The sequence below is a fragment of the Diadema antillarum genome, unplaced genomic scaffold, assembly GCF_040938485.1.
Source record: "Diadema antillarum isolate AM-2024a unplaced genomic scaffold, OU_Dant_1.0 seq00000368_RagTag, whole genome shotgun sequence".
NCBI classification, from domain to species: Eukaryota; Metazoa; Echinodermata; class Echinoidea; order Diadematoida; family Diadematidae; genus Diadema; species Diadema antillarum.
Window position 1 is genome coordinate 4,124,059 of NW_027271369.1, and position 144,179 is coordinate 4,268,237.

Below are 144,179 nucleotides of genomic sequence, written 5' to 3' on the forward strand. Positions count from 1 at the left end.
GCATGAAAAAAGCAAGAGAAATTGAATTAAAACGGAAAGTCGCAGGAAATGGAGGAGACATACTAAAAAGATATATGCCTGTATTTTGCAGTCTCCTCGTGGACAAAAAGACTAAATAACATCAAAAGGCAATTAGCTAGACATAAACGGTGCACAACACATACAGTCCTATGCAAATAAACAAACAAACAAACAAACAGACGGACAAACAAACACAAGCAACCTCTCTTGTAAAGAGAAAGATAGAGAGAGAGAGAAACAAAACACAGTGAAGGAAAAAGAGGAAAAGAGGAAATTATTTTGAAAGAAGAAACAGAAAGAGACAAGAGGACAGGAAAAAGGCGAGAAAGGAGAAGAGATGAAGGGTCTGTACCAGCACACGCGAGGCACATGGTGCGGTGGATCACCGAGTTATAGGAAAGTAATAGATAAAAGAAAAGAATGAGTATAACGAATAAAAAAAGGAAGCTCAAAATTAAGGGTAACTAAAATAAAACACATTCAATAGGAATTTATGAACAACTTCTTCAGCTTGAATGTGAATGTATTTAAACTTAGAACTTGTTTCATACTATTATCGAGAGAGTTCCAGAATTTGGGGCCAGTAAAAGAAAATATAGATTTAGCAAACATAGTCCTAGTTAATGGCAAATGAAATGAGTTGGATTGCCGGATAGGATAAAGATGAACAGTTCTATTTTTAGTGAACATAGATCGATAGTAACGAAAAATATGGGTGGTTTAATAACCTGAATATAAGAAATATATTCATTTATCTATGCCGTCATCCTTAAAAGCATGGTCAGTTCCAATTAGAATCACATAGACCTATTTTAAAACGGAGTCCTGTGTAAATTATGAGTAGCTATAACTATAAAAAAATTACGAACATGAATATCATTTAGCTAACAAACAATCGAGTTTAATATGAGAAGGAGCATTATTTTATTATAGTCAGTTGTAAGTTTATATTGTAATTGGCAAAACGGGAGCATACCGAGTGGTATAGGTAACAACGCCCAGTCACAAGATTAGCAACGCATTTAACCATGTTAATACATGTAGTGAGGGTATTGAGTAACGATTTGTCGGCCATATCCACCATATCACAATAATTGTATTGTATAAATGGAATACCATTTTAGGAGCATGAAGAGCGAGCTTGTGCTGACGTAATCCAACACCATTCAACACCAAGAGAGCATTATTATGTTTGTATACTTGGCTTCGTTGCAATCTGATCATGTCTTTTTGACAGTGTGTAACATAATAGATGATGTATATAAGAGACAAAAACTGCAGGTTCATTAGTTTTACGCGTCAAATAGAATTTGATTCTTATTGCAACTGATTTGACATATTGTCTTACATCGACGTAAATAGTCAATCAATTGCAATAAAAACAACTCAACGCAAAATTTCATTACTTTGAAGATTTGATTCTAATTCGTAATACATCACGAGAAATTTTGATGATTTAACTCCACTTGCATAGGGAGACCAGTCATTATGTTCATTGAGCATGCTTGAATCCTGTGACAGTCATGAGGGCTTGTCATTCATGCAAATTTGAATAAGAAGTTTACCATCACAACAAGATCTAATACAACACTTTTTTTTTCCATCAGATAATTGACGATCGTATACCGTTTAATATCTAACACAGGAGCAGAGCGTATGCTTACTACCTAGTTGTTCTTGTAATTGTGACGGCATTATACCATGCATTGGTGAAATATTGCCATGTCGTCTGCATAAAGCGATAATTTACTCGAAGGACTGAAGGATAGAAGCATCACTAATAGATCAACGACCCTGTACGACCCCTGATTGAACGGGGAGAAATTCAGATCTGCCTTTGTAGAAACGCATCGCTCCCCCTGTTACGTAATAAGTCTCAAACCTTTATAGTTCAGTTTCGTTGATGCCGAAGTATGGTAATTCCTAAAAGTAAGTAATGATGGGGTAAAACATCAAAGACCTTTGTTACATCTAAAAAGACTGCCCAAACCACATTGCCTTTGTCAAGGTTCTCAGACAAAAAGTCTCAAATCTTGTGGTGGCATGACTGATCTAAAAGCTGATTGGTGTCCCTTTTCGACAGATCTTCTTAACCATCCAAGTAGCTATTTAAGAAACTGAGAGTGAACTGCTTTTTCAAAAACGGTTTTTAATTGCTACATTCTGACTAAAAGTGAAATAAGACGATAATTATGCTGATGCCATTCTGAATTTCCTGTAGGTACAGGTACGATTTTAGCAAGATTAGATAAACGAGGGTGGAACCTATTTCCAACGATTGATTAAAGATATGCATATAAAGGTCAAATGGAACGCTTATTTTCAAAACTTTGGAATGAAGTTCATCCAGTCCGACATTTTGACTGTTGAGTTTCTGTAATTTCCTGTGAACAGAATCTACACCTATATTTTCATCAAAAGAAAAGAAGATCGTGCATGGTTAACATAATTCAACACTTTATTTTTCGTTTCTGGGTCTCATTATTATTTCCATTATTACTACAACATAATTTGTCAACATCATTGCACATTCAAGTATATTTCGAAACAATCCTCCTTATGCGCGGAAATCATCGACCGATTCCCCATCAATACATAATATTTGGTTCATCATTTACTTTCTTATTTAGCAATAAATCTTTGAGAACCTTACATATTTTTCTTATATCATTAATAACATGCACTGATCAGACACTTAATTACAATTCAATGCTCTTTGGTTGTTTTTAACACGTTTATCCCACCTAACACATGGACATGAAATAACAATTAACACTCTATTGCCACACAATCAGATAATAATATACAATGGTTTAAACACTGATGTATAACAAACATGTAAGAAGTGTGACAACAATGCAATTGTCAGTTCATGAATAATGTTCAAATTGGTTAGATCTGAATTGCGAGTCACGTCAATGCGGACGCTGCTCGATGTTTCCATGGGTGCTGTTCGTTACTCCGAAGGTTCGCTATTCCGAAGGTTCGTTAATCCGAAACACACAAATTCCCTATACCTAGAGGTTCGTTAATCCGAAAATGAAAAGGGGTTCGTTAATCCGAACATTTGTAGCGTTATTCCGAAGGTTCGTTATTCTGGAGATTCGTTAATCCGAAAATGAAATTCATAATAACGAACCTTCGGAATAACGAATCTTCGGACTAAAGAGCCTTCGGAATAACGAACCTTCGGAATAACGAGCTGTAACCGTTTCCACGACGACTGCTCCATCATGCATCCAGAGTTTGTGATATTTTTTTCTTGTAATGTTTACTTTTCAGTGATTCTTCAGAACGGATGAGCTCCTTCCTTTGTCAGGCAGGGTCTCTGGTGAAGATTTTAATCTGTAGAGACTCTCCGAGATTCATTCAAACACCGTATTACATACACCTTTTCGTGAATCCAATGACTTGAGAATTTCACGATGAGGCACTGGCGTAGCCAGGGGGGGGGGGGCGATGGGGGCGGTTCCCCCCCCCCCCCCCCCCCCCCCTAAGATTTGGACCGGGGATTTGGGAGGCGGAAAAAAATGCGTGTATACTGTATATGCATGCACATGAACCTTTCATCAAGATATTTTTTTTTGAATATTTCACTCAAAGTGTGCACCAGATCGTTGAATTTCAATTCAAAATATGCAGAATCTCTCGTGCTTGGGAGGGGGTATCCCCCTCCCAAACCCTCCCCCTCTGTACCTCTTTCCCTAGCATAATACACTTTTTAGATTTACAAAAAAAAAAAAAAGAATAATTCTGAGTGCACAAGACTTACCACTTATATTCCGAAAACTCAAGTTTCCCACATGTATAAGGGAAATTTCCCCTTTTAATCGACCCTTTCCTCCCTCAGTCCCCTCTCCCCCCCCCCATCAGTTTTTTTTTGTGTGTGTGTGTGTGTGTGTGTGTGATTTCCCAAATGTTGATTCCATCAAATATGCGTATACGAGATATCTCAATTTCAACCTTAAAAAGGCAAAAGCTCCATCGGAAGGGAAGGGTGGAGATAACACTCGTCCACGCCTTCTCCCTGCTCGCCCGCCCTCCACCCCCCCCCCCTCTTTCGCCATGCATAGAAGTAGACTGTGGCTATACCCAGATCGCTTTATTTCAATTCTAAAAACGCAAAAGCTCCGCGAGCGGGAGGGGGAATCCCCCTTCCCCTAAGCTCTACCTCACTAGACTTTATACATAAACACAGATGGTGCACATTCGGAATAAGAGCTAAATTCCGTGATTTTAACACTTCGATGAAAAAGTATTGCACCAAAAATTTGCACCAGATCGCTAAATTTCAGGTCTGAAAACGCAAAATCACCTCCGTGTCGGAGGGGATATGCCCCTATCTACACCCTCGTGTGCATGCTTATTCTGTTTGATTGCCGAACAGACAGCGTTCATGATATTCAGTGTAAGAATTGATACAAGAAGATTATCTAAATGATACCATTTTATAGGCAAATTGTTCAATAATAATCTACACTAAAATATACTGCAACCTTAAACAAGTGGGACTGTTTCACGTCGATGAAACGCGCAAAAACATGCATCAAATTGCATCATTTGCAACATTAAAATGCAAAAAGTTCTCACGTGGGAGGGGGGACACCCCCCTCCCACACCCTCCCCCCTCCCTCGCTCCGCTCGCTCGGGTTCAGTCGCGTTCATGATATTCAGTGAAAAGGATTAATTCAAAGATTGTATTTAAATCATACTATCATAGGCAAATTGTTCAATAATAATCTACATCAAAATAAACTGCTACCTTAAACAAGTGGGACTGTTTCACGTCGATAAAACGCGCAAAAAAAAATGCATCAAATTGCACTATTTACAACATCAAAATGCAAAAAGTTCTTACCGTGGGAGGGGGAAACCCCCCTCCCACACCCTCCCCCCCCCCTTCGCTTGCTCCGCTCGCTCGGGTTCAATCGCGTTCATGATATTCAGTGAAAAGAATTAATACAAGAAGATTATTTAAATGATACCATCTTATAGGCAAATTGTTCAATAATAATCTACATCAAAATATACTGCTACCTTAAACAAGTGTTACTGTTTCACGTCGATAAAACGCGTAAAAACATGCATCAAATTGCACCATTTGCAACATCAAAATGCAAAAAGTTCTCACCGTGGGAGGGGGGACACCCCCCTCCCACACCCTCCCCCCCCCCCCCTCGCTCGCTCCGCTCGCTCGGGCTCGGTCGCTTCGCTCCCTCGCAGACTAACCGCCCCCCCTAAGATGAAATCCTGGCTACGCCGTTGCGATGAGGTTGCATGCAGGGCATTTTCCTGTCTCCTGCGCTGCAATTAAATGGTCACTGAGATCCCGTCCATGCAGTTGGAGCTGGACCCAGTCGATGGCTGCGGTCGACGTCGTCGATGTCCAGTTGAATGTGCAGATTCTCCTTGTACACGGATCTGATGATATCGTCGGCATTTTTTTTAAGAAGAGCTGAAAATGAAAGCTGCCGAAGAGGACTCAATCATCTATCACAGTGGCGGATCCAGACGGGGGCGTACCGGGCGTGCGCCCCTCTTTATTTTTTGTTGAAACAAAAGAAATAAAAAGAACGAGAAAGGGGGCGCGTGCGCCCCCTTTAATTTTGTAAAGGCGTCTCCCTTTTACGGAATTCCTGATCCGCCCCTGTATCAGGACATAATGAATTCATCAAACAGCCGTGGATGTAAGAATAATGTGTTTATCTATGTGAATTCCTAATGAGCTTCACTCACCTCCCTTCTTAAGCACGTTGCCTTTTGACACAGTTTCTTCAGAAGTTGATAAGTTGAGCTGCTGTGTGCATCGGTGACCGGTAAAACACAGCAACCAAAATTACACATCTTATGGCACATTATTGAATAATGGAGCCTTACGAATGTTTTCTGATTCAAATTTTTTTTTCACGTGATCCGAGCATAATTATTGTGGGTAAAAATTCGAAATATGCAGATCTAGAGATCTCATTGAGTGGTGGTGGTGGTGGGGGGGGGGGGGTGCTTGCGGTGGAAAGGTTAGAAGAGACTGACTCGATTTTTGTCTAAATGGTAATTACTGTACTAGATTTGAGCGTACACATATCCGATTATCCCTGCTCCTTGAAGAAGTTGAACGTCAAGTTAGGTGAAATTTTATATGAACCTCTCCTACGCTAAATAAACCAAACAGCAACCTTTCCTACATGTCCTACGCTAAATAAACCAAACTGGTTAGTGTTAAGGTTAGAGTAACGATTAGGGTTAGGGTTAGGTTTATAGGAGTTTGGGTTAGGGTTGTAGTTCAGGATTAGGATTAGGATTAGGGTGCGGGGTAATTGCCCAGGGGGTAATTGCCCTAGACCCGTCTTTACTGTTAGGGTTATTTATTAATGTATTCATTCATTCATCGTTATACACGTATTTTCCCCCATTTATCTGTAAGTTCGCAGACAGAGCAAGCATTCATACGAAATTATTACGCTTTATTTCTATCTTATTTTAGAGTTATCGGGTAGTTGAGCGTATTTGGCCGAAATAAGGCTATGAACATACCAAAGGATTTTATATTTTTTGATAATTTTTCTGATAATGCACCACTACACCACAATTTTTTTTTCTCTCAAGCACTAATATTGATGAGAAACGAGCGTTCGCCTAAGCTATGGTACAAATCGGAAATGCGAACACAGATGCACCTGCACAATGGAGGAGCTCGACCGTTTACAGTTGTCTGCATACGCGCAATGCGAGCTTAGTCTTAGATTACGCACCCTTACTCCATATGACTTCTTAAATTTCGACTACAAACGTAAACTTCTTTTGATAAACAATTTAATTATGATTTCGGAAAAATTTAGTGATAATCGCCGAAGTTTCTTACATCTCAGTCAAGTAATATGTCTGAGAATCATACAACTTTCGTGTTTTAGGACAATAATGCTTGTGATGTGACAGAATTGTAAAGACTATCACTACGCGTCTCGAAGTGCTAACAGACTCATGGGCGTTGCCTGTGGGATCACTCCCCCTCCCCACCCCCCCCCCCCCCCATTATACAGGCCTGAAGTCTTGCCTTTCTGACTGCAGTATATAGGGACCCTATTGGGTATATAGGGGTCAGTCTGATCAAACATAAAAGATAAAACACAAGCCCAGGAAGATGAACTGTCGATCAATCTTGTTAGCGCTAACAATTAAAACCTCTCACTAACAGCGTTTCTGTTCTGCCGGTACAGACTTGTAATAGAAAAGGTCCTTGGGGTAAACATTAGCGAACTCACGTTCGTTGTGCATGATGTTACGTAACTGACCGAGTTGTCGACTCACATCACCGGACTCAGTATTATATATCTTTTTAGTTGCACAATTGACCCAGATACATTTGGCCTACAATTTGGCATCTCTGCTATGAGTGTAGGCCCTATAATATCATTATTCATTAATTTATCCATTGTGAAGTTTTAATGGATCGTAAAGTGCTGTAGTCTTCTGTCGTAGCATGGCGCTAAAGGCTTGAAAGGAAAATCGTTCCATCCTTTTTAATTCGCAACTTATGATCATTTCAAGATAATGATCATAGGTCCTGTAACCATGAATACATGCGACAACCTCCATGCGCCTACACTATAAAAAAAATATGTTAAACATACAGTATGGAGAAACACATAGTGCAGCCTTTATTATTCTTTATTCACTCAGAAAGAAACCATGACACTGTCCAGAGAGATCACAACTTACAGTTTCTGGGCCTATAACTCATTTCAGAAAGGGTATGACCATGACCACCGTTCTTAACAAATTTCGACGGACTCTCATATTTTAATGTTTGTTTGTTTGTTTGTTTGTTTGTTTGTTTGTTTTGTTTTGTTTTTGTTTTGTTTTTTTTTTACAAAATCAGTCACAGGACTTGAATAGGAGTCTTCATCCAGAACCACAAACATCATCCCATGGATGCAGTTCGACTGACACCAGAAAACGACGTTCAAGTGCTTTCTACCATTCACTGCAAGATGCTAACTAGGCCTAAATCGTAAAAAATTACAGTACATAGACGTGGATTCACCATGGACATAGTTTTATGCTCTAAGACATGGCCACCAAATTTCTGAGCATTAAAGGGACATTCCAGACGATTTTCATAATTTCACATCATGTAGTACATAAATCGACAACTCCATGTATAGATTTGTGGAATTCATTGTGGTTCTTGAGCAGAGAAACAATACTTCGAAAAAAATTAAACAAATTACACTGAACAAGGATGATGACATAGGAGGTTCACATATTTCAGAAATGTAGCAGTGTAATTCCATTACAATACCGCTTGCTTGCGAGTCACCTGTGTATAAATCTATGTCTGTCTTCTTCTTTTGTTCTGCTTCTTGAGCCCCGTCTCATGCATTCTTATGGTGACTCTGCCATGTCATGCATCCTTGTTCATTGAAATTTGTTCTAAATTTTGAAAATATTCTTATTCTTCATCCCAATCATCACAAATTCTGAAACTCTGTCCTCAGTATAACTAATTTATATAGTTGTTCAAATGTAAAAATCTGAAAATCATCCGGAGGTCTCCTTCAATTTGCATAGGAGATGCCAACAATCGTAACTGGCATATTATGCATAAGAACTTCATTGTACATGTATACAGTCATGTATCACAAAATCGAATGTGACCTATGTGATAATGACACATGATGCACAAACGCACCTAAACAGCGTTCTCGTTGTAGCTATTCAAACGCAGAGTCATTGATAATGCCTCAATTTCGATTGTTAAATGGCTTATATACTTTGTAGGTCTAAATTCTTCTCACTTTAAGTCTGTTGTTCTTTTTTTATTTACATATATGTATAATATCGATGACATGATGTATTTCATGTAACTTTATCGCGAAGATCATTTCGAACGTAACATGGGAAACACGTTTAGGGCATTGGGTAACATTGCAGGGTCTAAATACACACTATCGGTTTGAGGCTTTTGCATATTTAGTTGGAAGAAATACACGTTCAAGACAAGCCATGCATTTACTTTGTAATTCGAGCTCTATCGTCTTTATCAGTTAATTTTTGCATCAAAATTTGATATGATCCGCAGAACCAATGTCAACACCCTGATCCTGAATTTATGGTTTCATGATTTAGGGAAGTGGTCGTTCTTCAGTAGTTCACTGTCTTGTATCAAATTTCTCAACTCAGTAAAAGCAATCAGACATGAAACAGAATCAAGGGGAGGAGAAAAATCTCTTTGAACAGAATAAAGTGCTTTACATACTGTAGTATTATGGACATTCAAGAAACCTATTATATCTCATAGCATATATCGCAAGTGAGATTACTAGATTTATTGTTTTAAATAGTCGATGGTCTTTTGTTTCAATAAACGGTCACTCAAAAAATATGCTTAGTGTGATTAAAACATTCTAAGTTATGATAAAGAATATATAGATCAGTTTTGTCACTGTCTTTACGATGTTTGTTTGGGGGAAAAAATACTTCTTGAACTTCGAGCGCCTTCCATATATCTAAAAGCCGCCATCAGTACCCGGCCCCTTTGTCTGCGAGTAAACAATGAAGAGCAATGGCTTCGTAAACAGCCAGTGAGTACGAATATCCAGGGGCCGACAAAAAGCCAAGAGACCGTTTGAATTTGGCGCTCTCGTCAGCTGCCACCTATTGTCCGCCCGCCCACTCTCGGCTCGCTAGCTGCGAAATCGTCGTTATTAGCGGCGTAGAGAGTAGGGTACGTGCGTTTATATGGGCAATGGAACTCCTGACGATGAATTTCATTTGTTTTAAAATATCTTACAATAATTGTTAAGATAGAAAAAAGAAAGATCTATAGAAGTAGAGACATTTCTTTCTAAAGAGGAAATGTCTGCAAAGAAATTACTAATTTGTTGCGGTGTATTTTGCAGTTTTTCGTACCGATTTCCGGGAGCGTAAGAACGGAACTAGATGTGGGTTGGGATGAGGAAAAACGATCGTGAACAGCTCAAGTGACGTACAATACGTGACGAAGGGGATTTTTGCATGTATGATTGAAAGGTCGTAGCACAACAGACCAGCTGATCGATATGACTACGCTACTGGCGTAATCTTAATGTAGTCACTGGTATATAAATGCCTCAAACGGGTAATAAATCTGCATATGATTGTTATGTTACTGTTTTACTGTAATATGTATCATGCCTATAAAGGGATCATCAAGACATGGAAAACTTCAAACAATTACTTACTTTTGACATTGACACGCGGACTAATTTGTCATCTAGGACATGTGAATAGGCCCAGTAAACAATGATTGGGGCGACTTGGCTCTGTGTGGTAAACAAGCGTACCCCGTACGAAGCCGGCGACGGAAGAAAATTTCTGTACGGGTCCGGAATTGTTTTCATTTTTATTTTTATTATTTATACCTAAATTAGAGTAAGTTAATCAAAATGGAGACAACAATGAACTAGATCGGCTTTCCAGGTCTTCACGGACGCTTATGGATCAGGGTGGTTCGTTCAGGCGTCGCTTGTGCCGCTGTTTTTGGGAGAAGGTAAGACGATTCAGTTTTGGCAAATTATTTCTGCCGAGCCGGTAGCGTAGGCTGTCGACGCAACCCAGCGTTGCTGGCCGTTGTGTATTGGGCGGTTTCTGCAGTAACGCCTAACGAACTTCTCCGGCTCGTAACAAAACAAAGTAGGCTAACCTAGGCCTATTTGAATCCTATCTAGTAGACCCTCGAGTGTGTTGTCATTTTTGATAGTGATTGTGATGGGTCAATAATGTTTACGGAATCTCATAGTAGGAATGAATGAGAAGGTAAGTTTAAGAATATTGTTATCTATTCAGTGATTTGTCTTATTTTTGCCTTTTTTTAACACTAAACAGTGTCGGTATCCACCCAGTGATAAAGCCGGTGATTGTTTTTGACAATTTTGTTGTGGGACCACTGTACTCGTACAGTAGTAACGGTTAGACAGAAGACGTTTATATCAGATGTGAGATGGTCTTTTCTCTTCTCATCTTAACTAGACCAGTAAGTAGAGAAAGTCTACTTCACATTCTAGAACTTTCTTGACATTGTATTTCACTACCATACGTATACTGACTAGCTCTAAAAACGTTAGATCTAGAATCTAGTTCTTCTAGCAATGCAGCGCAATGTACAAATAGATTATTTTAAAAAAGAAAGAAAGCAATATTGTACAGTGTAAGTAGCAGCTTTGAAGGTCAACGCAGGACAGGTCAGGCTTGGTTGGCATCCCTTGACCCTAGTGCCATGATAATCAACCTACATGTATTGATTGTGGGCATCTTCGCTTCGCCAAGACAAGACAAGATAAGATGACGGAGCATATGAAGCGATGTCAATAGCTTTTGCACTTATAAGGCCCGTGCACACACAACGAAAATCGAAATTACAATCGTGATCCAAATTTCGATTTTTTTTTTCGACCATTCATACGCAAGGAAAAATCGCACTTCGCAGCAAGGAAAGAACGATCAGAGGCCAAATTGCAACTGCGCAAAACTTGCATGACCGAAGACTGACCCCGCGGTCCCAATAATGCTGACGTTCACGCGCTACGAACGATGGGATTAAAAATACAGATTTCCGAATGTCGATCGCGCTCACACACACAACGCTAGGCAAAATAATTGCGATTATTCTGAAAAATCGCACTAATAGTGCGAGTTGGATCGCAACTAGGGTCGCGAAAATTAGTGAAATTTTTCTGTCCACACAGGAAAAAATTTCGAAATTTTGATCGCGATAAGAAAATCGATTTTTAAATCTCACTTTTTCCCCTGTGTGTGAACGGGCCTATTGTTGCTTGTTTAGGTAGACTATTCAGTTACAAAGTTTGGCCTTCCCTTAAGCTAAAACTCGTACCAGCAGTGCAGTAAATTTTTGCTCTCTGTCTGATGTGGATAAATTGTTGGCAATTTTTAAGCAGGCGAATCTGAATAGTGCCTTCTGGAAAAGACAATAATATAGAAACTTTGACCTAGAATCTAACCAAAATATGCTTGAATATTGATCAATTAATTTTTTTCCCATGTCAGGTACTAGTATTTAGTAAGTGAATCTCATGTGAATTAAGCAATTGATAATGTTATCGACATTCAGGCCAAAATGCCAACTGGAGATATTTAAGGTGGTAAATCTATAGCAACTAATACGAAATTCTGGACATGGTGTAACCATAAAGAAACCAGTAGAAAGGCAAGGAGAATGTAAACATTTTGGTAAAAGCAAAATAAGATGAATATCAAAGCAGTTGTGATTAAACTTAATTGAGTACTTAGTATAGCATCATCCTTAGCATTCTTTTGGAATCTCAGAAAATTGCCTTGTATGTTCAGTCATGTTTGTGCATCTATCACAGGTCACACGACACTTGTTCATATTACACATGAGATGCAAAAAAAGTTATACTCTCAAATCATGGAACACTAAATCATATTCTCTGATTCAGTAAATCAGTTATGAGATTATACTGGTATTGAATTGTGTGATTTATTTTATAAAAATGTATCGATTCATTGGCAGGTCCCCTTGGTAGCTAAGAGTGAGACGGTAGACTGGTGTCACAATGTTGGACAGCTCTGTTAAAAGAGTCCAGTTGAAGGAGCTTCGCACTCGTTTGTGCAGCGCCATCAACAAGGAACACCAGTCATGGAAACCTCTGCTCATAAAGCCCCCAAACAACAGTGTAAGTGTTTTACCTCCAACTTTTTTCTTTTAGTTATGAAGTCAATCTGTAAATATTATATGTCCTTTGTTTAATCTGTACTCAGTTTTCATTCTTTAGATATTAAAAAACAAACAAACAAGAAAACTTGATATTGTCAATAAGACCAGGAGTTGAATATAGTACTTACACGTAATGAATTTCCAGGAAAGCACTAGTTGTTTGGACCCCTCTTTGTAAATTACTTATCCATTCTCATGCATGAATTGTGAGTTCATTTAAGACATATTTTCAAAGTAGATTTTGGCATGTTTTTCATTGATTGATGAGTTTGTTGAACCAACAACTATTAGGCCTATACCCAAAAGACAACCCAAGTGCTAAATCATATGGGGTATGATGAATAGTATATGTTATCGCATTAGAAATTATGCTCCAAAAATAAGATATGAACATTCACACCCAGCATTAAATACGATATTCAGAGTTGATAAAAAAGAACCCAAATGTGTAAAGGAAAAGTCGAAATCTCAAGGTTGGGAAGATTTTTGCTGTAGGCTTTGTAATAGCAGTTTTGTAAATCGCTGAAGGTATGATTGATTAAGGGTGTAAGTCTGAAAATTGGAAGTAGAAACGAAAACAGCAATCATTCAACTTCATTAAATACACAATGATTTAGGATCATCCTACTCTGCAAATGTAAGCATGATGAGAAAATAACTGATTTAATGTTCAGTATCATGGATTCATGGGATAATCATAAAATACAAACAAGCACCAAAAAAAAAAAAATGGCCACTTTGGAAATGCTCTTTAACACACACACACCATCTAAGATGCCCATAAAAGTCCACTGTACATGCACACTGACTAGCATGGGGCCACAGGTAAGGGTGTTTGCAGCTGATTCGTCTGTGCATACGTACATTCTGCTCGTTGTTACCTTTCAATGGGCAGAATGAGTTGTAAACATAACATGTCCAGTGCATAAAGGTTTTTGGGTAATGTTGGACTGGACTCTTGTAGCACAGGGGTAATTCAAACAATTTCAATGTTATAAGTTTGGTATTCACAGTATAAAAAAAGGAAATTAAAAGTTCTGTTTTCTCATTCTTTCCTTTCTTTTCCAACACTTTAAGAGAGATTTGGTTACCATTCAAATCTTATTTTTAAGTAAATATGATATGCATATGAGGAGAGAGGAAATGATCTCAGTTACTTTATACTCGTATTAAAAATGGAGCTTGGTAGAAGATTATGTCTGTACCAGGTAATCAGTGTAGAACTCTAATTAATATTAATGTCTTATTTATCTTTGTTGAATTTTGTCAAGAGTAATGTATCAATTTGTTCTCTAGTGATCTTCTATCTTAGGGAATAATTTTCCTGGTATCGCATCGCAATTTGCTATGCATTTTTACACCACTGCTACACAAACTAACTTTTGTGTAGCAGTTTTCTTACATTGAAGTGTACAGGATATCATTGAAGATATTTTTCATCAGCTGAAATTGCTAATCAAATTTGAGTTTGAAAATTATTCCCTGTATCTGCTGATTCTGTATTACATTTGACTTCAATGCCCTCCCCCTCCAAGAAAATAATACAAACATGAAAGCAAAACAAAGAAAAAAACTTGAACAAATTATTTCTTTTCTAACGAGGTCAAGTTCTTTAGCAAAGGGTCAATATGTACTGGTGCATTTGTCTGTCATGAATAGTATGTAGTAGCAGCTTCAACTTCAAAGTGCTTGTATACAAAAGGTGAAAATTAGGATATCTATGTGACGAGTATCTTTATGTTCCTATGTGTGCAGGAGGCAGAGATCGGGCCCAGTCAGCGAGATGAGATGGTGCAGTGGTTGTTGGAACTGAATGTCAAGTTCCGTTTCTGTCCAGAAACATTCATGCTAAGTGTCACGTTGCTGGATCACTTCCTCACGGCAGTGAAGGTAGGCTTGGTACAATTTTTCCAACTTATAAAACCTCGTGCCACACCTTCAACAATTGTTTTGTGTTTGTCTAACAGTCTACCTAGCTGTTCACTTTAACAGTAGCTTCTTCTACAAAAGAGTACAACTTGTTTCGCTTTGCACTCTGCTTTCTGTGTTTCATTTATCACTTGGGATCCCTAAACTCAAATGCCATGATAAAAGAGAAAATGTCATTGTGGGAAATAAAGAAGGTATTCACAGATGCTGGTAGGACATCCTTTCAAAATGTAGTTCCATCATGGATTAAAGGCAGTCATCAGATTGTTAAAGGTACGACCTTCTACACTATGACTGAGAGAAGCAGGCTGTTAGTGCACACAAATCATACGCAGTAGTTGGCAGTAATCAAAATTTAGTGCAGTTCATCTTAACACCATGTATGTTTCTCTGTTTTAAATACATGTATATGAAAGCTCCATAGGATCAAGGGGGGGGGGGGGGGACTTGAAAGGGAGGACTTTTGAAGGAGATTTTACTGTATTCTATTTTCAATCTCTCTTCCTCTAACCTGTCCTTGTATGTCATGATAGCAGTGTCAGTTTGTGAAAGGTGATTTAATCAGAGCTGTTGCTAGTGACCTGGGGAGAAAGGAAAATAGGAAGGAGGGAAATTGATTCGTAGCCAGACCTGGTTCTGGATATTGGGAATGAGTGTTGGTGACTGTATCGAGGCCAGCGATGTTCGGAGGGGTGCTTCCCAAATTAGACCCAGATGGATGACTCAGAGCTTTGCTTTTATGTTTATACCTACACCGTGACAGTCTGACAGACAAGACAGCTTGTATAGTTTGGCTTGATGAAATATGTGACAAAATTTGTTTCTATTCTTGAATGTTATTAATAGTTGTGTGTTTGTAATTGTCTTTCTCCAAAATTGTGCAGCAAGTTCAGTATTGTGCAGTCCTAGTTTTTAATTAAAGAGAAGGGGTTTTCAAAAGAACCACTGTACAAGACTACTCACACTAAAAGGTGGTACATGTAACATGCATGTAACATTGCAAATTCTATGACTTTGCCCATTTAACAAGGGCTCAGACTGAAGGTTTATCATACACTTTTCATGAGACATGTTGAGGGGGGGGGGACTTTTAATCACATGAGACACTTATCAAATAATCTATAATCTGCATAGAAATCTTCCTGTAATCAAACTATTAAAGTAGAGTATGCAAAGCATGCATATTTAGTTGAAACAGATTAATGGATTAAAGCTTACTATGAGTGGTACTTCAAATTTGGTGAAGCATTGTTTTCCTATCCTGCCTTTTCTTGAAACCTGATTTGCTTTTATTGCTTTATGGTCACATGCAGATTTGTAAGATAATCAGGCTGGCAAAGCTTTTATGACATTATTTTCTAATGAATCATACGCCCATAAATGCCTGAGCAAACATGTCAGGTCATTGATAAATACAGTAAAGGGCAAGTCCAAGATAATGCGCGCGTTACGTATGGGACATTCAGAGACTTTTATGACCTGAAAAATAGTGTTAATGGCCTTTGATCATATTGAACTTCATCATGGTGATTGATATCTAGGAGAAGTATAAACATGTAAAAAATTGAGAAAAATGACCTTGACAATTTTATGCTAGAAGAGAAAATATGTGCCGTTACGTATGGGACCAGAAAACTTTTGTTTTTTTGAACATTTTTTTCAACCTCAAAACTCTCTGAAAGTATTTCATTCTACAACTTGTAACTCACTGTGATGAAAGTCACAACACTCAAGATTATCACAGGTAAGCTTCATGTCATTAGGCAAAAAGATCTAATTACAGGTTCTAATTAAAGACAGACATGACGTGTTACGTATGGGACAGTTACGTATGGGACAGTTTGTCCCCCATTCATTTAGTGTGTGAAGAACCATGTTTATGGGTATTTTGCATAATTATTGTAGTAAAATCAGTTGAAACTACTCAAATACTGATCCAGATTGTCAAGGAAACATTATTCCCCGAATATTCACCATCATAATCATAGTCAATCGTATTTTTATATTTTTATGACCAACCCGAGTATGCATGCCCTTTGTCCCCCATTCGTTTAGTGTGTGGAGAACCAAGTTTATATGGGTATTTTGCAAATTAATTTGGCAAAATACCCATAAACAAATTTTTGCATAATCATTGAGGTAGAATCAGTTGAAATTACTCAAATACTGTTCCAGATTGACAAGGGAACAATATTCCCCATATATTTACCATCATAATCATATTTAATCATATTCTATATTTTTTATGACCAACCTGAGTATGTATGCCCTATTTTTATCAGGATAGTTACTACTGAAAAATTGAATAGTTTAAAGTGTTTACTTCCATTGATGAAGGGCAGTTTGCCATTTAGTTTCAATAAAAAATGACTTGACACAAGAAATATGAATTTCAATAAATAAGCAATACTTGCTGCGTGGAACCCCAGTGATCGAGTAGATGATGTCTGTCTAGCAGTCAGGTCATTGATTCGAGTCACACCTCAGTATGTATACCCATGAATTTTGTCGTGGCTACTATTGAAACTGAATAAGGAAAATTTGTGTATCACTTGCAATAAAAAGGAATCATTTTACTTTATACATTTTTTGTATATATCACAACCATTTCAAATTGGATCTCCGTCATATAAACTTTGAATTCCTCTAGTCTTAGGATTGTGTATGCTCTTTAGTAATTCATACATAATTGGTTTCCAATCATCTCATTAAATGTTGAAAACTGAATCCCCATTTCTACAAAAACTATACCATCCCTTTAATGCTGATTTTTCATTGTGTATTTTGCCATTTTCCCCTACCCCTTTCTGAAAATTGTTCAGTCAAGTACATGCATTGTTTCAAGTGTCTAAAACTCCAAAAGTAGCTACAATGTTGGGATGCTTTCTTCAGGATGATTGACCATTTGTGTACTGAGAGACCTTCCCAGCTAGCTACATGCATTCACATGCAATATGTATGAGGATGTCCCATACGTAACGCATTTGTCCCATACGTAACATTATTTCAATGCCTAATAAAAAATATCTCTTTTACTTTTTTTTTCTTTTTCTATGGTATTTAATTTCTCTAAACCATAAATTAGAACTTTCCAAAAGGGCATTAAAATATCCTCAGCAATTTCAGAAAAAACCTAAAAAAATGACCTCAATTTGTTACGTATGGGACATCTCATGATAGGACACGAGCTAATTTGCATAATCATTTGCATAATCCCTAAATTTTTATACCAAGTTAAACTATTTGATGAACTTCTTATGTCCACATATTAATAAAATATCATTTGCTTTCCTTTGAATTAATATGAATTTTTATAAATGTCCCATACGTAACGCTGTGTTTCACATTTATGCAAATGAAGCCCTTGAAATTTGCATAAAATTACATAATATCATTTTTTCCTCCATGGAAATCAAAACTTCAACTCATAAGCTTCAAAATGATACCAAACATGTCAATATTGAGCAAAGATGAAATTTTGCATTCTGAGGGGACCTTATCTTGGACTTGCCCTAAACAGTTCATATGACATGACATATAGGACTTAAAGTGTCACCCAGTCTGTTCTCTCCCCGTTAAGTGCTGTGTATCTAATTTCTGAAAAAATCAATACTCTGACGTTCTCATTAAGGTCATCATAATAATTGTCCTTTGTTTTAATCTGATGACACAAGTAGCAGAGTTAAACGTCATATGTTAACCTGTGTAGACTTTGTACAGAGATTCCAACCCCAAGCACCTTCTGATCTGGAGATTCTCCCGCCTGAAACCCCTAGCAAACGGGAGACTCCAAGTTGATGTGTGCGAAGCGCACATCACGAGCGCAAAGTTCTTTGCTGCCGGGGTCCAAGCTCTAGGGTTCTAGATGCTCTCTCGTGCTATCTAAAGCTTATTTTTAAGCATACAGTGGCAATAAGTAAAGAAATGCTTTCCAACAGGAGACACAGAGCCAGGGTGGGAGAAATTAAATCTCAAGCGGGAAAACGGGAGATTTTGCAAAAACGGGCTTTCGGAGTGGTCTCCCGTCGAAAGCAGGAGAGTTGGAGTCTCTGTTTGTATGTTTGTCCTTGGCAGCAATTGTGTGCAATGCAAAGGAAATTGAGACTGATATAGAATTGTCTGTGATGGCTGTCGTTGATGTTGATAAAGAGATAGGTAGATCGGTTGAATATTGCTATTCTGCTTTTACAATAATTTCACACTTGAGTAGAGTTGTATGAAATGGCAATGCACTCCCCTTGGCTTACACCCAAGCATTCAAGAAAATTGTGAAGAAGTCATTCAGATAGACTCCAGTAGAATGCGTGCAGGTATTCATGTCAGAACATGACAACTAGGAAAGCTCTGTGTGGGGTTGGGAATGGGGTTGTATTGATTTGGATCTATGACCTTTGCTCTCTCCAGCCTCACAGAATGTGGGCTTCAGCTTTGGGAAATGTGCACAAACTTGCATACACCTTGTGCAGTCCAGGCTCTTCACCGACTCGTACGTGTTAACATGCACGTAGGTCACAGAGTACTGCTGTCTGTGTATTGAATTGTTCGCTTGCAGCTTAGTTTCATCTGGGGTGTTTTCTTGCCAGACCCTGTTTGTTTTTGGTTGGTTTTTCCTGACCACACCGATATATTTCTTGGATTGTTTCCCTTGTAGTCTTAAAGGTTTGTGCATCACAACAGTACTAATTTAGCAAAATAAAACGGAACTGTTACTATGACAATTACATCATATTCTTCAAAATTTCCATCAGATGTGCACATAAGTAAGAAGAAAAAGGCAATGCCCAAACAAACATACAAACAAACAACTCTTCCAAATAAGTTTAGTAACTGTTTTGGTAAAAGTAGACTAGTCAGTGACAGAGTAAAATGTAGAAAGCTGTCGCTGCTCGTATTAAATCCAGTCAATAATTTTTTTCTGTGGGTAAGTCATTTCTCTTCTTTTTATTTGTAATTATTTACTTATAATGGTGAGTTTGTGGTGTATCATGCAGTAACATGCAGTTGGAGACTGCTATCAAAGATTTATGCTGTTGAGTCACAGCAGTGGTCTTGTATTTTCAATACATGTATATGGCCAAAGACAGAGGACAGAAGGTACCTCAATCATAGTAACAAGCACAATGCACTCATTTAGTCTTATGGGAAGTAGCTGTCATTTAATCCATCTGGATAATATAATTTATGGTAATTTGCACGTACATGACCCGTACTTATCAGTTTTCAAGTTGGCAATTAGTAAAGCAGGTGTGGCTGATCGAACTTGCATCTATTGACATTCACATAAGCTGAAGTAATTTCCCCTTTTATCCATTTGCAGCCTCATTGCACATACATTTCATTCTGTGCAAAGTCTATTGTTTGTGTTTCTGACCTCACTCCTCCCCTCTTGCACCATTCTTACAGTACATGTACTGCAATCCAGGCTTGTACTGATGCAACGACAGAGCAATGCTCTGTTCCCCTCTACCTGTGTGTTTATAGCACATACATTGTATTTGTACAAGTAGTATTTGAATTTGATATCTTGAAATTAGAAATACTCAGCATACAAGATATTTTCAGTGTCTTAGAGAAACAGAGAATATTCAAATCACCAGCGTAACTAGTGGTGCCAGTGTATGATTTGCATACGTTGTACTGGACATGCAGGGAGGTGAGAAAACACCTCCCTGGTACATGTACTGTACCTGTAGGCCTACACATGTAATACATGGCGTTTGAATAAAAGTGAAATGTGTTTTTCAACACTCGTGAACAGTATGTGAAATGCTTGTTGATGATTACAGTAGTTAAGTCACTTGGAATGTAGCAAGTAGTCATAAATACAGATTTCATGGAATGTGGAAAATTGCCAGAGTTCATGTCTGTTTTTTCATTTGTCGTTCACATGACACAAACCCTTCTATCACATGCATGATAGCTTGTACAATTGTGCGTTGCTCAATTGCAGAGATCTGCATTCTAGTTCTACTGCTAAAGTATTGACTTTAAAGGCTTTTATAGCACAAACTGAATACGCTGTCTGGGGACCTGAACAAAAGAAGAAAAGAGAAGTCTGTGAGCAGGGGTTTATCCTTTGTTGCGCAGTCCCTTTATAGCTTGGCTGTAGCAACCTATGAAAGGCAAGTATTAAAATGTCATCAATTCTGCTGTAGGTACCTGGTACATGCAAACAATACATTGTATTATTGGATGTGAGTTCACTATACAGATCCTGAACTGTTTGAATACAACAGTATTTTAACACTCTCCTCCTGTCTTTGCAGAAAATTATATCCACGATGACCAGTTATGTACCACAATCCAAGAAACACACTGTCCACAACTTGCAGTTATCCTCATCTATAGGCTAATTTCCAAAGCATTGTACAATTTATATGTGTCTTGCTGAGGGGAAGGAGGAGGCCTGGTGGGCTCTTGAACAGACAGCATGTGCAGTGCAGTATTAAACATGTGGAACAACAAGTCCTATGCTAGACATTTTGAAACATTAAAAATCATCAAAATGTTGCATGAAGTACATGTACATCTTCCATGTTCCTTGATGCAAGTCTATTTCAGGATGATTTAAGACGAAAAAACCACAAAAGAAGAAGAAGAAAAGCCCCAAAAGGAATTGCAAGAAAATCAAGGAATAAATGTGTTTTCATAACATTAAAAGCATGCACAATTACCAGTTTGAGCTGAACATGTTGATACCAGCTGTCATCAACAAAATCTTGGAGAAAGGGAAAGAATTGCTCAAAGCAAACACAATGATTCATGTTGTAAGACAAGACTCATTTTATTGAAAATCTTAATGACGGATATTTTGCTTGCTGTCATATTCATTGGTCATCACGCTGCAAAATGATAAGGTAATACTAAGGCTACATTTTGGCATTTCATAAGATAAAATATACTACATTTCACTTCAATGCCAACAACAACTTAGTTATTTATGCATTCAGAAAATAAATCAGCATGATATTATCTAGACTTGGGGATCTGAGAGATTTAAGAGATCATATACAATTACTCCCTCTGTGCAAAGCTGCAAGTACTCAGACAGCTTATCCAGACACCCCAGAGTCAGCTGAAAAGATAATCCGGTAATGCTCTCGAGGGAAGAGACTGATTTGCGCGTATCCTAATTTAGAGGCCAGTAAACATGAACTATATTTGTGTAGGTTGATGCCAAAATACAATTCATTCAATGAAATATAATTGACAGCAGCAGCTGTATTAAAGTTCCTTGTGATTGTCATTATATGCAGTAGGCCTCTGAATACTGTACCAGATCTTTCATAGTTGGACTGAGGCCGCTTCATGATCGTGATTTTGCATCTCTCCTAGCTCACATCATGTGTGTGTTGTTGTTATCTTTTATTATTATTTTCCTGTGAGGCCAAGTAGCAGGAAAAATTAGATTTTGGTATGAAGTCATGCTACATGCAATTTCCTGTGTAATGATAACATTAAGCTGTCTGTACTGGAGAGAGAGATGGAAAGCCCTTTGCACACTTACAGACAATTATATGAGGCACTGTTTTTTTATTATTATCATCTTTTTATTAAGTTATTAAATTATTATTATTATATCACTATTTTATGACAACACAAGTAAAATGGGGAGCTTTGTTTGGCCTTCGTATGTGTTGTATCATGCATCTGAACTAGCATGATTTGCAGCAAGAATGTTATTGGAAAACATTCTAACAGATGTCTCAGATACACTGCATGTTAATACACTCTATGTATTTGAAGGTGTGATTATACTGCCCAGGGGTACAGTTTGTAGGGTTCATGCTATCAATCTCGATCCTCGGCCAGTGCACTGTACATAGCACTCTGTGTGTGCGCCTGTGTTCAGACTGCTCTCCTTCCTACATGTATCAGAATATGCAGGAGGGGGGTGGGGGGAGGGGCTCAGAAAGGCATAACCTTCAGATGCTATCAGACTTGATGTTGACATGGCAAGGTCAGGAGTAGAAGAGATCAACAACATGGTCTGCCCTCTGAGGTCAGATAAGAGGACCAACCTGACAGCACTTAGTACATGAGCCCTGTAAACTAGAACCAGGTAGTCTGGCTCCTCAGACTTCATTGTCTCACAAGGAGAGGAACTCCACTGAGAGCTGATCAGAAAATTTTAGAGTGCAATGGCAGCATCTAGTAATGCATTGTATACCTTTGCTCAGACATGTTTGGTATGCTGCATGTACAGCTCAAGAGAATAAGCATATAGATCAGTAGATCAGTAATTGCTGGACAAAGTTTATGTTATCTGGCAAGTCCTTATCTGCCTGATATTATCAGTGCTAAGGCTCTTTGTGAAGACAGCACCTTCTCTCCCATCTTGACGTCAGCTATTTGTCAAGTGTCAGATACCAGGTCAATGTATAAATAGTATGCAACAGAAAATGAATCACCTCACGTGACTGAAGTGTTGGCTCACAGATCACAGGGGAGCTCGACCAGAGTACAATGTACACTTAATTTCTTGACTTGTCTTCCTTGTAGATGTCTAGAAAAGACAACTGCTACTTGTATGTCTCCTTCAATAGTATCTTTGAGGGGATTTGGAATGGAGAGCAGAAAGTGGTTAATTCAAATGGACCTGAAATGTAACGATTAAAATCTGTTTAGTCAGATGACACAACTGTAAAGCTAGTCTTGCGGTATGTCTCACAATATTTATTCAGTGTAAAAGGTAGTTATAGCATGTTAAAGGAGAATGATAAGGAGATGTTGAACAGGGTGCAATTGGAGATTTGCAAGTACATACATGTACAATACATGTACGGGCGGATATGGCAGTTTGCGTGCATGGTATCATGCTTACGCAGGCTGTGTGTCACTTCCTTCTGTTATTACTTTTTGTTTGTCCTGCCTGGCCAAACATTTGATGTCAAAAAAAAGAAAGGAAAGGACTAGACTCTTGATGTGATATGTCATGTGAGTGCTGAACTTTTAGAGAGAAATGTAGAGGATCAATACATACATGTGCCTTGTGATTAGAAAGTTTTCAACATCAGTTTCCATATTTTGGCAACTGTTACAGAGGATGTTTTCTTAATATCACAAAATAGGTTGCAGCAGAAATAAAGAAAACAAAAGCCAGAGTTAATGTATGTTGGAACATGTTGACAAATGTTTTTTTTATGTATTTCTGCATTCTCTTTGTAGGCAAGACCCAAGTACCTGCGATGCATTGCCATCACATGTTTCTTCTTGGCAGCAAAGATGAAAGAGGAAGATGAGGTAAATTGACATTGATTTATTCATGTGAATCAATTAGAAATATTTGCTGTGGTGTCCTGTAGCAACCTTAGCCTGTCACAACCATCAAATAGTTACCTGTAATAGTGTGACTGACATAACATAGCGTGTTTCTGCTGTTATTTTTTGAGCAAACGTTATAATTTTTTATTCAGTCTTTGTAATGGATGGAATGATTTTCCTCTGTTATATTGAAGAAGAAAGTATGTAACATCCTTATTAAATATTTGATGAGAATCATAGAAAAAATATAGAAATATAAACTGATTTTTCCTTTTTTTTTTTTTAAATGGCCACAGAATGGCCAAACCTAATATGTTTGTTGTTGTGTGAATTTTGGCTAGAATATTTTTCATATGACAATAAAACTACTGCACTGTTGATTTACAATGTACCTTTAAGGTTACTGTTTGCATTATGTCAGAGGCCGAGACATAACATTTCTAAGGTTTTTTTTTTCCAAGCTTTTGATAATTCAGATGCACACACAGCAAATGTGTGTATCAACACTACATTGTATTAACAAGAGACCCTCAGTGCTGTTTATACAAAAGCATTGCATTAAAAGCTGTGACTGAAAACAGTGTACAAACTGTGCAGACTGACTTGACTCTTTTCAGGCTGATGTGTAAGTTGTGGATCTGATAAACACTGTCACAAGGAGGTCACACCTGGCTCAAAGCCAGTGTTATGACGTACCATGGTATTAATGGTCATCTGCTCTGTATATGTACAGTTACATATTTGCATACTGTACATGTACACACAATTTTGCTGGGAATAGGTTTCAGGGGAAGTACTGGTAGACTGTAGGGCAGAAAAATCCTGTTAAACAAGGAAATGTCGACATTCCAGGAAAACTGAGAGTGACGTGCAATTTCTAGAATTCTTCCCATATTTGTGTATGCTTTACCATCCGCATTTCATCAAATTGCATTCAAATTTGCTTTTTAGCAATAAAGGATCAAAAACCCAGCCAAATATTGTGATTGTTGACTGTACCTTCATTATTCTGACTTATAGACCCAAGATAATGCATCTTGGTAAAAAAATGTTGTACAACATTCATACATATTTTGATTAGTCTGAAGGGTACCAGTGCATTGTGCATGATGAAAATCCCCCTCATTGCAAATACCAGTTCCTGTACTTTCTCCATTCTCTTATTTATAAATTGATACATGTACGCGTACATTCTTCCAGTTTTATGAAACGGTTACAAAGCAAACGAACATGTTAAAAGTCATTGTGAATTAATGCCAGTAATGTCATTGTTAATGCTATGTTCACTTTGAACTGTTTATGTGTATATTTGTGTAAATGTGTGCGAGTTTGCGAGTGTTGCCTTTCATACACATATAGATATGTAATTTTTTCTTTTCTGTTTTACTACCAGTGTACCCCAGTGTCAGATTTATTGTAATGATTATCTCTCCATCTCCACAGATGGTGCCAGCTACTCAGGACTTTGTACGTGACAGTCAGTGTGGATGTACTGTGAGTGAAGTGCTACGCATGGAACGCGTAGTGCTTGACAAACTCAAGTGGGAGCTTAACTTTGTCAACTGCTTGGATTTTCTACAGATAGTAAGTATTTGATTTTTATATCATTTTGTTCAAGAAGCCACAGGTGTTGGCCATTGTAGAGCCTCAAATGTTTTATTTATTGGGCAGCATAAGCAGATGACTTACTGCATACTGTCATATGACGGTTGATACATGTCAATAATTTTGCACTTGCCTGCCAAGGGTTAAAGAATTTGTGCTAGCCAAAAGTACCATGAAATGTGTGAATGGAATCACTGCGTGTAATGTGCAGAAGTTCAAAGTAAAGAACAAAAAGCAGCCGCATGAGGATATAGCAGAGTAACACTGTCCCTTTAATGATAACTATCAGTAGGAGGAAATATTTACAGAAAACAGTAAGAAACACCAATAGAAACTGATCAAATTTTTCATGAAGATTTTAGGCGGCTAACACACTTTCATGTCCATCTTTGTCCCCGCCCACAGTTCCATGCCATGTTGCTCAGCCAGCGCCCCACCCTACTGGAAGACCTGCACCACATGACCCCATCCCGCCACCTCTCCATGCTGACTGGCCGGTTGAGCCAGTGCATGACCAACCACCAGCTGGCAGCCCACCGGGGCTCCACTCTGGCGCTGGCCATGCTCAGCCTGGAGCTGGAAGTGCTTGCTGCTGACTGGCTTCCCCTTACTATTGTGCTGCAACGCATGGTTCAGGTGAGTTTAATAGTTTACTCAGGTTACATTTGAGTTTGGGGGGGGGGGGGTGCCAAGTCTACTGAGGATATGTTGGCTAGACAAATCATACCTTTTTGTGCAGCCAATCACTGAGGACAAAGCCTAGTGAAATGTATCACTCTGCTTTGCTGTGTCTGTAAATGGCAACCGGGTAGGGACACTGCTCAAGTCATGGTCCTACTGTATCTATTTCAGCAAAATCAGTCAAATTGGACATTTCCTCAAGCGCTTGATAAGTGTGATGTCTCATGGATTTGCCTTATTGCTGTTGACACACACATTTTACAGATTTGGTGAAATCAATTTCTGTAGTGGCTGCTCTGTTATTGATTGCTTTGACTGAAATATCAAATATTGTGAATTGAAAAACATCTGTATCAGAATTGCGGATTGCCAACTAAAGTACTTTTCAAGACGATTTTATGTTAGGTTTTGGTTACATAAGTTGTTTAATCATGCAAATTTAATTCACTACAAACGTGGACAATAAATGTGGAGTAATGCTATGTTGTAGAGTGTGATTTGCTTTCAAGTAGGCTTATTAAGCTTTCTCCAGTTGTAAGTTCATTTGATAGATTGATTGTATTTAGATATTCAGTCACCAATGCCTTCATGCTATGCTATGAAAGTGTGATGCAATTATGTCAGCTTTTCATGAGTGTGACACTTAAATAGAATGAATGATATACATGTGTGTTTGCTCTTTATAGTTGAAGATGAATCACATGAAGCCATTATTGATTGTACACATGATAAAGGAGGCCTTGAATATTCTTCTATCTTATTTTCAATTCTATGTTACTTTCTTCTGTTCAGGTTGACAGTCAATGGCTCATCCATTGTCGTGAGCTGATTACGTTCACCTTGTTTGGCCATTCTGCCTCCCATCGCATGCCGAGCACTCGCCCAGTTTCTCCCCCCGACTCTGCCTCACATCAAGGGGACACCTCCCAGAAAGCCACCGCAAACACGGCCAAGCGCAAGAAGTGCGAGCTCGGCGAGAACGTGTACGGCGCGGTGAAGCGGCTCGTCGACAAGGAGACCTGTGATGTGGCCCTGCCATCGTGCCCCGTTCCCAACCCTCCTCCTGCTCCGGGGAAGAATGCGGTCTCTCCCCCAGGTTCGTGCGGGAAGGAGGTTCGTACCGATGGGGATGACAGTGTGCCGGTCCACCCTCCTCTGACTTCCATTCCAGTCACTTAGACCTGCAGCCACAAGAAAAAGCCTCGCTTGAAGTTTTTCTGTGAGCCTCTCAGCCCTGTAGTGTTGTTAACAGTGTTTGTCACGACAACAATTATGTACATGTTTTGTAAAGAGTAATTGTGATGGAGTTTTCCTGATTCATTGGCAAATTGTAGATAATGCTGTTACTCGAAGTAAAAAAAGAAAAAAAAAGATCATCCTAATATATTGAGAAATTCATATTCTGTTCTTTTGATGTGATTTAGCCTACTTTTTGTGTAGACAAAATGCCATGTTTCATCAGTGCCTAGAAACTTGTGTAGAATCCACCTCTTTGACTGCACCAAATTGATTTGTATAGTACAGCAATATTGTAGTGTTTGTATATATATATCAAAATAAGATATATTCCAATGTGCTAGACAGTACAGTCGAATGGGGTTATTCCCATAACCTTGATCATAGCGTGTTGATGCCAAAACGTGCTGCATAGAAACAGAATTGTAGCTGCTCATAAAATGTGCTGTGAACTTGTTCCCGACATCTTTGTGTGAATCACCATGTGAAGCAAGTGATCACTATGGAAGGAGAGAAAAATAAGACTGTAGGTCATAGCCAGACTGCTCATTTTGGGGTTTTGTCTAGTATTAAAAGAGATGATTACCAGACAGATATTTGAAATTTGTGTGTGGCAATTACACCAAATATAAAAAATACAACAAACAAACACAGGTAATCTTCACCACTTGGATATTTGAGCAATTTTTTCTGCTGCCAAACAGGCAGCCTTTGTCCACAGCAACACATGGATATGTTGTACAGTTTACTGTTAATGACACCAACAGTATTTCTTGTCATGAAAGTGGCTTATTTGATACTGGGGAGCTACCCTCAGAAATTTTGTACTGAAATCAATTACCTCTTGAAAAGTTGGACATCTCACTGTGATTATGTTTCATCGAAGCCATTTTGTGGATACAGGAGTAGCAGTCACCAGTGGAAGCGAGAAGGAGATTTCATTTTCTTTGTTGTTTTTCCTTGCAAGAGTGAGATTAGTTTTAGTGGTCAAAGTATTTGTTAGTTGGGTAGTCTCCCAGTGAAAAACAAAGATGGACGATTAAAAAGATGGTTTGTTTGTGTGCACCTTGTCTTTATATCTTTAAATTTTGTTACTGTTTCATCTTCACTTTCTCAGCACCAGAGAGTAAGCTTTGCTGAGGTGAAGTTTACAAAGATAAGTTGGCCACAGCACAGGGTTTGAAGAGTCTTCACGGCAGATATCGCTTTATTGCATTCCTTTCTCATCAGAACGTGACTGCGTGAGCCTATGCCGAGATAGTACAATGCTGCGCATATTGTTTCTGGGAAGCAAAGAGGATATAGGAATAGCTATCAGTTCTTGGTCAGTATATGTGCTGTTTTGATCTACACACTCATTTGTGATTGCTTCATGTGTCGTGGTGCTGCTCAGATTTGTATATGATTTAGATTTCAATTCCCTAACATGTAGTGGAGCATTTTTATAACCTAAATGTACAAAATTTCTTGTTTTATAGGCCTCTATATGATGTAAAAATGTAAAAAAGACCAAAAAAATCTAATTATTGTTATTTATTCTGTTTATGGCTGTTGAATGTACTATGTATCATTTTTTTTTTTCTTTGTTGTAAAAATCTGAAGTGGAAACATGGAATTTGTATTACCCTACCTAGTTTTTCTAGGTAAAATTCCAAAGGAGAATGCACCGTAGAAAGCTGTTTTGAAATCACAGCGAGAAGATCAGTGAGTTTAAAAACAGGCTCTGACAGTTTGAATATCATTGTATGGAATATAACAGGGACTTTGAAATGGTAATCTTGTTTGCGAGACGGTGACATCATCCAGTAGAAACTCGTTCACTTTGCATGCTGAAAGGCAAAAACTGTGATTCTGTATAGTATGAACTTCCCTCGGCTTCATGGTATCCTTGATGTCATCTGAGCCGAGTCATAAAGATGGAGGATATGCTTAAAACAGATGCAGAATCAATGACATTTCATGAGTGAAACAACTGAGGGAGAACCATGCCAAAGATGTCACAGGACAGTGGAAACAAGACAACTGTGTTAAAAGCCCCATGTGTGGCGATTTAAAAAGCATATAAAATGTTCATCACTTCATTGCCATTTATTCCATTTCACAAGAGTTTTTAACTGATCTCCTCTTGTCACGAAACTGCTTGAAAGCAATTCTTTTTGTCATGTGGGTTCAATCTCCTTGGAAGATGTTGGTGTGTAATATAGTCAGAGAAAAGAGTATATTGATATTCCCTTGCCATTTTGTGACATTTAGCGTATGTATATATAGTTTTGTATTATTGATAGCATAGAGGAGTGGAAGCATTGTATTGATGCAGGGAATGGGTGATATTTGGGTGAATGCTACCATGCCCTGGCTGGTGAATGTCCAGCGAAGGGGAAAGGGAAGGGGACAGAAGTAGAAGAGACTAAGACTTTATAAGTGAAGGGGTTTGTGAATCATATTGAGACTGCAAGTTGCATGGAAATAAAGTAATGTGTGTGTTTTGCAAAAAAAGGCTTTGCTGCACACATGTTCCAAAGTGTCTCTTGTACAATACAGACCACCATCATAAGATACTGAGACCAGAGACCTATTTTGTGGACAATTTAATATCTCAAGTTTGCATACTGTACTGGGGAGTCTAGTCATTGATGCTCTCATTTCTGTGATAGCCAGCTCACTACCAACATCAAAATCACGCTGTGAGATTTCACGAGCTCGTGTCTAGGCAGATCATCCCGGAACGGATGCATAGAAGTACACATGTAGTTTGGTGAAGATTTTTGACTCCACATAACCAGTTTGAATTTATTTGAAGAAGAGCATGTCTAGACTCCTCATACCAGTATCTTACCTCTTTCTTGAATCACAGTATTCTACTCTTTAGTCTATCTCATTTGTGTTCCCATTTGTGTTACAATATGTGTATTTTAATGTCTTAGTATGTTTGTAAACTGCAATAGGAAATCTATATTTTTATATTGTGAGTGGTGAGGGATGGTGTATTGACAAAACCCATCAGCATATTATACATCGCCGGAACCTAGCATCTTTTCTGATGTGTAAGTGGGAAGGTGGATGTGGTTTATTTCATTGATTGGAATTGGAACCCATGCTACCAATGTAGCACCAATTACAAGTGGGATGGTAAACCACCTTGCAAAGGTTTATCCACTCTCCTTAGCCATCAAGATGCCTTTAGATAGGCCAAGTGAACCAAATCTTGAGAATATGTGTCGTGCAGTGAGGAGACTTACAAGCATCGACAATATGTGTACATCAGCTTTATTTTTCCGTTCTCTGAAAATGATCTGTGCTTGTCAATCTAGCATGGACTTTTTCCTTATAATATGAGGGAAAATATAAGTGAATGCACAGATTGTTACGTAAAATTATAAAATGGCTTGGTTTTTTTTTTCAGATGGAAGGAGCAGAGACAAATTCGCAATTGTTCTTTCAGCTGGCATCCTTCATAATTTGTTCACTCCACATTTTTACATAGAGCCCATTTTTACTGAGCTGTCCCCATCGTGTGTTGAGTGAATTTTATGAAACATGATTTTCCTGTGGGTCTAAAATTGCAACTCATATTTATTTTTTCGTTCTGCTTTAATAATTGTCAAATGTAGTCATTCAAGTGGTATTATTGAGGCTTGTTGTATTCAAATGATACTGCTAGTAAGCAGTGAAAAATGAGTATTAATTTGATTGGCTTATTAATTTTGTTATATAAGGAACTGATATGGAGGGAGAAAAAAAGGAAACTTGGTCTTTGGGAGGGAGTTTGTTCAATTTGTGCAGGCTTTGCATATGCAAACTTGAATGTCACTACCTGTTATTGATGTCTTGTCCATGTAGTGTGAAAAATTAAAAGCAGTGACAAACATGGAACTCAACCAAGATATATGGAGAATCATAAAGTCATTGTCCAGAGATAACAGGTTTTCCTGTATTTTGGTTATACTGTCCAGCCAGTCTGCATAATGTGCACAGATTTTCCACACATTCTTGTTTCTTCTGACTTCCATGTGTTCAAGCTAGTTCCTCAAAATCTGTTTCACTGTGAATTTTTGTTTGTTAAGAGGGGAATGGATTTACATTTGATTTGCCTAAACTTTTTGAGTATCTGTGTATTCTCGGTGAGCATCGTTGAAAATACACCGTTTGGTGTCTCGAATGTGCCATGCTTCATTCCATCCTTCTGGGACTAGAACTTATTTATTAATTCTTCCTAGATATCCCAGAGGTTGAAGCAGAAAGGAGGGAGAAGTCTGTCAATATATTATTTGTCCTATCAAAAGGATTCTTATAAATCTGGCGCAATTTGCCGTATGACTGAGGAAAAATGATGTTGAGGATGGAGATTCTGTCCTGCTACATTTTTTGTTGGCTTGTTTTCATTTTGTATCGTCTAATCAGGAAAACTGCTTAGATGTGAAGGGGATGAATAAAGGCTTAAGCATTTTGTGTTGTCTGAAAACTAGTCATTGTTTAGCATTCTTTGCTTTTCTTTTGCCATTTTGCATTCGGTGTGCTGTAAGTGAAGAATAATAGTTAACAAGTGTGGCTGCAAGAATCTACTGGTGAATGAGAGGTCTATTCACTGATCTAGAAGAATATGTAACAGGGCTGCCAACACTGGAAACTAGTTGAGAGTGAGACTCCCATAGGCCAATGCTATAATTTAGGAGTCAAAATGAGTGAGATCAATAGAAATGCATGCAAATGAAATAAAGTTTTAGAGTGAGAAAGGACCAAAATGCGTGAGTCTCTCGCTCAATGCGTGAGAGTTGGCAGCCCTGATGTAATTATAATAGATCAATAAAGAGAAGACAGCCATTAAAAGGAATTAAATAAAATTTCCTCTTCATCCCTTTTCAACTATTGAGGAGGGATGTATATACGTCTAGTAATTGTATGCATATATATTTATACACATATATCCCTATTATGCAAACATACACATACACACATACAACATGATTCATCTCGTATGTTCTCTTGGTAATGATTCAGATATGCTAAATGACATTAATTGTTTTGTAAGGACAATATCTATAGTTCCATATTCATGCTCTATGACAGGCGGCCAATTTTCCTAACAATTATACAATAAATTGTTACACGCTCAACATTTGTCTTGCCCAAACTAATGAAAGAACTAGGAAAGCACACTCATTCCAGCAACAACAACAAAAAATGGCTATAGTAATTTTCAGAAGTGACGGACGTAGGCAAAACCAGAAGAGGAAAGTGCCCAATGGCCAATACAATAGATGAGTTATATAGATAATTTTACATTCCATAATTTGAAATCAGAGTGGGATTGAATGATTCTTGGTTTGTGTTTTTCATCAAAATAAGACATGCCTTTCCTGCAGTTCTTTCTACAACCATGAACCTACTACGACTTACTGAGAGTAGGGAATTATGTACAGTAGAACTGCAGTGTATGTGCAGTAAGTTGTCTGTCTCCGCTCGTTTTCGATGTGAAATTATCTGATTTTTAATTCTGATGCAATAACCAGATGCCCTATCTCCACTGTACGTGCAATGTTTACATGTATGACTCCGTGTCAGAAAAGGAAAGCACTCCCTCTTGAGTCCTGTAACGTCTCGCCCTGGCATTTGCGGTGCGCGCGATAGGAGCTGCTGATGACAGTGTCAAATTACAACTGGAGGTACAATAATCTGCATATAGCAAAAATCATACTGCAATATTGTATACCTCTGATTTGTGTGTGTGATGCCAACATGTGGTTGGTGAGGTTTTGTTTAATAACAAAACGCCAGACACAAAACAGTATAGTAATAATAAAAAAAAACAGCAACAGCATCGGCAAAATAATGCCCTCTTGGCTCTGGGATCCTTCGCGCCGGCGGCATAAGGAGTGAGTTCTTCGTCCGAGGGCCTCTCCGGGCAGCCTCAATTCCATCAACACTACTCGAAATGTTAAAGAAATAGTATGAAAGGACGATTGGTTTTTCTCATATATATATTCAACTCTCAAGTCACGGAAAATACATAAACATTTGAGATTACAAGCTTCGATCGAGGAACAAGCACCGTCCTATATTACCGTATGCATGCATGGGATGCAAGTAGCCTCAAGTCACAGTCACATGCATTGTGATTGCTTTGTTTTGTTTTTGTTCGTTTTGTTTTTGTTCGTTTTGTTTGTTTGTATTCTTTATCTAGATGTATGGAGCTACAAGAGTAGCTCCATGGTCACACAATGAAAGTTAATTCGTGTTTCCACGAGTATAGATTGTTTTCATTTTTCAATTTTGACTCTGATGATTTATTAGCCCGTCGTATATATAAGCATACCTTGAGGAGACAGGGAGAAGGCTTTATAATTAGCGTCAGGTGAGTTTAGCAGGCGGCCGGGGATCTCGCATCTGTGATCATTCATAATTCTTTCTCTACCCCGACTTTCTGATGGTTTGTTTGTTGGAGGGTAGTGACAATGAGATTGTATGGAGAAGCACTGAAGCAACAACAGCTTCACCAGTCGCATTTCCATCTCTATAACTGTCTGGAGTGCGAGCGGAGCATGTAGACAGCCTTGAAACTCGGCAAAGATGACACGGATGACGCGTGAAAGACAAGGAGAAGAGAAGACGAACTGACGGCGGAACACATGCATCAAGTCGACTGTTCTGATGGAACGAGCGAAGACCGGCTTTAATAAAACTCGGCAAGTCGGGATCTGCCTTTTTTTTTCCATCTCACCTTCGCATTTAACAAGCCATCGTGACAATTTATCATTGCAATTGTCTTCTTGTCGACCTGCCGAACTTCAACAACTCGTCAGCCGCCGTCTACCCGCGAAGTTTTGTCAACTGTGCATGCCTTCCTAACTCTTAGCAAAGTCAGGCGAAAAAGGCTTGGGTATCAAAAGTCAGATTTGCTTCTCTTTTTTTTTCCTCATAGAAAATTCCTATCAAAATCTTGCATTGCGTCGGTTGATTTCTTTTTGGAAATACAAGTTGTAGCTGCTATATCAGTCATCTTGTTCGTACTGTTTCCATTATAGGCCTACAGGCCTATTATCAACTTATGTATTTGTGTGTGTGTGTGTGTGTGTGTGTGTGTGTGTATTTACTAGAAGGCGATTAATTTTATGCTGTCGATCCAGTGCGAACCATGACCACCCCCCAAAAAAGTTAAAACTAAAGTAAAACTTAAAATCAACAAAAATGTGTTTTCTTTACTACCCCAGTAGTATGTTGACTATTATAAAGTACAGTGTGCGGTAATGAGATGAAAATGGAGAATCTCACAATCTACATCAACTACAATGGTGTATATTTTATTAAGATTTCAGATAAACACAGCGTGTGAGTGCGTGTGTGTGTGCCACGTGTTTTATGTTGTTGTTGTTGTTATTGTTGTTGTTGTTGCTGTTGTTGTTGTTTTGGTAGGCCATACATCAGAGAGGTGGAACGGTTTCCTCCTCTTAACAATTAAGTAAATCAACGGGCTAAACATTGTTGGGCAAACATCATTGCCTCATCAATCATTTTGCATGTATGTAATAGGGGTTAATCCCATTGTGACCACTGGAAAACAATTGAAACGTGGGGTATTCTGCAATTAAGCCACGTTTAGATTCCAAACACTTCTCATTGTTGTCTGTCCGATTTCACTGTTTCACGGCTGAGTTAGCTCCATCTCTTTCCGAATCAAGTTCTGAAGAGTATTCACTATGTATCAACATTGATGCTCTGTCCTTCCGGGGAGGTGAACCTCCCTGGTCCTTCCAGTGTTCGTACGTGAACCACGCCACGATATAAACATCGATGCACGTGCTCGCAGAGCGAACTGGGACGTAAACTCACGCGGAGTATGGCATACGAGTACTCAGTACTGTGCGTCCCTGAGGCCTCCCGTCCTGCCTGTGATCCTCGGATGTATGCACACACACAGGCCGCGTTTCTACGTCTTGGAACATTCAGTTTGTGACGGCAATGGCGACGTGCGGAATTGGGACGTAGTCAATATCATGGTGTTTATTAATTTATTTTAGCTTGTTGTGTTCGAAAGTCGGCCGTGTAAACATTGTCAAATGACTTGTGTATATTCATTTTCTCAGCGAGTGTTTGTTCTCTAAAATTAGTTTTCGCAAGTCGGGCTTCACGGGCTTCCAGAATGCCGAGGTATATGAAGCCATGCGATCCTATCGACGACTTTCTTGCGTCGCAAGGACTGATGCGAAAACTTACCGCTAAGGATGGGTCTTGTCTCTTTCGAGCTGTTGCAGAACAGGTAGACCTATATTAATTTTATCAATTTCATTGTGACACCCGTAGGTTTCGGATTTGCTTTTGCACGTGATCTAAGAGAGGCGGTAGTGTTGGTCTTATCGCTTCTTGCTTAACTAACAATAAACATGCTTGGTTGAGCATTCTGTTGCGACATTGTTGATCGATATCAGCTATGATTTCGACAACATGCCGTCTGCGCTGTCAACTCACAGTTTGTGCTGGCTGTCCGCTGGCACTATGACACAAGACTCACGACCGAACGCCATGGGGGAATACCCGTCAAACAAATCGATCCCATTTCCGTACTCGAGTTGTATTTAACTCTTTATCATTTTTGCAGTCTAAATCGTTCTATGCTGATTCTATCCCCCTAATGTTAGATCAAATATATTTTCTCACGTTTTGCATAGCTCTGGTAGTGGATAGACTTGTACTTGGGATTGGTGTTTGGTGTGAAATATCTAGTAAATTAAAGCTTTGTGTGCAAGAATGTCAGACTAAGTAAGTGAGCCAGCCCATAACACTGTGCTCTTTGATGTCATCTATTAATGAGTATTATATTTCATTGTGACTTTGTCTGTTATAACCCATGATATAATGTTGATCTGCAGCCTGGATTTTGATTCTCAAAATGTAACCAAACCTAGACTAGTAAAGAAAAAGTAACTTTACTTGATTCTAAGTTGACAGGGTTTTTTGTTAGTTTTTTTTTTTTTTTTTTTGGGGGGGGGGGGGGGGTGGTTATGCTTGATTTGCTGAACATTTGCTTGTTGTTGAGGCTTCTTTTGCTTTTTACTTTGTTCATATCTTTGTTTGCTTCACTGTCTTTTGAGCAGACAGCCATTCACGAACCTGTTTCACCCTTGCAGGTCTTTCACACTCAAGCTCTCCACAATACTGTCCGCCAAGCTTGTATTCGCTATATGGAAAGAAATCGAGCACACTTTGAACCAGTAAGTAAGCAGTTTTCAAGATAATTTGCATACACAGTGGATCAGCTGATGACAACTGAGAATGCTAAATCTGTGATTAGATATTAGATGAATTGCAAAGGAATTGAAAACCGATAAAAGTTCAAATACTGCTCATTTTGAATAGTCATTTCCTGTTTTGTTTGATGTTTTTCTGTGTGTACCCTTTCTGCAAAAATGTTTTAGGCATTATTGTGAACTTGTCTTGATTTAATGAATGACATTTATCTTCACTGCCCAGATTTGTAATTCATTATTTACAGAGCAGCTTTCATACTTTACTGCTTTTTTATCAGATTTTTTTTTTTTTCGAAATATCTTGTTGACTGTGAGTTGCAGATTGAATGATACATTTTTTAAATGAACTTTGAGTGAATATGAATCATCTCATTATTCTGTGGTGGGAATGACCCATGTCATATTGTTTTCTTTTGAATAGAACTTGATGCTATAAAAGGTTTAAAGGTCAGATGTATCCACAAGTCAAAGATTTTGGTTCCGGCATGAGAATTTATTATCAGGCATTCTTGCACTGGAGGAGGTCAAAGATTAGTACAACTGTAGGTAGTTATTTGTACGAACCCAAATTGCTTAGTTGAAAGATTTTTGATAAATGATTATGTTTGCAATGTTGTTGCAAGTTTTTTTTAATCATTATGCAATTTTTAGTTAGTGTAATTTGAAGGTTATTTCTTTATAGATCAAATGCCAGTCATTGTTTAATTGTAAATGTATCTTCATGGATCTTGAAATATTGATACACTGAATATATTGTGTAAGGAATATAGAAAAAATGAAGAGTACATGACTGGGTCCCCAAATAGAAAGACACTCTCTCAGCAGTGTAACTCAGGAAGATATAGATGATGATGACACAACCATCTTAGCATTGAGAAGTTGTGTGTTCCATAATACCTTGATAATGGCTGTTTTTCCAAATGCTATCTGGGTTCTGTTTTTTATTCTGCTTGCAAGAAATTCAAGTACCAAAGAGAATGTAGACTAACAGTAAAAATGTAATTCAGAATGCAATTTAAGAATAGATTTGGAGTACAGTCGTGCCAAGATAGTACATAGGGGTCAAAGGTTAAGAGCACATATTGCACTCTCAATGTGTAGACAGTAATGCTAATTATATCACACTTGAGAAAAAGTTGTAGAATAATGTCAGTCAAACAGATATATTTTTTTTTTCTTTGGGGGGGGGGGGGGGGAGTTGTCATTGTTAGTCATCAGAAATCAAGGTTAATCCTAATTCTATCTTTATGCATCAAATCTGGTTGGCTTTAAAATGTAATCAAACATGACATAATTTTTGTTGCCTGCCATGATAATAGAAAAAAAATTAAATTTGCAATTTCATGGCAAGTTCAATAATTTTGTGAGTGTAAATTGTCTCTCTCAATAAATGAAAAAAAAGACAGCAATTCACTAACCCCCCCCCTTTTTTTTGGGGGGGGGGGGGGGTCTTTTGAAATGCAGTGTTCAAGTCAAGGATCAAAGGTCAAAGTCACACTTGTGTGTATGTTGTAATTTCAATAATCAGTGGATGTGATCACATTATGGATATTTTAGGAACAAAATATGAGAAGTTAAGCAATCTTTCTTTCTTTTTTTCTTTTGACTATCAAATCACTGTTAATTACTGTAATTTCATTGCTAAAATAATCTACAATTATTTTACCAACTTGTGATGCATTTAAGACATTGCTCATTTAGAACTATGTAATATGCTAACACTTCAAAAACATTAGTGAAATTCCCATTGTGGATATTTTTAACATTCTTAGGAATTCATAGAACTGCTTTTGTCATGTTGTCTTTCTTCATGCAGTTTGTTGAAGGATCATTTGATGAGCACTTGCAAAAACTGAGGAACGCAAAGGTGATTTTTGTTCTTATAACTTGTGGTTTTTTCATTTCTTGTGATGTGTACATGTATTTTTACATTTAGGGATATCTATCATACTTAATATTCTTGATTAATTCATTTCATGTTTTTGTTTTGGGATATCAAATAAAATGTATGAACATATTTGAACTGAATTTTAAGCAAGAAGTATGTTGCATTCAAAACAAAAGGGGGATGAGGAGAGGGATGGCGTGTCATGTAGTCTGGGTTACATTTTGATTATAAAACATTCTACATGTGTTGCCACAACTCAAATAATTAAGAGTAATGATGTATGTTCATCCCTTCTAATGTTACTTCCTACATCTTAAGTTGCTCCAGCAGATATGTATACATAGTTTCATTTTTTCTCCACAGGAATGGGCAGGGCAAGTGGAGATAAGTGCATTATCGCTGATGTACAAGTAAGTAATTGTTTACCATTGATGATAGCAGCTGAATGAAATTTGGGATGTGTTAAGTTTCCTTAGCTAAAATAATATCAAATTGAAAACATAATAAGTGCCATAAATGCATACCTTGTCTATCATAGGATATCAGTGTCACCAAAAAAATAACAAACAAATGAAAATACAACAAATCAGTACAAACAGAGTACAATTCAAGAAGGATTTACATAAATTTTGACAGAGCCATTTACCATTTCTGTGGCAAGGTTGAAGTATGTGATGTCAGGATGAAAATAATGATGCCACAGTATATGTATTTTAGAATTATGAAAAGATACAATGACAATTTCAAGAAAATTTATTATACTGTGATATGAGGACAGTTTCTTGAAATACCTGGATGAATCTACTGAGATATCAGGCATGATTTTAGTAACCATGATCCAAAACAAAACTTTGCCAGGATATCTCCTAAAATGATTTTTAGCTCTTGGAATGTTGTAGGTCAAAGGTCGCAATGAGATTATAGGACGGCTTTGTCTACAAAGAAACAGTGATGTTTATGAATTTTATTGGAACTAAGAATTTCAACTCTTTGAGCTTTGTCTGCCTCCAGAGGTGCTTCTTGCCAGGTTGAAGAAAATTGAACAAAGACCAGAGAGATCACATTGGCAAGACGTTGAAGACGGAAACTAATGCACGCTTGTATAGATCTGTAAATGTCAGAGCCAAAGTTTTGCTGTTGATGTGGGTGTTGATTTGTTGCTATTTCAGTGTTATTTGTTTCTGTTGTCTCCATTTCCCAACCCCTGTATTATTTGCAGGAGAGATTTTATCATTTATCAGGACATGGGGAAACCTCCAAGCAATGTTACTCAGAATGGCTTTCCAGATGTGGTAAGTTCTAGTATGATATAAGAAATTAGCACAAGTTCTACTGTATCATATTCATACTATCAGTTTTTGTGGTTTTTTATTTTTGTTTTTGTTTAAAGAAACTTAAACAAAATAAGAGAAAGATCCATCCACTGGATGGTATAAATTTTGCAGTCATGTTCTGCTGTGAATTTCCAAAAGAGCAAATTTAGAGCTTACCAATCTTTCTCAATATTTTCCACCAGATGATAGTGTATCATTGCAGTGTTTTTGCATGTCAAGATTTTGTGAATAGCAATTGGCCAAAATTTGGTAAGTAATAGCATTAATGTGAGTTACATTAAGTGTACACTGATTCCATGAATAGATGTGTTTAAAGAGAAGACCATCTCAAAATAGGTTAAATCAACAGCAATAAAAATTACACAAATATTTTTTATGCTTCCGCCGACGAAGTGGCCGGAGGCATTATGTTTTCGGGTCGTCCGTCCGTCCGTCCGTCCGTCCGTCCGTATGTCCGTCCCGTTTGTTTTTGTTGATATCTCAAGAACCATGTGGTGGTTTTACATCAAACTTGGTATTAGGGTATATCCTGGGGGGATAATACTCTGTTGGATTTTAGGGTCACGGGGTCAAAGGTCAAAGGTCACAGGTTATTTTGTGAAAAAAAAGGTTGAAAATTCATGTTTTTCTCCATATCTCGCAAATGGTTCAAGGTATCTTCATGGAACTTAGTATATATGCTTGTTCCAATGGGCAGTGATTATCCAGGGAAGTTGGGGGTCATGGTTCAAAGGTCAGGGGTCAAAGGTCAAGGTCAACTCCTCAAAATATCACTACTTTCCGTATATTTATGCAATGCCTGAAGGTTTTTTTTTTTTTTTTTAACTTGATGTATGCATGTATTACCCGATATATATTCTGTGGGAAGTTTCTTGCCAAAAGGTCAAAGGTCTAAAGGTCAAAGGTCAAGTGAAAGTGCTGAATTGCACTTTTTCCTCCATATCTCAAAAGTAACTCAAGGTATCATCATGAAACTTACATATTTACGCATGTTCAACCTAACAGTGATTCTCTTTGGAACTGTGAGGTCAAAGGTCAAAGGCCAGGTTTAGATAATGCTATTTTCCCATTTGATACTGAAATTATACTTTTTCTCAATACCTTGCAAATTACTCATTGCATAAACTTATAAAAGGGTCAAAAGTCAAGTAAAAATCATCAGTTCCCCAAATACCTGCACTCTGACATTTTAATCATTCATCCAATTGAACCTAGTTCTAGGAAAGTGAACATTCTGCACATTTGTGTCAAACCTGTCATTTTAATATTTTGCCAATTGTGTGAAACTGTCATCACACATTGTCAAGACATTGTACTATAGACCTATTAGGAGAACCATGCATTATGGCGGAGGCATATCAGTCGCCGTAGCGATATATCTAGTTTTTTAAATAAAAGACTTGATACCTCATGTATCTGGCATATATACATACTTCCATTTCTTGTTTGTTTGAACATACAATAGCCTTGGTCTTACAGTCGTAGATCAGATTAATTTTACTGTCTTGAAATGAAGGATGGAGGAAGTACATACTGATAATATTACATGTAACCTGTCAATAAACTGAACACTTGAGTTTCATACAAACAAGATTTACCAAGCTAATGAAAGTAAAACCAGGAGACAAAATGTTGAACCACACTACCAACCATCTCTAATGAGCTTTACACTGAGCCAAGGCATTCTTATTTGAGTCGTGAGTTAATCTCAGTGCTGTGGCTGCCCACATCCTATTTGTTGATTTTACCTCGGCACTTCAATCACTGACTTTATAGGATTAGGTGAAAAATGTTGATTATGTGTGTGTTATCTCTTTCTCTCTGTAACTCTCCTGTGAACCTCATTCTTGGGTAGCAGTTAAATCTTGTTACACCATTGGCTCCAATAGCAATAAAGATATACACAAGTAGCTCAGGATCAACTTTTCTCGCAAAGACCATCAAATTTTGATCTTTACAGAAATAGAGTCTTTTGTTCACAGTCTTGGGCATGGAAGTGTTGTTCATTACTAAACTTTACTTCCAAAAAGTTTGATAATGTTACAACAGGTAGACTATGTGTTGAGAACTTAACGAGTATAAGCTGTGTACAAGGTGTGTATTCACACTTTCTGCACAGGATTTTGCCCACATGTTACCTCCTGTCTCACCTAGACTTGCACAAAAGGTACATTGTAGATTCCAGATTCAGAATTCTTGTTCAATTCAGCCTGGAGAATGCCACTTGCCTCTAATTTATTCATACAGTCAGAGATGCAACACATTTCCTGTCTTGCATAATTGTGCGTACTATGATTAAGTTTAAAGGAAGGGATCACAAAATAATTCTCATCTTTTTTTTCCAAAGTAGGATGCATCAAATTGCTCCTTGGAAAACTGTCAAAGTTGCTACAGACTATTAGCTTTATAGTCTGAAAAAAAAAGCAAAACAGAGAAGAGACATTCATACAGATGTTAAGTAAATTTGTTTTACACTTAAAAGGGTCATGAGTTACATAGCACATTTATGACCAATGGAATGAGTTCAGATGGTAAAATTAGATTTCGGTGTTGTGTCATGTATGTGCCTCATGTATAATTTATTCTTCCCATTGTAAATTAAAAGCGTATGTATCCTCAGAAAGAGCACAATACTGACACAACTCTGAGACTGTGAAAGACTATTAAAGAAGGGGTTGCTAATGGTAATGACTACTGTAAATTAATCTCTATTTTGCTTACTTTGCTTTACTAATGAGCGTTATCTGTCCTCATGCATTGTTAGCCAGTCAGCACAGATGTCCAAATATCAGTTGTCGGTGAACATGGAGTTAGACAGATTCCTCAAAGCACCATCTTGTTTTTATCCAGGCTGGCTGTAGGAGGTTTTGATGGGATCAAAGCAGGAAAGCATGTTTAAGATGTTATCGTGATGCTTTTGACAGAAACAGGTGCATGAATTCATTAATGAGTGATGAATGTTCATGTGTGAAGTAGGTCCAGGGTATTCTACCATTGCCTTTTTACAGGACTGCCACTCTCTCACACCTGACTTCAGTGGGTTTGTCTAAACATGGACCTACTACACACTTGGACTAGTAACGAAGGTCTTTCTTTGATCCTATCATCACCACCGCCACCTGATTATGTGCATCTTAATCAGTACATTCAGGTGCTTGGATAATGACGATTGTGCAATTGTGCATCGTCAAAAACAAAAGAAACATTTCCCTCATTACGGTCTTATTTTGCTGAGGTGCCTTTTCAGACTCATCTGCCTTTGAATAAACATGGATGAAAGGGATCAGCAAACCCAAAAACATGACAGTTTTCCTGTTACAAAATTGATAATTACTGAAGTGGACACTTGAAGACAAGCATGTAACATGGCTTAATGATAGGACATACATGTCATCCACGGGTTTACTCCGGAACAATGTGCGAAAATGGTGAAAATTAGATTACAAATCACAACCAACCTGCCAAAATAATTGCTTTTTCTCGCAGAGTATGCACATTTCGCAAAGGAAATTACTTGAGCGATGATTTCGCAATGTATACCACAACTGCACATATGCGTTTTTCTTGATTTAAGAGAATTACTATCTTCTGCGCATGTAATTTTTATATTCCCCAAAGCGCCGTCTTGTTTTTATCCAGGCTGCCTGTCGGCGGTGATGATGAGATCAAAGGAGGAAAGCATGTTTAAAATGCTCTTGTGACGCCTTTGACATAAACAGGTGCATGAATTAATTAAGGCGCGATAAATGTCCATGTGTAGTAGGTCCGTGGTCTAAAGAACCGCAGTACTAATTTATTCAAATTGATGAATTTTTTCTTCTGAGGATGAGTATCAAGCTACTTTATATGCTGTTATTTTCACATACAGATATTTTCGTGAGTGGGAGGTCACATACATTTTTGAAAGATGTTGTTTTCATGATTTGACATCCAGGCTTATTGTTAGTGCACTATTAATTAGCCTAGCGTATGGCAACATTTTCGCATGTTGTTAAATTCGCGTTCTAGCAGTGATTCACGAAATTTGTGAAAATTAAACCCTAGTGAAGCTTATACAGTGTTCTATTCAACCTCCATGCCTGCCTTTGGAACTCAAAAATGTGTCATAACGTAGAATCCAGTTTGTGTGCATTAGTTGTTGCTATGTTGAGAAGGCCTTTTGGTCGTCAGGAACAGCCTTTGCTAAAAAGTTAGTAGTCATAAAGTTGGAAAGGTATGTCTGTTATGCATCATTACATGCCCTATTACACATTACAATGAAGATGTAACATATCATAGTAATAATAGCCAAAGCCAGGTAATGAAGCAAGACACAATTGTCATGTTAATTACTTGGACATTACCCTTTGTTAGGTAGATGGTGATGACAGCTGTAATATTTTGCCATGATTCAGCTCATGTTTTGATACAGATGACATTTGAAGTTTGTGCTGTGCTCAATATATCCGTTTTATTCTTTTCAAATATTTCAGTCTACATACCTTGACTTGGCAAAAATTCCTAGACAGTATCGGGTACTTCAAGACTCTTTGGAATTTTCATGGGACAGAAACCAAGGATTGGATGGATTCTTTTGTCTAAATTCCTGCTCATGAAGCATTACAAACGCAGAATGATACAAGGACTTTACTTTTGTATTTTTCGCATGTGGAATTTACCTCTTGCAATTATGCACCTGTAACCAGAGTCATGCTGTAGCTTTCATATTTTGCTATGAGTCTTGTGCTTGATTGGTTAAGTTTGCTGGAAATATCACCTGAAAGTAATAGACCATTTCTTTTAAAGTATTACAGTTTGTGGATGCTGCTTTTTCTGCACCCCAGTAACAAAGCATTTAGTAAATATCTGTTTTCTACCATTCCTCCCGTTGGTAGATATTTGCTTAGTTATTGCTAGGTAGTGCAAGAAGCTTTGTAGTTGATTAAGGCAACTTTTGTGACAAAAACATGAATTTGATTTGAAAACATTACCGAGACAATCTGTTTCCAAATGAATGCAAAATTGGGATTGTCATTTTGTTTGTTTATTTGTGTGTGTTGTGTTTGTCTGAATCTGAGTCTGTTTCAATGTTTTTGTGTGTGCTTGTACATACTCTTGTGTCGATAATAAGTATGTGTGATAATGATGTAATATAATATCACAGGTTACAAAAGCAAACTGTTAGAGGCTTTTTCTTTGCATTTCTTTCTGAAAGATAAGCTGAATCCAAAGGTGAGAAAACAAAAATACAGGATAATTGCTATGTTGTCAGCAGTGAGAAGGATTATCAAGACTACTTTTATAGAATGCATGCATTTTTGAGGCCCAGTAAGATTTAAAAAATACAAATCTTCTCATTTCATTTTTGGCCGACATCGAAACCCACTTGCAAGATCTTTGCGGCCCACTGGTTGAGAAGCAGGCCTTTATACCACTGATGATCTGTTTTCTTTCTTTCTTTTTTTTTGTGGTATTCAGGTGCTCCTATGTTTCACCAACAACAACCATTATGACAGTGTGTTCTCCAAGTCATACCACAGTGGTCTTGCTGTGTGTCAATGTAAGTATACCACCCAGGTAATCGTAGAATGTACTTCATGAGAATATCGTATGTAACAGAGGAAGTATTACTTTTTCCCCATTTTTTTTTTCTTTTTAGGTAATGTTTTTAAGCATGAGAATGTAAGAAGTTGTTTCATGGGAAAATAAAATGCTCCTCTTCTCGACATTCATCCCAAATCCTATGATAAGGAGAGAAAAAAAAAAAAGAGAGGAAAGATAATGTTCATGAAGATGTATCATAGCTTTGCATTTTGAATGACCCCTTTGTGTGTTCATATCAGCCAAATATTTGATTACAGATTGACTTCAGCTAGTGCTGCAAATTAATGATTCCTGCATCAAGATGTGTCTATTGCAACAGATTGACAAATTGCCCTTCAGCAACGGAAATAAACATCAATTATTCAGTGTCTGGGTAAAAGCTGTGATTAGAAGTCATTGGCATAGATGTACATGCTGAGAATGCATACGCAAGATTATTTATCATGGCTTTTGCTCTGATACTGAATAATCAATGTTTGGTTACGTTGATGGGTATATGTGCTCATGATTTTTTTATCATGGCTATTGCTCAAACACTGAATAATCATTTGTTTACATTGATGAAAGACAGTTTGTCAATCATTTACAATCAAATCGTTATTCTGCATGTAGGAGGGACTGTATTTGTTGTATGACTAATCAGAAATTTTGCTCTGTAACTATGGCATAACTACAAGTTTGTGTATGTGACTGCATTAAAAAAAGAGAACTATATTGTTTGCTTCAAATTGGATAAATGTAGCTCATGACCTTGACTCCTGAGGTTTACTGCTTATCATTCATGTTATTCGTGTTACACTATGGCCTGTGGATTATTTTTCACAGAATAAAATGTTGTGGGGACGTAATATTGCGTGGCTCTTTCACTGAATACTGTGTGTACTCTCAATAATTGCAGCTATCGTGTACGAGATTCTCTACAAGAGAGTATTCAACATTGCCAAAGAAGCCGACGAAGCCGTAGAGATCCTGCGAAGCTCTCCCAGTAAGAAGACACCCAGGCCATATGGGTTTAGGGAGAGAAACAATAACACCGATGGACTAGACAGAGATCAGCACTCACCACGAAGACAAGGGGTGAGAATATACCAATATACCTTCCTAGATTTATGTATATAATTATATGTACAGTGTATACATACAGTATACAAATGATGCACAGGACAGAGTGGATTGGTGAGAATTGGATGCGCGAGTTTAACTTTGGAACTGTTTAAACCCACGAGCGCAGCGAGTGTGTTTTAGACAGTTTCCAAAGTTAAACGAGAGCATCCAATTCTCACTGATCCACGAAATAGGTCTGTGCATCATTTGTGTTATAAAATGGGCCTGTAAATTCATGAAATACAACCATTTTCCCCATCATGCATCCGGTACACCTACAACACTGTACAAGACTTGAGCCATGTGTTCGGAATTTACCGGACGCATAGCCATTCGTTCGGATTTTACCGGACGCATGGCTCAGTGTGGGTCAGTAAAAATCAATGCATGACAATTGACCAATCAGATTGCAGAGATTCTAAAGCCCATTTTATAGGGCTTTCTATAGCTCAGTCGGTAGAGCACCGGTCTAGCAATCCGGAGGTCTCGGGTTCGAATCCCGATGGAATCCCATTTTCTTTGCTCACTTTTCCACTTATAATGTATATGGGTACACCCAGTGGTGGTAATTTCATGTAAAGGGGGGGGGGGGATTGAAACACCAATGGTAACATTAATATGCCCTAACCTGGGGGGAAAAGGGGGGGGGGAGGCAAGAAGATGTTCAATATTTCAGGGACACGCAAGCGAGGGATTGAGCAGGGGGATGGGGATCATCCTGCAAAAATGTGCATTTTTTAGTTGAAATTCAATGACATGGTGCACACTTTGATGCAAGCAATTCTTTTTTTGTTGTTGTTGCAGACACAAAATCTGTCAAACATGCCAACAAATGTAATATTCGAGGGGGATAATTCCCTTTATGGCTACTTGTCTCTTGCAAGTGGACATTGGCTGTTCATATTTGTTGTGTCAAATCCATTTTCAGGACGATGAGAGAGACCGGTTTGGAAAACCAAGGATAGAGAAACGACGGCCCCCACTGCCCTACAAGGTGGCCAAAGCACTGGACCCAGACCTCTACCGCAATGTGGAATATGACTGCTGGAATGAGGCTAATAAACGTATAATAGGCGATTGGTTTTTTCAATATGTTTGTAGTTTGAAATGCATAGGACTGACCATTATGAGTTTGAGTGAAAATTGCTGTGATGATGGGAGCATAAAGAGCAAAATATGTTCTCTTTCCCGGAGTAGTTTTTATAGTGACAGCTTTGTGTTAGCATAAGATGCTATACAGTGCAACATTTTTATGTGATTGCAATGATAGAACTTCCCAAGTGGTGATGGTAATTTTTTTTTTTATTTGCTGTGGCTTTGTTGTTTGTAGATGCCAAAAACTAACGGGGCTCTCATATGAGAATTTAGATTGTTGAAATTACATTTTTAACCAAAAGTGTTTTTTTGTTCATTTTGTTATTTCAGTAATTTCTGTCTTATTCCCGTTCTGAGTGTAAATACAAATGTGAATGTATGATCCAGGGTCAAAATCGATCTGTAACTGACATGCAATCGAATCAAGCAATGCAAGCGAATTTTAGTTATCATATGTTTAAAATAATCAAAAGGTCACCCAATTCACATTAGGCGTTTTCACATCAGCCTGATGTTTCGAAATAGCGCGCTATTTTCTGACTTGGGAAATTAATCCGTTCACGACATAGCGCGCTATTTGATAATGTGAACACAAATTAGCGCGCTAATTGTATCGCTCTGATCAAGAAAATTTCTCGAGTCCAACTCGGGAAATTTCTGAAATAGCGGGATAATTGGCGAACTAGCGCGCTATTTGATAATGTGAAATCACCTTTCAAGAAATTAGCACGATGCATCACATCATGCCTAGCATGTGTGACCCGAAAGCGCGCGCTCTACTGGTATACCCGACACTGTTTGCGCATGCTCAGCTGGCGAATTAGCTCGAAAAAATTTCGGGCTAATTCTCTTCGGGCTGATGTGAATAGGAAATGAAATAGCGCGCTAATTTGCGATCGCGAAAAATATCTTGAGCTTGGATTTTTATCAGGCTGATGTGAAAAAGGCTATTCAGATCAGCTGAAATTCATGCATTGTGACTATTTATCATAGAAAGTGAATTGAATTTATGACAAAGGATAATAGAGAGAATAATGCAGTTTGTTTTGCTTACTCCAAATACAGAACAGCTACATCAAGACTACATCATGGCCTCAGGTCTACAGTTTTGTCCTGGAGACAAAGTGCAGGTGAGATGTTAGAACACAGTCAGACGCATGAATGCTGGTTGTTGCATAAAGACAATAGGGAGCTTTAGATTTTGACGCGCGGACGTTTGAGACGACGCTTGCGCTGGACGTTCTCCTCTCCCCTGCGTCGTGCTGAAAAGTAGCTTTAGATTACGCTGGGACGCAACGTGTAAAAAATAAAATCGCGCCCCCATATGATCGGTGCATGAAGCAGCTCTCTACGTTGCAAACTGTGCGGACGTAAAAATAGCCCAGTACGCGTAGTGAAAAACTCAGGCGACGCAAGCTAAAAATAGATCGACTTGACGCACGCTTCTGTGCAAGCTCAGGACATGTTTTTCCCCTCTGAACGTCCGCGCATCAAAAATCTAAAGCTCCCTAATAATGTAGTGCATTGCTCATAGTTTGTTTACATCAGGGGAAATTTACACTGGTAGTGTACTTGTAATGTCATCCTTGTGCTTGCATCGACGACATTTCAGGTTTCTTTGCTGATGTATAGTACCAATGTGTGATGTCTTGGCCATTCATTGCCATGGAAACTGGTTCCAAACAACCTTACCTGGCCCATTTTGTGAACACTATTGTTGCTAACCATGCTTGCACTTGATTCCAACCCAAGCTATAACAAGAGACTGTGACATCATCGCTTAAAGAACTGTACTTTGTTGTCTTGCTATATCAGCAATATGAGAGATGTTATTTCAGCTTGTCATAGGAAACCCTGGGATTGCTGTTTGCAGTAAGGCTGTCTTTCAAATATTGATTAGCTTTATTTCCTTTGTAGTAGCTCATATTTGCAAAACAGTGGAAATGTCTTTTAGAGCATCATGGTCAAATAATTGGATGAACATAACCCAAGCATAATGGCAATGTAACAATAGTTATGAAGTCATGGCTGTAATATAATACATAACTTTCTTATTCTTTTCATTTTGGTTTGTCCAGCAATACAACTAGAAAACCCCATGAAATAAAAAGCAGGCATCTGAAAAGAAAACTAGGGTGAAATGAAATGAGTGAATAGGAATGCATCAGTTCACCGCAATGTTAGAAAATATATGCTGGTGAGGTGCCATTTTCAGGTATGGTGACCCCACATTAATGAATACCATTGAAATAAGGCTTCTGTGCAAACTTGTATTTCCAGGTGTGCCTGGATGATCATAGAAAGTGGTACAATGCTCACATCCAGGAGGTGAAGCCAGACCAAGGACCCTTTACAGTCTTCATAGAGGACCTAGGAGAAAAGTGAGTATCATGACATCCTTGCTTCTTCCTTTGTTTGCATTTAACCTGTTGAGGACGAGTCCCGAGTATACTCGGGCAAGGGTCTATGGGAAATGCATGTTGTAGCAAAATCAGCCCGTCCTCAATGGGTTAATGTTCAGCTCAATGTTGCATTCCATACAGCTAATAATGGCCATGCAAGCTTTAGTGACAAGGGCCAAGATCAAAGCAAAGCAAATTGTGAAAAACTGATAGGATTAATTACAGAAATTGTTGTGTCTTTATTTTTGCGAATGTTAACCTTTACATTGAAATCATAACAAGTGCTAGAAATTTTGCATTGGGATACTAGTGGAGCAAAATTAACAGACTAATAAGTTTGCTACAATCAAGGAATACTGGTTATACAAAGCTTTAAAGTTTTGAATAGTTGATGGAAAAGCAGGATCTGTTTCTATGGGGGATTGCGTGACTCTGTGTGTTGAGTTTGGTCAGGGTTCTCCGATGGCGGAGATGATACTGTAAAAGTGGATATTTTCGCGTGACTAATTTTTTTGTGCTTGGCGGGGTTAGAAGAGTTTCGCGTGTTTTTAATTTTGCGGAATCAGGACATTAAAGGACAAGTCCACCTTCATATACATGTGGATTGAGTGAATGCAGCAATATTTGTAGAACACATCAGTGAAAGTTTGAGGAAAATCCGACAATCCGTTCAAAAGTTATGAGTTTTTAAAGTATCTGCGTAATCACTGCTGGATGAGAAGACTACTACAGTGTATGATGTCACATGCGTACAACAATATAAAGAAAAAAAAAAGAGAACTTCACAAAACTTTACTTTTTGAATAAAGTGCAAATTTCTTGGACTTGTAACTGATGTATGTTAAGGATAATATTACTCCCCTTGCCTTCTGAAAGAGAGAAGTCGAGTGTTCTTTTGTTATGCGAGAAAAGTGAAAATAAGTTGAATTTTCTTTATACTTTCTTTATACCGTTGTACACATGTGACATCACAAGCTATAGTAGTCTTCTCATCCAGCCGTGACTGAGCAGAAACTTTAAAAATTCATAACTTTTGAACGGATTGTGCGATTTTCCTCAAACTCTCACTGATGTGTTCTACTAATATTGCTGAATTCACTCAACCCATATGTCTATGAAGGTAAACTTGTCCTTTAACTACTGGAACACATAGTAAGCCAAAATATTTGTGTGCTTTATTTTCGCGCTAGTTTCTGGTTGCGCGAAATGTGCAAAAAGGTTCAACACCGCAAAAATTTCCACTTTTACGGTAGTCGAGTATGGGAGGTAGTGATGGAAGCCTCTTTGCTTTGCAGGTAATGATTATTGCAGGACATGCGGCAGCACCTGATGAAATCAGGGATGGTTAGCCACCTGCTCTTATGAGATGCTCCTCATGAGAATTGGTTCCAGATTGAGAGGTGCTTGTTTTTCTCTGAGTGGGGCCATTGTTCATGGCTCAGCAGTGACATCATGACTGTCAATTCGGCGAGACCCAACCAGGCATGTGGCCATGATTGCTAGAGAAGGGAATCGAAACTAAATGACAACTACATTTTTCCTGCTACCACCTGCCAGGAATGGAATCTACTGCCAGCCTACCATGAATACAGTGCTTTGCGCCTTGCACCCTTCATAATCTAGCACATAGTCCACTCTTCAATTTTCCATACCTTCAGGAGTATGAGCAAGGACAATATTGTATTTGGTATCTTTCTATTGTTTGTATACTCTCCCAAGCACACACTGTGATCCAAGTTAACAAGTATCACACATCTAGCCCAGTCTTTCAGAGAAGAGCTTGTTGTTTCATAACTAAACACATTTATAGCCTATTAAAAGGTTACACAGCTGTGTTTCATCTGCAAAGCAGTGTTTTGAAATTAGGATGTTTTTCTTGTCTCACCTGTCTGCCTATCTATCTATCTCTCTTTCTTTCCTTCTTCCTCTGCCTCTCTGAAACCACTTCACATTCTCCTCCTCTACCACTACGCAGGCATGAAGTACCACTGAAGAACGTGAAGCCACACCCCTTAAACCCTCCCCGACCATGGACTGTTGTAGGGGGTCGAGGATACAAAAACATGGCCTACCACCAGAAATGTGCCAATGGAGGAGCGAATGGTGTTGGTAAGTAAGCATAAAAAATTATGCATTATTAGATATTCTTTTGCATATTTATGTAAACTAGTGTGACCAGCTTGGCACCCATCCCCACCAAATGCTTTGAAGGCAGCATGGAAGTCCATTGTCCACCTACCTGTTCATCTGCCGAGATTCTGGATTAGTTTCATCAAATCCTGTTTACTCTGGTGCTCAAGAAGTTGGTTTCGTAATTTTATGAATATCAGAAAAAAATCTTGTGAATCTTTAGTGTGAAAAGGTCCTCTTCAAAATGATATGTAATCTTATGCATGTCAACTCAGTTTTGATAGGTTATAATTGAATTTGCATTCTGAGTCCTCTGAAATACCAGCTTTTGGCCTGTGTAATTGCTTCATGTATTCTTTTCTGAATCTAATGCATATTCATGCAAGAAGCATATAATGTCAATCTTTGAAATTCCAAAATACTATTAATATCATGTCTAATTTATTAATTTCAAAGGTCAATAAGGGCGGTGAGTTAGCTCAGTCAGTAGCGCATCTGCCTCAGGATCCAAAGGACCCCGGTTCGATTCCCCGGGTCCCACTGAGCAATGTTGTGTGTAATCATACCGTCCCTTGTAGTAAGAGGCAAAACATTTTGTCCCTCGAAAAAGGACATAAAATGGAGGTCCTGTGTGTGAGAGAGTCACAACTCATGCACGTAAAAGATCCCGCTTCATTTATTCATTGCAAAGAGCAAGATGTTTAACGTGGTGAAGTACTAGTGGTCCCGCCTTACATCCAACTGTACCACATGGAAGACTAGCTATTGCAGCTGAATATGGGCTATCCAGCCATCTTCTCAGATGGAAATAAAACAACCAAACAAAAAACCATAAAGGCATAATGATTCTAGTCCTTCAATAACAGGCTTCTCTGCAGACTAGTTTGTAGTATGAGCAAATATCTTTTATCATTTGGTATTTGAGACTTCAGGAACAGAGGCAGACCACCTGCCAAGTGGGGGCGAGGCCAAGGGATGATGATGGTGAGCCAATCCTATCCCCCTGGTGGAGATGTGATGTCCGACCAGCACATCCACAGCCAGCCGGACAAAGCTTTCAGAGGCCCTTCGCCATTCCGGTATTACATCAGCCTCCTCAAAGTTTTATTAAGTTGCTATGCTTTTTGAAAGTACATTTTGTAAATGTGTACGGAAGTAAATTATGAATGTTAGCAAACAAAGTTAAAGCAAACAACTATTAGTAGAGAAATACACTGCAGTCTACAACCTTGCAGCATATAAACTTGTGAACCACCTTCCTACTCGATAACAACATGTAAATCCAGAAGTCACAAACCTGGATGAAGGCAATTTATAATTTCTTGCCTGTTTTTTAAATAATGATGTTGAGATATATGCAAGCTGCTACCAAGTTTTCCATCCCTGTATGCCAATGTGTTGTACAGATGCACTGTAGTAACTTCAATATTTCACCAGTGGTGAGAGCTGTATAGCACTAGCTTAGAAGGCTGACCTCCCTCTAACCAGCTGCACCTGTGCTTTGCACTATTTGGGAGTGATGCAGAGGGAAAGGTGTAATTTGATTGTTGTGTGTTTAGGTAAATGCCAGTATAGTGCTGTGTATGCCTTATATTTTGAGGGGTTTTTATTTTCGATGATATTTACTCAGATCTTAATATGAATGCGTCATGCATGCATGCATTTCTGTGTTCATTACTGTATTCCATGATTGAAAATTTAACCACTAGTGAAATTTTCGGGAAGTCCAGAGTTGCAAAAAACTACACTTGCTAAATACATGGCGTATACAGTACTATGTTTCCAAAAGTGTAAGAAAAATATTGGTGAAAGAGTTTATAGTTGTAAAGAAAGTCCTTCACAAGCACCACAACTCCATCTTGTCTTATGTACAGAGTTATGGAGGGACACGCTGAGCACATAGGACGAGGGAGACTGCCAAATTACCCTAGCAACCAAGTGATGCAGGGGCATCCATTCAGGTGATCCCCTCTCATCATTTTGGGAAATGGCTGCCAAAGTTGCAATATTGCTAACACCTGAAGACCACAAATGTGCTACCTGTGTCTTAGCACATGACAGCAGTGTATGGCAAATGCCTTGTCTTTCCCAGATTTAGAGAAGAGAGTCAACAGCGCTATCTGTGTATCAAAAGTTGTGCGATTTTCCTATATTTTTATTAGAGAGTCGCGTTCTGAAGTACGTGATAGCAGAAATTGCATGCTGAAACTATTGGGGACCATTGGTTTTATAATCAAACTCATTTATTGAAAACCTTCCGAGACTGATTTACATATGACCAATGTTCAGTACAAGAAGATAGGAAATGAAATACTCCATTGAATGTCTAAGATCTGGCAGTGTCTTTCTGATGTAATGTTTTTGTTTCTCTCTACAGAAAGTGAGCAAATGGGGCAGTCCATAGAAGCTTTGAAAACTCCTGATTAGTTTTCTCATGGGAGAGAAAAGGGTCAATTAGTCTTTTGTAATTTGTCTGCATATTTTCAATTGCCTTTACTTCACAAGCAGGGGAGGAAGGACTGGACGAATGTACAACCAGCCAGGACCTGGGGGCTGCTATGAGGTTGAGCACCCAAGTGACGATCTAGATGACAGAAAGACTTTTGAAGATACGTTTGCCCTCTATGAGCTGCGGGATCAATCCTTCCCATCACTGTCTCCTGTAAGTGAAAATGCCGTGTCAATAAGCCAGCTTGAAGTTCCACTTTGTATATGAGCAGAAAAAAAAAAATCATTTGATGATAATAGGCAAGGTGGCTTTTTAAATTCACTTAAATAAGCAGCTGTGATGTAATGTTTAAATATGTAATCCTTGTAAATCTTGCTTGCTAGCACATCCACCTGACAGCAACAAAGTGATCATGAAAGCCTCATATTTGGTAATAATACAAAAAAAATTGTAATGGCATCATTGCAAAATAATGAAATGGATGCTTCCCAAGTATTAAACGACAGGACATTCTGATCTCCATGTCTACTTAAGTTCATACTTTGTTTAAACATGACTTCCAGAAATTGCTATATCAAGCAAGCTTAATCATTATGTCGCTTGATAACGAATGAAATACCTGAATTGAAGAAGAAAGCAGGAAGGTTATTTAGGAAGTACACATTAGCTGAGTACGAACAGGCGTATGCTGCTCTGCATTGTGCAAGGCCCATTAGAACAGAGCAAAACCCACAATGTTTAGACTCCTCTCTCTCTACAAACATTTTTATTACTGAGAGGAGTTTAATACTCATTGTTCCTTTCTTTAGATCGTCAGTGGTGTTTACTTTTGTGTTTCAGTGAGAACAATGAAAGATGATTCATGATGTTTTAACAAATGATGGCAAATAATAGTCCCATAAAGTCTATCACGTTGAATTTCTATTCTAAATATCTTAATATGTGGAATGTGTCATTTATAGATGGTTTAGAAAAATATAAGTATTTGTATGTGAGTTCATATGTGATTCAATAATGGGAAACATTTTCTGTCTAGAGAAAAATTTGTTACCCAATTTTTTTGATAATGTGTTTCACCATTAAACTTAAATGAATTGAGAAGAGGTTAATGACTGCATTAAAACATGTACAACTCATTTTGTACTTGTACATTACCTGACAGCAAAATACTCCATGTGATATGATTTGAAGTATGTGCTTAACTTCTGGGGTTTCCAAGCCATAATTTTGTTTCTGGCACTTTTGAAGATAAATTGTGTGCCCCAGGGTACACCAGGAACTCAGCAGCCCCAGTTCTGGAACAAACTGCGGAAGGACGGAAGGAGGAGCATATCACCGCAGCAACGAGTGGACACACCATCACCTCATCTGTCAGACAGTATGTATCTAGACTGAAAATTATGAGCACTTATGAAACATATCTAAAAGGAAATAATTTTCCTGGTATTTTATCACAATTTGCTATCCATTTTTTATATGACTGCTATATGAAATTTCTTGCGTGTAGCAGGTTTTTATTCTTTTTTTTTTTAAATGTAGGACTGTACAGAACTTTGTCTAAAGTATTTTCCCATTGATCAAAACTGCTAATCAAATTTGAGGAGTAAAATTATTCCCTGTCTAATGAAAAAGATAACACTAACAAGGGAGAAACATGAGAGATATAACAACACCCTCAGCAGTGTAAACTTGTATCCCGTATTGCCTCTTTCTTTTTTCTTGCAGATTGTGTGTAAATTCAGGGCCTCTAGGGAGAACAGTGCATTGACTACTGATAGGGCCACCCTGTATAAATATGACTAAATGAATAGATAAATAAATAAATAAATAGATTCATCTCATTAATTCTTAATGCTGTAAATGTGTGCATGTTATATGTTTGTTTGTTTTTTGCATATGTTTGTGGGTTTTTTTTTGCAGGGATTTGTATAATTTTTAAAAAGTAGAAGTTATTAAAGAAGAAAGAAAATAGCAACATTCTAGTTATTACATGATGTTTGCCTTAGCGTTGCAAGCTGTAAATCCACCTGTGATTTCACACTTGAAAAAGAGATATGAGTGAAAAATTGCACTAAGCCATGTATAACAATTTACATCAAATTTTGCTCATATGTAACATTAATAACCCTGGAAGTTTGTATATCATGTGATCCCACTAGAAAGAGACCATCTGAAGCAAAAACAACAGCAAAAAAAAAAAAAAAAAAAAAAGAAAAAACATCTCTGGTTAAGTCTACAGCCTTCTTCAATGAAAAGTTGTATACCTGTGTCATTCTTTGTCATATGAATGTGCTTGGAATGCTGGACAAAATATATAAATGCGCTCGTCAGTCCTTGAAATCACTTGACAGTAGTAGCTGACAGAAAATGCTGTAGAATTATATTCATCTGTTATTTTCTTGTTTTATGTATGTATGTTGTCTTTGGTCATTCCTTAGTCCTTCCCTCTTCCTGTGACATGCATGTATGTTAGTCCATTTAACCTGTTGAGGACGAATCCCGAGTATACTTGGGTAAGCGTCTATGGGAAATGCGTGTTGTAGCAAAATCAAACCGTCCTCAACGGGTTGATAGTGAATTTAATGCTGAATACCTCTTGGTTCCTAGAGAGGGGATCGGATCAAATGGAGAGTGTGCTGTCTGGTCAGTTCTCAGATATGATGATTGCAAATCAAGGTGAGCAAGCAGATTTCGTATGTATTCTGATATTTTTTTTTTCAATTAATACCCCCTTTTCCCTCAAAATCAGCATATCATAGAGTCTGATAAATGCTTTGGGGTTACACGTATGTCTGCCTAATGTTTCAGTTTTGAGAAAGTGGTATGTTTCATGCTTGTGTATTTCATGTGGCAGAAGTCGAACTATTATCCATTAGATATGTACAAAAACTACTCTGCTTGTAACATAACTCAAGATTCTGAAGTTACTGCATTGAATCTAGCACTGTATAAAAGAGGCAAAGTCACAATGAATTGATAGTGGTCATGATGACGGAGGCAACGGTGAAGATGATAATGAGAAAAAAAAAGAAGTAGAAGAAGAACGAGAAGAAGAAAAAGAAGGAGAAGAAATGTAGGAAGAGTGATAGTAAAGGTGGCAATTATGGTGATTTACTTTCAGTGTCATTGTCTCCATTATCATCAAAATTTTCATAATTTATATCGTCTTAATCAGTAAAAAGAAAATCAAATGATTGAGCATGTAGTGACGGATGCATTTACAAATGCTGGATTCTACTGTGATTTATTTCTTCTTTTAGATACATCTTGAGTCATCGAATTTTTTTGATAAACTCTTACCTCTGTCTGTAGCCTAGAATGCTTTGTAGATATAACCCAGATTTCATCTCCCATTCCACAGAACAAGTCGGAAATGAAAGTCCATGTATTGACAGGCAATACAGTCCCATGCCTCAAATGGTAAGCAGATATTGAACACACCTGCAGTATGTTGTTTTTTTTTTTTAATTGTTTAGATTTCAAAACACATTTGGTTCATAGAAAATTAATTTGAAAGGGGAGAATTATTGTGTATTGTTGTTGAATGTGAATCTCTGTCTTCTGTTTTAGTTTGCTTATAGAGAGCTCCAGCCTCTAATGCATGTTTCTACAGTGTATGTGGTTGTGTGGGTTGTGTGCATGACATCCTGATGATAACTTCTAGAAACATATTAAAATTGGCTATGCTTAAAAATGTCATCACATTTCACATCGTAAAGTGTGCATATAATGTCTACTGAAGTAACAAGCCACATTATTTTGTAAACAATGTGCATGTAGTTGGAAGTGATTTGGAATCATGTCAACTCCAATCAAAATTGTTAGAGTCAACTCATCCCATGGCGTGTAATTGTGTTGGTAGCCAATGTTCATGTGGCTGTACACTCCCAAAAAGAAGACTTATTACAAATGTATTTCACATCACATCATGATTAAAGGATAGTAAATTGGCTTTCATGAAATGCTTCAGAGACCAATATATTCTGTTTTTAAATACTTCTTCCTCAAAGACTTCTACCAATGACTCAAAGACTTCTACAAATGACTCAAAACAGCCCACTGACGAACGGCCCATTGCTGCAATGGCCAATGAGTGTGATGTGGAACCAACCCTTCTAGAAGTAAACACAACAAATAGCAGATTAATGACTCTGGCTATTAAGTATTTCTCACATAAAACTGCATGAGCATGACAGTAATAATAATGATTAAAAAAATAATAATAATTTAGTAGACTGCCAACCTTGTGTCAGTGGGTAACAAGTAAGTCTAAACTTTGCCTAATTCAAATCTATGTAAAGTCACTGATGTTCCAAATTTTGTCTTAAAATAGCGTAACTGCATGCACACAAACACAAAGATAGAAATTTATGATACAGTTTACAGAGACTAATCGGTGTGTACAACATATAACAAGACATTTACTGCATTTATGGTTTATCTTTTTAGAATATAATGATTTTCTCCTTTTTTTTTTTTTTGTATACTTACTTGAGCTATTAAGTAGAGAGAATCCATTGGAAGAACAGCCTGTCACTGCCATGACCAGTGTGGTCATGGCAGTGACCAAACCATCAAGCTGTAATTATACCAGACTGATGTAACCATTTGCTGAGTATGCATGACACAAAATTGCATGATTCTTAAATTAAAAACTATAATCAATTCTGTATGCTAATCAACATGTATTAGTGGATCAATAGCAAGTATAAACTTCTCAGAATTAAAATCTATGTAAAGGCCACACATTATAAAATGCTCTTTTAAAATAAAGTAACTTCATACATTAAAGATCATGAATACATTTCACCCCTTATAGTTTCCAAAGCTGATAATTTGCATGAAGTAGAGTAGAGACATCTAGTACACACAGGAGGTTACATTGGAAATGCAGTGAATTTTTATATGTGCTTCTCACGCAAAGACCTCTTCCAACGACTCAAAACAACCATTCGAAGAACAGCCGGTCACTGCAGTGACCGCTGAGTGTGATGTGGAACCAAATCATCTGGAAGTAACTGCAACAAATAGCACAATGGTATAGCCACTGGCTAAGTATTTTTTTTTTCTTCTTCAAGCAAACTTTGATAAAACCTACAATAACTAAATCAATATACCACCAATGTGTATTAAGTTTACTGTGAAGGCATGAAAACAGTCACAATTCCACAAATTAAAATGATATCAACAAACATATCTGATTTCATTGATAGTTATGAAATGGAATTACAAGTTTAGGCATGAGAGCATATAGTACAAACTTGATTAGGATGCACAATGCATAGAGCTTCCAAGTTATGACACACAATTAATGACAGTGGCAAGAATGAAATATTTCATCATGATAATATACCCATCATTTTATCAGCCATGTGGTGTGTTTTCTGCTTATAAAGATATGGTTTATTCATCTGCTTCTGTATAATTGAAGAGAGTATGTAGGAAAAAAAAAATGTTTGTTGTGTAATGCGCAGACAGCTTTCCTTCCAGAACTTTTGAAAGTGTTCATTTACATTAATCAGGAATATGACTGTGATCTGCAAGTTATGCCACTGTAAAGATGATGCTGGTGTTTGATGATACAAAACAAAAAGGAAATACATGTTTGCATTAATGATAACAAAACTGAAAGAAGAATATTTGCAATCTTATAATTAAAAAAAACCAACAACAACAACAAATAATAATCCTGAAAATACATAAAAAACAAGAATGCATTCCAATACTTTTTTATGACCATTTTACAATTAGTATAACCTTTATTACCATGAACTTTATAGAGATCTAGAACTTCTCACCTTTTACCAGTACAAATTCAATATGATGCAAAAAAAAAGCATCAACACAAATTTTCTATCTCTTATTGAAACTGCAGGGCAAAATTAATGTGTCAATTTAATAATTGCAAGACAAGGGATATGTTCTGCAGCACTTGTATTCCATTCATACATCATTACCTTTCCCTTTAATAGTCTGATGATGGTATGATGCAACCATCACCATTGTCCATGCCAAAGAGTGCGACTCCATCCAGCCTCAGTGTTAGTCCCGGTATGGACCCTCAGGCAAGCTCGCCTCCAAACATCGCTCCGGCTGGCTACGTCCCACCGTTCGCTACCATGGGCCTTCCTTTCTACCACTTCTTCATTCCCAGTAAGCATACGATATGTGACAATTGGCAGTTTGCCTTTGTATCTACATTGTAGTAATGTTGCTGCCTTTAGAAAGCATCGGCTTAGACAAAGATGTTCCAGCTTTGTGTGTTTTTGTGTGCCAAGAGTATGCATACTGTTGTAATGACTAATCGAGTTCATGTCAGTTTATTTTGATAGAACTGAACATTTTGATATCGCTGTCAATGATTGTGTGAGTATAATAAAGCAAAGATGCACTATAATCTTTTCAGCAGTAAATCTGTCTTTATCTGCAAAACTTAAACATGCCTCTCTAGGTTTGATTGTGTTCATTGTGTGATTGTTGTTGCGTGTCATCAATTCACTTTACCATAAAAAAACTTTTCTTGAGGGATCAATGATTGAAATGATTAAATATGACATAGTGTTCAGAAAAAAAAAAATAGAAAAGTGTCAGGAAAGTATGATGAAGACATCATCTCTGTTCTTTGTTCTGTTCAGTGAATGACTGGAATTTGACTGGACCAGTCAACTGGCATGCCCTGATCTCAAAGGACCCCAATGGAGCTGATCTGCCGATGACAGGTGAGATATTTATAGTGCTTTTGAAGTTGTATCTTCTTCTCTATCGTAGCTCATTCATAGATTCCTAAATTTGCACTGGTGTGATATTTAAGCTGTACCAGAGTCCTCGAGTTGAGAGCACTGCTAAGTTGTTTCAGGCAGAAAGCAAGCTGTTCTGCTAGGAATTAGTTCTTTTTCCTATTGTTTATTATCAGAGTTTGAATCAGATTAATCAGACAGTTTTGAAGAATCCTTGTTACATATTAATTTTTTCTTAGAGGAAAAGAAAATATGTACCAATATGTTTTCTCACTTTTTTGGATTCTTCTGTATTACAGCATTTAATGGCTAAATTGTTTTATGGGAATATTTGATGTTAACACTTGCATAAATGCAAAAGATATCACCAATGTTTAGTTCAGTGCTGTTTCAGTAATATTTATGTTTGTTTTCAATTTGTTACTTGAACAGATATTTGTACCCTGAGATTCTTCTACAATCTGGGTCTTGAGGTATGACACTTTTTTTAATTACTTTATTAAATTGTAATTTCAAAATTTCACATTAATGTTAGAAAAAAAGAAAATTTGACAAAGGCTATTACATGAGAATTTTTTATTAAAAGCTTTGTGTTAGTGACATTAAAAATCATAGGAAAACACAAGGCTATGGTATGCTTTAAAAGTGAATACCATAACCTTGTTTAATCAAACATAACTTTAGTTATGTTTGATTATCTTGAGTTTAATCAAACATAACTTAGTGGTATGATTTTGAAATCGTTGAGGTGTAATTTACTGAGTATTACATTCAGAGATTCATGTTATGTATTGACTGAAATTGTAGCTTCATTTCATTATACCTGACATACTTATACAAGAAAAAACAAACAAACCTTTTTTTGTCCCCGCCGAACGAGTTTCGAGCAGGGGACTATGAAAACGGGCTCCGTACGTGTGTGTGTCTGTGTGTCCGTCCGTCTGTCCGTCTGTCCGTCCGTCCGTCCGTCCGTCCGTGCGGTCCGTGTGTGATCAAAAATGTTCAATTTGCTACTCCTTCGCCATTTCTAACCCGATTTTGATTCTGTTTGCTTTATATGATAGCACTACGTGAGAGCTTTGAAACTTCTACACAGAATTTCAGTTGTGACCTTTGACCTTGACCTTTGACCTATATTGTACATTTTTGCTTCAAAATGCTTCTCCTTCGCCATTTCTAACCCGATTTTGATTCCATTTGCTTTATGTGATGGCACTAGGTGAGGGCTTCAAAACTTCTACACAGAATTTTGACCTTTGACTTCTTTCACCTTTGACCTTGATTTTTGACCTATATTGTACATTGGCTACAAAATGCTACTCCTTCGCCATTTCTTACCCGATTTTGATTCCATTTGCTTTATGTGATGGCACTAGGTGAGGGCTTCAAAACTTCTACACAGAATTTTGACCTTTGACTTCTTTGACCTTTGACCTTGATTTTTGACCTATATTGTACATTTTTGCTACAAAATGCTACTCCTTCGCCATTTCTAACCCGATTTCAATTCCGTTTGCTTTAAGTGATGGCACTAGGTGAGAGCTTCAAAACTTCTACACAGAATTTTGACATTTGACTTCTTTGACCTTGATTTTTGACCTGTATTGTACATTTTGCTACCAAATGCTACTCCTTCGCCATTTCTAACCCGATTTCGATTCCGTTTGCTTTATGTGATGGCACTAGGTGAGGGCTTCAAAACTTCTACACAGAATTTTGACATTTGACTTCTTTCACCTTTGACCTTGATTTTTGACCTATATTGTACATTGGCTACAAAATGCTACTCCTTCGCCATTTCTAACCCGATTTTGATTCCGTTTGCTTTATGTGATGGCACTAGGTGATGGCTTCAAAACTTCTACACAGAATTTTGACCTTTGACTTCTTTGACCTTTGACCTTGATCTTTTTACCTATATTGTACATTTTGCTACTAAATGCTACTTCCGGCAGGGACATATATTACGCACCGCGTAATTTCTACTTTTCCTTGTTTTTTTTGGCATTTTTAAAAAGGCTGTATGAAAAAAAAAAAAAAAAACCACAAAAAAACCATGCTCACACGCTCATGTATGGAGCAAGGCTCAAATTTTGTATCTTGATTGGCTGGCTTATGGGCGCACCATAAATGGTAGTTGTCTTTATAGAGAATATACTATAGTCAGTGGAGAAGGAGGTAGATGAGAAAAAAGCGAAGGCAAGGTTATTCCTTTGATGAAATTAGTGCCAAGCAGAAAAAAGATAATGGGGGGGGGGGGGGTAGAAGAGAATGAATGTTTCTTCCAGAAAATCCGAGAGAAAACTGAATAGAAAGATAGTGGGGCTTCTCAATCTCATAGTGGTTTTTAACCTGTGGTACCTTGAATGTCTAACAAGAACTTCTGTCAAATTTATGTGTGAGTTGCTTTCTTTATGTATATTTAAGATATGACTTGTCTTGCAACCAACTGGGACTTTATTGCTATTGTGTGCTCATGGCATGTCGTCTTGTCTCCAACTTTGCTACCAGTATCATCGAAGATTGTGCCTGCTGCAGCACATACAGCAGCACTGCTACCACTATCAGGCAGCGGCTGGGCCCATGCAGCACCACCACCAAATGCACCCGCAACAGCAACAGCAGCAACATCAGCAGCACCATCCCCAGCAGCACCCCGGGCTTGTTGGCGGCTACAGCCCAGGGATTCCCCAGCACAATGGCATGGGCATGCCTGCGCAGGCCATGATGAAGAGTCCCTATGATATGCCAGAAGGGGCAGTGGCCTTGCCCAGTCCAGCAGCCAACGGTCAAGAGGATAGTGATCCCAGTGATGGACAGATTGCCTACAATGGTCAGTTTCATTTCCATGCATGATATTGAGTTCATAAAGTAGGCTTCTAATTTTTTTTTTAACCTTTTGCAATTAGCAGGCATAGATGTTTCATAGTTTGTCTGAGTGGTAACATCCTTTATTCTCCCAGTGTCTGCGAAATTTCCAAAATAGCAAGATAGGAATCGAAGAATGTTACATCAAAGTGCCTGCTAATGAGCTTTGTTTGTTACGTCTTGATATCAATATCTGAAATCTAGTAGAACTCGGTGATGCAGGCACAACATCCATACAATCCAATAATCTCTCATATGATGACACTTGACCCGTTGAGGACGAGTCCCGAGTGTACTCGGGCAGGTGTCTATGGGAAATGTGTGTTGTAGCAAAATAAGTCCGTCCTCAACGGGTTAAAGATCACCTGAGCCACAGGCTGTTGTGAGCTATTAGTGCCATTTCACCTGTTGTCCATCATCTGTGAAACTTCTATCACACGTTCATATTCTGGAAAGCCCGTCTTCACATTGTATCCAAATCATTCTAAGTGGCTAGGGATATTTAAAGATTTTTCATATGGTAGGATTGGCACAGTGGAGGCCCAAGAGTAGGCCCTTAAGCATCCAAGCTGTGTCAATTCCAATCTCTTTCTAGATCCAAAAGTATAGTTCAGTCTTATTATATTAACTTGTAGAAGTAAAATATGTAAGTTTGTTCACGACAGTGACAGTGCTGACCTGACTGAGCTGGTGATAGGGTCGGGGATGACATGTTCGTGAAGGGCTTGAATTTAATTGACATTTTCCCTGCATATATTTATTGTCCCCGCCGAACGAGTTCGAGCAGGGGACTATGAAACGGGCTCCGTACGTGTGTGTGTCCGTGTGTCCGTCCGTGTGTCCGTGTGTGCGTCTGTGTGTGATCAAAATGTTCAATTTGCTACTTCTCTGTCATTTATGAGCCGATTTTGATTCTGTTTGCTTTATATGAGAGCACTACATGGGAGCTTTGAAACTTCTACACAGAATTTCAGTTGTGACCTTTGACCTTGACCTTTGACCTATATTGTACATTTTGCTACAAAATGCTACTCCTTCGCCATTTCTAACCCGATTTCGATTCCATTTGCTTTATGTGGTGGCACTAGTTGAGGGCTTCAAAACTTCTACACAGAATTTTGACCTTTGACTTCGTTGACCTTTGACCTTGATTTTTTGACCTGTATTGTACATTTTGCTATAAAATGCTACTCCTTCGCCATTTCTAACCCAATTTCGATTCTGTTGGCTTTATGTGATGGCACTAGGTGAGGGCTTCAAAACTTCTACACAGAATTTTGACCTTTGACTTCTTTGACCTTTGACCTTGATTTTTGACCTATATTGTACATTGCATGGCTACAAAATGCTACTCCTTCGCCATTTCTAACCCGATTTCGATTCCGTTTGCTTTATGTGATGGCACTAGGTGAGGGCTTCAAAACTTCTACACAGAATTTTGACCTTTGACTTTTTTGACCTTTGACCTTGATTTTTGACCTGTATTGTACATTTTGCTACAAAATGCTACTTCCGGCGGGGACATATATTACGCACGGCGTAATTTCTACTTTTCCTTGTGAAGGATTCAAGTTGTTCTCGACAGTGCATGATCAGAGTTAAAGGGATGCAGTCCTCACGAAATTTAAAAAAATATGTTGTTGTTGGTACCTCCAATGAACTACTTTCATCAAAAACAAACTTTCAAATCACCAAATAAGCTCGTACATTTCGGTTAAAAAATTGTGACTCTGCAAATGAGCAAGTCTTGGCGGAGAGTCATACGTAATCGATGCACAACTCTTTCCAGCGGTGTTCTGCTCGTCATCCCTAGTGATCTATAAATACATGTTTACTATTTATTTTCATATTAATTGTATATATAAATAAGCTTGAAATATTTTGTTTGAAATAATAAAACCACATATTGTCACATTTTACGAAAAAATCAGATATGATCATTTTGAACACTTAAATTGGTTTTCTGAGGCACGGCTGTCAACTTGAGAGTAGGGCATCAATGACGTTGCACCTTTTGGCAAGCTCTACACGATCGCTTGCAGGAATTATTTTTTAAAAATCGCGTACGGAGACAATTTTTGATGTCCACGCGTATAAATTGGTGAAAGGTTATATTTTTTACTCTTCTTAATTATCAGTACAGTGATAATCTCAGGACTGCTTCCCTTTAAGTAGGAATCAACCTTCAGTAGGATAGGTATGAAATGTTGTTCACAGGGTACACATGGTCCCCATGTGGACCTCGGGACAGAATTCTTGAGAGCTAGACATGGTAAATTTCAGACAACGTCTTCTCTCTGTCCACGAATAGTACATATACGTCATAGATTGTGGGGAAAAAAAATTAGGAATAATGGTTGCTCATGGGGTATATAAAGAGGCACTTAACTATTGTATCACTGCAGCAATGATGATGCTACTCTAGAAACTCACGTGACCATCAAGCCCCCTGGGACCCCTTTTTTCTGTGTGATTCAAAAGGTTGGAGCAGAGCAAATTTTTATAATTATATGGCAATCATGTCAAAGTGTCAAGATTTACTGTCATAAAGCTCGGTTATACCTGGATGTCACTCACAACCCCAGGTTCTGGATCTGGCCGAAACTCAGTCACACCTGGCTACATGTCTGCAGAGCCTGTCTCCCTGAATCCCGCCGGCATGCCACCTTCTACAAACCCCACCTACAGCTTGCCCATCCACGCGGGGCCTGCTGGTGATACATACGTGCCTATGACTTACCACCAAGGCATGCCTCATCCTGTCTCCTTTCCAGGTGAAGAACTTTTCTACCAGTCCAGAGTACTTCATTGATGACATTGGTAGAGCAACGCAGAGTACTGTATACGCCATATATTTCATAGCGAGTCTAAATTTTTGTGAAGCAGGACTCGGCGACGATTTAGCGAGTGCTTAAATTAGTGATCATGGAGTCCTGTACTGAACGGAGAAATGTATACGTGTATGTCACATTCATATTGGGATCAGAGTCAATATTTTCGTGTGTCTTTAATTTCGCGAATAGCACCTGACTCACGAAATTCACAAAAATGAAAACCTCGCAAAATATGTGGCGTATACAGTACATGAAAGTATAGTGTGATGTGATGTCATTTGGTTAAAGGTTTGGCAGTGTTCATTGAAGTTTGCCGTCATGTATAATGTAGTTTATAGCATCATACTGATACATTATCAAATTCATTAGCATTGTTTCATACGATGCTGTGTGTAGAGAACCAGAGATAATGTTTTTCTTGGCTGTGTTTGTCAGTTTACAAACGTGTTGGAGTGCTGTCTTCTCCAATTGGCACTGATGTCTAGAAACTGTCAATTAGAGATTACCTTATCCAGGGCTCCACACTAACTTTTATTTTTAGTGGCCCAAAGGCAAACATCCGACCTTTTATGGTGGCCCGATCAGGCCACCAAATTCTTTATTTCTGTAATTTTGGTGGCCCGACGTGCGTTTTTGGTGGCCCCGGGCCACCGGGCCACCGTTAGTGTCGAGCCCTGCCTAATCCCTCTAATCCCCTATTGTGTCATCGTGACCTTTCTGTTGGTCTGAGGCACATTACTACACCTGAGTAGGCTTCCTAACGTTATAACTACCAGTAGGTCAAGTTTGGATAGATTACTAAATGCTTATGAAAAAGCTCGGCAAGTTTAATGATTAAAGTGCTTGACACATGAAGAGTTAGCTTCTGAAAAAAGTAGGTGTAAACTTGTAATTGTCTGCTGCTTCTTTTCTTTTTTTAAAACTTCATTTTATAGTGTCGCCTGCTCCAAACCCAAATGTGTACATGTACCAACAACAGCTGGCTGGGTCACTGGGGTACCCAGGAGGCAAAGTCCAAGCCAGTGTGCCCCATTCTACCTACTCCGGTGCTCCAGTCGCTCATGCCCACATGACGTCACAGGCAGCATGTCAGCAACAGCAGCAGCAGCAGCAACATCATCAGCCACAAGGATATATGACACCATCAAACAGTGGGAGTGTGGTTGCAACACCATCAAGTGGTGTGCAATATGGCACACACAGCACCTCCATTGTCAGCAACAGTAGTTGCAGCAGCCAAGACAGTGGCGTTTTGAGCTCAAGCCCGACCCAGGTGCCATACACCAGTAGTGGTTAGTAGCTGGAAGGCTTACTTAAAACTTGACTGCTGTAGTTGTTTCAGATATTTCTTTCGGTGCTATGCAGTAGTGTTTACTCCATGTACCTGTGTGTGTTGAGCTTGCTCTGCAGTTTGTCCTTTGTGATGTGTCGAAGAGGTTAACAGTTTACGTGTTTTTGTGCTGCCAGTCTGTCTATCATCTAGTGCTTGTATACTAATGGTTTGTAGAATGTTGTATGTATGGAGCTTGTGTTTGTAGTCATGTGTAGGATTATAGAATGTTCAGTTGTGTAGCATAATTGTGAACCAGTTCCTTGTTACGTGATCGTATGCAAGTAAATGATGTTCCTGTGTAAATCTTTGGTTTTATGACAGGTAAAGTAAATAGAAAAAGAATTCATGTGATCACTTCTTGATGTTATGGTAGAATTACTGAATAGATGTGTCTACTTAATCAGCAGCAGGATTTGTGTGTTGCTGGTGATTCCAGCTTGCATGAACATTGTATTAATCACTATATTTGACCTACTTATGGTATTGAAAGATACCAAATTGCAGCTGAAAAAGGCAAAACATAAATGTTTTCTATGGCAACTACAGAAGGTATTACTCCTTTATAAAATGTGTTGGTAGATTGTATGTGTGTGAGTGTTGATAGCCCTAGTATACAAAGACAAGAGAGTTCTGTATTTACAATATGATTGTGGTCAGAAAATGGTCTCAAACCATTTTCATATAACAAGTGGTTTTCAGCAACTTATGTGCCTATTATTGTGTCTTCAGAGCCGACATATGTACCACTTTATAGAGTTGTGATCAATGTAATTTGATTTGAATTGGTGAATAGGAATGGTCTTAAGCACATTATTGTCCTCACAAACCTTCCTTGCTGTTCACAGCTTTGTATCAAGAGCTTGTGAAAAGTGAAATTCTCTTACTTGGACATGAGATTCAAGCAGATATGGTGTTAAACCCCAATCTATGGCATTAATGGTTTGGACAGGTGATATATTACTGAAGATTTAACTCGAAAATGAAATAAATTTCTGGTGCTAGTTGTTGATGTTTCTGATTTAGAATATTCAGTTGACAGATTGCAAAATAGCTGTGTGTGGGTGTATTGTCCTCACTGTATGTGTATATGCTTAATTTTTCTTCATCCAAGCACTGTCCCTTACCTTCAATGTTTCTTACGAGAAGTGTCAAATAAGTTAATTTTGATCTTTCAGCTTTTCAAGAATGCTGTATAGTATTGTTTGTTTTCTTGGTGCTTTTTTATGCCTCCGCCACGAAGTGTTGCCGGAGTCATTATGTTTTTTTATAATACTTTCATATGTGCTTGAGAGTGGCGAAGATGTAAATAGAAGGGATTGAGTGTACATTCAAGTTCAAAAAGTAAAAGTTCGAAATCTTCATATATCTCACTATATATTAATGTGTTGAGACAATCAAATTGAGGTTCAATATTTGCTTAGTATCAGTTATCTTGTTTTGTTACCCCGTAAGTATCACTCAGTGAACTTACCATAGTGCTAGGGATGGTTCAGATGTGAAACATAACTTCCTCTTGTGTTATGCCTCATAAGTTTGCCAGAAATATTGTTTGCAATACTCTTTTTACCCTTGCCATGTATCCTGTTGGATGAAAGAAACTTCCTATGGCTGTAAGATGAGTCTTGAGTTTGTTTGTTTGTTTTTTGTAGCTTGTTTTTGTATGGGTCAAGGAAGATGTTTTGCAAGGTAAACCAACTCTGTGAAGCTTGTTGTCTTTTGTAGAAAGGTAGCTAGTAAAGAAGAAATTTTCTTGGCGAATGAGGATTATTTAGAAACAAACAAAAACAGATTGCTACGGTAATACTATTTTCTCATCAAATACCCTCAAAACTGTGTGTCATATCTGCAGTGAATGTTAGCAAAGTATTTGAAGAGTTATCCAACTTTGCAGCAAAATGTTGTTTAAACCTGTACCAGCAGGGTTTACATGCCAGAACAATGTTTCATTCGTAGAACAGTCTCTCTTGATTTTCTTTCTTTTCTTTTTTTTTTTTTTGGGGGGGGGGGGATGGCAGTTATTCCATTGTTATTTGTGTCTGTAGCTGTACCTGGTGTTTGACACAACATTACTACAATTGAAGTTCTATTCTAGTGGTATATTACCATTACTCTCTCAGAAGAGGTTGGTTGTCTTATTTGTAACACGTAAGGACATCTAAATTTATGACAAATTAGATATATAGGTGTATCATAGAACTTTGTAGAAGTAGAAGTAAAGTGATTTGATATCTTACATATGCAGTTGTCTGTATCTGTAAGAATGATGTAAAGATTGTATGTATTGAGTACCCGGTATGTTGTGTTGGTAGGTAACTCGGCCAAACGTGCATAAAAGATACTGACTCGCTGTATATTTGCTTTACTAGCCCAAGTACTTTATCGCATGTGGTTAAATATTCAATGGTGTAAGTACTTGATGATTGACGGTGTATGAATTAGTTTAGGATTGAAATATATGTGTGTTTTGAAGTATTGTGAAGTGTGAATGTGGTGTTTGTGTGTAATATCTTGCATCTCTCTTTATGTAAAGCCATATGAATTGATCTCCATCGGAGGTGTGTATTTCAACTTGGTTTATCATAATATGTTGCCATGTATATAATCTTTGCAAGAAAAACATATTTCTCTGCATTTCTTGTGTTAACGGGAAGGGTTGAATGTGGGTGAATATTTTGCCAAATGTGCATAGCAGCTGTTTATGTTGACTCTGATGTTTGAAAGCTAAAAAGCTTCTCTTTACTATGGGTTGTTGTTTTTTTTTGTGTGTCATTTATGGTGCTTCATTTTGTGTGTGTGCAAAGTCAGCATGTGTAGAATGTACAAGGTCTGTGTGACATTTGCTAGATTTCGGTTCAGTGAAACCTTGGATCAGATGATGTAAAAAGTTGCTATGTGTCAGATAAGGTGGCAGCATTTTTCTTTTCTATTGACTTTCTGAACTCTTCCAAAAGCTGTAATATCTGAAGTCATTGTTTTGCTGTTTGCCAAACTACTATATTCTGATAAAGTACTGCTCTTTAAGTAGTATAGAAGAATCAGTCACATTTTGGTACTAAAAAGTAGGAGTGAGTGGTGGTGATATATATATATATATATATATTTTTTTTTTTTGGGGGGGGGGGGGGTTGGGGGAGATAGAGGATAAATGTGCCTTACACAAAAGATCCATGATTAACATCATTTCTATTATATGTTATTTGCTATTATTGCTCTTGTTTATTTTTCTTTGTATGGTCAACATGATAGAACAACACTGTATTGGAACTTTCTGAGTCGTGCCTGGTTTTGTGACCAGTAGATTTACTGCATGCAATTCATTAGTATTGAGCATTTTCCTCTTGAATTCAATCAGAAGAATATCCTGTATGCTTGTGTAATACTCTCATATTTAGAGGCTGAATGCTAGTGTCGTGATTTAAGCACATCCTCTACAAACGGTGGGTTGATTTATCGGCATTAAAGGGAGAGGAAGAGTGTGCCTGATAGGGCCTCATGTTGTTGGCATGTGTATTAAGAAGTATGATTGAAGGCGCATGGTGTGGATTCACAAAGGATTCTGTGGACATAGTTCAAAGTTATTTCAGTCTATGGGACCATCACATTTACTATTTTAGAGCTACTGTCAAAAGGAAACAACTGCTCTGTATTGATTTTGCTTATTTTCATCAGAAGTGGAATAGATGAAATTGATTAATCACAGCTTATTTATCAGAATGGGTGAATGACCTGTAATTTGCATGAGGAAAATGTTGCATTTTCTGTAGATTTAATTTCTGAATAGAATTCAACATGCCAGAGAAGTGTCTCTGAAATTCAGTTTCACAATTTCTTCCAGAAATATTGCAGAGAGGGGGAAGATATGAATTGCTGTAAGAGTGAACAGATGTTAAAGATTTAAAGGAAGAAAAAGAATGATAAAGATGTTTGTTGTGAGATTACATATAAAAGTATTTTTGATATCTCTGTGGCACTTTTGCCCAAAAATGAGTTTTTGGTTTTGTAATTCTTGTCATGGAAGAAGTCCTGGAGAGATCTATTCCAAAGAGGGGACTATACCCAGGTATATGATTTTAAGACCAAATGCCTTTTGTTAGAGAATGTCCTCCAAAAGTGTAAGAAAAAGGGGCAGATATGAGTTGCTGTGAAAGTGAAGCAAAGTTGTTTGAAAAGTTCAAACAAATATGAAAAAGATGTATTTGATATGATTATAGGAGTATTTTTGATATGTCTGATACAATTTTGCAAAAAAAGAAAGAAAGATATGAATGAGTTTAATGTTGTTGTTTATTTCTTGTCGTAGAAAGAGATTCTGGAAAGATCCATCTCAAAGAGGGGATGATATGCATAATTTTGAGACAAAGCACTCATAACAGAAAATAATATTTGAAAAAGTTTAAGTTTGAGAGAATTAAGAAAGTTGTCTTGATTTGACGTGAGGCTTCTTGCTTTGGTCTGCTTTCCCTAAATCTTCAGTTGCCCAGAAGAACACCACAAACGTACATGAGGTGCGTATATTGATATACTCCTCGCGTGGGTTAGTGTCGTTCTTCCAGGCACACAACGAAATGATACAACTTCTGCTTTCTAAGCATTGACATTGAACTTTTTTCCCTATGCCTTTAGATTAACAACAAAAAACAGTTTTATGTTGCTGTTTTTTTTTTAGTAGCATATCAACTAATAGTTTACTTTATCATATAGTATGACCCAAAGAAAAAAAAATGTATTAAGTCGAGCTTCCATTCAATTGTAGGATAAAGAATACTCATACTATTCTGAAATGTAGGACTCATATGTAATTAAGTCTACTAAGGCTTCATTGACATAGCCTCATTTATTTTGTATAGGAATTTATTTTACAACTATTGAGCTCCATGAAGTATTTGAGAATTAGATTTTCACATTTTGGACTATTTATAATTTTACCACCATTTTTAAGCGGCATGCATTTTTTAGAGTTTTGTTCAGACAAAACATTTTTAGATTCATATTTTATAGCCATATTTGTACAGGTTGTGCTGTTCATACAACTTTTGAGCAAGTTTAGAAAGAAGGAAATGTATTTCCAGATTGTGCCATGAGACAACTTGAGCAATAATTCTATGTATGTAACATCTTCTCAAATTGATGGAACTTCTTCCAAACCTCAGTTTTAGTCCATCACAGATTATTTTGAGATAGACCTCAGTTAAAAAAAAAAAAGGAAGAAGAAGATAAAATACACATCTGTCAAGCAAGAAATAATGCTTTCACTTTATCAATAGCTCAAAAGTAGTCACTGCATATATTTTTTAGTTGAGCAACTGTTTCACCCCATACTATCTGTTGTGGGGCTAGCCAATAGAATATTAGACAGAGTTTGAATAATGATGATTTTTGTTAGGCAAGATAAGAGTAGGATTAAGTGTCAATGCTCAGCCCGTATTATACATTACCTTTGTGTATGAACATGTTTTATAATATTGCTACATATATTAGTTTTTAATGATTTAAAGTCTTAGAGTGCATTGAGTGAAGAACACTTTCATCTGAGTTCATAAAATGTAATAGATCACTGCTGTGCAGTGAACATCTTCATTATGCACATGAAATGTACAGAGAATATTATAAAAAGTCATATACCAAAGAAAGTAAGTGACCTTTATTTGTACTTGGAAAAAAACAACAACAAAAAAGACGATACTTTGTGCATGAGAAAAGGTCAGATGAAAAAGGACTTCAGCCCAATATAGACCTTGTTCCTTATTGACAAAGAGAATAGTATTGAAAAATGCTCTTGGTTACTGAGTTCCAATAATCTTTTAATGAACGGTCTGTGTTCTGTCTATATCATGGCAGTTAGGTTTTATTTTGGTTTTCTAGATGAACAATTGCCTGGGAGTTAAGTTTTGTATGAAGGATTGGAGTCATGTGCCAACCATTTAATATGAATGACAATATTTGTGCAAGAGCGTTGTTTAGCAATTTAGTTTTGTACATATTTTTTAAAACCTTTTTGTATTTATATATATCTTATTTCAAAGCAATAGTAGTATTTCATTTCATAGTCATGACTGCAGGGTGTTTTCCATGCAAAAGTATCGACCTGTTTTGAAGTAAAATAATACCGTGTCTGTTGATTACATGAGTGTGTTGGATAATTCAATGAAGTATGGATTATGGATTTTTTTTTTTTAGATACTGTCATGTTTTTAAGGCGTAATTCCACACCATTTGAGTCAGATTTAATGAATAGAGTAAATCAGACAAAGAGAATGATGCAAGTGTCATGGAAACACATAATGAAAGAAAGTAATGGAATTGTAAGCTTTCTCATGCACCTGTGAAACAGTGGCATTAGTAGCAATCACACAGGAAAATAAATGCTATGATGTCATGTGTCCAATCTCATTTTGACCTTCACAACATACCATTACCAAATTTACTTTCTCTGAAATAAAAAGAAAAATGTTCTACCCTTGTATATATATATTTTTAAATGTATAAGTTGCAGTGTTCTAGCAATGAGGACTCTTAGGGGGGAGTTTTACAGATGTTGAATTATCAGCAGAAACATTTTTATTTTGTGCATGAACCAATAAGAGAGTTTTGAGTCGACAGCTATCTTCTTGGGTAATCGGCACATGTCGTTGCAATTTGATATGAAATTGATGAAATTATTTTAGGTCCAACTTCAAGAAACATCAATCATTCTCTTTATTTGATCTTACTCATTCATCAAAGTCAACTTTGACACGGATTTGAAATTGCATTGACCCCTGAGGATACATGAAAAGTGTATAAGATGTGACCGAGTCTGTCAATTACCGGTATGTTTGTCTTTCCTATAGGGATGTAAAATCTTTTCTCAGCTACAGATAATATTGCAGTGATTTAGGGTTTATTCAGGACTCTTTCCGTAAAAGCACTGCAAGTTTGCTATTAAGGAAGATTTCAATGCTAATTCAAGTTTGTCGTGTGTGAAAACCCTAAAAAGAAAGGTTAAAAAAAAAAGATAGTTAGAAAGTATGTCCCATAGTTAGACACCAGTGTGTCAGAGCTGGTTTGCTGTTGCTCTGGGATCCTAGGATTGGACGCTGCTGCCGGCATCCATGTGACATGGAGGCTAGGTCTGTTGGCAACTTGTATGTCAGTATATTGCAAGAGGGATGTGATATCCAAACAGGGTCTTTTCAATGTGCATTTTTGTTGTTGGCCTGATTTCCATCAAAGATTATTGTGATTTTTGACATTTCATAGGCGATAGTCGTATGTAAGTTTATAGACCGATTAATTTCATTCTTTCCAGTAGTTTATAGAGATTATATTTAGAATTGGACTTTCATTCTTTAGCAATTTATACACTTTTAGTCTTCGTCTTTCACTTTTTGCTATTTCACTTTGTTTCAAGATGAGTTTGAGTATTCATATTTCTTTGAACACTGTTCATGATATTTTTGTTTCACAAAGAAGAAGAAAAATATATTGATAAGTAAAACAATGAATGAACATGTCTGTGTAATTCTCTACAGCCCGCAGTACAAAGAGTTGTCACCTCGTGAGAAATTTTTGCAAGTGTAAATGTGCCCTTGTATGTGTGTGAATGTATATTTGTGTGATAAGGTGAATGTGTGTGTATGATGTGGATGTGTAGGTGGGTGAGTGTTTATGTACTTTTACCTCTCTCCGCAGCTCTGGATCCATCTAGCATATATCTCTCACTAGTGAATGAATGACGTGTACGTAAACACATCAGCGAACACGACTCACAAAAACTCAAACGTCAATGGGCTCCTGCAATTGCAATACGGCAGCGCATTCGAGAAAGAATTACCAGTAGTCCATTAGCTTGAATTTCTGCAAGTGAAAGATTTTGTCGTCCTCTAAACTCGAGTAAGTACCCATGAGTCTCCCCCTTTTGTAATTATTCGTAGATTTGATCGGTGTTCGTGACTGTTAAAATGAATGAACAGCTGCTATTATAGTCCCACTCGTTGCCGTTCGCGTCTTCACGCTCTATCGACGTGAAGTGAAGTGAATTTCGTTCTACTAGACTAGGTTCTTTGAGACTACATTTACAATTACAAAGGAGTCATATTAGAACAGCAACACAGCAAAAGCAACATACGAGTTTTAAGGATCGCCCCGGGTTTCACGGTTAACGCGTTTCAGGGTTGAAAAGCTCCATCTGGAACATCACTCTGAGACTCAACATTTGTTAGGGAACGGTATCTATCTAATCGAGCTGTGTGCTCTTTAGCTCTTGTTTGAATGCCATTGAATCCTTGATGGAAATTAATGAGTGGGGGATGGAGTTCCAATCTTTGGAAAATTTGGGGGAAAAAGACTGTTGAAAGCAGTTGGTCTTGCTAAAAGGAACCTGAAAGGAGAGCAGGTGAGATCTTCTTGTTGTAGTCACAGACGTACAGAGGGGTCTCGTTTCTTGAATTCCAAAGGGTCTGTATGCTAATAGGGAGATCTACATTGTTGTGGATCATCTTATGCATCATGACCTGCCTGTTGATGAATCTTCCATGTTGGAGGGGTGGAAGTTGGAGGGATGTGACAGAGCTTTCACGTTTAGAATTATTCAGGATGAACCGTGCAGCTCGCTTTTGAACAGCTTCAATTTTCTGTATATTGTTCTTGGTGTGTGGGTCCCATACTGAAATGCAATATTCAATATGGGGACGGACAAGACTTTTGAATGCCTGGATTTTCACTTTAGGAGGGGCTGATTCCAGATTGCGGCGTAGAAAACCAATCATACCATTAGCTTTGGATACTGCGTTGTCCACGTGAGTATTCCACTTCATGTCGGATGACAGAGTAACTCCAAGGTACTTACGCTGGTGGACTGGTTGGAGGTCTTGACGGCAGAGCTTGTATGTGCGCTCAATTTTAGTCTTACATCTAGAGAACCAGATCACGCTACATTTGTCTGGTTTAAAGGACATAAGCCAGCGGGAGGACCATCTCTCCAAGAGTTTGAGATACAATCTGATAGGGTTTTGATAGGCCAATACACCACACAGTCATCCGCCAATAGGCTGACATTGGATTCCAAACCATCTGGTAGTTCATTGATATACATAAGGAAAAGTAGAGGGCCCAGCACGGTGCCCTGAGGTACCGCGGAGAGCACTTCAATAGCTTGGAGTAAGAACCTAACCTTGTACTACCACTGACTGTGTTCTACCTCTAAGAAATGCAAAACTTTTTTTAAATGAAAATTTCCTCGATATTCAATGTACATGAATACCATTATTTACGTCTCCCTGCTATTACACTTTGAATGGGAATAGGATAATCAAAGAGATATCATCAGGGAGGTGAGACACCCTGATATCATTTATCATTTATATTGTGTGTGTTTGTCTTTTTTAAAATGACCAACATCTTGAAAATGTGTCAAAGACTGAATTTGAAACTTATCAAGGCCAGAGCTCTTTTTGGTATGGTACAAGATTCCTTGAAATTGAAGGTTTAATTTTTTTTTAACTGTGATGCATGTGAATGGTTTGAATTAGTGTCATTTGAAGAGGTGTGTAATTAAGTTTTCTTCATATGGCTTGTTTTCAGGCTGAGCACTTTCATCATGGAAGACACTGACAGTGAGGTGTCATTTGAGAGTGCAGATGAAGGTGACGAAGATGTGCAGAAAGGAGAAGCTACAGAATCAAGTGAAAAGAGCGATGCCCCCCAGGGAGCAACGTCCGCTGGTCCTGCTGCAGATGATGTGAAAGAACAAGACACACAGAGATCTGGTGGTGCTGCTGGTAGGACTAAACAGGAGGAGACATCAAAAGAACAAATCAAAGACAGCAAGGCTCAAGTGGAAATTGGAAGCGAAGGCAGGGATGAGGGAGGCAAGAAAGAATCTGAGCATTCCGCGTCGATGTCAAGTCCAGATGCATCAGACGCAAAAGATGGAGAATCAAAGACTGGAGCGGAAACCGATGAAGCGGTGAAGGAGGAGGAGGAAAAGCAGAAGAGGCAGGAGGAGCCAGTGGCCGAAGAAATCAGGGACCGAGGTGCAGCGGGGGATGTCAGGAGTGATGCGATGTCCGGCGGCACGCCGCAGCACGTCACGGCAGGGGCGGGGTCCGGCGGGTGGGGCTGGGGTGGCTGGGGTTCCTCCATTCTCTCCTCTGCTGCGGCCACAGTCACCAAAGTTTCTGACAATGTTGGTGAGTGTGAGAACTTTCCTTCTGTTTAATATCATTTATGAAGATTGTGTATCATTGTGTATCCCTTGGGAATTGCAAATGTCACATTATTTTGCATGGTTGAAGAATAATGTCTCCAAACATTGTGCATGAAATCGTATGGTAATAAACTTCAAATTTTTTTGAAAAGAAATTAAAAACTAAACCCAGTTCACTCAAGAATGTGCTCCTTTTTTTTTTTTTTACCAAGAATAATGGTAGAAATTCTTACAGGGTCTGAATGAATTTGCTGGAAATCTGAAGTTATTGTTTTCCCCTCTACATCATAAAAAAGTATCCAGTTTATTTTTCTGATAAAATTACCTAGCTTTGTAATATGCATGTACCAGCTTATGAAATGAATGTAATTTTCAGGGTTGCAAAAGGGACACACAAACTTTATCATAATTTCATTGCCATTTATTGTCCCCGCCGAACGAGTTCGAGCAGGGGACTATGAAACGGGCTCCGTACGTGTGTGTGTGTCCGTGTGTGTGTCCGTCCGTGTGTCCGTGTGTCCGTGTGTGCGTCCGTGTGTGATCAAAATCTTCAATTTGCTACTTCTCTGTCATTTATGAGCCAATTTTGATTCTGTTTGCTTTATATGATAGCACTATGTGGGAGCTTTGAAACTTCTACACAGAATTTCAGTTGTGACCTTTGACCTTGACCTTTGACCTATATTGTACATTTTGCTACAAAATGCTACTCCTTCGCCATTTCTAACCCGATTTCGATTCCGTTTGCTTTATGTGATGGCACTAGTTAAGGGCTTCAAAACTTCTACACAGAATTTTGACCTTTGACTTCTTTGACCTTTGACCTTGATTTTTTTACCTTTATTGTACATTTTGCTACAAAATGCTACTCCTTCGCCATTTCTAACCCGATTTCGATTCCGTTTGCTTTATGAGATGGCACTAGGTGAGGGCTTCAAAACTTCTACACAGAATTTTCACCTTTGACTTCTTTGACCTTTGACCTTGATTTTTGACCTATATTGTACAATGGCTACAAAATGCTACTCCTTCGCCATTTCTAACCCGATTTCGATTCCATTTGCTTTATGTGATGGCAGCAGGTGAGGGCTTCAAAACTTTGTACACAGAATTTTGACCTTGACTTCTTTGACCTTTGACCTTGATTTTTGACTTGTATTGTACACTTTGCTACAAAATGCTACTTCCGGCGGGGACATATATTACGCACCGCGTAATTTCTACTTTTCCTTGTTTTATCTATCTTTTAGGTGTTTGTTGCGTTTGGAGAAGTACATTGCGTACATTGTGTGCGTTTGGAGATCTACTCTTGATGTACGTTTTTTTTTTGTTAATATTACTTCTATCAGGAAAAGGCTTGACATCTGTGCTCGAGAATGTTGAGTCAACGCTTGGTGTTCCCAAACCAGAGGAGCTGAGAGAGATTGCAAAGAAGGAGAAAGAGAAGGAGCAAGCTGCTGACACCAAAGAACCAACTCAGTCTGGAGGTAAGACTAGCAGATAACTAACTAACTAACTAACTAACAGATATCAATGTGCAATGGAGAGCTATGATTGGCCAGCAGTCATCTGTCTGTAATGTGTACTAACGCTCGAGAGTAAACAATCCAGAGTATACTGTAAAAGTGGAAATTTTCGCGGTGTTGAAATCTTCACGCATTTTGCGCAACCAGAAACTAATACGAAAATAAAAGCCCGCGAATATTTTTGCATGCCATATGTTCCAGTACTTGATGTCTTGATTCCGCGAAACTCGAAAAAAGGCGAAACTCTTCTAACTCGGCCAAGTGCGAAAAAATAGTCTTGCAAAAATATCCACTTTCACAGTATGAGACAAGATGAGGTGCATTTACATTGTAGGGCATAATGATAGTAATCGGATACAGAAAATTGGATCAGTAGCATCATGAGAGGTTGTTTTGTTTTGTTTGTTTGTTTATTTTTTGTCAATTTGTGTAAAGCCAGCACTTTTATACCAACAGAAATCCAAAAATTAAGTGTACAGACACGCACGACTTTGCCGTGACAATACTTTTAAAAGATCCAAAGTTGAATTTCCTGCATCCATTCCTCTGCCAATGCTGGTATTTAAAAATAGCCTTATTCCAAACCTTATCCATAGTTTTATTCCAGGCACATGTATGGTTCTTTGATAAATTGGGAAACACATGAAGGGATTTCCATAAAGCTTGCCAAGAAATGCCAACCAAGCAATTATTGAAGGCAGTGTGTACTGTATCCATATAGTATGAAGAACTGCGGTACCGGCAGGTCCATGAGAAGACGCCTTGGCAATTTGTGTGAATGAGACATCTTAACCCATTGAGGACGGACTGATTTTGCTATGTACAACATGCATTTCCCATAGACCCCTGCCCGAGTATACTCAGGACTCGTCCTGAACGGGTTAACATGGAATTTGTCCAGAAGTCAGCGAGTCTCCATGATTACAGAAGTAACCACTGTATGTTTCCATTTCAATTTTTTGTTTTGTTTCCTATTTTCTTTTGATTTATATTTGTCTTTTACCAAGAAACCTTTGATATAAGACCTTCTTATTTGTTCCATTGACACAGCAGCAGACAAGGCATCTGGTGGAGCAGAGGAGGGGGAATCTGGGGGCAAGGAAGAGACCGGTGAAGAGCAGAGAGAAGGAGCTGGGATCGGTGGGCTCTTTTCATTTGGCGCTTCAGCCTTCACCAACGTCATGGAGAAAACAGTATGTGCCATCAGTGTGATTCACACAGATTGTATTTCTTGTGTGTTTGATTTTGACCATTTGATATAGAGAGCTTATACCATTCCTTGTATGATGCTAAGTGATGTTTAAAAATTGGTATAATTTCATGCATACGGTATGAATATCACCACAAAAGTGACTTCTGTAAATATGATTTTCGCACATCTTAAAATCGATCATAAGATGTGCACTGATATGATGCCCTATTCAGATGAACATGTTCATATGTACAATTTTATGCTTTTTTGCGCGTTTTGATTAGATTGCGTGAAAGAATGCAAACTTCCGACAATTTTTTCTCCTTTTGCCACAAAAGATTCATAAAGCATAATTTTCTTAGTGAAATGTCATGTCACTCATACCAAAACACAATAGTTCACTCATGTTGTGTAAAAACAAAAAGAAAAAATCCTTTCTCACTATGTTGCCTTGACAACCAACAGGTGACAGGGGGCCTGGATGCATTGGAGATGATTGGACGAAAGACAATGGACATCCTGCAGGAAGGTGACCCTCGACTGGAGAAGAAGCGGGCCTTGATTGTTCCTAGGTCAGAGAAGGTCAACCTGTCAGAAGTAAGCATTGTGCTTTGCAATTGTTATTGTTGTTACTGTTGTAACATTATTCCTATTATGGAACATGAACCTTTTTATCTGTAATCAAGCTCACTGACATCACAATTGCATACTTCAGCAGTGCGCACTCAATCAGTTACAAGCCCGCTCAATCACTTGCTGTAAACAATTTTCAAGTTCATGTTTAGTGTGTCTGGAACATTTCTTTGGACATCTTGGCCTTTGAGCAAGTTCTGCACGTGGCTGACTGATACCCAGAGAAGCATTTTATAAAACAAATAATGCACAGGTTTAAGTTTTTGGTGCTTAGGTGGAGATGCAGCTCACTCTCGGGTATTCACAAAGTTGAGCCACATGTACTCAGCTGTGCCTCGTGCATGTTACACTAATGTAAATACCCTCGAATGTGCCCCTTTAATTTTTCCCTTTTAATTTCTTTTATTTAAAAAAAAAAGATAACAAATTAAAGGGATTCATCTGGTGACCCTCCCCCCAAGTTGTTTTGTAAGCTACAGCACCTGCTGATATTCTTGTCAGCAGGCATGATATTCTGTAGATTTAGATCTGATTTTAGATTTTTTTTTTCTCAAATCTACACACATTTTGCTTTTTCCATATATCAAAATCACCTGAAAATTTTAATTTCCGATTTTTTCAACAAACTTCAATATCATCCCTGGTCAGGTCTTACGGCAAGCCAAGGAGGAGGCCGAGGCTGAAGCAAAGCGAAGGCAAGAAGAAGAAGACTTGCAGAAGTTCAACTTTGGTCTCCTCTTTGACCAATTTCAAGGTAGTACTTCAATTGCTTCTCTTTGCTTTCTTTTTTATGCCTCCGCAACGAAGTGGCCGGAGGCATTATGTTTTCGGGTCGTCCGTCCGTCCGTCCGTCCGTCCGTACGTCCGTACGTCCCGTTTTGTTTTTGTCGATATCTCAAGAACCGTGTGGTGGTTTTACATCAAACTTGGTATTAGGATATATCCTTGGGGGATAATACTTTGTGTGGATTTTAGGGTCACAGGGTCAAAGGTCAAAGGTCACAGGTTATTTTGTGGAAAAAAAATGAAATTTCATGTTTTTCTCCATATCTCGCAAATGGTTCAAGGTATCTTCATGGAACTTAGTATATATGCTTGTACCGATGGGCAGTGATTATCTAGGGAAGTTGGGGGTCATGGGTCAAAGGTCAGGGGGTCAAAGGTCAAGATCAACTCCTCAAAATATCACTACTTTCCTTAAAATGCAATATGCCTGAATTTTTTTTTTCTTTAACTTGATGTATGGCATGTATTACCCAATATATATTTTTGGGGAAGTTTCTTGCCAAAAGGTCAAAGGTCAAAAGGTAAAGGTCAAGTGAAAGTGCTAAATTGCACTTTTTCCTCCATATCTCGAAAGTAGCTCAAGGTATCATCATGAAACTTACATATTTATGCATGTTCAACCTAACAGTGATTCTCTTTGGAACTGTGAGGTCAAAGGTCAAAGGCCAGGTTTAGATAATGCTATTTTCGCATTTAATACTGAAATTATACTTTTTCTCAATACCTTGAAAATTACTCAATGCATAAACTTATAAAAGGGTCAAATGTCAAGTAAAAATCATCAGTTCCCCAAATACCTGCACTCTGACATTTTAATCATTCATCCAATTGAACCTAGTTCTAGGAAAGTGAACATTCAGCACATTTGTGTCAAACCTGTCATTTTAATATTTTGCCAATTGTGTGAAACTGTCATCACACATTGTCAAGACATTGTACTATAGACCTATTAGGAGAACCATGCATTATGGCGGAGGCATATCAGTAGCCGTAGCGATATATCTAGTTTTTTCTTTTTTCTTTCGAGAGAGAGTTGCTTTAACTATTGATCAATCCTATTGAATTTAGTTCTATTCAATTTCATAGAATTTGTTTTGTATGACAAAGACTGAAATTCAGTTTGTGCATATGAATGGCAAAAAATCTCCAGTGTGTCTTTGGTTCCGAGTTGTGACAAATATGTTCAGCTACAAAGTGCTGAAATTCTATGGAGCTTATTCATGATCCTATGACCGTTTTTGTGATGATAAAGGAGTCATGAATAAAAGATTTTACTCTTTGCCCTGTATCAAGTGAAAACATCTTCATATGAGAGAAGATTATATCCTTTGATCCCCAAGCTTTGATTTCATTGAATTTGTTCAAAGTATGTCAAAGATTTATCGTTATCAGGGTCTAGGGCAATTACCCCCTGGGCAATTACCCCGCACCCTTCCCCTGGCCCTAATCCTGAACCTAATCCTATCCCTAACTCAAGCTCCTAACCCTAACCCTAACCCTAACCCTAACCCTAATCGTTACTCTAAGCTTACCACTAACCAGTATTTAGCCGGGGGGTAATTGCCCGGATACGCGTTATCATTTTACTGTGACATTTATTTTGTAGATTTTGAAACAATTTGAAACAGTTTGATTTAGTTTGAAACATGTACTGTGAATTAATGTACGATTTTAATGGAAAGAGCAGAAATGAAATCAAACTTACCTGAACTGAACTGAACTGATCTCTCTTTGCTGTGAAAGGTCTTGCCCATCTTGAAGCCCTGGAGATGCTCTCCAACCAGAGCGAGACCAAGGTGCAGTCGGCTGTTGCCATGGTTACAGAGGATACCCTGGATGAAGTCAAGACCGAGCTGCTGGAGGTCAGGGATGCCTTCCAGCTTGAGGATGTTGACACAGTTGAGGAAGGTGTGAATTCTTTGTTCTTTTCCCACCTTTGCTCGATGCCTCATTTAAAGTTTGGTCTTTGAATTTGGAAATGAAAATTTACCAGGTAAACATTAAAAAATAAATAAATAAATGCATGACTTACCATTAATTCTATGTTTGTAAAGTTGCCGGCATTGGGTAAGTTTTCTGTTGTGTTTGCTGTTTTAGCAACCTGATACTGCTGTAGTTGAAAACCAAACAATGCCTAAAGAGAAAGTTGTTATTAAAACAAGGTGATGAAACCAAAGTAACTGATAATATGACAATGAAGCTCCATATTCTTTGTTGTTTCGGATGAATGGTGCAAACAGCTGTAATCAATGGCACGTCAGAATTGAAGTCATTCATAACGCTACATGATCGTTCTCAGATATAACTTATGTGGGTCAGGCATTTACAACATCATGTGTGCTGTTCAGTGAAGTTTCTTACACAAAAACATGAAGAACTTACTCAAGTGAGGGTACAAGACACATACCAGCAAGTAAAGACAGGTCTCATTATGATACCCAGATGACATTGTGTCTGATTTGTAAATGACTCTCTCTCAATTGTTGTCTTTTTCGAGCTCAAATTGTTCATCAGTCGATCTTATTTTAGTACGTTTAGGCAGTTACGCTTAAATTCACTTACAGATTTCTTGGTTTTTTTGAAAGTGATCCATTTCGATTGTTGCATTGTTGCAGACGCCACCAATGATCAAGACTTCGTGAATGTTGTCACTGAGCTCCTCTTTAGTCTCAGCATTGCTGCCACTCCTGACAAATTGCAGCGGGTGAGTTTGAGAGTGCAAAGGTTGGTTGGTGTAATGGATCATTCTCATAGTTTTTGTAATTCACGACCAGGCGCAATACTAGCAGCAAGTTGCCAAAATCAAATCATACTGTTCCTTTACGGGATTATGTTGATTATTACACAAAAGCTGGTTTTATAAGAATGACAGTATGTGATCATTCATTTTACCAAAGCTTAGGTTGCTAAGATGACCATGAACTTTAGGGCTTATAGAAAGCTCATATCATTTGTCTCAATACTCAAAATAAGATTTATCCATTAGAATTTTTGCAGTGCCTCAATTGAAAGGCCTACACACGCAGGTTTGCATGGGTGGGACTACGGTAATCATTATTTGTATAATGGTGTCAAACATTTTTCCCATACTTTTCATAACATGAAAATGACAAACCCTTCCATCTTTTTCTAAAAGAAGTGCATCCTGACAACTTTCCTTATAGAAACTACCTCACATCATGCATTGTAAATTTCAGATTTGAGAAGTCCCTGGGCAAGAGTGTAGTGCAGAGATACCAACTGTTACCTTTTTTGCAAGAATTTTTTACTGGGTTCTTTTTTTTTTCTTCTCCTTCTTCCTTTTGCCAAGAATACTGCAGATTCGTGGAAAATACTGTTTTTCCCAAATTGTATTAATTCACATGTCTACTGCAGGAAAAGTAGAACATTGTTCTTCCATTAAAAAAATACACCTTTCCAGCCCTGAGAATACTGCAATACTGTCTACAATGTTAGCATCCCTGGAAGTAGTGAGAAGTGACCAGTAAACTAACCAGTACAATCTATCTAGTATGTGGAACAGAACCATAAGATGCAATACAAAGGGAACATCTTTATAAAGTTGCTCTGCTCTGCCTTAAGTGTATACGAAATGGAGAGCATATTATGCAGCTGCTACCTGTAACTTGTCATAGCAGTCTGTTGAATCAAAGTGTGCAAGCGTCTCTTTTATCTATCAAGTCCAAGTAAGTCAGTATGCTGGAATATTTTTCTTTTCCGTGGATGTTATCTAATATTTTTGTATTGTTCATTACACCCCACACAGGTTCAGAAGGAGGCTAAGGAATGGTTGTCGACGCACAAAGTTGAGAAAGATGCCCCAGAGTCCTCCGGAGGAGACGGAGGGGAAGACTCCAAGCTTCAGATTCAGGTGTGATAACTTTTTGTCATACATCCCACTCAAAAATTAATTTCTCATTTCTCCTCTTTATCCTTTTCCTTTTCCTCCTCTTTAAAATCTTTGGCTGCAGTCCTCAAGACATTTAGATAATTGTACTTGTTGAGTTGAGAAGTGTGAAAAATAATGGAATGGAAAATTCTGTAAACTTTTAGACACATTCGGGATGATTGATCTTTGTTTCCTAGTTGAATCAACTTATTTCATTTGAGTCCTGCCATTTTCAAAGGAGGATTTCCTCTCAAACTCACCTTGATAGAAAATGCTAGTTTTGTGTCATAATTTTCTGTGATACTTTGGATTAGCGTCAGTGTTTGTGGGTAAACTTGTTGTCTATACTCTGTTTAATTAAATAACCAATCTTTGTAAACGTTGTTGTGAGAGTGACAGAAAACATACAATATAGGAGTCTCACAGTTCTCTCTTCCTCATACTCATCATTCGATGACTCTCTGTTTAGGGTTAACACTAACTTTTTTGTCTGGTAGCCCGTTCGGGCCACTGAAATCTGTAAATGTAAAATTTTAAAGGCCCCCAAAAGATATGTAGTGGCATGAAAATTAAAGCAAAAGTAACAATCCAGTTTGAATCTTAGTTGCCTAGTCGGGCCACCGACAGATAAATTTGGTGGCCTGACACCAATTTTTAGTGGCACCGGGCCACCGGGCCACCGGACCACCACTAATGTTGAACTCTGCTCTGTTTCTTTGTCAGGATGTTCATGCCAAGGCTATGCAGGTCCTGGCAGAGCTGACGGCCAGGACTATAGAACAGTTCCACAAAGTGGCAGAACTCATGCTGCTAGACCAGGACCAGTCCAAGGGACCAGTGGAACGTGCCACCACACTTTCAAAGTAAGCAGGAAGTTTGTCAAGTTGTCCAAATTTACTGCCCTGCCTTTTTTAGTGTTGCCTAGATTGGCAATTCCACCAGATTAGGTATTAAAGTCATGATTTGTTCACTAAAAATGTTGGAACTAGGATAAAGTGATAATGCATGTTGTGAGTGTAAAGCTTCATTGGAATGGTGTTGCAAATCCTCTTTTGGTAATTAAGCAATCTGCAAAGTTATTTTGTAACATAGTACAGAGAGATCTTGCTAGCTGCTTGTCACATGGTTAGATAATTTCAGCTAAGAAGGGAGGACCTGACACAGTCCAAATTAGAAACCATGTAGTGTATGAGGTTAATGTCTATGATTTAAGTGGAAATGGTCAGATCTCACAGTCTTCTACACTTTCCAGGTCAGCTTGGCAGCTAAAGTTATGGTGGCATGGTTCAAGAGAGAAATAACCATGACGTTACAGTCAGACCGCAGCACCCGATAATTCGCTCGTATCTATTCAACTCGTATGCAAGCCCGCTCGAGGCTTGCATACGTAATGAGCTGCGGATGGGGATTTTGTCCTTGGGCTTTCGGCAACAAAAATACACCTTATATTCACAAATTTGGTATCAAATTCAAGGAAAATATGCAAGCTATCGTCTCATGTTACTCAAATTATTGTAAATGAAAAATATCATAGCGTAATTTGAGCTTGAAAAATGATGAAAAAAGTAATTCGTGTACTACACGTTCAAGACATCAAAAGAATACCAAATTCACCTTGCGTCTCAATGAAAATGCAGTATTTGGTAGTCCATCTCTTAATCTTTGTATCCATGTAAATATCTTGACAATTTGTTGCTTAATCCGGTCAGGAACCAGTAAAATATGCATCGATGTCAGTGCTGGTCAGCTTGAAACCGTGCAATCTCAAGAGTAAGCTCTCTCATTGGACAGCGCTTGCATTCAGCTTGCATTACATCATTTCGCTGCTACGGTTTCATGCCACGTGCGTGCATAGCGCATGCTTGCATACAGGCACGTGTGTAGTTCTGTGCTTCGGACAGAAGCTAGAAGCTAGAAGCTTGGTACAGCGCGCGCCAGTCGCCGAAATTACACTCTTTCGCGCCACTGTACACTTTGTGTGGAGCATACTTCCGGCTTAGGAGTGAATTTTACAGACATTTCAAAACGGAAAAACTAGTATAAATCATGCTTGCATCTCCTTGACTCCAATATATGATGAGCATCTAAGTTTCCTCTATACGAAAAAGCCAAAATCAGAAACAACAGTTTCTTAATCTGGTCAGGAACCAAAAACAAACTTTAGACGACAAAATCTTCTGTGAAAAGCAGGTAAAATTTACGCAATTTCAACTGATTATATCGTCATGATAAGAACCGATGTTATACGCAAATTTGGTATCAAAATAAAGATCAAAGTCTGGAGAACAACTTAAGGTGACTTGTAGCCATGATGAATGTATGTACAAGTCGCTACACTGTGAAAATCATAGCCCTGTCAAACTCTCGCAAAATCTCGCATGTACAAGACACCTTTCGAACGCAAAGATCGTCAACGAGAGTGCTGAATAAATCTTGCCGGATCGGCTCATTAGCATACGTGCTGCAGTCTGACTGGTTACTCCATATACTGCAAGACAAATTTAGATTTTTTTTTTCAAATTAGTGAAGAAGCTGTCTATGTATAGTTATCAACAAGATGTCTTCCTTTACATGTAGCTGTGATTGAAATAACTATGGTAACAAGCTTCACTTTAGCGAGGGTACAAGCATCTGTGCAATTTGCCCAATGATACCAAGTTGGAACCATGCCATACACTTCCCCTCTCCTCCCTCCTCCAATCAGATTGGCCAGTATTCTGTCGGCAGAGGTCAGCTCCATTGCGACCCGCTTCTGCGAGATGCTGAGCTCCATGGGGGACCAGTCGCAGCGGCCAGAGGAGGTCAACACCATCATCACAAACATTTACCTCGAGGTCAGCATCTCATACCTTGACCAGTCCACATCTTCTGATGCAATCATTATACTGAATTATAGCTGTCAATGCACTACACTGTAGCAGTAACAATAGTGAATTTGTGTAATCAAGCAGTTACTGTGTTTGTCCAGAGAAGCAGTCAGTATACTATATAAGAAAAAAAAAAGTAATTGAAGTGCCTAATTGTAAAAATCATGAGACATCCAGAGCTAACACATAATCTCTTTGCTCATGAAAATATCAGTATTTTATGTTTTATACATGTTCAGTTGATTCCTCACTACAGTTTTGGTACCAGAAAGTTAGTAACTTCAGAGAAAATAGCTAAATTTATGAATTCCAAGTTTGTTTGTTTGTTCTTTGCCTTGTATTGAACCACGCCAATTACCATATTATACTGTAAGTTGCAAAGACTGGGAAGTAAAGAAAATCTTGCTAGATCTAAATGCTTATCTCCAAAGAGATCATTGAAATGAAGAGTGCTTTGCATGTCCACAAAGTGCCAACAAAATGTGTGTGATCGCTTTCTGGCTATAGGCTTCCAACAGCACATCCTACATCCAGGACGCATTCCAGCTTTTGCTTCCAGTCCTACAGGATATTGCCGTCAGGAGGAGAAGCGAAGAGGCGTCGTCATAGCAACCCCTCCTCACCTCATCCGCGTCGACAATTCTTGAACATCGGCATCGCTAATGACATTTGGCCAGTGACCCTGTCTTTGGACGTACATGTACACGCCTTGTGATGGGATTCCAGACAGATTGCGTCAAAATCAGAAAAACTGATGGAGAAAAAAAAGTGCTGGTTATGATGAAAACAATGTCAATACTGATGGACATTCACATTTGGTTTTGGAACTTTACAGACAGAGTGGATCTGTCAAGTTCATCGTAACAATGTACATGGACTGGTAGAGTAGTACAAGAATACCTATATGAAGTATATGTTTCACAGTGAGCCACATGAGCTGAGTTGAACCAGTTAACCTTGGGTTCTCAGCCAATGCTCAGTTTTTGTCAGCTCCAGATATCTTAAATGCTTCAAAGGTGATGTCATAATTGACTCAGTATGTGTCATTGATGCACTTTTCCAAACCTGTTGCACTACATTGATATGAATTTATAAATATGAATTATTTTCCCTGTGGAACTCTCCCCCACCCCCCCCCCCCCCAAAAAAAAAAAAAAAAGCTAGAAAAATGATCGAAAAGTAAAATAGCCAGACACACCTACTCAAACACACCATGTAAACACATAATTCCAGACAACCCTTCTGGAAAAAAAAAAAGCTTTACAGTAGACAATGATGTGTATTATGTATGTATAGGCATATTCAATTCTTTTCTTTGAAAAATGAAAGTGATTACCATATGCATCATGTTTTGTGTAAACAAACCTTCTTTTTTTTTTTTTTTGCATAATATTACTAGCCTGTATGAAATTTAAAAAAAAATGTGTTCATGCCTGTATCAATGTGCAAATATTTTATTTTTATATTTTTTATTTATTTATTTGTTGTTGTTAGCTGTGTAGTATACTGATATACTCACTCATGTTAGGTAAATGTATGTGACATCTACGTAAAATTGCATGCATGAAGCAAATTATATAGGACCATATTATGTACACTGCCAGCAGTTAAGAATTAGGCAACTCAATATGTGACACATGGCTGTAGGGTATACCTAGACTTGTGCCATCTTGTTCAAAATTGGAATTGTGTCGGTATTCAAAAATCCAAGAGCCATAGATACGATCTTAAAGGGGAAGGCTAGTAACTGAACAGTGGGAATCAGTGGGAATGCTGGAGGGTGATTGCTCCAATCCTTGTGGGATTCATTTAGGAGTACATCATATATCTATTGTTGTGTGAAAATTTTTTGCTTCAGAATGGTCTCATATTCAAGTAATGTGCAGTTTAATGTTTCCAGGTTAGCGTCCCTGGTCAGTGACGGGGCATTAATCTGCACATTACTTGAATATGAGACTGTTCTGAAGCAAATAATTTTCACACAACAGTAGATATGTAATGTACTCTTAAATGAATCCCACAAGGATTGGAACAATCATCCCTCAGTATTCCTACTGATTCCCACTGATCGGTTACTAGCCATCCCCTTTAATCTATCCATATTGATGTAAATGAGCTTTTCTGAAATAGTCCACAAGTTATGAAATATTCCATGACGAACAGGAGCAAATGAATACACAACACATTTCCAACAGGGTACATTCTGGAACGGATCATATCTATGGGACATTTCTTATCAAGTGGTCTTCAAATGCTTGATTCCAGAACCAACAAACTTTATATTTGTGTGCTAAAAAAACCCCAATAGAATCTGATATTTAATGTTAGCAAGCTTTGTTTAAAATGCTATTTTAATTCTATATCCTGAAGCACAAAGTAGATTACATCATTCTAGCTGTATATTTCTGTGTTTTGGTTATTGATCATTTACACATTATGAATATGCACACATACGGCATAGCTACACCTCAAAAACGCATTGTGTTTAGTAGTGGAGTTTGCCTATAGTTCATATGCTTACCAGTCATACCAAGTACTACATTATGAGGGGTATGATTACTGATACTATTTAAAGATAATATAAAGTTTTGGTACCTCAAAAGTTTCACTGAGTTTCCTTGTCTTAGTTTGTGTTTCAGGTTAAAGTACCTTTCATATAACTAACACTGTGAGACTTACTCGCCCCAAAGTGCTCTCATGTCTTAGTAATCATGCAATAATGGTTTCGTACCAGAGCAGTGCGGGCTCTGAAAAATTCGAACGAGCCGTTAGTTTGCCTCGACGCGGTACCGCGACAATCAATGTATACGCATTTTACGAAACCATTATTGCATGATTACTAAGACATGAGAGCACTTTGGGGCGAGTAAGTCTCACAGTGTTAGTTATATGAAAGGTACTTTAACCTGAAACACAAACTAAGACAAGGAAACTCAGGGAAACTTTTGAGGTACCAAAACTTTATATTATCTTTAAGTTATTGTTTCATTCTAATTTAATTTGTAGTGGACAAGAGTGCTTACCACTGAACTGTGGTATTCTGATTCATCTGATGTACAGAGACTGCCAGTGTAGAATTGTGGGGCAGGTGTAATGGAAAGCCTTCGCAGACCATGAAACAAGGTACAATTAACAAAAAGTGCATCATGAAAACTATAAATATGCCTTTTACCTCTTCACTTCAGTGGTTTCAATTTCACAGGTGGAAATTCCAGACATGTCAGCGTCAAACTCTCAAGACAAACACAGTCAACCATGCACAAGTCAAATCCAAAGGGACCAAAGGAACAATCCTTCATTTTATGTGAATTTCTTCCAAAGGGTTGTACTTGCACAGTATAATGAGTACGTTTATAGGTTCACATTGTATCCATCCTGGGTGGAATTTTTCGTCATCTTTGCAGCCATTTTTACCCCAACTTTTGCAAGGTTGACTCATTCGATATTGAATATAGATGGAAACCAAAATATTTTTGATGCCCTACATGTATCACAGTAATGTACAGAGGATGTTTCTTGTGATGCCTGTACAATATCTGCAGATCTCGGAATCTTGCCTTCCAGAGTATGGCAGTTAACAGAAAGCACTTCTTATGTTTACAGTCAATACTGTACTTACCAATGTTTTTAATTAAATGCCGCCTAGATATGAGGAATATATTGCACAGAAATACTTTGGCAAGGTTTCATGATTAAAGTGAGTTTATAACTGCCCATGGATTGTGGGTCCTTGTTGATATGCATTGGCTTGGCCTTTGTTGCAGTAAAAGTGACACATGTTTTCTTTGTTAGCTGTCTTATCATGGAGGCATATGAAAATCTAGTCCGCCATTTTTTGTCAATGAAATCGGCATTCTTGTTGGCGAGATGCAGTGTGTTATTCTGATTTTGGGGTATGTATGTACATTTAGTAGTGGTGCTGTATGTCTTGTGAGAGACTTACATGTGCAGGAAGTCTTTTGTTTTGGCTTGTTTTAAAATTGGAAAGGGCCTAAAATGCAAAGTCTAAGAAGAGAAATCTCGAGCTAGATCTTTTGTTGATGACTCTGTAAGGAATCACTCTCATGTGGGAAAGGCATCTGTCTTATTTTTGTGCTAGCGTACAATAGCTTGTTATGTGCCTACAAAAGCCTGTATGTGCTGAAATGTCTCTCTCTCTCTCTGTTTTGCATATGTTGGCTTGCTGTAATATCTATAAACACTATAGAACTGGATGTGTGACAGATAGAGTGATGAACTCTATAATCGCAGTTTTACAATGTATTGAATTGAATGCAAAAAAAAAAAAAAAAAAAATCACACATCTGCCAACCTTAGACACATAAGTAGTTGTAGGAACAAATGTAACATTGAAGAAACAAAAGCTCTCATTGATCTCCTAGTTTAGTGATAGAGAACCATGTAAAATACATGTGTTTTTTTAAATCATCTGGAAGGTAAAGAAATGTGTTTTTTGATAAGTATGATGGTACAGTATCACTAACAAAAAGTAAAAAAAGTAAAAAATGTACCAGTATAGCAAAATAACAATTCTTAATTCACACCGAGTTTGCTCTACAAGCCACTGACTGCAGTGTGTTGTACTCTTACAAGTATATTTCAAATCTTGCTGAATGAAATAATGTCCTCGAGTCTCTTGTCAAAGTGGCTCTCAAATAGAACTGAAACCTCTTAAGTGTATTTTTGTCATGTGTGTTCTTCTTTCCCTATAATAGCAAGCTTTGTTAAAGAAGAAGTTTCCCCAGATATACATGCAGATTGAGTAAATGCAGCAATATTAAAAGTTTCAGGAAAATCAGACAATCCACTCAAATGTTATGAATTCTTCATAGTTTTGGTGGTGCCGTCGCTGAATGAAGTCTATCACAGTTCGTGATGCTACTGCAGAACTATATTGAGAAAATATCAAGGGAATTCTGAAAAATATCAGTTTTCTAGAGTAATGAAAGACCAATTTACTTACAGCTTTACCTCTTTTAGAAAGCAGGGGGACTTTGACATGTGTCAGCAACAATGTGTATCTTTATTGGAAAATGAAATTTTGTGGAATTCTCTTTATATTTTATTTATAACATTGTTCTACACTGACGTCACACACCGTCGTAGTCTTCTCATCCAGCGATAGCAGCATCAAAACTTTGAAACTTAGTTACTATTGAGCGGATTGTCTGATTTTCCTAAAACTTTTCCTAATGTGTTCTGCTAATATTGTTTCATTCACTCAATCCGCATGTAAATTTGGGGAATCTTCCCCTTTAAATCTGTATGAAGACATACAGTCAAACACACTCTCAATGAAAACACATAAGATGCTCAAATAATATTTTCATATACATTGTATCAAACTTGAACTTTATTTTCCATCGCAATTTCCTTGACATGCCGTAATCACATCATGAACCATCCAGTCTTTTTGTCTCTCCCGTCTGTCTGACAACTCATAGAATGCCAGGTTTCTTCTCTATCAAACTGTGTAACACCTTGAGAATGTTTCCTTTCGGTAGTTTCACACTGCCATACAACATTACATTATTTGACACATTAGGCAACACACACAACCATCTAATTCAATCCCATGATTTAAGACTGCTGGGTAAAACAAAAAAGATCTTGCCCACAACACGCTATTGGCACAATGGCAGTTGAGAAGAAAATGGGGGAAAAGGACAAAGAATCTACTGGCACTGTATAACATCTCATCAATACCTACCCGCAGTATTCAGCCATTCTGTGCCTATATTGAGTGACCTACAATGAAGATTCATTTTCTCTAATGTAAGCCAGCTGACATGAAAAATTTAAGATTCAGTATGACTCCTACTATGAACGCGGAAATTTTTGCAGTTCACTAATTTTTGCATCCAGGTATTTCGCGCTGCTTTTGGCTACCACAAATTTCTAAAACTCGCGAAAATATCTTCACAATTTTCTCTGCACATTTTGAATGGGTTGACAATTGTGCAGGGCGAATTCAAGAACTAAGTTGAGCAGTTGGAGCATTTAGGACTCTTTAATCTGCTTAAAGAGCTGTTGAAAAATGATATGTTAAAAGACAGAAAAACAAATATACCCCCCAGTTTCTAATTAGCATTGAACTACACGTGTGTACAGCCTTCTTCAGCACAAAAACTTATATGCTAGTGCACACACAGAGCCCCACTACTTAAAGCAATTTACCTACTGGTCCATGGCAGTTGCTCAAGTAATTACCACAGTAAGTCATCCGGGCATCACAGCCACATGGGTGTCAACCTAATGGTAAAACTTCTCTAGAATGTCATGACTGGCGGATCAACCCAACCCGCACAAGAACCTGAGAGGTGTTATGGAATGAGAAGAAACTAGAATCTCTCCTTTGTACCCACGCTCCGTGCTGCAGAGAAGTCATGCACTCTATCACGGATGTCAATCTAAAAGAGAGCACTTTGTGTTGAAGTATGCACCATTCATATGCCAGGTATCACAACAAACCTAGTGAGCAGCAGTTCGCTGTCCCTTTCAATATTTTCTGCAGCAAATTATTCAGCATGCAAAGAACAGGACATGTCAACAAGTCAGTAAAAAATTGTACTGCAGCATGCTAATTATTTAGTCTGAAGATTCAAGTGCTAAACCTGGTAAACAAAATAATACACAAATGTGGCCTAGATCCTTAAATCTAAACTCTTTACTGAACACTAATATTCCTTTGTTTCAGTCCTGGGGCATAAATAACATCAAAATTTGCCCCCCCCCCCAAAAAAAAAAAAAAAAAAAATAATAATAATAATAATACATTTTAAAAAAATGGAAAGATTTGTTCAATACATGCACAATATTACCACCCAGTTCCATACAGGATTTCAACATTTCCTCTGAAATACGGCTTACAATTGTTAAAATCAAAAGCCATATCCAAACTCTACAGAAAGGTGGCTTGGAGCATGGAACATCAAAGCCAGTGGAATACTCAGCATACAGTAATATTATTGTCATGCTATAGAACCTACGCATAAATTTGAGATTCCACTACTTCTGTAACACCTCCCTGCACGAACCCAGTATGTCCTTGTTAAACCCTGCAGGAGTTACAATGTATTGACAGCAACGGGTTGATAAAACATATTGGCTCTATCATGTGGCAGAATGAAACATACCCTAGACTCTCACACAAACTTTGGGTCATCATCACCTCTCAGCGAAAAAGAGGGACAGTTTACAGTCGTCTGAAAGAGACTGTTTAATTCTTGTTGGCTTGATTGAAGAAAAAAATGTTGAACTTTAGGTGCTGAGCTATATTATGATGTTTGTGTAGATAAAAACACTTGAGCATATAACCACTGTATATATCAATATATAAATATCAACAAATATAATCATGCTACTCATTTTCTTTCCTTTCAAAATGGCTCATTTTAACACTATTGTCTGAGAAAAATGAGTATAGTTAATGTGGTCCTATATTTTTTACCTCTTTTTTTTTGTTCCTGGGGGGGGGGGGGGGGGGGGGGGGAACATTGATGATCATTTTTGACTGCATTTTTTTTTTTTATCGCCACATTTCAACACAATATCAAAGATACTGGTAAGAAGTAGGACCATACAGCTCAAATGTTCTACACTGGTAATGTTGTTAAACAGTTCCTTTGGTCTTTTTTTTTTTCTTTCTTTCTTTTTTCAGCACAGACGTTTGTGCCAGAGGATAATTTGGGCAATTCACCCCCTCCCCCCACCTCCCTGTTTCTATCACTCATCCTATCTCTTTCGATGTTTGCTTGGGGGCTTCTGAAGCTGCAGTGGTTTGCCCGTCGTAGTTGTCCCAAAGGAAGAACCTGGCATGCACAGACAATAGAAACAAACACGGAAAACCTTGATTACATCTTGGATTCCTGCAGGCACTGCACTGATAAAATCATCTGGATAGGGTATGCTGTTTGTCGGACTCAAGAATCTTTTTGTTGTATTAAAGTTGTGTCTTTTCTAGGATCCCTCTTGAACATAACCTTTTCAACTTTGCTGCTCCAAAAACAATCTTTCCTTTACTAGTCTATAAGGTTTTAATAAGTAACATCTTACAGAATGAAACCGCACATCCTTGCTGCAGTAGTTGAATTCAATACATTGAGTACACGCACACAAACTGAATGGTAAACGTTTGATGAGAATTGAACATAAAATAAGAGGGTTATGACATTTCAAGTTTCATATGATTTCTCAAAATGGTGATACTGGTCACAACCGCATTGCAAAGAAGGAGGTGATTATGTTATTGCTTTGCATTTTACTGATTGACCCACTGTGTACACTGTCTTTTCTGAATTTTGTGGAGTTTTTTTTTAGTGAATTGAGAGTACAATTGTATGTTGTATCTTTCACACTAAAATATTGTAGAAGTATTGTAAAAAGCTGTTGATCATGTCTATTAAGGGGGAAAGGTTGTCAATTGCTAGATTATCAACCAAAGACATGGTCTTTACCTTTTTTTAGTATAAACCATGAACAGAGTTTTGAAGTTAAGATCTCACTGCCTCTTCTACTGTGCATATGTTCTTGCAAGAAATATTACTGTTTTGTGAAATCACTGGAAATTTGGAACATTTCATAACTTTCTCACACTACATCTGATATCACTGAAACATCCACAACTATTTGCTTCCTACAGTAATGAATTCAGTTTTAAACATGGTGTGGCCATGTAAGAAAATAAAAGAAAGAAAAAAGAATTTATGTTAATTGTGAATAGTCTGCTGATGATTTTCAATTTGGCGATGCACGTGTATATGTGTGTAATTCTGTTCCAAGGAGCAGATGAAACAATGAGAATGCTGGAATGGAATACATGGCTCGTAGTGCTAATTTCCAATTATATGCAACGTGCTGAAGTGTACAACATGTGAGGACAGCATGATGGGCCAACGGCATGGAAAGAGATAGGAACAGAATGCGAAGGAAGGGCAAAACAGACAAACGCACAGATTTCCATACAAAGGCATAAAAAGGTCGTGAAAGAAGAGCGAGAGGGGAGAATGCATGAGGTCAGTGAGCAGATGAACAAATTCATACAGAGGAAAATGGATCAAGACGGTGAGGAGAGTGTTACAATGTGGGCGGGTAAGAAATTCATGTACACATGTTGGCATGAGAAATCCAGTTCTGGATGGGCATTTTTCATTTTGATTACACATCGCATAGATTTGATGAAGATGAATACCGTTTGATCAATACAATCTGACATACCTACACTGTAAGGTTCAAGCTAAAAAGACTGCGATACAAGAAGAAGGACAATCAATTGCTACAAAGGCCATCATATCCTGCTTGATGTGCTGGGAATATAACGCTGCAAATTTCAATTCATGTTCCTATTGTGTAAATGGATGTGCATTATCATTAAAAACAATCCTTCACCACTGTAGTATTGACAGCATACCATTTGTGGAGAATGCATCTCACATATTAAAGTGTTATTTTGGAGATCAGTTCTGCTGTAGCAGCAACACCAGTATTAAAAAGAAAAATAGTAAAATTTGTAAAGAAATATTCAGAGTGTATTGAGGACCAAATGGGTATTTCAATACAGTTAGTGTGATCAGTGAGCAGACTGGTCCAAATACGTATTGCTCATAAATCATTCATCTGCCTCTACAGGAAAGAATGTAACCTTGATTATAACATTTATGGCATTTTGAGACATTAAATCTGCATGTCAAAGTTTACATAAATGATGTTACTTTTGTTTTCTTTTTGTAACACAAGCTATGAACTTTTGATTTACCCTTTCATGAAAGTGGGCTATATCTAATTGGCACCTCATGCCTCATTTTGATTTATCCCACTCTTCAAGAAACTTCTTTGATTCTACATAACTGTTCTCTGTCTTCTGATCACATTTATGCACCAAATAAAACAAATGGGGGATGGCTTTGACAAATGCATGATATCTAAGCAATTTACCACTCGATAGCTTTAACTGGAGAGTTGGATAGCAATGTTTTTAAAATGAAAAAAAAAATGCACGAAAACGTTTGTGCGTGTTTATGTTTTGTGACAAGCATTTCCATTCCATGGTGACTGGCATGTTGTCTGTTTGAAATTGCAAATATGTCCACCATGGAAGATTATGTGTGCATTTTTATTAGCATCATGTATTTCTACTGATGAGAACCATCTTGGAAATTGGCTGTGTCCAGAAGTCCCTCCCACACACTGGACTTCCACAAATAAGTAAAATCACAACGGTTAAACAATCATTTTGCAAGGACACGAGCTACGTACATATGAATAGATCAACTTCATTGGCAGGCAAACAGTAGACCACAGGAGAGGTGTTAATGAAAAAGAGCCTTTCCATGGAGAAAAAGCCAAAAACTAACTACAAAATATACTCGAACCAAATGGACCACCATGACACATCCACAATAGCATGGGAAAACACATTACAGATTCACTCCCAGTGTTCAAAGTCAATTCACGTACAAGATGCAAATCGGAAAGAGACGGCGACACTTAAAAGAATCCATCAAACAGGGAAAGAAATTGCATCAATCAACCACAACACAAACAACCACTGATGGTACTGTCACAACATTTCTCTGAAACACAGACACAAGAAAATGTACAACTCCCATTACCACAAGCATTCATCCATCAATATAGGGGAAAAAATAGTACAGTTTTGGAAGTGCTCAAATTGAGACACATGATTCAAGTGGAGACACATGATTCACGGTAAACTGCATAGCAACAATAAATGCCTCTCGCAAAAAGGAATGAAAGGTTGTGTAAACAGGAAATGACCAAAAGTTCTTCTTTGCTTATAAAAATGTCAAGTTATTGTCCTTCACGTAAATGTTGTCATTCTGGAAATTTCTGAAATGACTTATTTTTCAGAGGAGCTGAATAATTGAGTACAGGATAATATTTTTCCTTTCAATTAGGAAAAATTATTCACATGATGCATATACCATATTCCTTCCAAAACTGTAACATACCCATATTAAAATAGACAGTGCAAATACATCGAGTTGTATCATATCTCACACAGAACAAGACAGACTTGTCATAAGTGTAAGGTAGAATGCCATACTACTGAACAACATAAATTAAATAATAATAATAATAATAATAATAACAATAATAATGATAATAATAATAATAATAATAATAATAATAATAATAATAATAATAATAATAATAATAATAATAATAATAATAAAAATAATAATAACAATGATGATAAAAATAATAATGATAACAATAATTCACACTATTTGACTGCCATATTGACCTTCTTTTAACAAGAGATGTAATGACAAAAAAAAAAGTACAGTCCCAGCCATATCCAGAAAGGAGAACATTGTTAAAGAGAGAGAAAAAAAATGTGCTGTATAAGTTTCTATATGATCAAAGTTGTGCTCCATAAGTTTCTACATGATTGAAAAGTTGGAGACATTAATCATTAGTAATATTACAGCTGTTACATTCGGTACAGTTAGGTTTGGAGGAAAGGTTATACACAGCACTGTGGTGTACTAAAGGAGACAGCATGTTACAGGTAAGCTCATGATCATGCATAACATTTTTGGTGTAAGATTGATGAGAAACTGCAAATAGGCTGAAAAATTGAGTTAGTGACATTGTTGCCTCATTCTCCTTCAATTCCAAAATTAACAATAATGCTAAAAAAAAAAGAAGAAATAATCTACATGATGCACAAAGCAAGACAATGGAAACTAAACACCACCAAAAGGTGAAGCATGCGTTTGATAGGACAGAAACTGAGAAGAATAAATAACAATAATAAACAAATTACATTTGTTTGTTTTTTCTTCTAAATACATGAGAAGAGAGCATGGAACCAACTGATATTTGCTACCCGGAAATATACTGGGAACTTTACAAGTGAATAAAAAGGAAAGTTGTGGGAATACCAATGCCATAAACCATTAAGTTTTGGGTTTAATGAACCTACCAATGGAGGTAAACTTTAGCCGTATAGCGCTGCGCTACAATTTCTTGAACGTTGGGGCTGAAATGTTTTGACAGGAAGGGAACAAAAACGTTGATCCAGAAGACATAGATAGACAACTATAAGAGCTAACTATTCAAGTTTGCATGCAGTCAAAGAGATTAGAAGGTACTGAACATAAAAGGTGAAGATGGCAAAGTAACTGGCTTCAAAGTCTATTCCAGTGGCTGGATAACAAAGGCAAGACCTCTTTGTAGTATAACAGGCATTTAACAAATTACCAGATAATAAAAGGATATTTGAAGACTGGTTGAATTACAAAACTGCCTATACACTCTGCTTACACATTCTTTTACACTTTCAAACACTGGAATCACTTTTTTTCCAGCATAATATACAGTGTGCAATAAATTAAATATAGAATTAGCTACCGATGGAGTATAATATGGGGTAAGAATTTCTGTTTATTTCTCTTTGGTATTTTCTGCATGAAAGCCAGAAAACTTTATTTCTCTAAACATCTTTAAATAAGCACTGCTCAATGTAGGTGCCATGCACAGATCATTGAATTTCAAGGCCTTTTACCAAATCTTCTGAAACTTGGCAAGGCAAAAATTCTCAAACTTTGCCATGCTTGGGACAATGTGGTGTTAAACTTTCACAACACAGAATCAACCGGGGCAGAGTAATCTTTATGCATCATATTGAGCTGAAAGAGGAATTGCAATAGTAATAGCATATACAAAATCTAAGCGCACTGAATAAACTTTTTTCAAGAAAGTACAGAATATCATAACCATGTCTTTGGGATGAATGGCATAATTGTATCTACTTGAAATGAATGAAATGCTAGAAAATACGAAAGAGCAATCTCTTCTGAGTGCACCCAAAGTATATGAGTGACTCATTACAAAATGAGTATCTTTTTTTTAAAAATACATGTTATTTTTTGAGTTCTCTCTCAATAAGGTAGTGAAGTATTTTTTCCTTCAGAAAAAGGAACTGAAGACAAAGGTGTCCTATGACAGAGTAGCTACTAAGGCGTAACAAGTGGACAGAACAAGCATGTAGATGACGTCTTTGACATGAAAGAAATCTATAATTATCTATTTGAGGAAAAGATGCAGGTGCAACACGGCACAGCCTTTCTCGAAAAGATGCTCTCAAGAAGAATCGGGCTGTGTTGAAGTGCAGCTCATTCAGTTTGATTGAAAATAGCATGTGTCTGTTCGTCGCAAACAAATCAAACACCAGCTGGAAACTGGGCAATATTTAACAGCTATCCTTTCAAAGGCAGACCTGTGGTGTACAGTAAAGGCTCATGACTAAAACTAGCTTTCAATTGGTAATGTTTTACGATTTGTCAAAGCCCTCACTAAATCATCCTCCACAGATATTAAAGAGGTCAAATTTAAAATGTAAGAGGATATATTATGAATTGCCTGATACATCACCAGAGGAAGCTTTCACTTTATGTAGTGGTATCATTCTTTGCAGAGAGCAGCTGGACATTTGTCACAGACTAATCTAATATCGATGTTTAATAAGAGAATGGTTGGGTAAAAGACCATCACTGCAAAACGAATGGTCATCTTGTGATATCAGCTTTTTATAGTCACAGCATGTATCATACCTGTCTCTTCTTAAACAGAAGTTGTCCCTGCCCCTCTTTAGTCGAAACTCAACTGACCTCATCCTCCTAAACCATGAAAAATCAAACTACAGTTGCATACTGTGGACTTGGTTTGGGCTATGACTGCTGTATATTCCCCCAAATCCCCTCTTCCACATACGTTGTACATCATATCCGGGCAATTACCCCCAGAGGGCAATTACCCCCCGGTTGAATACTGGTTAGTGGTAAGGTAAGAGTTAAGATTAGGGTTAGGAGTTTGGGTTAGGCATAGGATTAGGTTCAGGATTAGGATTAGGATTAGGGCCAGGGGAACGGTCCGGGGTAATTGCCCAGGGGGTAATTGCCCTAGACCCGTTGTACATACATACAGTTCACATACACAGATACACAAACACACACACGCAAACACTCCAACACCTCTAATTTAGCACTACCGGAACCATCGCACTTTAGTTTGGAAAAAGTAATGCTGGCAATTATACTTTGAGGGATATTTAGCAGACAGATTAAGTTCACTTTGATGAAAATATGTAGAATCAGAGCAACAGATAGGAAAGATTTGAGAAAAGTTGAGCGAGTATCACTGAGGTAACAACAGTTTGAACAAAAATTAGCTCATATGGCATCTTTTATGGACCTCAAAAAACATGTAGCTGTAAATGTCATACGACCATAATTTTGCTTGTACATAAAGCCTCACTTGTTTTGCACTTTCAATAACACCAAAGACAAAATAAGATTTCCTGGAATTGGTGTGAAAGAATCATATCTCTCTGTCTAAGAAGACATAAAATACAAATAGCCTTCGGAGTCACTGGGTAAAAATTTTTTCTAAAGAAAATCTTGAGTTTATCGAGTGATATTTCACAAAATAAACAGGCGAGGTCTAGAGACCATAAATGCCTACAGAGATGTGCCCACTGGACAAGGTGACTACTGTCCGACATTCTATCGGGTGACTTACTCATGTAGAATGGGAACATTCATTACACCTATGTGACCTTGCTCAACTTTCTCTCAACTGAGGCTTTTGTTTGCCCACACTACTGCTATATAATTTCCAATCTGGAGTATATTCTCCTTACAGTTCTCATATCTTAAAGGACAAGTTCACCTCAATATACATGTGGATTGAGAGAATGCAGCAATTTATAAATAGAACATATCAGTGAAATTTTGAGGAAAATTAGACTATTTGCTCAAAAGTCATGAATTTATGAAGCTTCAGTGCCACCATCACTTGATGAGAGGACTTCTACAGCTTGTGATGTCACATGCGTAGAACAATGTAAAAAAAAATAAGAAAATTCAACATATTTCCACTTTTCTTGCATAATAAAAGGGCAATTGACTTGCCTCTTTCAGAAGGTAGGGGTATGATATTACCCTTAATTTACGTCAGTAACAAATCAAGAGGATGTGTGCTTTTTTTTCAAAAAATGAAATTTTGTGGAATTCTCTTTACATTTTCCTTATATTGTTCTATGCATATGACATCATAAAGCAGTAGTAATAGTCTTCTCATCTAGAAGCAACTGTGCAGAAACTGCAAAAATCTATAAAATTTGAATGGATTGTCTGATTTCCCTCAAACTTTCACGGATGTGTTCCACAGATATAACTGCATTCACTCAATCCACACGTATATTACGGTGAACTTGTCCTTGAACAATTTAACAGATTGAAAACATGGTATGGGGAGGGTGTTCTCTAATGGAAAGGGCCTCATTATTGCTTAGAATAAAAACTCTACATTTCAGTGTTTCCAGAGTTATCAATCAAACAAACAAAATGATACGGACTAGATTGAAATGAGATATAACAAGGTTTATGAATTGTACATTTTCCAATAGATTGGTCACAAATGTATGAGTGCACATAAAATTAGGTGACCACATCACATGTTCTATAGTTAAATAGTTGCTAAATTACCAACCAAAACATGACTTTTTTATTTTCATGCACAAAACAGATGAAGAGGAGGGTTAATTACATTGTCTTCCCTAATTTGCAAATTGTTGTTGTGACCAGAATTACCATCTCAAGAACACATGTGACACTTTTAAAAACTGTAATAACATTTCCAATGTCATGTCTAATTCCATTGAAACTTTTATCATCCTGCTTGTTTAATTCTATGTTGTCTAGTCAATTTGATCAGCGTGGTTTCCACAATGAAATTATAAATGCAGTAGAATCTTGAAAGAGAATTGGTGCTTTGTCATACAGAAAATGATAAGAATCAAATGCTAGATAGAAAACAGGGTATTCTCTGCAGGTTTAAATTACTGATAGCAAAATGGACTATTTCTTTGGATTATGAGTACTGTTCTGATGCCAATTACCCTACACAAGGGACATTTCCTGGACATTGGAGGGGCTGAAGATAACATGGCTGCTACCATAAATTTCACTGTTTTAAATCATACATTCTTTGATAGAAAACTGAAAAGGCAATGCAACTAGCCATGGATGCCTCCTGCTTTCACAGCCGGTCAAGTAAACAAACAAATCAACCCTTCAAATCATATTATCAACTTATGAATAATGAGCTCACAACACTTGAGCCAAACCTTCTCCTCATGACAGAGTGAATACAAGACTGTATGCTTGCGCATATTGAATTATAAAGATCCCTCCTAACCTCTTAAGTTGGGACTTTACTAGAATAGCTTTCTATAAAATTCTGGGGATGCCACCATTGTGGTGTTACATACCTGGAGTGCTCCCAAATCCGAAGCCACCAGAAGTGCTTCCTATCGCTCCTGCACTTAAGCTGCCACCGAAGGTGAGACCAGGGGTTGCGGTGGTTGCAGCCGGCTTGCTCCCAAAGAGACCAGTTCCACCAGTGCCAAATGTGGATGTTCCTCCCAGACCGGTCCCAAGTCCTCCGGTACCGGTGCCAAAACCACCTGTTCCCGTGCCAAAGCCTTTGCTCTGGAGGCCAGTACCGAAGCCGGAGGTGCCTCCACCAAAGCCCAAGCCTGTTCCACCGCCCAGGCCTGTTCCACCGCCAAGTCCTGTGGCGGCACCACCCAAACCGGTTGTGGTGCCACCCAGTCCTGTTGTGGTACCGAGACCCGTTTGTAAACCACCAGCCATGCCTGCTGAAAACCAAGAAAAACTTGATAATTCAATGTCATTTCTCTGGCCATTGTTCCCCTGTACATATGCTTTGACTAGTCACACAATTCTAGCATATCTATCTCCAAATACAGTATCAAAGAAGTAGAAAAAAATAAGATTGTGCGAACAATATTCGACTTAAAATGACATTTGGAAAAGTAAACATTTTTGTGCAATTGATATTTTTGGTGGAGTTTTTTCACGCAAAGAGCCAAATTCAGTTAATCCACAGATGAGAGTATTTCTGCACATAATTGATTTTCTCCCCCAAATAGTTGTGTTATTTCTTGCACCAGTAAAGCAGAGTGGGAAATTCATGAAAATTTTCACACCATGGAATACTTCCATGTTTACAGTAGTTCATATGTGATGGATATTACACTCTTTGAGACTATGAAGAAAAAGCATAACCTTTGGGGATCATTTACGTTGATCCCGATCCGAAACTCAATTGTACACAAACTGCCACGAAAACTATCAATTTTGGTAGTCTTGATACAATCAGAAAATATCTGGTTTGATTGCACCTCTAAGCTTGAACTCCTCCTTTACCTGTTGGTTTCTGGGCAAAGTGCATAGCTGTGGCCATGAACAGCGCCATGTTGGAGAACTGCGAGAAAGCCTGAGGGCCTCTGGACTGGGCCTGGGCCTTGGACTGCCTCGCGGCTGCCTTGCGGCGGGCCGAGAACACATCCTCGTGATCGCCCTGGTACACTCGGCGGTAGTTGAGGTACTGCTCCTTCTGAGCCTGAGGGTGTGATCAGTTGGATTTAGCTCAGATTAAATCATTGTTTTCTCTCTGTTGTCTTTGCAGCCTGTGCTAAAGCACTTTCACGTTCACTCACAACACATATATACACAATATACACCTAAAACAATTGTAGTCACCTCTTTGTGACAATTTGACATTATTTTTTATCCAAGAGGGGTCCACACTCTACAAACTTCGTCTTTTTAGTCATAGTGGGTCCCTCCATTTTTTTCACACAGTGCATATCGACAGTTATTTCACTTCCGTTACTTCAGCAACCATTGCAATGTATTCCTACTGTTTTTAGTGTAAGTTTTCAATTATTGTTTTCTCTGTACAAATTTACATGCATTATTTCTGTCACTGAAGAAAGTGGGATTTATGTTTATGTATTATTTTAATGTGGAAAAATGAAATAAATTTAAACTTGAACTTAAACAATTATGGCGCAGATATCACTCCGAGAGTACCACCATCAGTGTTTCACACGGCAATGTGACACCTACCTTTACAATTTCATGGATGCCTTGTAACTGGGCGGCCAGAGCCACAAAAGTCTCATTCAGCTTCACCATGATGGTGGACAACTCTGAGGGGATAAAAGATGACATAGGAATCAAACATGCATGAATTCCAGGGTCTTTGTACTTGCCTGTGCTGGCAGGCTTAACACTATAGTCCTAATTCACAAAGGTGGTACAATAAACCTTGGTTTATGCAAATTTCTTCTGCGTAAATACAATTGACAGATTGCGTATGGCAACAGATGTCCAGTAACAAATGTGCATTGATATGCATATGTCAAAGGTATGCCTATTTCATTCTTATTTTAGACCATGGTCTAAATTGAAACCATGATTTCAGTTTAAACCACCTTTGTGAATTTGGGCCAATAGGTTCAACTTGTGTGAGAAATAGCTGGAAGACATCCTTTGCTCACATAGACAAAGGTCGAGGGCAGATCATATTTCTGTATTTGACCTTTGAAGAATAGATAGCAAACTACATCATACTGAGACAGCATTTATTTGAACAAATCATTACAGTGGGTGTGCCTAAAATAAAGACCTGACAGACCCTTTGCAGTAAGGAGCGCCAAATATAGACAAAATGAGTTAAGGATCTGTGTTTTGACCTCCACAACATATTCACATCAAATGTTGTCATCAGGCCCTATGTATGCAACTAGTGGGCTATCTTGATGAGTAATACAGAATATTCTGCTTTGTAAGTACATCAGTTCTTCACCCTAAACAATCATAAGATATGCAATTTAGCAGTAAAATCACAATTTAATCAAAATTTCAATCTAATGTGTCCACAACTAAAGCATGGTACCACCGTTATAAAACAGAAGACTGGGAAGGAGGGGAGATATGGAGAGAAAGAAAGATGATGATGATGATGATGAGGATGATGAGGATGATGAGGATGTTGATGATGATGTTGTTGATGATGATAATGATGATGACGATGAAGGTGATGATGATGATGATGATGATGAAAGAACATTTTATAGCGCCATTTATCTGTAGAAACATTCAAAGGTGCCAAGCTCCCACAATGTGTCACACAAAAAGAAAGATAGAAAGATAGAAAGATAGAAAGGATGGAATAAAGGAAGATAGACAGACGGACATGGGAGAAGTAGGGAGAGATGGAAGAACACACCTTGGGGTGAAAAGGATGACCCCCGGTCCATTGCCGTCATAAAGCTCTCCATCTGCTCAATCTGCCGCCGACACAGCACCATGTCCTCAGCAAACTGGCCCACTAGACGCTGGAAGTACCTGAGGGATTTGAGTGTGTTTTGACAATGAGTTGCTTCAAAATGTACGTCAATCCTTGTGACTTCCAGGCAGATAGGATTTTGCAGAAGTACTGGAATTGGAAATATGGGACAACTCATGAACTGGTCAGATTTGTGTGATAAGGATTAAAATTCAAGTCATGCTAACAAGCTCTAAACCTCATGAAAATTCTCATCAGGTAACCTGAATTCTACTCGGCTTTACCTCTAAGATGAAGTGTATGAAATGATTACAGACATTTTTTACTCTTTAAAAGGTGGTCATTACAATTTCACTTCTCAACTTCTCCAAGGAGATATCGAGTATACTGAAAGAGTCTCAAGTTTTCTTTATTTCATTTTGAGAGTGTCTACTGTTCTTTATACTCTGAAACTGGACGTGTCATGGTTAGTTATTGTTCTAAAAATTATTTAACTTTTCCTTTTGGCTTTATGGTAGGCATAACATTTGAATGCACCATTTCTGATGAGGGTATAATAATAAAAGTAATGACAAACTATTGATACACTGGTTGCATAGGAGAAGAAAATAAACACATGAGAGTGTGTTCATAAATACCTAACAGGACATGAGCAGTGATGGAATTATTTGTCTTTATTTAAGCCCTTACTGGAAACACCCAATCAAATGAGTCAATGATGGATGATGAGACAAGAAAGAAGCATGGATGTTGAGACATACTCGTCCGGTGCAAAGTATTCCACCTGCAGGGCAGCGGGGATCTTTCTGGTCCGCTGGGCGATCTCCACATCCTTCAGCTGCTGGGCTGCCTGCTCCTTCAGCTTGCGCACGGCGGCCGCGTTGCGCTGGAGACTGCTGCTCGCCTGTCGCAGCAGCTGGTGGAGGGCTGCCGTCTCCTCCCGTATCCGGTGGAGCGGCTTGTCGGAGAAGCGCAGGATCTCCTCGCGGGTCGCCTTCTGCTTCTTCACATACTCCCTGGAGTTTGGGATGTGATACAAAGTAGTGCAGAGAATGAAGCAGTGTATCCCAAGTTAGACTCTGTCTATAGCTTACATTTGCCTCTGACTTTGTCTAATGAGATGGTTACATTGGTTTCCTCTTTTATAACCACGTGTATGCCAACTGCTTTCTCTACTGGTCTGTTCTGTTTTTCCTTTCCCTATAAAGGTATTGAATATGTTTGACTGTTATTTCCCTTGCAAGGCTGTCCAGTGACTTTATAGAAAAGGGCAAGTTTAAAACCCTTAGAAAAAGCTGCTTGAAATGAATGCTTATCAGTACCAGATCAGTGGAAACCCGAGGAAAATCAGAACAGTAATGAAGAAGTAAAAACAATATGAAGATTATCATATACATCATAGTACATATATTTATATTCTATACATTATATTTATCTATATCTATATCTATATATATCTATCTATATATATATATTTTTTTTTTCTTCTTCTTCTTCTTCTTCTTCTTTCTTTTTTTTTAATCATATACCAAGAAGGTTGATTATCATTTTATATAGGCGCATGCAGGGGCATGCATGCCATGTAAACTAGGATATTTGTTATATAAACTTGCTGGTAGCTTCATGATTTGTCAAAATGATAGAAACAAATGATACGTGGAATATGGTTTAATGATCTTACTTACAGCACACCATACAAACTCCATCGGGTCAATGATTGACGGTAATTCAATTTGGAAAAGCAACTTGATGTCAGCACTTTTCCACACTTCACAAGCATCACCAATTATCAACAGGTGCTTCGAAAATACGACTCCCCGAGCAGAAACACAATCAACACAAAGCCATCTATTGACACAGATGTTGTTTACTGAGCTAATCAGAGTCCTGCAGAAAATGACAGTAATATACACACATACACAATTAATCACAGCTGCACATCTGCTTGTGCAAGAATATTTTTAGTAAATGTTGGGGTGGCACAAGCACTCACTTGAATGACTGGACGTTCTGGTATATGGGCTGCGGAAGGTCAGTCTCCTTTACATCTTGGCTTTTGCTGAAGCGAGTAAAATCAGGGTCAAAGGTTAAATTAACTTTCACGTTGCTGAATAAACCACATAATCATTCCTGTGTTTCATGTGATGTCTGTTTGCACTGACAACAGGAACTGGATAGCTTTCATATTCTTGTAGAAAAATTTGAAAATATAGACGAGAGTACAGTGCAGCTTACAGCAGAACACAAAGTTTCATGAGCTTATGTCATACTTTGAATTGGCGGGTGGACAAACATTATCGTTTGCATCAACAGAGATCTCACGTCTAGTCTCCTTTTACTTTTTTTTCCTCGAGTTCAGAAATTTTTTCTGGAAAATAAAGGCAAAAGCAGGAATTCTAATTGTTACCATAGAGCACGAACAAGTCTTATAGAATCTAAAAGGTACCTCAGATTTGCAATACATTGGTATTAGACTCTTTCCCAATATGCAATGCTGTTTGACAAATACGATGGGAATAACAGCGACTACATTCAGTTTTACTAAGCACTTAAGAATAAAATCTAGTCCTGAAATTCTAAAAACGAGGAGGAGAAAGCATGAATACAGTGTGATGATGCACCTCACTACATACATGTATCCTTGATTTGTATCTTTCCTGTCATTTTGGTCTTGTTAGGACTTTGTGTAATAATGATTTAACAAAACAAAACAAAACAAAACAAAACAAAACTTCTACTTCTTGATCCCGGACTCTTACCTCGTGGAGTCTGAAGTTGTGCCTGATGTTGCTGTTGATGATGTAGAAAGTGTTGATGGGTTGATACCACCTAGACCTATCTTCGCTGTTGGCGCAACAACACCTACAATAGAAGGAAAGTGACAACACAAATGATATTGACAATAAAAATTATCTAATATGTGAAATAAGTTAAATCAACATGCAACATTTGTAATCAATGGATGCATACTTAGGAAGTAGTAGATAGTATATTTGATGCTAGGTTTATTTTTAAAAGCATTTTGCTTTCATAAAGTTTTCCAATATTTCCGGAAAATGACACATTTCTAGGTGTGTGTATTGAATGTTGTAAGCTATTCAAAGTTGCATCACTACATATTGTAAGTGCAGGTCTGTCAAGTCACTCCGAAGCGTGATCTCTTCCTTTCAGCTAAACCCATCACTGCTGGTGCAGTGGGCCAAGCTGAGTTCTCTTTGTAACAACACTTGGACCAAAAAGGCACCGTCCGAATCATTCGGCATCTTGCATGTCATCACATACAAAACATACTGGCAAAGAAAAGCGCTGCTAGCTGAACAACGATGCTGCTTTTATACGATCAAGACACTATCATCTTGGTTTCTGATGTTAGGACCGCACAAAAACAACAAACACTACATGTTTCCTGGGGGAGTAAACCATGCTGGCTCGGCACTTCTCACCACTTCAGCATGACTTCCACAGACCATCTTATGCATCACTAATGATATAATTAATTCCAAGGTATTAATGACCTAATAGATAGATTGATTAATTAATAAGTTCATCGATAAATGAATTTATTAACTTAAGTACTTATACATGTATCTCAGAATTGGACATTAGGATTGTAAGATGTTGGTACTTTACCCAAATTAAGACCAGATGTACTTGTAGTTGCCCCACCAAGTGTAAGGCCAGCAGATGCTGTTGTTTTGCCAAGAGTGAGCCCAGTTCCTGTTTTAGCACCACCAAATGTCAGACCAGTACCTGTTGATGTTCCTCCAAGAGACAGTCCAGTCCCAGTGCTTGTTCCTCCTAGTGCACCACCAAGTGACAGCCCTGTTCCTGATCCTAATGTCAGACCAGGCCCAGCTGAGGCAGGTTTAGTTCCACCGCCCAAACCCCCTAGTGGAGCCAGGCCAAGACCTGTTCCTGCAAGAATGAGAATAAGGCCATCTTTTGTACTTCCTAATGTTTTGTACTATAACAAGGCTAAAAGTTAATATGGAATTAACCTAAGAGACAAAGTTGTATCAATGCTTTAGCACCATGAGGTTTCATCCAATCTCTACTTCTGCAAACTGAAGAAAATAATGAAATTACATTGTTTGTACAGGTTTGGAAGACTGATTGCATTATAAATTCAATTAGATTACATTGCAGAAGAGGGTGATACAGGTTAATCACATGATTTATCAATTTCACGTAACGCTTCCCACACATAAGCACCGACACACAAACGGAGCAGCTGGCGCCGGTAGTTGTTAAGGTGTTTTTACAGGTGTGACTGTGGTCTGTGTAGATGCTAAAGGGTTAAACAAGAAATGACGCAGTGTGAAAGTATACTAACAATTAGCTATAATCCACAGAACTGAACACTGCATACATGGTATATTTTGCTAGGTTTTTGGTGTAGGTTTTTTTTTCCCCTCAATTTTGTCAGTCAACTAATATTTGCTAATAAATCAGCAGCTCACAAAGATATTGCTTCCCATAACACAAAAATGCCAATGGTGGTCACTACTGAACAGCGCCCACTATCTATTTTATAGCATTGGGCATTGTAGAAATACAAAGTGTACTGATACTAGTCAAAATAGTGAACTATTGTTTCTCACCTGCAGACGTTGTTGCTGTTGGTGTTGCAAATGAAAAACTCTTCTGCTGTGTGGTGCTAGTTGTGGCTGGAACGAGTCAAAGAAGGAGAAGAGGTGGAAATGGTATTGGGTGTCGTCTTCAATCAAACATGCATACAAAGTCTGCTCTATGGAGATTGCAAAGGGATTACTACACACAGGTACATTGTAATCACTACATTCAGACTGATGGCTCTTCTGAATAATGATCACTTGGGTGCTTACCACTGTATATCAAATCTTGTATAGAATTTGTCTAAAATGTATGAAAGCATATCATACTTATGCATGGAAAATCCAGTTTCATAAGCACAGAAGGATATGGAAAATTTTGTTTTAAGGACAACCCAAACATTCTTTATCTTTCTTGATCCTTCCTATGTTATCACGCAAGATTTTAAGGCACTGCACAGGACATTGGTGACACATCTGTTGGGCATGAACGGGTATGAGCTACTATAAGATCTAGACAGCACACAGTATCATTTCTCTGCAAAAAAGGTAGTGGCCACTATAACCAAGTCCCCAACAAGTATGACAAGTGGCTGATGGCACAAGTGTGATTGTCCTTTCACTTCACAGTAGATCTAGCCTTCTCTCATGAAATTTAAGTGAAAATAATCTTTAAAGCAGTAACAATCACATTGATCTTTACCTTACTTCCTACATTGTGCATTTCATTTGTCAGTTTAGCTGGATCACAACACACATTTTTTCTTCTTGTTTTATTATGAGTTCAGAGCTTATTTTTGCAAAGAATGTCATATCTTGGCACAGAGGCAAATCATCATCAGATGCCTTACCAGTTCCTCCCAGCAGCAAACCGCCTGACAGACCCGATGTAGTAGTTGTGCCCCCCAAGTTGAATCCTGTAGCTATACCCGTCGCTGCCTGGGTACTTCCGGTAGGGTTGAAATTGAGGGAACCGGCTGTAGATGTTGCACTACGCATGGAGAGGCAGGACAGAGAGTCACACATACACATGTAACACAGTACTCAGTAGGCACCATTTTGCCAAATCAAATTGATCAATTGAACTATACATATTTCAGAGTGCAATAGATTTATCAATTTTTTCCCCGTTTTTTATCGTCAAATTCTGATTCCATTGGGAAATGCTGAAGCAAAGACCCACTAAGTGTGCATACATGTAAATGTATTTACTTCATGATTACCAAAACTTCAATGCTTTCCAAGAGTGTGAGTGAAATCATGGTGAATGTCACTGAAAACTAAATAGTGACAAAATGTCAGAAGCAACTTATGATCTGGTTTTATAGCCTGCTCGACATCTCCAAAAACTGCTGGGCGGTGCCAAAATTTCAGCGGCGACCGAGCAGGCTACAAATTGGTCGGTCAGCCTAACTACACTATCCCACCCTTGCTACATGTTGCTTACCGGTACGCATGGGCTCATTGCTATGACAGGAATACAGCATAAAAGTATTTAGTATAGAGCATACAAAAGCTTTAATCTTGATATATAGTTGATATATCATTGCCATCCACATTTTTCCAAGCTGTTTGTATGTACAATTACATGTATTTTTTTTTATTGGGTGGCTGTTGCAAAAGGAAGTCTTCCAATATCTTCTTTTTTTTTTTTTTTTTTTTTTTTTACTTTTAAGGGCACTAGTGTACTTTCACGCCTCCTAAACAATTGGTCACCAAACGTGAACAAACTCAAACTTAATATCTAACAACCACAAATATTTGCATCTGAATGAGACCAAAGTCCACTAGAAATGGAACTTACACCATTTGACACATTTACACTTGTTGGAATATGTTGATGGCAGCACATGTGTTTGCATAGGTTCATTGTTTTATATGACAGGAATAGACTACAGATGATAAACACTTTAATCTTGATTCATATAGTTGATATATTATTGGTATATGATACATCTTTCCAAGCTGTTTGTATACGAAATGTATACATAGTCATTTTTTTTTTAATTGGGTGGCTGTTGCTAAAATGAATTTTTCCAATTTTTTGTTACTTTTTTAAAAGGGCGCTAGTGTACTTCCGCACCTCCTCATCAATCGATCTCCAAACTTGCACAAACTCAATCTAAACAGCCAACAACCACAAATATTTGCATCTGAACGACACCCAAGTCCAGTAGAAATGGAACTATCACTGTTTTGACACTTTTACAATTGTTGGAATATGCTGAACGCAGCACAGCCCTGTCCCTGCACACACAAGTTCGCATGGCATCTGATCAGGCAAGTTCTCTCTGCGATAACTGCGTTGCACAGGAGCAGACGGCACAGCATGGTCATACAAACATTCAGGGTTCACCAGAGCTACCAAGTCTCACGCATTCTGCGTGAGACTCAAGCATTTAGGGTCTGTCTCACGATCTCACGCATGGCACCCATTTTTCTCACGCATCTGGTGAAGTCTGCAATTTGGGCCCAAAATAAGGAGCATATAGCTCAAAGGATTAAAGTGATAGTTGCAATTGAAGGTATTTTTCCCCTTTGCCTTCAAAATTAGTAAAAAATAGTCACTGAAGTATGCACCAGATCGCATCATTAAGAGCTAATAATTAAAAAAAGCTCCCTACCATGGGAGGGGGACACCCCCCTCGTTCGCGCGCGCATGCGCGCAAGCGCCGAGATGCCGAGTCATAAAAATCTCACTCATAAAAGTTTTTTGAACTTGGCATCTCTGGGTTCACGGCAGTGCAGCAAGCAGGGATTGATCTCAATGTAGCAATCTCATAGCCATTTACAGCAAGTTCTTCTATGGTATCTTTATAAAGACAAACCTGTTTTTCTGCCTTTTCCTCAGCTTGTACCGAGTCTTATGGAAGCGACTGATTTGGGGTTGTTGTTCGTGCTGTGTGTATGTGTGTGTGTGTGTGTGTGGGGGGGGGGGGGTGTGAGGGTATGTGTGTGAATGAAAGAAGATTGTGAAAAATGTGGTTATAAGACAATGGTAAAAGAATATAAAAAGGAAGAAAAAGAGGGAAGGAAATGAATACACAGATACTACACATGCAAACCTGGAAAAAATTGAAACAAAAGTTTACAGAATAGAAAGTACGCTTAAAATATAAACAAAAGATAATGGCAAGAAAGAAGAAGAGAAACTCTGCCAACTTTCCGCCAACTAAAACAAGCGAGCGATGGTTATATTTGAAAAGAAAAGTGGAAAGCACAGAAGAAAACAAAAAAAAAGCACTAGGTACAAAGGGGCATAGAACAGAACGAGAGATGAATCAAACTTGAATGAAAGCAAAGATGAATAGGAAGGAAAGAAAGAATTATACAGATTGAAAAGGAAATAAAATGGTACATCAGAACGAGACATAGGAAAAAGATATTGGAAAGGAAATATAATGGAAAGGTAAGGATTGATAACCAATGAAGGAATCAAAGAACAATTAGACAAAAAGTAAAATTGCATAGGAAATTGAGAAAGTGAGGGAATCTAGAATTTCAATAGTAGAAACCCACACACACACACACACACACAAAAGATTAATAGGACGAAAGGGAAAGTTGGCAATACGTAGGTCTACCTGACAATGAAAAGAGAAAAGATAGAAAAGAAAGAGAAAGATAAACAAAGGACTGCATGCACTCAACCGCTTTGTAAAGAAGCTACAAAGACACATGTATAAATATTTGAAGTTTCTAGATCTACAACCGCTACCGCAAGACTTGGCTGAGGAAAAGGGAAAAACAAATTTTAGGTTTTTAAAGACACCATAGATAGAAAAAGCCGCTGTGATCGCTACATTCAGATTAAACGATCGAACCGTACGGCATGCACATGCACTGAACGTATTTGTACTGTGGACTCTGTGCCAATTGCTTGTGTACATACAGAGCATCATTTCAAGCGATCGAGATATTCCAAACACTTGTAAAACTAAAAGTTTTAAAACTTAACTTCTATCGTATTTACTATTTACTTTGGAGACTCGGATGCAATTAATTTAGGTTACTTAATAACTAGGGTGAGTTTGTGCATGTTTCAAAATCATTTGAGGAGGTGCGAAAGTACACTACATTCCACACTAAAATGGTTAAACATAGATTCTACGGCCTCGCTAACAGTGCTTTATGGCTGCTATGGTAGGATTATATAAGAGTAAAAAAAAAATAATGAGTGGACATGACAATTTGGGAATTACAATTGATTTGTACTTGTAGTAATGTAGGACTAGAACAAGTAACATGTGACTTTAGCAAGTGTTCCACTGGCACTGGCACTTTAATGAACTGTTGCACATCTAGGCGTCTAAAGGTTTTAACAACTCAATAAATTGTGCATGCTAAAATGGGCCAGATTAACGTCAAAGAAGACAAGTTGTATGAAGCCACTTTGGCCATGGCCATGCATGGATACAACCACACGCTTGTTACGTGGCTGGATAAAGACACGCGTGAAACGTGTGGCCTGTGTTTGACTGTCCACAGGCATAACAATACACTGTCCTGGCTTTGAGAAAGCGCGTGTTCATTGCTTTGCTACTTTGCTAGAACCCTGGTTAAACTGAATCCCATTAAAGGTAAGGAAAGTTTACCCTCCACTGCCACTTCCAAAGGAAAATCCTCCAAGTCCTCCGCTGGCTGCAGGTGCAGCAGTCGCAGTCGCACCTCCAAATTTGAAACCACTGGCGCCCGCCATCTTCGAAAGTCTTGCACTGATGAGAGGGAGCGCTCACCGGTTCGGTTATGTACGTACGAATACAGAAACGAGAGCACATGCCCGCGCGCTTACGCGCACAGAGCACACGTGCGATGAGTGAGATCCGTTTTAACCGTAACCGTTCAAAATCCGGATGGTAAACAGAGTGGATAGTTCGTGGGTGCCGCCGGTGTTTATTACAGCTCGCTCAGCTACTGTGGTTTCGCCAGCAAATGCATACACTTGGTAGGAAATGCTACCAGTGTCATGTACATACAGGTGCAGGTATAAACTTGGCGCTGATTGTCACTACATCCTAATCGAAATTACTGAAGTTCATAACTTTACCCTCAACAACAGTGGATCAAACAGATGGGATAATGGGACACGGGAGCTAAGCAGAGTCAGTTCCAATGTCAAAGACTCCATTCATTCGTCCAGCCGGTCTCGCGGGTTCAGCTCCAGCTCCGCTCCAGGAGGGATGAGTGGTCTGACTCTGATTGATTCCTAGGGACTACACTGACTGACTGTATTAGATTAGTAACATTAGTGTTTTCGTACTGTACAAACTGATAGTAGAACTGAAGTATCGAACTTCAAAGGAGTGCTGCGTTGTTCTCTGGCATTTTTCACTGGACTGGATATCAGTGTCCTATATTCAGCACAACACAATAATTATGGCAGACTCGGAGGACCCACATCGCCTCAACTTAGCCTACCAAGAGATGTCCGAACTCCCAAAGAACATTATTCAGCATTATTCCAAAACTACGTTTGCAGTTGACTTGAGCCACAACCGGTTTTCGTATCCTTTTTTTTTCTGCACAACATTTGGAATCCTTATAGGCCTACATTTATTTTCTTAATTTTTTAATGCTAATTTCTACAAAGTCGCACATCTGTGATGAAAGCACACAAAAATGCCTTCCCTATATTATTATTTATTAGTCTTGCTAGTGGTGGATCGATGGGGATACACCGGGTGCACCCCCCTTTATTTTATGTTAAAATAAAAGAAGAAGAAAAGATTAAAGGGGGCATGTGCACTAGCTCCCCTTTATTTTTTATTTTTTTTTTTTTTGCGTCCCCTCCCCCTTTCTGGAATTCCTGGAGCCGCCCCTGCCTCAGATATCAGTTGGCTGATATCTACCTGATTTAAAGAGTAGGGCCTCAACCTTGCCTCTCCTTAAGTTGAAATTCATTGTGCTGTTCCCACAATCTCACTCTACAGACAAGTCACAGAATTGAATGGTGGTCTGAAAACTTACAGTCTGTATTGTATGTGAAGTTAAAATGTTCACACAAATGTTAGTTTTATCTAATGAGTAGACACTACTCTTTACTACTTTGTACTACTGGTAGGTATTGTAGGTTTAATAAAGTATATTCAACTGTCTAATAGTCTCACACGTTGGGTAGTCTCCATCACTAAATAAGGTACAGGCCCACCATCTATCTAGCACATGGTCATTGCATATTGGTATACATTATAATTTTCCAGCACTGCAGCAGTAGATTGCAAGCTTCAAATTTTACCTATTGGTAGTATTGTGGACACTTTCCAACAATGTCGGGCAAAACCTACCTGGCAGTGGCAGTGTACAGTTATTTCTTTGACTTCTATAAACTGCGCCACAGAGATCTTCGGACCCTGGAGGCGTTTGAGAATGTGCACACGCTGATTCTGGACAACAACCTTGTCACATCGCACACCAAGTTTCCCCCACTTCCCTGCCTGCACACGCTGTGGGTGAATAGGAACAAGATCAGCAACCTCACCACCTTCGTCGAGATGCTGGCCCAGAATTTCCCAGGCCTGAAGTTCCTCAGTATGATGAACAACCCTGCTGCACCCAGCTACTTCAATGGGGGAACTTATCAACAGTTCTTGGACTATAGGTACCAGAGCAGAATATTCACTAGGATTAGTGTAATCTGTATGGAAGTTTAAACTTTTAGTGTTTGTATTCTATTTTTGTAATAATCATAAATTTTTATATCTTTTTGTGGTTAAAAAAAAAATAGAAGAAAAACCTTCACTGCTCTCTGTGATAGGAAGAGCAACACATAATTTTTGTCAAATGAAATTATCTACTTGTGGTTTGATCTCACTCTGACTGTATAGCTTTACAGTATTCATATTGTTCAAAGAGCCATCCATTTTTACCTCCAGTTATAAAACTTCCTACCAAAAGTACCAGATATATAGTATGCTACGCTTTTATCCTCTTGTCTCTCTATCTGGGCAAATGTTCTTCCTAGCAAAATTTATAACTCTGTGATGTGGGGTAGTTTATCATTGGCCAACCTTTGAATTATCATTCAAAGGTTGGCTGACTGATTATAAGTCATTGTGATTTGTGTCAGGGGTTGTGATGCCACAGTCAAAGGAGAAGGTTTATATCACCCAAAGTCACCAAGATACATTTGAGAAAGATCAAACTTGGTTGAAAACAAAGCTGCAGTACAGCAATGTGGTACCGGTACATGTTTCATTTCTGGACAGATGTTGTAGAGGTCAGTGTGTCAAATTCTGACATCTTATTACTGTTAACAGGGCTCAAAACTAGACGACTTAAAAGTATGTATTAGCCCATAGCATCCAAAATGAAGTGATTGTAAGCAACCAGCTTAGATACTTTTCCATATATGGAGACCCATCAAGATATTCAAAGTCACATGAGAATAATGGATTTTGTACATCATACCTCCTTGTTGTGTTTGTCATATTGTAAAAGTTTCTATTTTTTTTTTTAGTCTTCATGTATTTCTTCATTCAACTAAAATTTGACTGACATTATTTAATATAGCTGCAAAATTTTGACCAAGGTGAAGAAGTCAATATTGAATATTGCTGTGATTCAGTACCAGTGCTTTCATTACTCTAGAGGGAATTTCAAGGAGTACACTCAAAACCCAAGAAACATTCAAGGGCTATGTGTTGTTTGAAGGTTTGCATGGTAAATTAAATGAGGGAGAAAGATTTGCGGTGACACCATGTGTATGTAGTCCTTAACCGGATCATTGTTTGGCAGAAGAGCCTAGAAAGAGGAGAAATGAAGAGGGAAGCGACATATGGGGGTTGTGAGGAGGGCAAAAAGTGAAGAGTGGGGGACAGTAATGGGCAAGTGACATATGGGGGTTGTGAGGAGGGCAAAAAGTGAAGAGTGGGGGACAGTAATGGGCAACTTCAACTTCTAGCCCATTACTGTCCCCCACTCTTCACTTTTTGCCCTCCTCACAACCCCCATATGTCGCTTCCCTCTTCATTTCTCCTCTTTCTAGGCTGTTCTGCCAAACAACAATCCGGTTAAGGACTACATACACATGGTGTCACCGCAAATCTTTCTCCCTCATTCAAGGGCTATGTTTTAATTTCCCTCTCCATTCTGCAGACAGTATGTGATCAGCCAGCTTCCAGCTCTCGAGATGCTTGACGACCAAGCCATCAAGTGGGAAGAGCGACAGGAGGCGGAACGGATCTACAAACCCATGTTCACTACCAAACAAAGGTCAAAGAAGGTATGGTTTCTTGATGACCCTTGATTTCATCATCATGACAAAAGATACTACAGCAAATCATATTTTTCTCTCTCTTTTTTTTCTTTCTTTTTTTTTTTTTGGGGGGGGGGGATGTGTCCAATACAAAATGAAGAAAAAAAGCTGGCGGCCACAAAAACGGAAATGCGTGGGGACACTAATCATGTATTTTTATTTTATTTCACCAAAGCACCAGATGGAATTCAGACTGAGAAATCTCTGCTGCTGGAAAGTCCAAAGCTTTATCCACTATACATCATCATTATTTCATCTTTGCCCTTCCGAAAATCTGATCTCGTTCTGTAGGATGATTGTGTGATGACATTTAGTTCATTGCCATAAAGATTGGGACATTTGAATATCTGCATAGAAGTAACTCCTGTTGATCTCATTCCCTACAAGTCATTCAGCAGAGCCTTTGAAGAGAATTCCAGTCAAGTTATAAGTTAGTCTGATAATAAAGAGTAAAATCATTACTAGTGTCGCAATGAAAATTTGATCAAAACCAGATGAATATATAAAGGGAAGGTATGAATAGTGAAGTTTTACTAACTTGCTGAGCAGTTCTCTGAATAAGAAAGTGAATGAGCTGATGATGTCATCACTTCACAATTTTCTATAGATTATGCACACAAAAAAAGTGATGAAAATTCAATGTTTCTGTTATTGAAGTGTAAAACATGATGCAATTCCTGGTTGAATTACTTCAGAATTTGAATAATCAGTTAAATCAAGATTTGAGACTTGGGCGTAATTGCGTTTGGATGAAAACTGGAAATTTCAAAATTTTATGTACAAAAGGGTACGCAAGCTGTGAAGGAATCACATACTAGTAATCACTTCGCTGTTTGCATGTTCATATTGGCTGTTCAAGAACTGTTTCTTGAAAAATAGGAGAAACTTTAAAAATGTCATAACTTTCTCTATTTCATCAGGTTTTGATCAAATTTTCATTGTTGTGCTTAGAAAATTTTGCTCCTTTTCAGACTTGACTTTCAACTGCACTGGAATTCCCCTTCATATGTAAACATTCATTTCACATCTCACTCTATGACCCGATGGTGTCACACGTTTACAGAAGACTGGCAGGAGGTCGTCCAAGACAAGGAGGCAGTCGTCCCGTGAAGCGGAGGACACCAACGACATCGTCGACTCCCTACCAGACCTACCAGACCTGGCAGGAGAATCATGATGACCTTTGACCCCACTTTAAAGTACTGTAGAATCATATTATGCAAATCAGCTCACATCAACTCCTACGCCAGAGCGCATGGACAAAGGTGTCCAAGTGTTCTCGTCGTCTTCTAGCTGAGTGTTATTGGGTTTATGTATGTCAGCCAATATATGTGAATTTGCCACTCATCATTCTGTAGTACGCTGTGTACTGGTATACATATTCACTTTGTGTGTGTGTTCTGTAGTGAGCGGTTATTTTACGCCCTGTAAATCATTCAAGATCAATCAGCTCTCTGGGGGCAAGAGTTTTCTAGTTCTGAAATATCAAATTTCATAGTCAGAAACAGTAATTCAAATTTTCAGCACTGCATGTGACACATGTATTTCACTTCTCATACTCTTGAAATAGTTGTGTGATGTCATGTCCCTTACCAGCTGGTACATGTACACAGTCCACCTCACATATGTATTAACCTTGCTGAATTAAGTGAAATTTTTGGCTGAGCCAAAAGCTCCCTATCCGTCCCATCGGAGCTTTGATCCAGCATTTGATATACAAGTAGGAAGATAACTGGTGAAGTGGGAGCCTCCTTTTCAGTCCAAAGAGACCCCTCCTTATGCAGGATGGACTGTTTGTCATAGCCTGCACGTCGAAATGGAGCTTCGTCTGTTCTAGTTGTGTCATAATGAGAGTACATGAGTGTATGCTTTCCACAGAAGCGTTCACAAGTATTTGCTAGGTGTCTGCGGGTGCGTACCAAATCAGTGAACCCCCCTGTATGGGCCACATCATTGGTAAAATTGAGTCAACGGGCCATGCACAAAGAATGCATTTCCCCCCTATCTCCCATCTTTAGGTAGGGCAGGAGCAGTGTGCCGAAGTCTGTGGAATGAATTACAATTCCCCAGTGAATGACTGTAACACTTCAAGCAAGATTTTAAGTGTGTGTTTGTGTGTTTGTGTGTATGTATGTATTTGTTTGTACCTGAAGCAGTGGCACTGGCGATAATCATGCAGAGACTCCAACTCTCCCGTTTTCGACGGGAGATCTCCTGCCGAAAGCCCATTTTTGCAGAATCTCCCGTTCTCCTGCTGGAGATTTGATTTCTCCCGCCCTGGTTCTGTGTCTCCCGGTGGAAAGGATTTCTTACTTATTGCTATCGTATGTTGAAAAAAATAGCCTTAGATAGCACCAGAGAACATTCTAGAACCCTAGGAACTTCACGCTTCGAACACATCAACTTGGAGTCTCCCGTTTGCTAGGGGTTTTGGGCGGGAGAATCTCCAGATCAGAAGGTGCTTGGGGTTGGAGTCTCTGATTATGACCTAGTATTCAAGGTACAAAAATTATGTAATCTGAAATCAAACTCTATCTGAATTGGATACTGCTTCTCCAATTTGAGATCATATATTTTTATTTCTTTCTTTCTTTAAGAGGCGTGGGAACCTTTCTTGTACATAAGAACATTTACCAAACTCTCAACTGCATTAAGTTGCTAAATTTGACAAGCCACAGCCACAAAAGAAAGAACTGGCATCTGCCCTTGTACTCCAATACCACTCTGCAATTTAGACTTCAGTGACAGTTTTCCCACCAAAAGATTACCAACTCTATGAAGAATTCCTGCAAATTACAATACAGTGTAATTCATATTGATATGGGACAACACACTTGACAAAATACCCCCATACATGTTTGAAGCAAAATGAACAATTTTTTTTTTTTTTCTGGCTCGTTGAGCTTGAGAAAAAGAGAGAGAAAAAACAAAAACAAAAGAAGAACCAGATCATTCTTTTACAGACGGTCTGTTTAGCCCACTGGTGTTTTATATGTTGGATCATGTTGTTCAGCTGTGCTTTGATTCCAATACATTGTACTGCTTGCAACATCTGTGTGTGCTCTACAAAATAGTAAAGGTAGTACAGTGGAACCTCATTATAACTAGGTCATATATAAAGCAAGATAACTGATAAACAAGATGATTTTGCAAGTCCTATTCCTTTTATATTCTTTTGTTTTTTTATCCCTGATATAACAAGATACTTGATATTTATAACAAGGAAATTGTCATGGTACCAAGCAGCTTGTTCTAATGAAGTTCTCCCTGCAGTGCATAAACGGAACAGAATTTCTACCTGGTTATGTTCATCATCAATTGTAGAGTGTTACAACAAACAAGAGAGTGATACGTGTATTACCAGGCAAAATTCATGGAGTTTGGAAAGGAACAACCATTCTTGCCATTTGACATTGCATGATCATTGATTTGATGAAAATGACATTTTTTGGTGCACTCTGGAATCAGTGCTGATTTATTTCTGTGTTTTCACGTGTCAATACCTCTCTTTTCCAGCTGTCTCTATCATCCTGACAAAAAAAAGTACACCAATGTCATATAAAATGCAGAAAAGCTTGTGCAAATACCAGGTAATAAGAAAGTTTTGATGCATATGCTGATTTCTGCTCATTTTTTATTTCATTTCCACATCATTTAAGTTGTCAGAGAGGCAAATACCATGTAAATCTTTGTAAAAAATAGCAAATTGACAGTGCCTTGTGCATACCCCAAACACAACTTGCACTACAAAGTGCCGTGCTTGAGTGTATCTCGATTATCCAGAAATATCAATAATTATCCAGATGGCCATCGACCATCATGGCCAGTATCTGAGGCTGGACTCTAATTCATCCTCTTGATTTTCTTTTTTTTTTCTGTATGGCTCTGGTAGACTTGACTGGTTTGTGATGTAATGTGGATTTATGGTTCTAGATACAGTACTGGGCCCCGTCTTATAAAGCCTTCAAATCAATCACAAGTCCCCAAATCAATCGCAACTTGCATTGAAGCTCACATGAAACTTGTGATTGATTTCTATCACAAGTCTTTATAAGACAGGCCCCTGATCCCAACCAGATACTACCTGAAAAGTGCATAATCTGAAATGCACTTTTCAGGAAATGAACAGCAAATGGATAATTATCCCTAATGCAGTTATTGTTCTATGAGGCCACATCAATTTCCAGTACATCTAGACATACCTTATAATCAATTGTCTATAAAGAATAATGTAAGGCAAAGCAGTCCTCATCTATTGTATTAATTTCCCATGCAAGACTACGTGGTTGACTTCACAACTATGCACTGTATGAAAAGCACATACAAGCAAGTAATGTTACATGTTTCCATATCAAGCAATATCACATCATGCTGAAAATACTAATATCCTGGAATCTTGAATTCGCATGACACAGTGGTGCTGTGATGTAACTTAGACTGAATATGTACATTGTATTAGAAGAAAAACTGTCAAGTCCTTGTCATTGTCTTTATGTAAACATTGACAGTGCAGGAAAACAGAAGTTTCTTTCAGGTTTGATAGAATAGACGTATTACAAATACACTGTCAAGAAAACAAATCATGAAACCAACACACTGCTGAATGTAGCACCTCTGGACCCCCCCCCCCCCCCCCCCCCATGTCCATCATGTCCATGATGTAAAAGTGCTAGTATGACTTACTAGAGTGTGCCTGCGATGGTGCAAATGTATCGAGATCATTTCTGTGCTTAAAAATTATACATGTACATGTATTACACTTTGTAAAACTGTTAAGTGTAGTATTAAGCCTTTATTTGCCATAATATTACAGCTTTCATAGTACTGTACAGTTTACATATATTACCAAATACATGTTGGTGATATATTACTGTATTTTTTCCTTATTGTATTACTCATTAAAGGGAAACCCTGCAATATTGCTTATGCTGTCATTCTGAAACAATCTGATTCTGCAGAAAATAGTCATCTGCATTGATTAAGAATTCTCAAATCCCTATAAAGGACTTGGAACAGCTGCAAATGTCACTGGGATAAGTATACTGTGTATATAATTCACAAGATTGTTTATCTTGATAACTCTTGTTCTATTTTTGTTTTCTTTTTTTATTTCAGTGATGGTGTCATTGTGGTTAAAGTGAAAGTTTTACAATAAGCAGTGGGTTATCTGAGAAATCTAACCATTTATCATGAATGTTATAATTCATCTATCTATCTATCTATCTATCTATCTATCTGTCTGTCTGTCTATCTGTCTGTCCATCTGGCAGTTTATCTACAAGTATATATCTATCTATAATATACATTATATCTGCATGTCGCACTATACTGATTTATGACAAATGAAGAGGTTTGTATATTTCATATAAAGATCTATACTGTATACCTTCAGTTTATTGGGAAATGATATATGCAATAAAACTAACTCTAATATTTTGATAACAATAACAATGGTGTGTTGTGTCTTTAAGTGAATTTGAGATGATTTTCTACTGTAATTGATTTTCAGCATGGCACATAAGGCAATGAGGGTGTATGTCACTGTCTTCATTCTGAATAATGACAAGTTAATTTAAATGATTTGATTAATGGATTATTCAAAAATTCACATGTGATCATGAATTCACTCTCATTCAGGGCGGACGTCCACTTGCGCGCGGACAAGACCCGGAAGGGTTGCGGAAGCAAATTTTGTTATTTCGGCATCCTGTCCGCGACAGACGCGGAATAACTTTGTGAATCGGCTTGTCCTGGGACATTCCTAGGACTGTCCGCAGACTGACTGTGGACATTCCTAGGAATCACTCCGGAAGAGCGCGAAATACCTCGGAATATGCTAATCGTAGCCGGGCAGCGCGGAAACATTTAGGATTACACCAGGAATGAACGCGGACAATCAGGATGCCTTCCGGACAACAAAAGTTAGGCATGCGGACAAACTGCGGACAATACCGGGAAAATGGAAAGGTATAAATTTGGCACTGACTTTGACTTTTCCTCATTTGACTGCTCATTGATGCTCCTTGTTGTGCTTCAGCAGTAGCGGCTGATATTATATTAATATGATTGGTCAATATTATTTGATAAATGTGACCACCAAAAGTCGAAGAGTAGGATTGTTTGCATGTCGGCTGACGACTCATTTTTTTTTTTTATTTGTCTCATCTGGGAGAACAATTTTTTCTCTGCCTATAGTCACATGGATGATATTCGTAAACTTTTTGAACCATACATATATATATATACATATATATATATATATATATATACATAAAAATGCAAATGTATATATGTATATATAGTCATGTTGATAAGGTAGTCCACGTGTGGGCAAGATAAAAAGATAAGTAACAAAACTGCAACAAAGTTCATGCTGTACTCACCAACGATTTATTTCTTTTTTTTTTCAATTCAATTCGTTTATTTCCATTTCAATCACAATAAAAACAACATGAAGCATTCGGTGTTACAGATGAACATAAACAACAATGACATGTAAAAGAAACCACAACAACAACATCAAAATTACAGCCATGAATTGTTTCAGAATACAAAAGGCAACAAGTAAAATGGAAAATGGTGTACACATAAAAAGCCAATAAGGCCTGTAGGCGCGCATACACCGTTGTTACAAATAATGTAGAATTGGAATCAAAATTGCTTTCAAGAATAATAAATCAGTTTTATACAGAAGATACACAAAAGAACATCAGACACACACACAAAAAAAAACAACGAAATGAACATAGAAAGAATTGTTAGATACATCAATGCAATCTTAATAAAAAGATAAAAGATGTCTTTTATACTGCTTCTTGAATAAATTATTATGTTGCTTATTATAATTATCTGGGTTAATAATTGCTTTCCAAAAAACTGGTCCTGTATGACGAAGAGTTTGTTTTAATTTCGTACTAGGACATTTCCATCGATGAACTTTATTGCAGCTCCGTGTGTTATGAGTGTGTATATTTGAATTTAATGTGAACATATTCATGATGTAAGGAGAGAGTGTATCTGTGTGGAAGCGTTGCATAAAAGAAATTATTTGAGGTTTATTTATATCGTGGAGCTTAAGTGTATTCAATCGTTTAAATAACTGAGAAGTGTGAGCTAAATATGGAGATTTTGTAACATTACGAATTGCTTTCTTTTGTAATTTGAATAACTTATCAAGTCTGGAATTAAAAGTGTTTCCCCATACGACATTACAATACAACATATGAGGCAATATAAAAGAATTGTAAAGAGAAAATAAAACAAAAGATGGCAATTCAAACTTCAAACGATTTAAAACACCTACAAACTGCGCAACTTTTCTGCATACATTTTCTATGTGTTCACGCCAGTCAATATTTTCATCCAGGATAATACCTAAAAACTGAACTTATTTACATCGAGTTATTGGCTTTCCAAATATTTTTATGTCATTTGTGAATTGCACATTTCCCTTCTTCTTATGAAATAACATATGATTAGTTTTTATCTACATTTAATGACAGTTTGTTGCACTGCAACCATTTCACAATTTTAAACACATTTTTATTTACAATATCATATAAGATATCTATATTACTATGTGAAGTAAGAATAGTGGTGTCATCAGCATACAAAATGAAATCAAAATCAGGGCAAGAATTAACAATTCACAAGAAATAAACCGTTAGTGAATACAGCATGATCTTTGTTGCAGTTTTGTTACTTATAGTACTAACTGTTAGTTATGTTACTATATATATATATATTTATAAATGTATATATATATATATATATATATTGTAACGAAATTCGGTGGAATCGATTCGATTTAACCGTTTCTATTATAACTTATTATGATCGATTGTGCCTATAGCATAAAAAGGGGGCACTATTGGAACGTTGGGCAAATGCTGTAATGTGGTAGTGCATTATTATGAGTTTTAACATTTATTATTAGATATGTGGTTACTTGTTTGTCATGGGCAAGTTTAGATTATTTTAATACCAACTCCGGTTTAGACCGATGATACATGCCAAATTATAGTAACCATGTACAAGAGATACTGTTAAAACGTATAATCATTGTACAAATTTTGTAACCACGCCAACATTGTAAATAATTTGATCCAGTACTGCGGGTAATTTCCTGCGTTGCTCACGGTCGTGCGGGAATCGCTTCCTCGATCCGCGATAGGAGGAGAGGCAAATAAAGTGGCCGTTGTGTGACATAGTCCGCAACAAGTAGCCCGTGGATGATACACTTCCAATGTGTTGTTAAAGTTCACTTCTATGTGTAATAAACTATACATGTGTTCCTGAATTGCTGACTACACTCTTGTTTTCTTGAGGGTTCTACCACAATACAACAGCTTGGAGAGTGGTGGTACATGTTCCTGAGTTGGAGCGCCGTTCCTGAGAAGTCCAACTAGCAAGTCATTGGACTTCGGGTATATTGGTAATGTGACTTGTCGTATAGTCCGTACCCAATCCAAGTTCCAGTCGTCGCCGTTGAATTTCGGGAATAGTGGTAATGTAACTTGTCGCATATGCCCTGTGCCCAATCCAAGTTCCAGTCGTCGCCTGAGGAAGTTGGTAACGGTGCGATACATCACTTTACTCCGTGCCATCAACGATACCTGTGCCACCATATGGTTGTGAAAGGTGTTCCACGTTAGCGTGACTGAGTTGGTAGTAAAAGTTGGTAGCAGAGTTGGTAACAAAACTTGGTAGCAGAACTTGGTAGCAAGAGTTGATAGTAAAAGTTGGTAACACAATAAGTGTACCAATTTAAACAATCTACAAGTGACGCTTGGGAGTGACATACTTTAAGTGGTGCTGAACTTGGTATGTGTGCCGCTTGTGTTGGTGAGGTGCTTCTGACACAACATAGTACATGGTAGCGTACAGACTAGTAGTTTTAATAATTTAAAGGGATCGTTGTAAACTGCAACAAAACGAACCCCGCCTACTCGGCCATCCTGACACGGCTCGCGGAGACATTTGTACAGACAGTCAAATACACTCTCTTAATTCACGACGAGAAGGCGAGTTCGTCACAATATATATATATATATATATATATATATATATATATATATATATATAATATATATATATATATATATATATATATATATGTATATATATATACAGGGTGTATATATTCTTTATTCCCTTTTTTTAGACATGTGCTTTATCCATCGTGAAGTATATACATGTTTTGTCTGATACTTCTGTAGAGCATGCCAAATTGATCCTAATCATTAAATTTGTTTTTCTTTCTCTGATTTTTACCCTTGTGCATCTCTAACCCTCTCTTATTTTGATCACTTTTGAACATTTCCAAGTCCGAGATTTATTTTTTTTTCATGCTTAGAGCTTACTAGCCTATTGTCAATGAAGTGTAAAAATGGGGAAATATTTGTAACCTACTTTAATTCACTTTTCTTTGGGGGGGGGGGGTGGGGGTTCAGCTGGGCTGTCAAATTGGACAATCGAGTTTATTTGCAACTAAAACAAAAAGAGAAGAAAAAATATTAGGTAATAACAACTACGAAAATCATTCAGGTAAAGAATGTTTCTGAAAGTGTACTTAGATATATACACTCAGCAAAAAAACAAAGCAAAAGAAAGACAGAAATGTATCACTTTTTCGAGTTCATGATTTATTGCTTTTTCTCTCATTTCACTTGAATTTTGAAGACAGAAAATTCTTCATTTTCCTCCATCATCTTTAGCTTTCATTGTTATTTTGGGCTTCAAAAATATTATAGACCACAGGTATTTCTTTGCAATTGAATTCATGCTTTTTAGTGTGATGAATTTGTCTTTTGTTCTAATGTGTTGTAACATTAGAAAGCATTTACGTATGAATAACAACTTGTTCATGTTTATATAATACATTAACATTTAGCCAAAAATTCTATGCTTTTTTTTTTCTGAGTGTACTTCCATCTACTTTTGTTATTTTTCAGCTGGGCTGTCACATGGAACAACCTAGTTTGTTTGCAAATAAAATACGAAAACAACATAAAGGAAAATGTAGTATAGTAAGTAAGTATAGGAACCAGGAAAGTCACTCAGATGAAAAATAATTTCTGAAAAGATCAAATCAAAACAAACTTACTAGGAAGTTAGGGGGCTGATTTCACTTCTTTCTGGTTGCTTTTGGCACAGTCTCTACTACCTTCTTCTTTGCCTTCTGGGACCGGAAATTCCTTAGATTTACCTGTTCTTCATCGCTAGACGAAAGGTGTGCCTGTGATGGGGATATTTGCATGAGGGCCTCGCCTCCCTTCTTGCTCATTTTGCAAAGGAGTGCGAAATACCAAATTTGCATTCCGGGGCTTGTCCGCGTCTTGTCCGCGCCCTAGTGGACGCCTGGTCTAATGAGGATTGAATGCAGTAAGCCTACCTGTCATTCATTCTATTGAAATGATTAAACTCAATATGCATGTACAATTTCATTTATTCTTTCATTTATTTCTACACGGGCACTTGCTTCAGCCACAGGCTGTTCTTCCACAAGTCCGCGCATCTGAAAAACAGTTCGAAACTGACCTCCTTCACGTAAAAAAAAAAAGTTCGAAACTAACCTCCTTCTCGTAAAAACAGTTCGAAACTAACCTCCTTCACAAGGTAACACAAAGTAACAACGTGCTGCATTTGTAGGAACATAATTCTAGGAGAAGCAGTCGCAAATTACAGGGGAATTTCTTTTGTATGGTTGCCATGACAACATCATGTTGAATTCATCGATATTGAAGAGAACGTGTCACCAAAGTCAGAATAAAATCAAGGAAGCGGAAGAGAAATGAATGCGCCGAGGCGATGTGAAATATGACCCCAACTCTCCCCCTCTTGGTTAGTGGGACGTTTAAGCAACTGCTGTCTAGTTATTTTTTACGAAGTCGCCTCTTGGGTTTTCTCCCCTTTTCATATTCTCATTATTTTTTATGTCGTGCTCTACACCAGCCTATGATATCATTTTGTGTGCAATCACATACAGTCAGTTTTTATACCCCCGCCCACACAAGAGTGTGTATAACACACTGTGCAATGTATGATAAAAGGGATTATAGGAATCACTGTGTGGACGGGCGGTCGGTTTGGCGGTCTGTCACTCCGTTGCAAAATTGTTATCATGCAAACTAAACTTTTTCAATTTGTGTGGACATGTGCAAGATATTTTTTTCCCTTTGGTCAATGTGGAATGATGTGTCGCCATGGTATCAACGTGTTTGAAATAAAATGGTACAGAAATTGAATGACTTCTCCAGTTCGGAGGTTTCGATTTGAAATTTGACGCTTTTGACCGCTGTAATTCCTAGGTTTAAATGTGCAAGATTCATCAAAGATTGATGTTGTTGTCAGTGGAAATGTATGTATAGGTGGAATTGATTATTACTTTCCATAATAGTGAGCGCTGTTTGGCGGGGTGTTGATCACATGCAATGATACACGAGACGTGTACATGTATTCTATAGCACAATCATGAATTTTAGAGGAATCGATACGAAAGAATATATGCATGATTTTGTGTACACTCTAGGGATGTTTATGTCAAGGTTTTCCTCGAACATTACTCACAACGATCAAAATTGATACATGTATCAAAACAAGGGGGAGAAACTATAGATCTTATAGGATCTGAAGGTCATTCACTTATCGACCCTTGCACAAACTGAAACAGTAGTACTTGTCTGGTAGCTATACCCAGTAATCCACCATGCTCTGGAGTCGCACCATAGTACAAGGGATAAAGCCATGCTCTGAATTCAAAAGGGTGAGGGTCCGTGATTGATATAATGTTGCAGCAGCCTATATGTGAGTAAGGGATACACAAAAAACAAACAAACTCATTAACAAACAAAACTTTCAAAATAAAAACAAAACAACATCATCAACAACAACAACAACAACTACAACAACAACAACACTTTTTTCCTTGATATTTATTTATTTCATTCAAATCAGTCATGAATCAACCCATTTTGGGTGTAACATAAACAACAACCATACAAATACAATTCAAAACACAAACAAATTCATTTTTCAAGTTATACGGCACATAATCTTTCTTCAACATAAATAACACGATTATGAATCAGTCCCTCTGATAATTCCTTTACGAAAAAGTATTGACATATGCCAAACATAATTATATCCTTTGAATATATTGAATCATGTAACTTATTCTCACTTACAAGAGCATATAGGTAAAAAAGATACATTATACAAATCTAGAATGAAATCATTCGTTAAAAAAAACACACATGCACACACACACCCCACACACACACACACACACACACACACACACACACACACACACACACACACACACACACACACACCGGCATAACTGTTGCAGTCACCATGAAATAGTGTAAATCACAGATAGGCAACAACATTACTTATCTCTTGTATTTCATTTTGTTGCTATAAATTGTCGATGCCCATGAGTTCAAAGGGAAACAACTATAACGAACTTCACATGGTCATTCCCTCCGCGTATTAACTATCATTTCGTTGTTATGCAATTCATTTTCTTGTGTTCGTTGGAAGGGTGGGGTGGGGGAATGATTGCATTTTTCTTCCTTAAGCAAGGTCATTATTACAATTTTTATTTGTTTGGGGGTTTGTAGCGCACAAAAATGTGCGGTATATTACAATAATCTCTGTTCCTTGTAATTTAATATGTTTTCAGGGGTTTGAACTAATGTACTTGCACACCAATATAGCCCTTAGTGCCCATGATATGCCGCATCGTCCGCATGTTACTGATAAGTGGTAGTCAAAGTTAACTAAAAAAAGAAAAAATATATTTTCCTTGGAAAATATCACCAAGAGCTCATTAGAGTGGAATGGACAGAATATAGGCAGGCGGACGAACAGAAGTGTCCGGTCCTTTTTTCCAATTTACCATCGCTATTATCAGATAGAACTGAAGAGAGAAATCATGGATTTTGATGATTAAAATCCCCCCGGACGAAATACCAGGTCGTTACCAGTTAATTTGACTCTGAAAGCGGCTTGGACAGACTGCAGATCATCATGGGGGAGGAAGAAATGTCAAATCTCAAATTACACATTGTCCTTCTTCATGCTCAAATTATGCAAAGCTTGGCCGGTCAAAATGGACTACGGAGGGAAAATACAAGCTCATAGTTCGTCTCTCCGCTCCGCGCATGCAATGATCTCCACAGCAGGGAACCAAATTTCGGGAGATGGTCAAAGAAAACTAATGAGTGCACTGAGCGCAAACTTCTACAAGTGTATCTATAATAGTGAAGAAGAAAAGCATGTAAAGTGGAAGAAGAAGTTAGAAGAGAAGAAGAAAATAAGCAACAAAAAAAAAAAGATAAAAGGATGAGATGAAAGGAGAACTATAGGAGAACCAACCGTAACTCTTCAATTTCCCACGTAATAACGGTAATTTTTATTAACACCTATGGAGATTGCACTTATTTACTGCAAATCATTTGAAGGGGAACGACTCGAACCTAACACGAATGACGTTAACTGGGAAAGGGAACCTATACCAAGCAAAGTAATTGGATTTCGCCACTCGGAGCTGATTTCCCATCGTAACTGCTTTTAATTTAATCTTGCTCGTTAAGGACTTTTAAAAGCAGTCAAATGTAATACAGTTTAGACCATGAACTGAAATGACCTATTGATGTGTAAAAAAATCCCAGTGGCAGTGATAAACTTTTAAAAAATCGGTTGTCCATCATTTCTTATCAATTCAAATCAAATCAAATCAATTCAATGTGTCTTGTGTTTTGATTGAGAACACAAAAAGACATATAATCTGTCTATTTATCTCTTCATTACACTTATAAGTATGCATGTATACGTATGCATGTATTATGTATGCAAGGCTCGACTAGTGGTGGCCCGATGGTCCGGGTCCGACAGAAATGAAAGTCGGGCCACCATTTTTAAAGAAAAGATGTGCTGTGGTGGCCCGATCGACTCACTAAATTTCATGGTCATGTCAACAAAAGAAAAAGTTAGTGTCGAACCTTGATGAATATGTATGTAAGTATAGGCCCTATGTATGCACGTATGTATGTATGTATGTATTATATACAGCGGCGTATCTAGGGAAAACGGCGCCCGGGGCAAGCGCGAAAATTGCGCCCCTAATTTCTGAAAAAGTGTTCAACCCCAACCTCATCCCGGTAGGGACTTTAAACAAACTTTAAACAAAGTCCACATGATATGCTTTTTCAAGCACTTAAAAGGGGTCTTTTGAGGGTAATATAAATGTAATGAATTTTGATAAATTTTGGCGAGCGAGCGAGTGCAGCGAGCGAGCCGAAAATTTTTGTTTCAGCTTACAAAACATGGAATTCTCGTCATTTTTTTGCTCATCAAATCTTACAATTCTAATCAAGATATAGTGACGGCCTTATAGATAAATTTGTACCAACAAACTGAGGACTTTAAAAAATACTCTAAATCAGTACGCGCGAGTAAGCCGAAATTTGTATATTTTCGCGTCATCATCACGTTTTGTTCATATCTTCATCTTTTTTTGATAAATTTTGGCGAGCGAGCGCAGCGAGCGAGCCGAAAATTTTTGTATTTCAGCTTACAAAACATGGAATTCTTGTCATTTTAAATCTTACAATTCTAATCAAGATATAGTATAGATAACGATTTATACCAAAAAACTGAGGACTTATAATACTCTAAATTAGTACGAGCGAGTGAGCCGAAATTTGTATATTTCCGCATCATCATTACGTTTTGTTCTTATCTTTTTTTATTTGTTTTTTTTTTTGCGCCCCCCCCCCCCCCTCCCGTTTGGATGTTCGTATCCGTTGGCGTCCTCTTTTGATCTAATCGGCGATCGCTTCAGAACGAATGAAATTGCAGCCGCTGCTCCGTGTAACAATTTTCCTGCTAAATATTAAATGACATGACTGTGTGTACACAATGTACACAATGGACATCGTCATTTTGTCCGCGTCATCGTCACGTTTTGTTCTTATCTTCTTCTCTTTTTTTTTGATTAATTTTGGCGAGTGTTTGGCGAGCGAGCGCAGCGAGCGAGTCGAAAATTTTTGTACTTCAGCTTACAAAAATGGAATTCTAGTCATTTTTTATTAAATCTCACAATTCTAATCAAGATATAGTGACCTATATAGATAACGATTTATACCAACAAACTGTAGACTTTAAAAAAATACTCTAAATTGTACGAGCGAGTGAGCCGAAATTTGTATATTTCCCCTCATCATTACGTTTTGTTCTTATCTTGCTTGATTTTTTCTGCCCCCCCCCCCGTATGTTCGAAACCGTTGGAGACTTCTTTTGATCCAATTGGCGATAGCTTCAAAACGAAAGAAATTGCAGCCGCTGCTCCGTGAAACATATTGCCTGCAAGATATAAAATGACATGTGTGAACACAATAGACATTGTCATTTTACCGCATCATCATCACGTTCTGTTCTTACCTTCTTTTTTATATAAAGTTTGGCGAGCGAGCACGGCGAGCGAGCCGAAAAATTCTTGTATTTCAGCTGACAGAACATGGAATTCTTGTGTGAACACAATAAACATTGTCATTATGTCCGTGTCATCATCATGTTTTGTTTTTATCTTGTTGATTTGGTTTTCTGCCCCCCCCCCCGGCGAGTTGTTTTCTTTCTTCTTCTTCCTCTTCTTCTTCTTTTCTTTTTTCTTTTTTCTTCTTCTTCTTCGTTTTTTTCTTTTTTTCCCCTTCTTCTTCGTTTTTTTTTTCGTTTTTTTGCGCCCCCAAGGAGTGGCGCCCGGGGCACGTGCCCCCCTTGCCCCCTCCCCCCTAGATACGCCACTGATTATATATGTAGGCATGTTTGCATGAACATGAATTACTCATGCATATTCTTTATGCATGTATATCTTTGGATGAATTTCTATGTTCCCCTTTATTTTCTCCTCTTCCTCTCTCTAAAATGATCGAGTGAGAACACAGTCATGTAGTAAATGTAATATACTGTACGAGTGAGATCGATTTAATAATGAATCGCTTATATTCTTTGATACGTTTTTTCCTTTTTTTTTGAAACCTTGCGTAGGATACGTTCATGCTTGGTCTCTCTAATTATCAAAATCGTTCCATAAGTCGCAATTACGCAAGTACATTAAGTCGTATTTAAAATCATTATCAGTGTATCTCGTCGGCTTCCCACGCCTTTGTGAGGGGAGGGGATGGGGGGGGGGGGAGGGGGAGGGGTTGCCGATGGAACTCCGAAGAGAAATGGGTAAATCTCTCCCCCCCCCCCCCCCCTTCGGTTCGTTCCTGTCGTCGTAATTCCTGAATTACCTATACGATGACGTTGAATATACTACAGTCAAAAGTGCTCGTAGAGGGCCATTCAACAGGTATAATCCTGAGCCTGAAAGTTCAATACTTTTAATTGTAATGACGTATCCACGGGGTGGGCAGTTTATGCAGTCTTGATCAAATTTATAATACTTCTGTTTCAAGTGGTCATCGGGTTTAGGACTTGAAGAACTGTTTAGTATTAACTGATAGTGCTTCAATAGGTATCAGCAGAAAGACCGTTCCATATCAGAATTCACCGAGCTCTGATGGCTTAAAGAGTAAGCCTATACCCTCTTACATGCACCATCTTCCCCTATGTATCTTAAACTTATGACCGCGTGTAACTTGATCACTAAAGAGAACAGGTGGACGAAAATCTTCCACATCATGCAATATCTTGAAGACTTGAATTATATCTGCACGTTCACGTCTGTACTCGAGAGATGGAATTCCCAAAGACTCGAGCCTTTTAGAATACGACGATGAATTGCATGTGGCAACAATTGCAAGTCATCTGTTCCTCCACAGAGCATCGAAGGTTAGTCTTATGTGTAGCGTATGTATACGTAAAATTAAAGGGGGGGGGGCAGATGCTCAAGCGCAAATTCAAGATTGAATTTTACTGTACTGAGAAGACCGCGACGACTTCAAACATTCCAGAGGCGTTTGAAAACTTTATTTTTTGACATTCATGGTGGAATGAGGGTAACTTCTGCGGAAAGGTGCAAACGAAAGGACATTGTGGTGTCGGCATCCCGCATTTTGAGAGAATTAATGTTGATATACAACGATCATTGTGATCATCATGATTAATTTCTCGAACCCCTTTGCATCTATAACAGCTCTCTTGTTTGTTGATGTGGTGCATACGTGTGTCATTTTTGTCAAGACTGCTTCCAGCAATAGGCCTTCATGGTATACAACTGTATATACCACATTGCCATGCAAGGAAAAGTTTAACGTTCCAAGGTGTCTGTACGTCGATAGCTCTTACAACGTGTCTTCCCGCTGGTGCGAGAATGTTTACATTTCTCATCGATATTATGATGTTAAGTTTACTAATTGACGATGAGTTCCGCATCAGTCAAGGGCGGGGGGGGGGGGGGGGATGCCACTCCTTGCTCAAACTGATTTAATTCGCAAATAGTCGTGATAGTTGAAAAGCAAATAGACTTAAATTCGCACATTAAAGGAAGTCATAGAATCTTACAGTTCGACATCGCATCTGCATGGAAGATGAGGGTGGTGATGCCCTTGTCCATAGTCTCGCCTATACTTGTTTTTTACCTTAAAAATAGAACAATCTTGTCTTTGGTCGATATTGTGGCAGCTGCAACTTCCACCCACGTAGTGGAAATCCACACTAGCTGTTGAATTATCACAGCTATACGACCACTTGATAAGACGGCCTTATGAGTTGTCACCGAGTGAAGATTTACGTGCAGGTCGATAGAAAAACACATATCCTAACATTCAATCATATTAGTAATCTCGCTGTTTCGGGAATGAACGAGAAACTCGACATAATGAGAACGAAAAAAAAAACCACGAATAAGGAGGGACGGGGGGGGGGGGGATTGCAGAAAAATGTCTTGCCGAAAAGCTGATTTAATGTCTAATGTACAGATGAAACAGCACGGAAAGTGCGCACCAAACGAGAAAGCACATGAATGGGAAATTGGTTTGGTTTGGTTTGGTTCATTTCTGCATTTTCTTTCTCCATATACAATAATAAATGAAAACAAAGTGAAACAGAGTATGCCAAAAAAAAAAGAGACAGCATAACATACAATTCAATATAAGAAATGTCAATTTCACAACGTCAGTCTGTAATAAGATATGAATCAAAGCAACATAAAGGCATAATTAATGTATCTATATATGAACAAAGGAGAAATCAATACAGGTGACCGTCATCATAAGCAGAGCTTGATGTGGATGAGGCCCTATATTATATATGTAATGTAATTACAACACCATACGAATATAATTACAACACCACGTTCCATGATGTGACATCCAAAACAAAGGAATCACACTTGATATTCCATGCAAGTGAAGAAAGGGAAAGGGAAAGGCAAAGAGAGAGAGGGGGGGGGGGGTGGTGGGCGGGAGGGAAAGAGGAAAGGGCGTGGGGGGAGACAATGGAGGAAAATAATATCGAACACTAGTAGCATGTCATTGCTATGAGGAGATAGAGGGTGAGACAAAAGAGAGTCTGAAACAGGGAAATAAAGACTAGGCAGAGAGACATAAAGAACAAAAGGGACAGACAAGAACGGATGCACACGCGAACGCGCATGTGCGCACACACACGTAACGCACACTACACACACACACACACCAAAGAAAAAGTTTAATGGGTTTTTTTCTCAGATTACTAAGTACTTAGTAGCTGGCGGTAAGCTTGGCCGCAAAACAAACTAGACTTCTAGTACTTCATCCGTCACCATTGCTCACATGACATAATATCACAAACACACACACACACACACACACACACACACACTCACTCACTTACTCACTCACACACACCAACACACACACACACATACACTGCAAAGGGCGTCCGCGAATGAATTATTTGTACCTTACAAAGATAAATTAACTACAGTTCTAAAACAAATATCTAGATACACTGCCTTTGTTCATCGTGACATTGTATTGCGTGTGATGAAAGTCTATGATAAAGTTCGCTCAATAAAATCACAAACAATGCGATCACAACAATAGTTTACTTAGTACCTGATTTTAAGGATTTCCAAAAGAAATTAACGTGTTTATCAATGATTCACACCATATGATGTGTAATGAGGCACAGAAACATGAATTACTCTGCTGAGAGCAGAGAATATTGCTTTAAGAGCCAGCTTTGGATAACAAATGTAAACTTTGCTGCTTGCTGAAATAGAGATAGTGACTCTTGAAAATAAGGAAGGCTCTTCTTTGAACCGCGAAATCATACCACGCTGTAACCTTGATTACTTGGCGCAGACAAAGAAAACTCAACACTTTGATATGCATTGAAGCGACTGAAGGGTTTTGTTGTTTGCCCACTTTTCCCCCCTGTGAACGAATAATTTAAAGAAATGATAAAAATTAAGTGCTTTCAAGAGCAAACCCGAAGAGGGCGATATGCATGGCCAGAAAAAATTGTGGTCGAGTTTGAAAGCCTTGTCGAGCAATTGCGCGCATGCGAGATTCAAATTACGTGTTCGTAATGGGTCTCCTTCGCGATCCCAATACTCGAGTGGTGAATTCATCAGATACATGAACAAAAAGATAAGAAACACGAGAAAAACAGTCTGTAAGTGGAGAGGGGGTTAACAAAGAAGTAATAGTGAGTTCAAGATGACTCAAATAAAGATGTAACATAAAAGATGACAGTCACGGAAGTGGTAAAAACAAATGGAAGCAAATGAGGTGGTTCACGGAGAAAGGAACAAACAAAAATGAAAATTGGAGCAACCAAGAAAGATAAGGGAAGGGGGGGGGGTAAACTTAGAAAGAATTAATGGTGAAAGCAACCTGTCACTTTTTAAAAACTTTATGACAACGATTATTAAAAGCAAACGAGCAAGATTTCTTTTTTTTTTGGGTAACCATTTTTTTACTGTCATTCCCCTTAAATCTCTTTCTTCATCGAATCGAATTGAATTGAATAGAATTGAATTGATTTGAACTGAATGGAAATGAATTGAACTGATTGGAATTGACTTGAATTGAATTGAATTGAACTGAATGGAATTGAATTGAATTGAACTGAATGGAATTGAATTGACTTGACTTGAATTGAATTGAACTGAATGGAATGGAATGGAATTGACTTAAATTGAATTGAATTGAATTGAACTAAATTGAATTTGAGTAATTGAATTGTACTGAACTAAATTGAATTGAATTTTGATACTGAGTGAAATTGAATTGAAATTTTATTGACATTTTATTAAAAAAACAACAACTTCGAATTAAAACCATTTGAAAGACATCAGACATGACCGTTGCGCACATTAAGGTGCGAATGGGTTATTGCAATTTCATTTAGTTTAGAATTTCTTATCCAACCCCCCCCCCCAGCTTGCTTGTGTAGTCGTCTTAAAGTAAATTGTTTGACGTTCTGTGACGTAGCATACTCCAAGATAATATGAAAATATCGGTATAAGGCTAAAACCTGTGATATCTCCCGATTTCTCTCATGATCAAATGCATGGCTAACACTATTGTCCCAATTTCCAAGACAAATGTTTCACACGTAGAGACAATTGGATGCTGTAGGAGGTAAAGAGGACAATAGGTTGTTAAAAAAATCAACAAAACAAATCAAATTTTTAAATGTCTCAGGACGTTAAAAAAAGAGAAAATGAATGAGGAAGATTTTTTTTCTTTTTTCTTTACTGCCTGTCAAGCTTACATTTTCATTGTGCCGATAACGCTGAAAGTAGGCCTTAATAATAATGTGAGGGGAAAACTGGGAAACTGCTTGATGAGGGCTTATAGCGCACCATCAGACAGGGGCTTAGTTCACAAAGTGGTCCAGTTTCTGTAAAACCGAACGAATGAGAACAAAACATGCATGCTGGATGATGTATTAGCGAACATTCCCAATCTTGTAGCCTTGCACTCAATCATATTTTACGAGAGCATGCGTCATATATCGTCACTTGGCGCGCGAAATTGAATGAATTCCGCTTCGAACACGACGTGAGCACTGCCACAGCCTCTTAAACCTCGGCTTTATGTAAAAGAACGAAGCCTTGAATTCTTAATTCTTTGGCGAACATTTGCGAGATTGAATCGCGACCTCTGTTGCCGCCTCTATATACTCCGCTTGACTCTGACCTTGAGTTGGATGTATTAAGCTTTGATCAGTGGTATTAGGCAATATATGGCGCGCAGCGAGAATCGTGCTGAATAATAGGTCCATGTAATTATGGCCGACCCTTCCTCAAACATGGCTGTAGTTACACGCGCGAGACGGTTCGCTTCATTGGCCTACAGGTTTCTCAGTATATAGGATAATAGAAAGCGGGAAAAGCGTTGCGACTGGCAGCAGAAGTAGGTTAAGCGCATAATTACCTGATTGCAACTGAACTTACAAAACTCCTCTGCCATTTTTGAGGGAGGCACGAAAGAAGAAGAAAAAAGTGTAGGAGGATCCCTCACCAAGACAAAAGTGTCAATCAATTATCGTTTGTCGGCCAATCTGTCTGGTTGTCTTGCCCTATATTTGCATGGCTCTGTTTTGTTAATGCTTCATTTGTTCAGAGAGAGGGAAAGAACTAAAATATATGGAGAATTACCTCATCAGGCGGAAAAGTCAAGGGTGCTCTGAAATAGAGCGAGAGAGCAAAACAGCAAAGGCAGCAGCAGCAGCAACAACAACACTTGACGAGTGTACGTCCTATATTCAACAGAATTGAAAAAAGAAACACACAAACGGAGCGAGTATAGAATGAATGTCTGAATCTGTGGACTGTATGTTGTCCATTTTCAATCGTATACTCGTATACTATATGTAGGAAATTAATGTAAACTTTAATACGTGTGCAGTTTTGGTCTGATCAGTGACATATATATATTTATTACTTGACAAAATAATCACATCAGTCAGTAGACACATCCAATAGACAGGTGCAGAGAGATCACCTCAATCTAAAGCTATTAGTCACTCAAGTTTTCCAAAGTCCTCGATTGCTTCCGAATCGTGCTTTAAAACCTTTCGGAAGTTTAGATGGGAGTCTGTGAGCCAAGTGTAGATTTTAGACATTTCCAGCTAGAGACACTCAAACCCGTCCGTCAGTTTTCAAGATTATTCGAAAGAAGGAAACCTGATATCAACATAGCAATACCTGCATTGAGTCCTGTAAGCCTATGATAAATTGACCATCCAAAAAAAAAAAATATCAAGACAGAATTTCAATCAATCAAAAACATGCACGAATTTGCACTGATAACAACATATGAAAGTAAAAACAGATTTGCGTAAAAGTAAGTGCACATGACTTTGGATTTGGTCTTTATTTTGGAATGCATCTTAGCGCTAATTTCCGGTGAGGATTTCGTGTTTCAGTGTTGTTGTTGTCTTTTTTTTTGTCCTGCTTTTAGCTTTTAGCTTCCTATGGCAGATCAGAAACTGACTGTCCTGCGCGATAATGAGAATTGAGAACAGAGTGGATAACACTGCTATGAATACTTCATGAACCTGTGAACCAACCTGTTGGTTACTCAACTTATGCACCGAACACGCGGGGATATGAATGACGTAACCGATAATCATCAAATCCTGAAAAGATGCCGGGATTGATAGGTGCT

At 38.0% G+C, this 144,179-nt stretch overlaps 5 protein-coding genes across 5 annotated transcripts; 4 read left to right on the forward strand and 1 right to left on the reverse strand.

Annotated features, from left to right (window-relative positions):
* The first annotated feature begins 10,349 nt into the window (after positions 1 to 10,349).
* Positions 10,350 to 32,036, forward strand: LOC139731341 (cyclin-I-like). The gene is made up of 7 exons (XM_071642233.1): positions 10,350 to 10,549; positions 12,551 to 12,713; positions 14,510 to 14,644; positions 23,852 to 23,926; positions 25,391 to 25,531; positions 25,958 to 26,188; positions 27,026 to 32,036. The coding sequence occupies exons 2-7, from the start codon at positions 12,594 to 12,596 to the stop codon at positions 27,410 to 27,412; spliced, it is 1,089 nt and encodes a 362-aa protein (XP_071498334.1). The 5' UTR covers positions 10,350 to 10,549; positions 12,551 to 12,593; the 3' UTR covers positions 27,413 to 32,036.
* A 3,409-nt stretch (positions 32,037 to 35,445) lies between these two features.
* On the forward strand, positions 35,446 to 69,775 carry LOC139731310 (uncharacterized). Its single transcript, XM_071642199.1, has 23 exons — positions 35,446 to 35,723; positions 36,592 to 36,675; positions 38,528 to 38,578; positions 38,963 to 39,009; positions 39,819 to 39,891; positions 45,391 to 45,472; positions 46,415 to 46,593; positions 47,549 to 47,684; positions 48,781 to 48,845; positions 49,996 to 50,096; positions 52,093 to 52,226; positions 53,173 to 53,326; positions 54,122 to 54,208; positions 54,756 to 54,909; positions 55,945 to 56,074; positions 57,304 to 57,372; positions 58,058 to 58,116; positions 60,669 to 60,849; positions 61,332 to 61,415; positions 61,866 to 61,906; positions 63,945 to 64,266; positions 66,887 to 67,075; positions 68,071 to 69,775. The coding sequence occupies exons 1-23, from the start codon at positions 35,607 to 35,609 to the stop codon at positions 68,430 to 68,432; spliced, it is 2,901 nt and encodes a 966-aa protein (XP_071498300.1). The 5' UTR covers positions 35,446 to 35,606; the 3' UTR covers positions 68,433 to 69,775.
* Positions 69,776 to 76,211: 6,436 nt separating this feature from the next.
* Positions 76,212 to 90,430, forward strand: LOC139731381 (protein FAM114A2-like). The gene is made up of 12 exons (XM_071642270.1): positions 76,212 to 76,340; positions 78,030 to 78,637; positions 80,004 to 80,141; positions 81,231 to 81,373; positions 81,838 to 81,969; positions 82,654 to 82,759; positions 84,535 to 84,699; positions 85,407 to 85,495; positions 86,558 to 86,662; positions 87,404 to 87,543; positions 89,385 to 89,514; positions 90,055 to 90,430. The coding sequence occupies exons 2-12, from the start codon at positions 78,046 to 78,048 to the stop codon at positions 90,154 to 90,156; spliced, it is 1,842 nt and encodes a 613-aa protein (XP_071498371.1). The 5' UTR covers positions 76,212 to 76,340; positions 78,030 to 78,045; the 3' UTR covers positions 90,157 to 90,430.
* Positions 90,431 to 97,191: 6,761 nt separating this feature from the next.
* LOC139731311 (uncharacterized) lies at positions 97,192 to 118,019 on the reverse strand. The gene is made up of 12 exons (XM_071642200.1): positions 117,905 to 118,019; positions 114,161 to 114,300; positions 113,340 to 113,405; positions 112,369 to 112,653; positions 111,498 to 111,600; positions 110,732 to 110,797; positions 109,500 to 109,754; positions 108,679 to 108,797; positions 107,514 to 107,596; positions 106,809 to 107,004; positions 105,848 to 106,237; positions 97,192 to 97,358 (listed from the first exon to the last, which is right to left on the reverse strand). The coding sequence occupies exons 1-12, from the start codon at positions 118,006 to 118,008 to the stop codon at positions 97,282 to 97,284; spliced, it is 1,884 nt and encodes a 627-aa protein (XP_071498301.1). The 5' UTR covers positions 118,009 to 118,019; the 3' UTR covers positions 97,192 to 97,281.
* A 666-nt stretch (positions 118,020 to 118,685) lies between these two features.
* LOC139731382 (leucine-rich melanocyte differentiation-associated protein-like) lies at positions 118,686 to 122,740 on the forward strand. The gene is made up of 4 exons (XM_071642271.1): positions 118,686 to 118,813; positions 119,647 to 119,907; positions 121,404 to 121,530; positions 122,627 to 122,740. Exons 1-4 carry the CDS (start codon positions 118,686 to 118,688, stop codon positions 122,738 to 122,740), a joined length of 630 nt encoding a protein of 209 aa, XP_071498372.1.
* Positions 122,741 to 144,179: the final 21,439 nt, after the last annotated feature.

Excerpts from the sequence above, each read along its gene's own strand:
- LOC139731310 (XM_071642199.1), top strand. The coding sequence starts at position 35,607 with ATGCCGAGGTATATGAAGCCATGCGATCCTATCGACGACTTTCTTGCG. Across the intron at positions 60,850-61,331 it reads CTACCACTTCTTCATTCCCA|TGAATGACTGGAATTTGACT; the intron begins GTAAGCATACGA and ends TGTTCTGTTCAG. Across the intron at positions 61,416-61,865 it reads AGCTGATCTGCCGATGACAG|ATATTTGTACCCTGAGATTC; the intron begins GTGAGATATTTA and ends TTACTTGAACAG.
- LOC139731341 (XM_071642233.1), top strand. The coding sequence starts at position 12,594 with ATGTTGGACAGCTCTGTTAAAAGAGTCCAGTTGAAGGAGCTTCGCACT. Across the intron at positions 14,645-23,851 it reads ACTTCCTCACGGCAGTGAAG|GCAAGACCCAAGTACCTGCG; the intron begins GTAGGCTTGGTA and ends TTCTCTTTGTAG. Across the intron at positions 25,532-25,957 it reads GCTTGGATTTTCTACAGATA|TTCCATGCCATGTTGCTCAG; the intron begins GTAAGTATTTGA and ends CCCCGCCCACAG.
- LOC139731381 (XM_071642270.1), top strand. The coding sequence starts at position 78,046 with ATGGAAGACACTGACAGTGAGGTGTCATTTGAGAGTGCAGATGAAGGT. Across the intron at positions 81,374-81,837 it reads CCAACGTCATGGAGAAAACA|GTGACAGGGGGCCTGGATGC; the intron begins GTATGTGCCATC and ends GACAACCAACAG. Across the intron at positions 85,496-86,557 it reads CTCCTGACAAATTGCAGCGG|GTTCAGAAGGAGGCTAAGGA; the intron begins GTGAGTTTGAGA and ends CACCCCACACAG.
- LOC139731382 (XM_071642271.1), top strand. The coding sequence starts at position 118,686 with ATGGCAGACTCGGAGGACCCACATCGCCTCAACTTAGCCTACCAAGAG. Across the intron at positions 119,908-121,403 it reads CAACAGTTCTTGGACTATAG|ACAGTATGTGATCAGCCAGC; the intron begins GTACCAGAGCAG and ends TCCATTCTGCAG. Across the intron at positions 121,531-122,626 it reads CCAAACAAAGGTCAAAGAAG|AAGACTGGCAGGAGGTCGTC; the intron begins GTATGGTTTCTT and ends ACACGTTTACAG.
- LOC139731311 (XM_071642200.1), bottom strand. The coding sequence starts at position 118,008 with ATGGCGGGCGCCAGTGGTTTCAAATTTGGAGGTGCGACTGCGACTGCT. Across the intron at positions 111,601-112,368 it reads TACATCTGGTCTTAATTTGG|GTGTTGTTGCGCCAACAGCG; the intron begins GTAAAGTACCAA and ends CTTCTATTGTAG. Across the intron at positions 106,238-106,808 it reads CTTTGCCCAGAAACCAACAG|CAGGCATGGCTGGTGGTTTA; the intron begins GTAAAGGAGGAG and ends CTTGGTTTTCAG.